The sequence below is a fragment of the Ochotona curzoniae genome, unplaced genomic scaffold (genome assembly GCF_017591425.1).
Source record: "Ochotona curzoniae isolate NIBS_2020 unplaced genomic scaffold, NIBS_Ocur_1.0 contig_2699, whole genome shotgun sequence".
Lineage (NCBI taxonomy): Eukaryota > Metazoa > Chordata > Mammalia > Lagomorpha > Ochotonidae > Ochotona > Ochotona curzoniae.
The window spans coordinates 7140118-7244044 of record NW_024465561.1 but is presented as its reverse complement, the minus strand read 5'-3'; the positions used below and the strand labels follow the sequence as shown (position 1 = coordinate 7244044).

At 48.0% G+C, this 103927-nt stretch overlaps 2 protein-coding genes and 1 pseudogene across 2 annotated transcripts; all 3 read left to right on the top strand.

The window, feature by feature from the left end:
• The first annotated feature begins 9403 nt into the window (after positions 1-9403).
• Positions 9404-20942, top strand: NUDT19 (nudix hydrolase 19). Its single transcript, XM_040976486.1, has 3 exons — positions 9404-10487; positions 15894-16101; positions 18971-20942. The coding sequence occupies exons 1-3, from the start codon at positions 9777-9779 to the stop codon at positions 19174-19176; spliced, it is 1125 nt and encodes a 374-aa protein (XP_040832420.1). The 5' UTR covers positions 9404-9776; the 3' UTR covers positions 19177-20942.
• A 14618-nt stretch (positions 20943-35560) lies between these two features.
• Positions 35561-103714, top strand: TDRD12 (tudor domain containing 12). Its single transcript, XM_040976558.1, is given in 33 exon segments — positions 35561-35606; positions 37274-37470; positions 40641-40777; positions 42658-42777; positions 45732-45787; positions 46683-46768; positions 51062-51251; positions 52720-52766; positions 52768-52816; positions 58725-58822; positions 60058-60134; positions 61947-62027; positions 75630-75690; positions 76002-76109; positions 79313-79498; positions 80850-81006; positions 81406-81533; positions 83150-83341; positions 83557-83685; positions 84878-84995; positions 85469-85608; positions 85728-85948; positions 87799-87898; positions 91768-91955; positions 92627-92837; positions 95536-95628; positions 97065-97237; positions 100185-100288; positions 102191-102254; positions 102340-102453; positions 102538-102691; positions 102782-102848; positions 103252-103714. Coding segments are annotated over 33 exon segments (3990 nt in total). The 3' UTR covers positions 103350-103714.
• LOC121153755 lies at positions 54074-55730 on the top strand (annotated as a pseudogene).
• Positions 103715-103927: the final 213 nt, after the last annotated feature.

Below are 103927 nucleotides of genomic sequence, written 5' to 3'. Positions count from 1 at the left end.
TTACAGTTAGCTACGTAAAGATGTGTGACGTTGAATGGTGAAAAAGAGACATGTGACACTGAGTGACTAAAAGGTAGTTTTGCTGTGGTTGTGCGAGGACCCTCACAACGTTGCATTTCCTCCTCAGCGTGCACACCTGCTGTGTCTTTAGCTACTTGTGTCCTTTCCAGAATGTACCTCTCTATTCTGTGATGGACACTTGGTAAGGACAAGACCCCCAAACCACGCACCAGGGTGCTGGCCTGGGGAGCAAAGTGTGTTCCTTTGGGGATGCTCCTCCTGTGAGGCCTGGCCAACAGTCATGTGCAGGGGGCTCTGCCTCTCTCTCCAAGTACCTCAGCAGGTCATGGACCTCCCTGTGCCTCAAACTCCTCATCTGTGAAATGGGGGTTCATCCCTTCCACAGCTGAAAACATTAAATGTAGTTCAACGGGAAGGGTTATTCGTTTGTTGGTTTGCTTTTGCATTATTCTTGCTCAGTTTGTTAATTTGTTTTGATGCATATTGGAATGCAGTTTTAGAGTTTAATGGTGATTGTCATTTTAGTCAAAGATTAATACCAAATTCTTGAACACTTGTGATTTTAAAGATCAGCACTGAGTACATTTATTGTGATTTTAGTATGCATCAGAATCAGCAGGTGAATTGCTTTTTAAAAAATCAAATGTGTGTAAAGGTACTTATTTATAAGGACTTAGAGATAAGAAATTTTAAAATTCAGACTCTTAAGTCAGAGTCCAAAAGAACTGTGTGCTTTGTCTAACAGGCCACTTGAATGGATTCTGTAAAACCACAGATACAAAACCCACAGGGTCAGCATTGCGCGCAGCAGGAGAAGCTGCCACTGGCGAGGCCAGCATTCCATAGCAGCAGTGGTTTAAGTCCCCACTACTCCACTTTTACTCCAGCTCACTGCTGATGGGTCTAGGAATACAACAGAGGATGGCCTAAGAATTTGGGCCTCTGCACCCATGTGGGGGCTGAAGCTCCTGATTCCAGGCTTCAGCCTTGCCCAGCACTGGGAAAGGGACTATTACTGCAATAGCTGCCTCTTGTGGGTTCTTGTGCTTATGTGGCCTCAGATTGAAGGTGGAATTAAAGGTTTTGTGTCTGTTCTTTGTAGTGAATAATTTCTCTAGAATGATTATTCATAATTTAAACAATTAAGGAGACTGTGTAGCATATATAACTTAGGAGGAAAAGGTATCCTCAAATGATTTCAGCTATGAACTTATGACTAAAAATAACTCACTTTCTTTATGCACATTTGATTGAAAGTAATTGTCCTGGTCAGAATACTTACTCTTCACAGACCCGGTTTCATAAAGAAACATCCAGGGATAATAAGCCTCCAGGTTGTACACTCACCTCTGTGCAGGGTGGAATCCGGGAGCAACAGGTTTGCAAGTGAAAGACCTGTCACCTTGGGTAGTCAGCACGGATCACAGCCCCGAGTCAAGCACTGCTTCCTCTGGCTCCTGGAAACTGATCGAAAGTGGGCATTGCAGCCCCATGTCCACAGGTCAGGGTGGATTGCTGAGAAAAATTCTCTCTAGTTTTCCATCTCTTCCCGGAAGATTCTGGGTGTTTTCACTGCAGTACGTCGGGACCCTGGGCATCCTTATTCTTCAGTGTTTCAGTTGAAATTTTTAAAAGCTGAAGGCTTACATGATCTATTTAAATGGTATCTTCTGCTGTCAATAAGATATTTTTAAAGGATCCTCTTTATATGATGATCCCCTGCTTGTATGTGTATATTAGAATATGGAAAAGATCTATAAGGAAATTAAACTACTGTAAAGTTGTCAGGACTGTAAACGGTGTTTTCCCAACATTTTAATGTAATGCTGTTACATGGTTTTTACAATAAAATTTTGAATGCTCTTGTCATCTAGATAATATTATTCTGTTATTAGACAGTGAGGGTATCAAATATAATGATAAATAATTTCCGAGCCTCCCCCTCCCTGCCCCCAAAGCAAAGGAAACACTTTAGAATCTTATCCTGCCACAGTGTGTTTTGAAATGCTGTCTGAAGACCAAAGAGGTGGGGCTGGTGAGTGAAGCTGCCATGTGCCAAGCCAGCATCCCATATAAGCACGGGTTGGAGTCCACTTCCTATCCAGTTCCCTACAAGTGGTGAAAGAAGGCTTAACTGCTTGAGTTCCTGCCACCCACAAGGACATTGCAGGTTCCTGGCTTCAGCCTGGCCCAGCCCAGATGGTCGCAGCTAATTGGGGAGTGAACCAGAGGATGGAAGATCTCTCTCTCTCCCTGTCTCTATGTTTCATTCTCACTCTCTTGTCTAATTTGCCTTTCAAATAATAAATACATAAATCTTAAAGGAAAAATAAGACTTAAGAGGAGAGAGATAAGAAGATTGCCTATGGAATAAGGAACATCTGCATTCAGATCAAGCTCATTGAGGATCTCCTTCATGTCTAAGCCGATTTCCTTCTGTTTACAACAGGGACTCCTCCAGGGACTCTGCCTGGTCCTATAGGAGATCGTAAACACAGCTTCTCCAGGAAAGTCAACAAGGCGCAGGAACAGCCAGCTTCTGTCCTCGTCTCAGTCTCAATCGGCCTCTTGTTAGAACGCCATGGGCCTTTTCAGGGTTCCTTGATTCCATCTGTCCTTTCTGCCTGGACCATACTCTGCACCATACCCACCACTGTCTCTTCTCAGAGCTTGGCAGGGAGGGGCTGCACAAGTGCCTGGCATTGGCAGGGAGGGCTCTTGTAGCAGTTGGAGCTGCAGCCATTCTGACAGTCTGGGGGTCATAGGGAATGACTAATATCCTAGCCTTGCATGCACCAGGAGCCCATGTGGGTGCCAGTTCGTGTCTCAGCTGCTGTACTTCCCTTCTGGCTCCTTGCTTGTGGCCTGAGAAGGCAGTAGAGGATGGCCCAAAGCTCACGTGGGAGAACTGGAAGAAGCTCCTGGCTCCTGGCTTTGGGTTGGCTCAGCTCTGACAGTTGCAACCACTTGGGGAGTGAACCAGTGGATGGAAAATCTTGCTCTTCGTCTCTCCTTCCCTCTGTAAATCTGACTTTCTAATAAAAATAAATCAATCTTTAAAAAAAGAGAGAGAGAGAAGAAGAAGACTGAGGGGCCAGCATTGTGCCATATCAGCTTAAGCATCTACCTGCAATGTCCACAGTCCATCAGTGCGAGTTGAGTCCTGGCTGTCTCACTTTCCATCCAGTTCCCTGGTATTCCACCTGGGAAAGCAGTGGAGGACGGCCTCAGTGCTCGGTCTCCCGCTAGTCACATGGGAGACCTGGAAGATGCTCCTACTCCTGGCTTCCGCCTGGCCCAGCCCAAATGGCCACATGGAGAGAACCAGTCGACAGAAGAGCTTCCTCTCTCTGTCGCTCCTCCTCTCACTCTGTAACTCTGCCTTTTAAATAAATAAAATATAAATCTTTAAAGTTTTCTCAAAAAGAAAAAACATATTATTTTGTATTTGCTTCCCCCCCCCTTTATTTAAGAATTAAAAAAAAAAAACCCTCCCACTGAGATATAACTGACTTTGGTTTTTGGTTTTGTATAATTTTTGCTTTTTTTCTTGTCCCCTCCATATGGCTTCTTAGGTACTTTTAACATTTTTGTTTGTTTCTTTTTCATTTAATTTGAAAAGGCAGAGAGAGACAGAGATCTTCATTCCCTGGTTCACTCCCTAAATGCTCACCACAGCCTGGGTCAGAACAAGAAGATGCTGGGAACTCCAGCCTGTTCTCCTATACAGATGGGTAGCAGAGATGCAAAAACTGCAGCATCAACTTCTGCCTTCTTGAGGTGCGTGTGAGTGGGGTGCAGAAGCAGAGCTGAGATTCCACCAGGCATGCTGTTGCCTAGCCCACTGTGCCAAGTGCCCACCCAATCATGGAGATGCTTCTTAGGTACCAGTCCAGCAGAGAGAAGAAGCCCCTTGTGTTAAGAAGCTCAAGGGTACCTTGGGCACAGCTCATATGATGCAACCAACTCTGCTAGTAAGTCTGAGTTTTCTGCAGATCCCTTTCCAGGTAAATAAATGAGAATGTTCATTTCACTGGGACGTTGAGTTAGTACTTTTTCTGAACTCAAGGCCCCACCGTGGTCAGAGACCACTGTTACCATAATTTATCACACTACATTAAAAGTACTAAAAATGGGGTGTCTCTCTCTCCTTTCAGGACACACTCCATCTCCTGGATCTCTCCCAGGAGGTGCTTTCCCCTTCTCTTCACATTCACTTGTTCATTTTCCAAATAAAACTCCTCTTGCGTACAACCAATTCCAGGCTTTTTATTTCTAAATAAAAAGGAAAGAAACCCCAAGCTTTGCTGGTAACATGTTCTCTGGCACCCAAGATGGGGCATGAAAAAGACTTCTGAGTCTTAGACCAGAGCCACATGGCTCAACTCAAGTGAAGAAGATTTTACAAGTTCAGCATGCCTCCCTGAAGTGGGACTACGCCCGTGAAAGTGGGCCTTTGGAGTACCCCATGGCTCTGCGTGAACACAGAGGCCCCTCTGGCTACACTTGAACCTCCAGAGGGATTGTATTTTTCAGAGGTGTGGCTGTTTGAGTCATTGGAGGCGCTGATCCCGCACTACCTGTCTGTTCTTTCCTATCACCTCTGTTCGTTCAGGAGCTAGGCTGTGGTGCGTGTGTTCAGAGAAAACTGGGTGGTGAGAAGTGAGAGTCTCTAGCTAAGACCACCCTCTGTGTGACCTGAACCCCCCACCCCAGGGGGATTCCAAAAGGGTACCTGAGTGTCAAGCTCAGTCACATTTAAGGCGGACTTCTCTTCAGTGGAGGAGGGGTGAGATCCTGGCACCCCCACGAGTATCCTGCTTGAAATGACTTCATGATGTGAACCTTTGGCTAACTGCCCCCTTCCAGAGGAATTGAGAAAATTCCAGTCTCTTTACTTCTACTGCCATCCCAAGAGTCTGTCACCAGAGTGGCTTCCAGCTGCTGAGACCTGCACAGCCACAGAACAGGAACGGGGCATGTGGAGCTGTGCAACGGGAGTTTGTCCCTCAGAAGTTCCGAGAGCCACAGGGAATTTCTGAGGATCTTATGGCCTCCAGTTCTGTTCCCACCCTCATTGGTATTCTTATCTGTCTGCTGTTTGGAGGAAAGAAAGTCCCAAATCAGTCATGGAAACAACTTAGACAATTTTATTCTTTAGATAACCTATTGCACTTGATGCCGCCACGTCCTCACACTTCCCCATTCACTTTTAGGAACAAGTTGAGAGACTTGTATTGGTATATTCCCATGATTCCAACCAGATTATCAAGCAAGAACCTGTGTGCTTTTTCCACTCATTCTGATCAGGTTGAGAGACAAAAGTGCAAGCAGTAACACACATCTTGTTTTGCTCTATCTGCCCCAACCATGGCCCCACCCCATGGGGAGGAGACTCATTTGGGTTCTCTTAAAATTTTCTGGGAAAAAGAGGTCACACCAAAAAAAGGGTTACCAGGGGTTCTGCGGTTGCCACAGAGGATGACAATGGTCATGGCAGATGGAGCTAGGCGGGGATAAAGTGGCAATCCCCAGACTCTTAGAGCCCATCCTGGTAGGTCACAGGGCCACTCCTGTATGACTGTGCACAGGGCTCACACTGGACTTGCCGCCAGTTCCAATGTAAACCTCTGGGCTGAGGCTGCAGGGGTAGAATGGAAAGGCCAGTCTCTTTCTCTTTATGGTAATTTCAGGCAGTCGGTTTGGGAGCATTTGATGTGCAGATTTGTCATAAACATTTCTCTCTCAAGGTGAAAGACCTGGAGTGGGAATGAAATCACTTCCTTTAGTGTATTTTGAAAGGGCCACAAAAGGCAAAAGTGAAGTCTTTGAACTCTGGGCAGCCTACCACTGTTCATCAGAAAGAGACTGGGCCAGCTTTTTAGAATGCCTCAAGGGCATTCAGACAGAGTCAGATACAGTGGGGGTGGAGCAATCCTCAAGCACAAGTTCCTGGCTATCAGGAGAAAGCTGCAAACGCTTGTGTCAGACCCCACAAGTCCTCTTTGGATCAGCTAATCCAGACAGCTAGCACAGTTTACTATTATTGAGATTTTGAAAAAGAAAAGCAGAGATACAGGTGTCATAGTGCTGGCCGCCAAAAGTGTGCCAAGCTCAGGAACAAATAGAACCCCAAGGTCCTGCTGCAACTGTGGGAAGCCAGCCCATTTTCAGAGGAAGTGCCCCAAACAAAAGGCCAGCAATGTCGTTCAGGACCATTGGCCAAGCTGCAAGGATGATCATTGGCAACTGTGTTGCCTCTGACTCTGAAGGGAGCCAGAGCCAGCTGGCCAGGACCCCCATTGATGGGTTCCAGAGTCACCTACTCAGGCTCCCCTAACGAGGCTCCCACAAGCTGGGTTCATATTGAGGAGTTTCAGAGGGCCAATTTCTTGCTAGACACAGGTGCCTGATTTTCTTCCTTGCTTTTTTATCTGAGTCAATGTCCTCTTAAAAAGTTAACTGGGGCCTGGCGCGGTGGCGCGGTGGTTGAGGTCCTCGCCTTGCATGCCCGGGGTCCTGTGTGGGCGCCAGTTCTGTCCCGGCGGCCCCGCTTCCCTTCCGGCTCCCTGTCTGTGGCCAGGGAGGACGGCCCAAGGCTTTGGGACCCTGCACCCACGTGGGAGACCCGAAAGAGGCTCCTGGCTCTGGATTGGCGTGGTATCGGCCGTTGCGCTCACTTGGGGGCTGGGTCGTCGGACTGGGAGCAGGCCAGGCAAGACCAGGGTGCAGTGCCTGCCTATATATGCAAAGGCCTCGACAGAGGGCAGACCATGTTAAGCAAGGCTGTGGCACCCATAGCATATGTGAAATCCAGGTCTGGGAATGGGCCTGGTAGAGGAATCTGGGGAACTCTCCTGTTAGACCTCAGCTGTCACTGGGGAACACAACAGATGTGCTGGGGTAGGCCAGGTTAGGCAAGTCTATAGCACTCGTCAGCATTCGTGTGGGCCAGGTCTAGGGGCAGGCCAACCTGGACCAGTCCTTAGCACCCACTGGCACACATGAGAACCAGGACAGAGTGTGGGCCATGCCCAGCTTGGCTAGGCTGCAACCTGCCAACAAGAGCTGAGACTGTGGGTACACCACTCCAGGATGGGTCAAAGGACCCACCAGCATGTGTAAGACCCAGAGCAAGCCTGGTAGGAGAACTTTGGGAACTCCCTGTTGGGTTGCAGCTCCCACTGGTGAGTGTGAGAGCCAGGGCTATAGGTAGATCAGGCTGGGCAGCACTTGCTGGCACCTTCCAGAGCCAGAATAGGTATGGGACATGCCAGGGTAAGTCCATCCCCTGGTTCACATAAGAGCCAGATCTTGGGGGTGGGCCAGGCTAGGCTAAGCTGTAGCATGTACTGGCAAGTATGAATGGGTACAGAGCAGTCAGGTTAGGCTTCAGCACTGGCTACCACACATGAGTTCTGGGATGGGTGTAGGCCTGGTAGGGGAACTTCCCTGCTAGGCCACAGCTCCCACTGGTGCTCTTGAGAGGTTGGGTGGAGGTAGGTCAGGCTGGAGCATCTGTCAGTTAATGTTGAGCTAGGAGTGCAGCCAGGGCAGGCTGGGCTAGTCTACAGCACACACTGGCATTAATGATAGCCCAGACAGGGTGCAGGCCAGGCTGCTGGGTCAGACTATAATACCACCAGTTCACATGAGAGCCATGGGTGGGCCAGACTGGGTTAGGCTGCTGCACCTGCTGGTGTCTATGAGAGTCATAATGGGTGTGGGTCAGTTGAGTTAGGCCATAGTACCTGCTGGCATGTGCCAGGACTGAGTGTAAATCATTAAGGTTGGACCACTGTATTCCCTGGCTGGGAAAGGCCCCGTCAGAGAACTGTAGGTACTCTCCTGCTGGGCTGAAGCACTGGTGATCGTGAGAACCAGGGCTAGGAGCAGGCCGTGCTGGTCAAGGCAGCAGTAAGTACCCACTAGCATATGTGCGGGCCAGGTCCGTGTTGAGTTAAGCTGCAGCACCAGTGGGTATGCACAACTGATGGAATGCAGGATGGAATGCAAAAACTGGACTGGGATGATTAGAAAAGGATTTACAAAAGAGCGTCAGGAACTTGATCACAGCAAAGCAAATAACCCTGTGAAGAAATGGGTGAAGGAAATGAACAGGCATTTTTCAAAAGAACAAATTCAAATGGCTAATAGACAAGAAAAATGTTCAGGCTCCCTACAGATGAAAACCACATTGAGGTTCTGCCTAACTCCAGTGAGATTGGCCTATATTCAGAACGCTACTAAAATATCTGTGGTGTGGATATGGGAAGAAAGGTACCCTCCTCCACGGTTGGTGGGAGTGTAGGCTAGTGCAACTACTATGGAGTCAACATGGAGAGTGCTCAGAGAACTGAAAATTGACCTGCCATAAGACCCAGCTATCCCGCTTCTGGGAATATATCCAAAGCAAATAAAATCTGCATATGAGCAAGAGATTTGTAATCCCATACTACAGCAGCACAACCTACAATAGCAAAGACATGGAAACAACCCAGAAGCCTGTCAAAAGTGGAATGGATAAAGAAAGTGTGCTACAACTACTCCGTAGAATACTACTCAGCCATTCTAAAGAATGAAATTCTGCCGCTTGCCACCAAATGGTCCCAACTAGAAAACCTGTTGCTCAGTGAAACGAGTCAATCCCAAAACGATCGGCAAGTATTGGTAGTGGAACTGGTGAGTTCTACTCAGAAGATGATAGAGGCCCCACATAATTGTACCTGGGTTCAATACTCAGCTCGGTGCCATCCCGTCCCGACAATGGCTCAGGAAATCCGGTTCCCAGCACCCAGTGGGCGACCTTGGGAATCCCACCTCAGTCATTGCAGGCATCTCAGAAAGTGAGCCTGAGGATGCGGGCATTCTCCCTTGCCACTTGCCATAAAAACAAAACAATTTATAAAAGAGGCTCAAACAGAGCTTAACTCCTCAAAAAAAGTAAGGCAGGAGCAATTGTAACAGTAATTGGGGCAGGCAGTATGATTCATTGTATCAGCAGTTGTGGCAGAAGCTGTTGGTAACTGATAAGGAGTTCTTAAAAGCTCAGGTCTAAGAAGGAAAGCTGTTCTGAGGCGAGAGGAGACCTATGTCGAGGTTTGGACTAACCACTTCTCAAGAAAGCAAAAGTCATCCCCCAAAAATAAGGCAGTTTAGCCTAAGGTGGCTCCTAGTGCCCTGAAAAGGAGACATTTACCCCAGGGGAACAAGGTCCGAAAGGGACCTTTCACTCCGGGGCGGAGCTACAGGAAATTTACAATCTGGCTTCTTGGCATCTCATTAGTATGGCTGAGATGACTTTGCAAAACTCAGGCAACTGCTCCTTGAATCTGTTTGTCCAGAGGAGAGAGGCTTGGCAGGCTAGGTGTTCTCCCATTGGGCTTGTGTTTTGACTACTGCGCAGCAGGTGCCTCCTTTCAGCACTGTGGCTCTGAGTCCGTGTCTCCCGAGCGGTCATCCTGCATGCCTCCGGTCAGCAGCTGGAAATGACAATGGCTCACCAAGGGTGACGAGTGACGCGGTTGGGCCGGAGGACACCCCCAGGCGGTGCCAGTTTGTCTGGGTGACTCGCTCCTCCCACAGCGCTGGTGAAAGGCGGCATAGCCCACGTTCACCCAGGACTTTGGTACTCATCCTCAAGCCCGGGAAGATCACCGGCTGGTGCAGAGGAGGGACCCACAACCGGCCCAGGAGCTGTCGCCGAGCCAGATCCCGAACCCGGAAGTCGCGCGCTGCCGCCGCTCGCTCCGACCATGAGCGGCTCCCTGAGGCCGGGCCCAAGCACTCTGCGGCGGGCAGCCTCCGTCATGCTGGTGGCCGGCTGGACGCGCCCGAGCGCCGCTGCCCGGTCCCCGCCGCCCGCCGAGGGCTTCCGGCTGCTGCTGCTGCAGCGCGCCTCTAGCCAAGGTTTCATGCCCAGCGCGCACGTCTTCCCGGGCGGCAGGCTGGACGCGGCCGACCGCTCGTCCGACTGGCTGCGCCTCTTCGCACCGCACCAAGGGCCGCCGCGCTTCGGCCTGGGTCCGGACTTGGTAGGGCGCGCGTCCTTCCCGGCGGTGCCCGACGTCCGGCCCGACGGGGACCCCGCGGCGCTGCCGGATGACGTGGCCTTGCGCATTTGCGCCATCCGTGAGGCCTTCGAAGAGGCCGGCGTGCTACTGCTGCGGCCCAGGGGCCCTCGACCGAACCAAGGTTCCGAGGCTCTGAAGCCGGGCCGCTCTCTCGAGCCGCCGTCGGGCCTGGCCGATTGGCGCGCCAGCGTCCGTAGTGACGCGCGCCAATTCCTGCACCTGTGCGCGCACCTGGACTGCACGCCGGACATCTGGGCTTTGCACGACTGGAGTGTGTGGATCACGCCACACTCGCTCCAATACCGCCGCCGCTTCGACACCGCGTTCTACTTATGCTGTCTGAGCGAGCCGCCGCTTGTCTGCCCCGACCGGTCTGAGGTGGTGCACTCCCAGGTAGGGTTTCCAGGCGGCTGGGGCAGTGGGGTCCCCCTGGGGGGTGGGAGGGAATATGTTGGAGGGCTGCTCCACGGATAAGCCAAGGGCCAAGAGCTTGAAAGAGCCAGTGAAAACCATTATGAGTGGTGAAATAAGGCAGCCCCCCACCCCAAACAAATATCATTTGTTCTGTCCGATATACGATAGCCAGTAAGTAGATGTGGGCAGCTGCGGACATACATACACTCTTGCAGATGAACAGTGTAACGCAGACCGGCGTACTGGGTTACCATGCAGTATACGTCTTTACTCCCGAAGAAAGAAGGATTCACATGATGGTACATTTGAATATACACGTGCAATATGACACTACATGTTCTACTCATACCTAGCATGTTATTATAAAGTTAGATATTAAGTCAATCTTGTAATGTGCCAAGGGACTGTACTGCTATAACCATTTGGAGAATGATAGCCTGGGTGGAAGGGAGGGAGGACAAAACCCCTATACCTACAAGACTGTATCGTGGTAAATAACGAGAAAGAAAAGAAAATTAGCCAGGAAGCGGCCGAGCTGGCCATGGACTGCCTTGGTCAGCCCTGCATCCCTGCAGACCAAAGCCATGGCCTTGGGGAAGTGCCCTGCCTTCCTTGGCTTTGTGGTCTTGATGTGCTGACTGATGGGATTGCCATGGATACAGCCAGATGCATTTGCCATCTAGAGCCATGGCATCCCCATCCCTGAATTGAGGCAAGTGTGCAGGATTGGAAGGACGCGAGGGCAAAGAGGGTGTTTGGATAGCGGCTTGGGGATGCCTACCTCCGGTGCCTAAGTGCCTGATTTGTTCAGTCCAGCATCCCGGGAGGCCGCATAATGGCCCAAGTACTTGGGTCCCTTCCACCCATGGGGAACCTGGATGGAGTTCTGGGCTCCTGGCTTCCACCCGCACCCAGCCCTGGCTGTTGGTGACCACTTGGGGATTGGACCAGCGGATGTCTCTGTCACGCTGCCTTTCAAATAAATAACTACATCTTATGAAAATAAAATATATGGAGCATGTGTAAGTTATGCAAATACTGCACCATCTCTCTCACACACCCCATCCACAGACTTTGCTATCTGCAGGGTCCTGCAACCCATCTGTCCTACATATTGAGGGCTGACTGAATTTCTCCCTTCTGCTTTATGCATTGTCATACATCTGACTTTTATTTGTATTATAAATTATAGTAATCTCTTATTTTCTTTTTCTTTAGACAGTCAGTATAGACAGTGAAAATGAGAAGTTGACCTGAATACTATTTTTAGCACTCTCCATTTCTTTGAATAGATCTAAACTTTCATCCTATCCCTCTGCCTAAATATTAGCTTCCTCTGATATTTCATGTTCATGTCTTGTGAGAATCCTGTAAACTTTGCGTATCTAAAAAAGACTTGGGAGTGGCACTGTGGTACAGTGCATGAGGCTTCTGCCTCGTGCTGCCCTGGGATCCCATGGGGGTACAGGTTGGAGTCCTGGCTGCTCCCCCCGATACAGCTCCCTACTATTCTTCAGGGGAAAGCAGTGGAAGATGGCCCAACTCCTTGGGCCCCTGCACTCATACAGAAGACCTGAAAGAGGCTTCTGGCCTCAGAATGGCTCACCTCTGGCCACTGCAGCCATTTGGGGAGTGAATCAATGGATGGAGGATCCCTCTCTCTGTTTCTACTTCTCTGTGAAATTTATCTTTCAAATAAAACTTTTGAAAGCCCTCTCTAATTTTTTTTTTTAAAACTTGACATTATCTTTGCTTTTTTTGTAGGGTTTAAAAAGATTTATTTTGCCAGTAAGAGTTACAGAGAGACATCTAACAGCCACTGATTCACTTCAGATGGCCAGAGTGGCCAGCACCGGGCAGGGAGAATTCAGGAGCTAGGAGCTTCAGCTGGGGCTCCCACATGGGTGGTAAATACCCAGAAACATGGGCCATCCTCCACTGCTTTTCCTAGGTCATTAAGAGGGAGCTGGATAGAAAGTGGAGCAGAAGCTTCATCTGCTATAGCATGCTTGATTCTCCCTTTGTTTTTCCAAGAGGTTTTCGTTAGGGGGCAGCACAGTGGTGTAGCAAGCTAATCCTTCACCTGTGGTGCCAGTATCTTATATGGGTGTTGGCAGCTATCCCGTCCACCTACCTGCTAATGGCCTGGGAAAGCAGTGGAAGATGGCCCAAGTTTTGGGCCCCTGCATCCATGTGGGAGACCTGAAAGATGCTTCTGGCATGTTGACAAGTTATTTTCTTTCTATACTTAAAACTTACTGCTTCATTAACAAAATATTTGAGAGAGTGAGAGAGCAGGATCTTCCAGCTGGTAGTTGATTTACCCAAGTACCTGTGGCAGCCGGGATCAGACCAGGCTGCAACCAGGGACCTGGAACGTCACGTGGATATTCCTCATGGGTGGCGGGGACCCAAGTACTGGAGTCATGTGCTCACTCCTGGGATGTACTTTATTAAGAAGCTAGATCTGAAGTAGAGTAGCCAGGATACAAACCAAAAGATTTGTTTTTATTGAAAAGGCAGATTTGGGCCCAGCGCGGTGGCGCAGTGGTTAAGATCCTCACCTTGCATGCCCGGGATCCCATATGGGCGCTGGTTCTAATCCTGGCGGCCCCTCTTTTCCCATCCAGCTCCCCGCTTGTGGCCTGGGAAAGTAGTCGAGGACGGCCCAAAGCTTTGGGACCCTGCACCCACGTGGGAGACCCAGAAGAGGCTCCTGGCTTCGGATCGGCATAGCATCGGCTGTTGCGCTCACTTGGGGAGTCAATCATCGGACGGAAGATCTTCCTCTCTGTCTCTCCTCTCTGTATATCCGCCTTTCCAATAAAAATAATAAAATAAATCTTTCAAAAAAAAAAAAAGAAAAAGAAAAGGCAGATTTATAGGGAAGAGAAGACAAAGATTTTCCATCCACTCGTTCACTCCCCAAATGGCCACAACAGTCAGAGCTGAGCTGATCTGAAGCCAGGAGCCTCCTCTGCATCACTCAAGCTGGTGCAAGGTCCCAAGGCTTTGTGCTGTCCTCTACTGCTTTCCCAAGCCACAAGCAGGGAGCTGGATGGGAAGTGGAGTTAGGCAAGAGACAACTGGAGCCCATATGGGATGCTGACACTTGCAGATGACAGATTAGCCAATTAAGCCATTACACCTATCCCCCAAATCAGGCACTGTTAATAATAGGATTTGGGTATCCCAAGTAATACCTTAACCTGTTGCATTGCAGCATCCTCCCTCACCTCTACTTAATTTACTTAATGGAAACTCTGCTATCACTTCCTTTTGTTTCCTGTGTAGATTGTGTGTGGCTGGTTTTGCTCTTGTGTTTTGGTTCATATGACTGTTTCAAATACTTTCGCGCAATGATTGTAACAACTTGATTTGTTTGCTTTGTCTTATTATTTCTGTATTTCATCCCTCTCCCTATGTCCTCGATTCCAGTCTCACAGGTTGGACTAGTTCATGTCTTAGAGGGCACTGAGACCTGATTCAGGGTCTCACAGTCTTTTTCTTCCTCTGTTTATTTTGTTCAGTTGCTCTGTTTTGCAAGTTAGCTTTCTTTGCATATGGAGCAGAGAATCTGCTATAAGTGTCATAGTATTTTTCACTTGTTATTTTCTTCTTTGGAAGTTTATTTGTTAAATATATATATATATCCTTTTGAAAGGCAGAGTTGCACAGAGAAAGAGGGAGATAGATTTCTATCCACTGGTTCACTCCCCAAATAGCCGAAAATGTTTGGGACTGGGCCAGGTCGAAGCCAATGCTGGAAGTTCCTGGAAGTTCCTTTTAATTCTTCTAAAATATTTTTTCATTTCTCTGATCGTCTTGATACTCTCCTTTACATCTCTGAAGCAGGGACACAATCCAGTGTTAACTGTGGTTTAGTCCTTTGTTTATTGAACGATTTGTTTGTTTGAAAAGCAGAGTGAGGAGAAGCAAAGGGAGACATGGTTTATACTCCGAATAGCTGCAGTGACGTGGATCGAACCAGGAGCCTCTGACTTCATCTGGTCTCCTCTGTGGCTGGCAAAGACCCGAGTAACTTGGCCTGTCTTCCGGCTGTTTTTCCAGGCATATTAGCAGGGAGGCAGGTCAGAAGTGGAGCAGCCAGGGCTGATATGGGATATGGGCGCTGTAGGCAGCAGCTTCATTGGCCCCTAATCCTTTTGAAATGTCTATAATCCATTTAATCCTAAGGCAGTTGAGTAATACATGAAATAACGTAAGAGGCAAAGATTTGCTTCCTATAGAAACCCACAGACAAGATCTGGACAGCATAGCAGCTACCCTAATACAGCTGGAGTGAGTCTTGTTTGATAGGCCTTCAGAAATTCAGATCACTGAAAACCACAGAGGAATGGTGGTTAGCATGAAGGAATTTCAGGATGTTGCCAGCACAGGTTGGCCGTGTCATTGGTGGCCCCATTAGAGAATGAAAACACCCCGGTCAGCTCTGTTGTCAAGATATTCTGGGTAGCTGGCATTTAACGCAGAAGTTAAGTCTCTTCTTGAGTTGTCTACATCTCATTTTGAAGTACCTAGGTTCCAATCCCAGCTCCATTCCCCATTCTAGCTTTCTGCTTATGTACATCCTGGGAGGCCATAAGTAACGGCTGGATCTTCTTGGGTACATCAACAGGTCCACTCCCGAAGTGAGCACAGCGATTGGGGCTGGATAAGAGCCTGCAACTCCGTCTGGGTCTCTCACATGGGTGGCAGAGCCCCAGCTACCTGAACCGTTACCCACTGGCTTCCGAGGCACTTTAGCAAGGAGCTGGACAGGAAGCAGAACTGAACTTCAACCTTCACTCCAGTATAGGCAGCTGGCATCACAAGCTGGCCCGACCTGTCGTGCTGGCCATGTAATTCCGTTTCCCATGGCCCGTTTGGAGTCTCCTGCTGCCTGCTAGTCCTCAGGGTCAGTGACCAACAAGTGTCCTCTAAACACGATCAACTTAGGTGTCCTCATAGATTCTTCCATGCCGTCTAGAGGATCTGGCATGACCCAGATATGCTTCAATTTGCACTCCTCAGTTAGATCTTAGGTACTGACCTGACAGCTGTGTACAGAATGAACCTTGGGGTCCCGGTGCAGTAGCCTAGTGGCTCAAGTCCTTGCCTTGCATGTGTCGGGATCCCATATGGGCGCCGGTTCTAATCCCGGTGGCCCTGCTACCTATCCAGCTCCCTGCTTGTAGCCTGGGAAAGCCCAAAGCCTTGAGACCCTGCACCTGTGTGGGAGACCCGAAAGAAGTTCCTGGCTATCAGCTTCATATTGGCTCAGTTCCAGTCATTGCAGCTGCTTGGGGAGTGAATCAACTGTCTCAAGATCTTAAAAAAAAAAAAAAAATATGAACCTTGGGAAACCCTTCTTGTCTTACACAGTGGTCATCTCCTTCAGAGGCAACCAGAAGTTTCATTTCGAAGGAAATTTGGTTGGCACCCCCACAGTTCTACGAACTAAAGAGACTTGAAAACTTTTCCTCTGTGTCTGACTTGCACACCTTCTGTTTGGACCGTGCCTCGGAAGGAGTGGAAAGATGGCTGCCAATCATGTTATCCACTGCTGATGGGAGCATCGAGCTTTTACCGGGTAAGTCTTGCTGGTGTACGTATTCACATTCAGTACGCGAGGCTGTGTGGATTAGAGCCTGGGAAGCACAGTCCACAAAGTATTAACTCAGTAAGATCAAAGCCCGTAAAATAGCCATGGCACTTACTAGAGCGAGAAATCCTGGACAATACGTTATATACGTGTATCTTGCACATTTTCTTCTTTCAAAAATAAATTTAGAGTCAGAGTTTTACACAGAGGGAGAGATTTTCGATTTCCTGGTTCAGATGGAAGCCAGGAACCTGAAGAGTTCTTATTCCAGTTCTCCCATGTTGGGGGCAGGGCTCAAGTCCTTGAGTCATCCTCCACTGTTTTCCTAGGCCCTTAGAAGAGAGCTGGATTAGAAGTGGAGCAGCTGGAAGTTCACCTGGCACCCATGTGAGATGCCGCCATTTACCTGCTATGCCACGGTGCTGGCCCCTACTCTTTAAGAATATTCATTTATTTGACAGAGTGACAGAGAAAGAAAAGTAGAGACAATACGGTCAAAGATAGGTTTCTTTCATCCGCTGATTCACTTCCAAGAGAGCTGCAATAGCCAAAGCTGCTCTAGGCTGAAGCCAGGAGCCAAAACTCCATTTTTGTACATATATGGCAGGAACACAAGTGCTCAGCCCATCATCCTTGGACTTTTCCAGGTGCGTTAACAGGAAGCTGGATCAGAGGTCAGGCAGCCAGGGCTCCAAACACTGCCCTGAAATGGGGGTGCCAGCACTGCAGATGGCAGCTTAATCCACTACCCCACAGTGCCAGCTCCTACACACTTCAAGTTTTGCATAAATGTATTTCCTAGACACTGACAGAGCTCTTTCTCATGTGTGTTACATTTCAGTTCTGAATAATTAGTGCTGGTAAGCAGGCGGCTCATTTGACCAGGAGAAGTCATTGAGGGCCGGTTGATGCTGGCCTAGTGCATGCCAGAGCTCTGATGGTGCTCCACCCTGGAGTTTTGTGACCCACCTCCCTTCATGGCTGCCTGCCTGATTCCTGAGACCAGTGAGAACATTTGCATCACAGTCTGCAGGGCCACAGGCTAGCAGCTGTTGTATCAGTGGTAGCTTCATTAAACTATTAGAACACATTAAAATAGAAAAAGTATAGTCATGAATTAATGTAAAGTTGCAGGTTGATGGCTAGTGCTCTGGCATAGCAGATGAAGCCACTGCATCCTATGTGGCTGTTGGTTTGAGTCCTGGCTGCTCCATTTCCATCCCAGCTCCCTGCTAAGGCACCTGGAAAAAGCAGCAGATGGTACTACTCTTTGGGGCCCTGTGATCATGCAGGAGACCCAGAAGAAGCTCCTGTTTTCTGACTTCAGCCAGCCCCAGCCCCAGTTGTTGCCACAAATTGGGGATTAAACCAGCGAATTGAAGATTCTCTCTCTTTCTGGAATTCTGACCTTCTGATAAATAAATTTTTTAAAAGTTACCTTACACCAGTCATAAATGCTTATGCATCCAAAGCAGATCTTTGGCAGGGATTGAGGAGGTGAGTGGCACAACTGATAGAACACAGAACAAGATGGCGGCTCAGTGCAGAAATGATTTTATTAATTTATACTGGGGCCACCATCCATGCTTTCAGGATGGCACACTTTGTCTAAGAATACACAGACTTATGGGCCCAGCGTGGTGGCCTAACGGCTAAAGTACTCACCCGCAATGCACCAGGAATCCCATATGGGCGCTGGTTCTAGTCCTGGCGGCTCTGCTTCCCATCCAGCTCCCTGCCTGTGCCCTGGGAAAGCAGTCCAGGACAGCCCAGGGCCTTGGGACCCTGCACCCGCGTCGGAGACCTGGAGGAGGTTCCTGGCTCCTCACTTTGGATCAGCACAAAACCGGCTGTTGCAGTCAGTTGGAGAGTGAATTATGGGACGGAGGATCTTCCTCTCTGTCTCTCCTCTTCTCTGTGTATCTGATTTTGTAATAAAAATAAATAAATCTTAAAAAAAAAAAAGAATACACAGACTTTGATACCCCAAATGAACCCAGGTGTGGTACAAAGTTCTCTTTAATTTTTAACTTACATGAAGCTAGCAGGTCTTAGAATAGTTTTTTTTTGTTGTTGCTGTTGGGTTTGTGTGTGTGTGTGTGTGTGTGTGTGTGTGTGTGTGTGTGTATTAACTAAAACTGAAGAAAGCAAGGGAGAAGAAATTAGCATAGAGTCTTGGTATGCTGTGATCTGTTATTTACAACTGGAAGAAAGCAAGAAGAAAAGACAACATTGAAGCTAGGGATGCTTCTGTTAGTTTCAATCAAAGGGAAGCAGGAAGGACAGACACTGGGTCTACTATTTGGTGTTCCAAGGTTAGTCACACACCCAGGTGCTCCTAGCTTGTGATAAGCCTCCTTGTCTACTGAGGCACTCAGCTCCTTCAGGTGAGATATTAAAAATATAAGAAAGGGGGCAGGCTTTTGGCCTAGTGGTTTAAGGTGCCCACATTCCGTGTCAGAGTTCTGAGTCTGATACCCAGCTCTGGCTCTTGACTTGTGCTTCCCACTGATGTGGACCCTGGCAGGTGGGCTAGAGATGGTGAAGGCTGCAGTACCTGGGTTCCTGGCACCTTCATGGGAGATTGGAACAGTATCCATGGCTCCCAGCTTCGGCCCATCACTAAGCCTGTTGCAGGCATTTGGGGAAAGAACCAACAGCCATAAGTAGTACAGTACACTTTCTCCCACTCTCTTTTTCTGCCTCTCAAACTGAAAAAGAAAAGACATTGAATAAGCTCATAAAGTCAGGGCCTTCTAACATCTTAGTTCCAAACAAGCTCTGATTTATGTGTCAGTATTATATTGGAGTTACTAGTAAAATAACACTTTGGAATTAAAATTTCATTATCTTTCAGGAGATGAGCTCTACTCGGAAGATTCAGACCTTTTAGAAAGAGTTTTGTCTACTGAAAAAACAACAGAAGAGGTCATGAAGGAAGGCAGGAAATTGCACCGGATAGTGATATACGACCCCCATCTTTATCATATCCACGTAAATATCCCGTCAAAGTACAAACATGTTTATCCTAAGAACTCCGTGGCAAGTAAGAGCCATTTGTAAGGTGCTGATGCTACTGTTCGTGGTCATGAATAATGAGAGTTGATTCAACTTACTCAAAACATAAGGAAATTGGTTACCTGTCAAAGTTACGATGCACTGTGTCTTCCATCAAGCTCTCTGGCTTATTTTATCCTCTAAAGCTTATAGTATGTCACGAATATAAAGCTTATACAGTATTAATGATCTTACTACCCAAACACGAATACCATGAGCAGCTTCTTGTATCAGAAGTTTCAATCAGGTGCTCACTGCCAGTGTTCCGTTGATCCACTGAATTCCACTTCCTTTCGCAAGGTGCCTTGGGAACTCCGGGTGACCCATGAGTTTCTTAACTTTCTGCTGGAATTAATTAAAGAATGTTGAGTTAGATGGTGAATCGCAGACTGTGACAGCCTCCAGATGATCATGCGGCTGTATTTTATCTTGATTAACATACAGTTATTTACAAAAACCAATAGCATTCGTTATTGTATTTCCCAATTTGTACATCTGTTTTAATATTTTAAAGAAATAGGAAGTCGTAATAAAAGCCATTGCTACTTTTACTGCAGAGCGGTAGTTATGCAAAGAGGGTTAGAGACATGTGGTGTTTTAATTAATGAGTTTTATTTTTTGGTACATTTAATGTAAATATTTTTCCACCTCTTTTAAAGAAAAGTGTTTACTGATTAAAGGTGGTTAAGGCTCATTCTTTTTCAAAATCCTTTACTAAGTCCTATAGTTGATTTCATTTTTTTTCATGTAATGTCTTTGTTCTCTACCAATAACATAAACACGATGATAAATACAAGTAAAGTGTGTGTGGTTTTTTATCCTTATTAGAGGAAGTAGTTTTCTGCCCTGGGCGCTTTGCTTTCAGAGAATATTTACCTCTACCCAGAACTTGTGGTGGTCCCAGTTGGTGGGGAGAGAAATCTGCTGCTGCCATTTGGTTGGGGGATGCCATGGGTACTGTGAAATAACCCACGATGTGAGGAATAGGCACCCAATACAGAGTTGTCTGTCCCAGAGTGAGAACACCACTCTTAAGTCAAATCAGTCTCTCTCCCTGTCTCTCTTGCTTGCTGATGAATAGTTACAACATATAAATTGTGAGAACTACAGATATGATTCCAGTTGACTTCTGAATCTACACAAATTCTTCCTGACTTTTGGGTTTGAGCTCTTTTCACTCCCACAGGGTGCTAGAATGTGACAGCTGGAAAGGACCCCTCGGTGTCCTCCGTGGTTTTGTCAGTGAGGACTCTGGAATCAGACCCACTTCATTCCCCAGGGCCACAGCCAAGAGTAGAACCTGCTGCTAGTGCCGCATCCCTTCACTGGTTACTCTGGCCCAGTGCTGGTTCAGATGTCCTGATAGTTAGGTGACTGGTTTTTCTTCTTAGGAAAGATACAGCTTTGTTGTTGTTCATCTCTGCTTCATCCCAGGGCTATGAGCAAGAAACTGGAATTTTAAGTGGATCCCAGGATTCAAACCCAGAACTCTGATATGGAATACATTAAACTATGTCTTATTTGCTGCTACACCAAGTATCTAACCCAATAGTACAACTTCTGAAAAAAAAAAAAAAAGCTTCCCACTAACATCAGGGTTGGGAGTTGGGCATGGAGGTGGGTTCTAGATGCAGATACTGAATTCCTTCATTCTCAGGGGACTACTTGGCTGACTGCAGTCTCATCTTGACTACTCACAGGATAGAAACCAGCCCATACAATCACACCCTACTAGACATATGTCCATTTCCAGCTCCAAACCAATCAGGATCAAGAAGTGTCAGGTCCTAGTGCCCTAATGCCCTGGACCTAGAGACTCCTGGACCTCCTAACACACCCAGAGTTGTGTAAGGTGAAGCTATTCAACCTTCCTGGGCTGGTGGTGATGAGCAACATGGCCATTTTAAGTGTGTCATGTGCAAAAGGAGTGAAAACCAGCAGTGACTGCACAGAACACTGAGCTGGGTGCAAACTGGTATCTTTTGCTAAGGGGAATGAGCCAGATCCAAGTGTCATACGCACCAGGGCATCAGCCATGCCTCCACCCCTCACCCCCTACCTCTCAAAAGTGAGCAAGTTCATGGAACTTTATCTTGCTGTGCTGTCTTGCTTGTCTTGGACCATGAGCTCCCAATGAATCCATTCTGGGTTGCAAATGGCCTCTTGTCAATATGTATTTGCAAGTTGATTCAAAGAATCTGGAGTTGGTAAAGCCAATATGATATATAAGTATTTTTATTTTATGGAAGCTATGTTGTACAATAAGTTTGGGAGTCGTCAGGCTCAAGTTCAGGTTCAGAACCAGGTAACCCCATAGAGTACGGTTCAACTCAAAACAAGTTTCATCACGAGCATTCCTGGGCAAGGTTCACTGGTCCAGTACAGACAGCGAGCCAGGGAAGTCACACTTGCCGGGGGGGGGGGGGGGGGGGGGGGGGAGGGGAGGAAATAGCATAGGGGGAGATGGATGGACCACTTCCACATGCCTGGGTGACCATGTGAGGGTATTGGCTGCCCAGGGTACACAGCACTGGACGTTTAGCCATCTTAAGTGTGGGAGATGGGGCAAGGTGGCAGCTCCTGTTTGCACACGCTTCTGATGGTGACTCAGCATTGGAAACATTTCTGGATGAGTGTTCGACCTCAGCAAAGACAGCATTAAGGTGAGTGAAGCTCTCCTCTGTTGTTTGTGGCCAGAGGGGGGCAGGAGAGAGCACCAGGACTTGGTCTGCTGCTTGGTGTTTCAAGGTTACCAGGTGTTCCTAGCTTGTGATAAGCTTTCTTGTCCTCCGATGCACTCAGCTCCTTCAAGAGGTGCTTATGCTCAGCCAGCAGGTATCACTTTTATAGCAGGAGACCTAGTCAGTTAAAAAAAAAAGTTTGCCCCCACGCTAAGAATCAGGAGAAAGCTACAAGCTGTATTTCCATTAAAATAAATTTTTTTGAGTACCGGCATGATGATTTAATGGCTAAATCCTCACCTTGAAAGTACTGGAATCCCATATGGGTGCCAGTTCATGTTCCAGCTGTTCCACTTCCCATCCAGGTCCATGCTTAGGGCCTGGGAAAGCAGTGGGGAGGGTGACCCAAAGCCTTGGGACCCACATGGGAGACCTGGAAAGAAGCTCCTGGCTCCTGGTTTTGGGTTGGTCTAGCTCTGGTCGTTACAGTCATTTGGGTGAATGAACCAGCAGATGGAAGATCTTTCTGTTTCTCCTTCTCTCCATAAATCTGATCTGCCTTTCCAATAAAAATAAACAAATTCTTCATTGGAAAGGCAGAGTGAGAAAGAAGAGATCTGTCACCCATTAGTTCATTTCCCACATATGCCCACCATAGCCAGGGCTGGGTCAGGCTGAAACCAGGAGCTAGCAATTACATCTGACTCTCTCACATGAATGGCAAGAATCCAATCATATCAGCAGGGAGTAGAATTCAAGTGCAGAGCAGCTGAGACTAGAACCATGCACTTTACATGGGAGACGGCCATCCCAAGCAGAGACTCAGTGAGTTGTGCTATGGCAATGCTAGCCCAAAGGTTCCATTTCCTTTGAGGTTGGGAACTGTCTCTAGGACCTCCCATTCATTTCTTTTTTAATAAGGCCTGGGCTTTCAGGTGTGTTGGCCCTGCCAGGTGTGTGGCCTGTTTATCCCTGGGTGAAACCCATGCTCCCTACAACTGCCTCCGTCCTGTCCTGGGCACCTGCCGCCTGTCCTGTCTGGTAAAAGTGGACCTGGCTTCTATCGTACAGGTTTCACTTACCCTCTTCTAAGGTCCTGCCTGAGCCCTCAAGTGCGCTTGTGTGGGACCTCATGGAAACAAGCTTATTTTTTAAACCGAGGGCTTGAGCATTCTGCTCTCTAAATATAGGACTCCACTAACTGGTCTCTGTACTAACTGGTCTCTTCCCCTTTTTGTTGATTGACTTACTAACCAATTAATACATTTTGACATAAAGTTAGTTAAGAAACTTTTTCTTCTTCCTATTGCTGAAAGGTTAAGGAATTCAGCTGTAAAAATCATCTAGGCCCAGTATATTTTTTTTTCTTTCATTTTAAAGTGACGTTATTTTATTGTTTGCTGTCTTATTCCTGGTCCCAGGTATTACTCAGAGCCCAGCTTCCTTGCACTTCTTGGAACCGTTTTTTTTAATTTCACACAGTGTAATCTGTAACTCACAGGGCCTCATCGTGAGGTGAAGAAACGACTCTGAGAAGCTACACCCGGTAGCTTCCTCCACAGCACTTAACTTCTTATCATGGGCCACAACCCGGCCTAAGATGGCGGCGGAGGCTGAGGAGAAACATGCTGGTGACAGAGACCTGGAGGGCCCGGGCGTTGGAAAGCCCAGGGGATGGACAGTGCATGTCAAGGGGAACGTGGCCGGTAGGCCTGGCGGACGGCGTTGATGTTCCAGCTGTGTATATTAACTGCTGGCTCCTCGCTCGATCCAGGCAGGCGCCCCCGGGGCAGGGACCAGCCATGATGTAGGGCTTTTGTCAGGCCTGAAGCCCATGGCTGTGGGTGCCAGCCTCGCGCCCCCAGCCCCGCGGCGAGAATCCCACGACGGGGTCGAGCTGCGCGCAGGCCGGCCGTTGTCAGGGCCGTTGGACGCTCCACGTGGTTCCACGACGCTTGGAGGCCGGCGCGGGGGCGGGCGCCATTGCGGTAGGCCCGAGGCGAGGGGGGCGGGCGCCATTGCGGTAGGCCCGTGGCGAGGGGGGCGGGCGCCATTGCGGTAGGCCCGTGGCGAGGGGGGCGGGCGCCATTGCGGTAGGCCCGTGGCGAGGCGCGGTGCGGAGGCCCGACGTGAAGGCGGCGAGCATCCCGGAGCGCGCACGCGGCGGCGGCGGCGGCAGACGGAGCGCGTCACCTCCGGGCGAGTCGAAGACGGACGTGGACACGGGAAAGCTGGAGTCTCCGTGGAGTCAGCGGGCGTGGGCCCCGCGGAGAGCGCAGGCACTGGGCGCTGTGCCGAGTGCCGGCGACCAGGCGGTGGAGGAGGAAGCACGGCTTGAGACGCCCTCCATGCCCGCCACGGGGCATGTGTTGCAGGGCCTTCGGGCCAGAGGCACGGGGAAGATGCTCGAGGTCCTGGTGCTTAAGGTGAGCGAACGCCCCGCCATGTGGTCTGTGGACCCCTAGCCTGTGTAGGGTCCTTGTGGGGGCCTTCCCAGTCCTTTGTACCGCCGCGGTGGGACCTCGTCAAAAGGAACGGACTTAGGGGTCCCTTACGGGTTGTTGACCTGTCTGCCACCCAGCCCCCACTACCTTTGGGCTCAGCCTGTGGGAAGAACCTGGCCTTCCACGCACCCTGTAGCAGGCAGTTGCGCTTTGGGAAGTGAGGGACACAGCAAGTGGTGGGGTATGTGAAACCGCCAGCTTGTGGTGCTGTTGTAGAAGGCGTTTTAGAACTTGGGTCTAAGCCTGAAGCTGACTTCCTTTAGAGGCCTACTCCAAGAACTTTAAGGGGTTTCAGATCTAACTGCTGAGCTCCTGTCCACTAGTCAGATGTTACCCATCAATCCTAAGGATGCTACGCACACGCAGTTCCTTCTGTGAAAGAGGGCTTTCTCGGTGCCCTCTCTATTTTAGCAGTAACAACAACAACAACAACAGCTAGGTTGGTTAATTTGAAGGTCAGTGGCCACATGGGCGAGCAGGGCTCCGAGCTCTGAGATGATCTTTGGCTTGTTAGCAGGGAGCTGGGTTAGAAGTGGAACAGACAGGACTGGAGCTGGTGCGCAAAGGGAATGCCCACACTGCAGGCAGCATCTTAACTTGCATTGACACAGTTTTTATGCATGTTTTGGTGATAGGGAAACAGGAAAGGAAAAACATCTTGTTACTTCTACCAAACAGGGCTGATTGAGGACTTTATAAATTTGTATTGGGAAACTGGCTGCTGGAGATACCAGATTCTTCAGATAGGATACTTCGTTAGCGTACAACTTGACCCAACAATTTCCTGCTTGTAGAAACCAAATTGAGATGTAAGGCGGCTTACCTAGACTGACCCACCACCGAGGAGCTGCAGTGCTGGGCAAAGCCAGCAGAGGCCAGTGCCGCATCCCCAGGAGCCCTGTGGTGGAGGCTGTGCTGTTCCTAACACAGGTTCCTTTTGGCTAATGAGGGCAAAAATCAGAGCTGATGAGCGACGTATGTAATGAGGGGCTGGCCTGGCCCAGCTGGTTAAGCTGCCCATCCGGCATCAGACTGTTTTCTGACCACTCGGCTTCTGAGTCACCTCCTGGTGGATGTGTGTGGGAAGGCAGAGGATGATGGCCTGAGCACTTTAGCCTCTGCCATCTGTGTTGGAAATCAGACTGGAGATCATGGACCTGCCCGGGGTCAGACTTCGCCTTTGTGCCCATTTGGAAGTGAGCAAGAAGATAGGTGAACGCTCACTTTGGATCTGAAGTGTGCACTTGGCCTTGGAGCACTGCCAGAAAGCATCCCAGGGAAGCTCTTGAAGGAACTGGTCACTAGAACCATTAATAACTGCTGTCTGGTAAAAGTGGACCTGGCTTCTATCTTCCAGGTTTCAGAAGCAGATTAAAGCATGATAACAAAACCTTCTAGCAGCTTCACAGGATCTACCATGCCTTTAACATTTTAAAAAATAATTTTTTATTTATGTGTTTGTATTGGATAAACAGCTGAAGAGAGATCTTCCGTCTGCTCGTTTACTCCAGAATACACACAGCAGTCAGGGCTGGGTCAGGAGGAAGCCAGCAGTGCGGGACTCCATCCTGGTCTCCCACATGGCACCCCAAGTACTGTCGACCGTTAACTGCTGCCTCCCCAAGGATGCATGTTAGCAGGAAGCTGGATAGGAAGCTGAGCAGCTTCTGTGTGAACTAGGAACTCTGCCCTGGGATGTGGGTGTCCCATGCTGGCGCCTCACTGCTGCTCCAGATGCCCAGCCCTGCCATTTTAAAAAATGCATCTTTCCTAAATTGGATTTTGAAAATTTTCAAACATAAAAAGTGTCACAAATAACTGTATGTATCAAACTCACACTGATTGTGATCGTTTTGCTGCACTTGTTTTTAGGAATACAAGTATGTAAAAAAAATTTTTTTGTGCTTAACTGTTTTGAAAACCAAGAACTCAGAGCACTTCAGTGTGTTGCTTCCTCTTGAAACAGTGTTGGTTTAACACTTGTCTAACGTACCATCTCAAGCCACACTTCTCCCATTGTCCTGATAAGGTCTCTGCGACTTGTTTCCTCTGAGTAAGAACCCTATAGGAAACTACACATTGCATTTTGTTGTCATGGCCTGTTGTCTCTTTAAGTTTAGGCTAAAGGGCTTTTTTTTTTTTTTAAATGAAAATGCTGTGCAAGTGATGTCACAACAGAGGACAAGATGCTTTCTTTAAAAAAAAAAGTTGATAACAGGCTAGCATTGTGGCGTATGAATTAAGCCACCACAGATGGGCACCCGTTTGGGACCTGGCTGTTCCAGCTCCTCTCGAATGCACCTAGGAAAGCAGTGGAGGATGGCCCAGGAGCTTGGGCTCTTGTACCCACACGAAAGACACGAATGAAGCTCCTGGCCATTTCAGCCATTTGAGGGCTGAACCAGCGTCTGTTCATCTGTCTCTTTGTATTTTGAATGATTAAAGACTTTTAAAAAGTACTAATTTAGAATTTTAACATCTTATTAGCATTATTAGAAAATATATTTGGCATACCAAAAAGGGATAGAAAACATGATCAAGGTTTGGACAGCTAACAAACTCATTGATTTCTTTGAAAGGTAGAGACACGGGGAGAGTCAGAGCTCTCCTATCCTTTGTTTGCTTTCCAGATGTCCACAGTAGCCAGGGCTGTGCCAGCACAACGCCTGGAGCACGGAACTCAAGCCAGGCCTCCCACATTGGTGGCAAGGCCGCAGTCACTTGAAGCATGGTCAGGTGGCCTCCCAGGGGGCGGCTTAAGTAACAGCAAGCTGGAATCCATATCAGAACCTGGACTGGAACCTAGGTACTTCACTGTGGGACCTGGACCCAACCTGAGCTTAGCTGCTACGCCACAAGCCCACTTCTGTTTTTTTGTTGTCGTTGTTGTTAAGATTTATCCATTTAATTTACTTGAAAGAGTTATAGAGAAAGAGAAGGAAAGACAAATGGTTGCAATGGCCAGAGATGGGCTGATACGAAGATGGAGTCTGGGAGCTTCTTCCAGGTCTTCTACATGGGGCCACAAGGACTTAAGCCATCCTCTGCTGCTTTCCCACACCATAATCAAGGAGCTGGATCAGAATTGGAGGAGCTGGCACTTAAACCAGCACCCTTACAGGATACCAATGCTGCAGGCAGAGGACTAGCTGGGTACACCACAGCACCAGCCTGCACCCATTTTTTAAATTAATACATAATCTATTTACAATAAAAATTTTTTGATGTAGAATTCTGTGTTTTGAAAATGCACGCCATCACATAGTCACCACCCTAGTCACAATTCACGAGAAATTTGTCACTTCCCCAAATCACTTAGATGAAGCTCCTTTGTATTGTTTCTCTACCAAAAAGGTCACTGTTTTCTGCCACTGTTAGTTTTTCCTTTTACCAGAGTGTCAGGATGTGAGATGACGGGTCCACAGTGACACAGCAGTGGGAACCTGTTGTCTCCAAAGACAGCACGTGGGTGCTGGTCTGCATGGTCCGTGTGATCAGTCCAACAGCTGCTTCCTTCATGTCGCAGAGAGCTCCATTGTGTGGGTGCGCCTGGGTTCACTCATACTAACGGAGAAGCCCATTTGAGTTTCCAGTTTGGGGAGACTTATGTTTTTGTAAAGACCCAGGAGTCCATTTGGGGAAATAACTAGGATATGATTACTTGTATGTTTAAATTCATGCGAAACTACCAAGCTGTTTTCCAAAATAACTGCTGTTTTTCTTTCCTGTCAAGAATATATGAGAGTTCTGCTTGCCCTACATCCCTGTAGGCACTTAGTATTGTCAGATTTATCAATTAATAGCCCTTCTAATAGTCAGGAAATGGCATCTCATGGTGGTGCTAGTTTGCATGTCTGTAACGACAATGTCGTTTCACAGGCTTGTTAACCATCCTTTCATCCAAAGACAATGAAAGTGAAGTAGCTGTCAAGACTGTCATAGTTTTCTAGTAATTTTGAATCCTTGAAGTATTTTTGAATTTTAAATTCTTTGTTGGATATATGATTTGCAAGTATTTTCTTCAGGTTTCTGGTTTGTCTCTTACGTGCTTCAAGGAGCAAAGTGTTTTACTTTGGATTTAATTTTTGCTTATATAAATTACACTTTTGGTGTTGTGTCTGTCTAATTGAGTCACAAGGATTTCCTCCTATTTTAGGAGTTTTATAGTTGTAGATTTATGAGCTGTTTGACTTAATTTTTGTACTCGGGGTCAGGAATGGGTGAGGGTGTTGTTTTGTAAGTCGATATCCTGTAGTTCCAGCATCATTTGCTGAGAAGACTGTTTTGTGTGTTGCCTTTCTTTGTGCCTTTATTAGAAATCAGTTAAACCTCATGCATGTGGGTCTGTTTCTGTTGCATTGAGTTAGGTGACTGGACTTGCCTGGTTGCTGTCCTCGTTTAGTCAGAAGGTCTTGAGACCTCCAACTGTGTTTTCATAGTTACCTTGGCTGTTCTGATAACTTTGGCTTTCCTGGATGGATCTGTTATTAGTCTGTTGATTTCTCACTACCCCATTCTCTGCAAAGAGAACAAAACCAAAAAAACTCTTGTGGACTTGTGTTTCTAGATCATGTCAGGGAACAGACAGCTGTTTTTTTTAGTTACCCCACAGGTGCCAGGTGGTCCTGCCCCCAACACGATGCAGGACACCATGCATCTCGCAGGGAGGGTGCACACTGTGGACCCCTGGGCAGAGTGAAGAATGGCATCCAGGGAGAAGAGAGGGTCCCGTCCAGCCCTGCTGCCTCCCTGGCAGATCCCATGGACTGAGCTCTCTGATCCTGCCCTCTGGGTTTCTGTGTTTCTGAGTGTGCTGCCAATGGTCCTCACTCCCTCACTCGCCTCCTGTCCTGGGCAGTTCCCTGAGTGCAGGTCAGGGACCACAGGGCAGTGAGCAGACCCAGCCAGTCACTGATGCTGTGACTCTGTCTCTTGGACGATCCTTCCTCCTGTTCACCTGGGACTCAGTGGAATCTCATGACCTCCACTTACTAGGAATCACTCCTTCATGAGAAGCGCAACCCCTGATCTCCATCCTGAACTGGCTGAGTAGTACCCGCACCTCCCAGAGTAGGCCACATCCATGATGAGTCGGTGTGGTGCCAGCAGCCCCAGACACATCAGGGCATCATGGAACTGCAGTTGCTGAAGTGGCTGACCGCCACTTGTCCCTCCACGAAGTTGGGTGACAGTCAGACTCAGGAGTCACATATTTGGGTAACACACAACAGTCTTATTCATTATCGAAAATAACCAGACATTCCTTCACCAAGTAAGAACAGCCATGCACCGCTGCCTGTGGAATGAAGAGCTATCTGTAAGTCACGAGGTTTCCCCGAAACTCGAAGTTGTAGGCTCCGGTGTTGCTCGTGCTTTTGCATGTTCTTTTGGTCAGTTTTGCAGTTGTACTCCCTAAGGACCCAAAGACTGGTTTCCCTGGGAGCTAACAAGTGGTTCAAGGGAATAATGCCACCACTTTTGCTGGTCTGCATTATTTACAGTTGGAACTGCTGTCATATCTGATGGTTTTTGACCTCTGACTTTGATTCCTGATTAGTGAGAAGCCTCCATGGCAGATGTTTTCACTGTTGTCCACGTTGCACTTGTCAGTTCTACTTCTGGGGGCAGTATGAGTGCCCCAAACTGTTCTGCTTAATCATACTCTCAGTTCTAAAAGCCAGCAAAGTGAAACTAAGGTTCTTTTCCTTTATTCCTAGCTGCAGTACCTGGGGGGCTTGCGCCTGCTTTCTCAAAGGAAGTGCTTCAGATCCTGGGGGACACTCAGCTAAGAGCACTGAGGGAGCCTTAAGAGGCAGCGGTGGCTTGCCTCATGATGGACCTGCCCTTCCCAGGATCCAACATGAGCTTTTTTTTTTTTTTAAAAAAAAGATTTATTTATTTTTATTGCAAAGTCAGATATACAGAGAGGAGGAGAGACAGAGAGGAAGGTCTTCCGTCGAATGATTCACTCCCCAAGTGAGCGCAACGGCCGATGCTATGCCGAACCAGAGCCAGGATCTAGGAACCTCTTCCAGGTATCCCACACAGGTGCAGGGTCCCAAAGCTTTGGGCCGTCCTCGACTGCTTTCCCAGGCCACAAGCAGGGAGCTGGATGGGAAGTGGAGCTGCCAGGATTAGAACCGGCACCCACATGGGATCCCAGCGCGTTCAAGGTGAGGACTTTAGCTGCTAGGCCACGCCGCTGAGCCCCAGCACAAGCTTTTAACTGTGGCAACTTCAGTACGTCTTTTTGGAACTGGAATTACCACTTGCCTACCAAGGATTAAAAATTCAAAACTCCTATGACCTTCACCAAGCAGTTTATTTTTCTCCTTACCTTTTCAACTACAATTTTTATTCTCCTTTTTCCTATACCATATGTTCTGTTCCTTTTTTTTTTTTTTTTGCTGTTTAATTGTTTTGGGTATTTGGGATCACTTGAGATTCTGAGGTTTTTCTGCTTGTGTGGTAGGGAGTGAGTTGAATCTGTAAATGTGGGTAGTTTTTTTTTTTTTAAAGATTTATTTTTATTATTTTTTATTGGAAAGGCGGATATACAGAGAGGAGAGACAGAGAGGAAGATCTTCCATCCGATGATTCACTCCCCAAGTGAGCCGCAACGGGCCGATACTATGCCGATCCGAAGCCAGGAGCCTCTTCCGGGTCTCCCACGCGGGTGCAGGTTCCCAAAGCTTTGGGCCGTCCTCAACTGCTTTCCCAGGCCACAGGCAGGGAGCTGGAAGGGAAGCGGGGCTGCCGGGATTAGAACCGGCGCCCATATGGGATCCCGGGCGTGCAAGGCGAGGACTTAACCACTTGCGCCACCGCGCCGGGCCCAATGTGGGTAGTTTTGATAACATGTACATATGTTTATGCCTTTCATTTATTTACATATTTTTATTTCCTTTTTATAGTCTCTAGGATTTTCTGTATTGATAATCATATCACTTTTATATTTAAAAAACAATTTTACTTCTTTCTCCCTTTTCTTTCTCCCTTTTTCTTGTCCTGCTGCACTGACCGGGACCCTGCTTGGAAGAGCAATGTGTGTGCCACTCGTAAAGCTTGTATTCTGTGTGTTCAGCTTTTCTGAAACTTAAATTTTCCAAAATTTGTTTATAGAATTTTCCTTTTTTGGGCCCGGCGCGGTGGCGCAAGTGGTTAAGTCCTCACCTTGCACGCCCGGGATCCCATATGGGCGCCGGTTCTAATCCCGGCAGCCCCGCTTCCCTTCCAGCTCCCTGCCTGTGGCCTGGGAAAGCAGTTGAGGACAGCCCAAAGCCTTGGGACCCTGCACCCGCGTGGGAGACCCTGAAGAGGCTCCTGGCTTCGGATCGGCATAGTATCGACCCGTTGCGCTCACTTGGGGAGTGAATCATCGGACGGAAGATCTTCCTCTCTGTCTCTCCTCTCTGTATATCCGCCTTTCCAATAAAAAATAATAAAAATAAATCTTTAAAAAAAAAAAGAATTTTCCTTTTTTGCCTGATTGTTTTAAAACCGGCCACAGCCTTAATCTGTAAGATTTTGCCTTTCCCTCCTCCTCTGGTACCCCCCTCCTTGGTCTGCCCTTCATGGCCTGCTTCCTCCACAGTCCTGTACGGGTCGATACCATCCTGACACAGGTCCAGTAGCCAGCTGCTTCCACCATTTTGTCCTCAATCTCCTTTAGGCAAATGGAACACTGTTTCAAAGCTGTGGAAAGGAGAAAGAGAAGGCAGACTAGTGGGTGTGAGAGGCCCATTTGCGATGGGGACAGGTGCTGTGGGTTACACAGCTACTACGGTTGGGGGGGTGGAGCTGCCGGTGACTCAAGGGCACCTCCTGGGGCGGGAAGGACTAAGGCCACATTGGGCACGAGGGCACTCAGGAGCCTGCCAAAGATTGCTTTTTCAAAGATTAGCATGTTTTTTTTTTAATTGTTTTGTGGTCACTATTATTTTCCATGATATAGTTTTAGTGGATTCCTCCCTCCCTCGCCCCTTCCTCCTCCCATGTTTCCATCCTCCTACCACTTCACCACATTCTTCTCACAGTGGTACAGTCCTTTAGTGAGTTACATGTTTAGCATCCTGCTGTTTAAGTGTATCATGGCATTGTGGATACAAAGATAGAAAATCCAGTATGGTACAGTCAAGGTGGAGAGCCCTCCGTTAACTCAGGAGTTAGAGAGATTGCTGTTAGGTCCTCACCTGTTCTTTACAGGGCTCGTGCAGCTGGAGTCCTTTCCATTGACCTTTTTCCTGACCATCCATGCACTTTCATTTCCTCACACGGTAATTGTGTTACTGGATGTCACAGTTGGGTGAATGGTGTCGACTCGCAGATTAACTGCTTCTGGAGGCTTGTCTGTACCATGCTTTGGTGTTTCATGGCCTTGGTCCTGCTCGGAGGTCTCTGCGGCCCCGCATAGGGCTTCTGTGCTTTCTGCCTTTTCTGTCCTCTATAATTTAGCAGGACACCCACACCCAACTCTGTTTTACAGGCATGCAAGTCAAAGCCTTTTTTTTTTTTTTTTTTTGGCGTCAAACATTAGTTAGAGACTGACTCCTGGTAAAGGGGAGGCGATTGCACTTCATTCCCAGCGGTGCAGAGCTGCCTGGTGTATTAAAGGGAGGGCTGGGGGTGGCACAGCTCGAGTGGAGCATCAGAAGAGAGTGTAAGGTGTTAAGTGCAGTTATTCCAGCTCTGTGTGCTAGCCAGAAAGTGTGGCCATGGAGCACTCCCACAGAAACTGGGTGTGTGGCCCTTTCCTCCTTAGGGCTGGAAGGAATGGCTCCTGAATGGAGAGAAGTCTTCACAGCTGCAAATTTGCAAGCCACGTTGAGTGAAGTGCAGCAGATCAGGGCCTGTCACAGCTGTTTGCTAGAACAGTCCTGGCGTTGTTGAGCTTTCTCAGAAAGGCTTGCTTGCTTATTTATTTACCTGTTTTATTTAAGAGGTGGAGTGAGAAGGAGAGGGAGAGGAGTAGAGATCTGCTACCCGTTGGTTTGTTTCCCAAATGCCAGCCATTGCCAGGACTGAGTAGAAGCCAAAGCTGGTAGAAGGAACTCATTCCAGGCCTCCACATGGTGAGGCAGAATACGGCGTCATCAAGGCATCAGTGCTGCCTCCACGCTCTGCATTAGGATGCTGGAGTCAGGAGCTGGAGTGGGTATTGAACCTGAGATTTCTGCTGTGGGAGGCAGGGAGTGTCTTGACTTACAAGCCAGATGCCTGCTGCTTGGGTGTGCGCTCCAGTGAATGACTGCCGTCATCCTGGGACATGCCTCCTGCAGGAAGTGGAGGAGTGTGAAGGATTGAGTGGTATTACAAGCCCAGAGTTCTGGGTTTCTCCTGGGCAGCAACTAAAACTGTATGTTTCTCAGCCCTCCAGCTGCTGAGCTGCTCCATAGTCCTTTGGCATCTCCCCATTGCAGTCCAGCACCTGGTGAGGGTGGGGAGGGTTAGGGTTACGGTTACACAGACTTTAGAGCTCTCTTCTGTGGAAGTGTTTGGGAATTCCCGTCCCCCACCCCTTTCCACCTGCACTGGCAGCCCTTATTCCCCAGGGCACATTATGGCTTTCTGTGGAGTTGTCACTCAGTACCTGTGATCAGGGGAGAAATGTAACCATGGATCCCAACCAGGAGGTTCCTGTCGGAAGGATTGCCTCTCTAATATCTGCCACTTGTGGTAGCTCTTCACAGTGAGTTTGTGTTTCTCCAGGGTTTGTACTTGTGGCCTGTGGATGACTTACACGCTCTTCTGCCATTGCCAACACCAGAATGACTGATGTTCCTTATTTATTATCGGAATAATGAAGCATTCGGAAAAATAGGTTACTAAGATTAGCACTTCTATTGCTGCCACTGGTGCCTTGGACCCCAGGTCTTTGGGATGTTTCTGCTTCCAGGCCCCATTAATAAACAGAGTCATGTTATCAATTCAAATTTAACTTTTGATTTTATAGTTGTGTTTTTCCTCCAACAATAAAGATTTTAATTTCTAATTACAATAAATATGTAGGATATGTTTTAGAAAGTCAATTGAGTTTCAATCTCATTCCTTTTATTCCAATCTTCTTCTCTCCTATAGGTAATCATTTGTATTTCTTTTGTTTCATCTGCTGTCATTTAAAAAAAATTAGGAACAGACCATACTTATATTCATATCTATTTCTCTTTCTTGCAAAAAGCAGACTACTGAAAACATTGTTCATAATCTTTTATACATATGGATATTTTAATATATACATCTAATCCTTACTATACTATCACTATCTATACATGTACTTAAAAAATTTATTGGTAAAAGTGGAAAACTTTCACATACATCACAATGCAGAGTTAAGATACTACTGTTATTTCCCATCCTACCCTCCCTCATGCCTACATTCCACAGCCCCCCTCCTTCCTTTTTCATTTTTCTCTCCAGTTTTTAAATGACATGCTTTACTTTATTCTCAATCACAGTTTTAACTCTCCATTAGGTAAAGATCTCAACATAACAACAAAAAACCCAAAATGAAACAAACAAAACATCCTGTTCCTTGGGTGTGTAAACAGAGGCTATCAGATCTCTCAGTGGCAGATCCAGTGATCTCCTCTCAGTGGCAGATCCCATGCACACCAGTGGGTCCTTGGCCCAGATTGACTTTGTCTACCTCTTTCCCTGGCAGGGACAGTATTCTTGCCCAGCCAACGCCCTTTCAGGTTCTTGCTGTTGGGTGTTGCAGCCCAGCCACACCTGGTCCACACCTCTGGGTCTGCACCGCTCTGCCGTGGTTTGGCAGGAACCAAGACCTAGCCTATTCCATCCAACATCCACCTTGGCTCTTGCGAGCAGCAGTGGGTGCTGGAGTCTAGTCCAGTCTGGTGCTTTCCAGACCCTGTCCACATCCATGCCGATAGAGACTGCAGCCATGTCCAGCACAGCACAATGCGCCCATTCTGGCTCTCAAGCTCAGTGCTGGGAACCCCAACTTAGCTGGGGTGACTGTTGACCTCCCTAACCAGGCCTGTCTCCATCCACAGATCTTGCACAGGCCAGCAGAGATCGCAGTTTCACAGCAGTGAACCCACTTACCCCCCACAACACATTCTGCCCCCAGGCCTAATTCTCCCGTGTGTTGGTTAGTGTCATGATTTAGCCTAACATAAAATAAATCTGGGTTGCCCCCAGACCTAATGGCCAGCAGACTCAGAACTCCATCAGTGGCACACGATGACTCCACGCAAGCCCGATCTGGAGTCACCTCCTCTGCTGTCAGGTGCGCTGAGCAAGAGAATGCCCAGGCAGGCCCTATCCGGAGGGGCCCACTGCCACTGCCAGGTACACAGGGTCAAGGTTACTCCAGGCAGGCTGGATCTGGAGTTGCCTCTGCTGCCACAGAGTGCACAAAGCTGGAGATTCTTGAGTTAATGATTTCCAGCTCATTCCAACAATGTCAGAAAGATACATAGCATGATTTCAGTATTTTTTAGGATTTTTTTTTTTAATTGGAAAGGCAGATTTACAGAGAGGAGAGACAAAGAGAGATCTCAGATCTGCTATTTCAATCCCCAATGGCCGGAGCTATGCTGGTTCGAAGCCAGGAGCCTCCTACAGGTCTCCCATGTGTGTGCAGGGTCCCAAGGCTTCAGGCCATCCTCTCTACTCCTTTTCTAGGGCACACACAAGGAGCTGGATGGGAAATGTAGCAGCAGGACACGAACCAGTGCCTATGTGGCATGCCAGGACTGGCAGATTGAGGATTATTGAACCATCAAACCAATGCCAGGTCTGGCAGATTGAGGATTATTGAACCATCAAACCAATGCCAGGACTGGCAGATTGAGGATTGTTGAACCATCAAACCAATGCCAGGACTGGCAGATTGAGGATTGTTGAACCATCAAACCAATGCCTCAGCTTTTTTTTTTTTTTTTTTTTATTTGTGAAGGCTTGCTTTATGTTATAACAGGTGGTCATTTCTAGAGTAGGCTCCATGAATTGATGAGAAGCATTTGTATTCTGCATCCATGGAATGATATTCTGTAAATATCAATCAAGTCTGTTTGGTCCATGGTATATATTGGCTCTATTGTTTCTTTGTTGATTTTCTGTCTAGTCAGTTTGTCCAGTGATGAACGTAGGGTGTTGAAATCCCCCATTATTATTACATTAGAGTTTTTATTTCCTTTTAGACCATTAACAAATGTTTTATACAGCCAGGTGCCCCGGCACTGGGTGCATATACATTTACATATACATTTAATCATTATATAATGCCTGTCTTTGTATAGTTGTATTAAAGTCTGTTTGGTCTCATCTGAGCTACGATGGACTATGTCAATCTGTGGATTCTTCAAAGACCTCATAGTGCTTGGAGTGGCAAGATTGGCCGTGATTCATAACTGTTCAAATATCAAAACCACTTGAGCAAGAACCTCAGAGCATACCCTACATCTGGGACCTGGGGAGGGTGGGAAATTGGGTGGGCCTTCTCCCTTAATACCGCCCTTTAAACATGAAGGAAACTATATGGAAAAAATACTAGTCTTCCCCACTTTCCTGTAGCCTTTGAACCTTTTTACCCTAATTAACTATGTAAAGATTGTCAAAAAAAAAAAAAAAGTAAATAAGGAAAAAAAAAAAGTAAAGTCTGTTTGGTCTCATATTAGAATGGCTGCCTGGGCTTGTTTTTCTTTTCCTGTTGGCATGGAATATCTTTTTTCATTCTTTCATTTTCAGTCTGTTTGTAATACATGTTTGTTTAAGGCTATAGGAGATCAAGGGAAATCTATTTGCTTTTTGACTTGTAACACTTAATTGAGAATTATGTATTGCTTATATACTTTGGAATTTTGTCTTTGGTTCTTTGGTAAGAAAGCTTAAGACTTTGTTAGAATATTTAGAAAATATATGATTCTAAGGTTTGTTTGGCTTTAAAACAAGTTCTATATTGTTTCATTTATCTTTTAAAAATTTTGCAGGTTGAAGATCCAGATTGCTTCTGGGTTATTATAAAAGGCTACAGTACCTTTTTGGATCATGAAGTTGACTATCAAAAACTAAATAAAGCCATGAATGACTTCTACAACAGCATGTGTAAAGACATAGAAATAAAACCATTAATGTTGGAGGAAGGACAGGTATGTATCTAAATGTACTTTCGTTATGTCTTGAAATACTCACCAGGATGTAGGGGTGGAACTTTGTCTCGTGTTCAGTGTTAGACCTCTTGCCTTCCTGATTCTGACTTCCTGCTAATGCAGATCCCGGCAAGTGGCAGACAGCTGCAATCACTGGGTCCCTGTCACCTGTGTGAGAGGTGTGGACGGAGCTCCTAGCTCACCACCTTCACCTCCACGGCTGTGGGCCTCCAGCAACAACAGCACATGGGACTGTTTTTATTTGTCTCCTAAATAACTTTTTTCTTTAAAAAAAAGAGATTAATTTATTTTATTGGAAAGTTAGATTTACAGAGAGAAGGAGAGACAGAGGGAAAGACTTTCATCTGCTGGTTCACTCCTCAGGTGACCACAGTGGCTGGAGCTGAACTGATCTGAAGCTAGGAGCCAGGAGCCTTTTCTGGGTCTACCATGTGAGTGCAGGTCCCAAGGCTTTGGGCCGTCCTGCACTGCTTTCCCAGGCCACTAGCAGGGCCACTGGGATTAGAACCAGCGCCCATATGGGATCCCAGTGAATGCAAGGCAAAGGACTTCAGCCAGTAGGTTATTGTGCTGGGCCCCCTAAACACATTTTAAAATGTATTCTGGCAGCTAACATAATGCCATTAGTGTATTTTAGTATTTATGATTGATGCTTGTGTTAGGTTCTTTAATGGCATCAGAGTTGGTCTAGTGGAGGTGGGGGGCGGGGCTTGTGTCTGATCCCTGTGGGTCATTGTGATAGAATGTTATCCCAAGCCAGGTTATATGAGCCAGGGCATGTCCCTAGAGAAGCTCAACAAAGAAGGCCTGGAATTTTCATTTCTGGGCCCGCTTCTCCCTCTGGTTGTGCATGGTTTTGTCCAGCTCAGGGTTCTTTGTTCTCTGTACTGCATATTGGGTCCTACTTGCCTTCACACAGCCTCAGCTTCCACTACTGTTTTCTGATTTTCTCCCAGGTCAGCCATTTCATACACCTCTGTAAATGCACACTGGGGAAAGGTGTATAAACTTATTAAGAGGGAAACAAAATCTAACCTGAATTCCTTCACTCCTGCCCAAAAATACTGTTAAAGACTAATTCGTTGTTTCTCTATACCAGTGACTCACTGAAGGGATGAAATGGGGCCAGATGTCCTGTTAAAATAGTCCATATTTGGGAAAGTTTGATGACTTCCTTCAGGTGAATGTTTAATCAGGAGGTTTAACCTCTGTTCTTGAATTTATGTGGAGAGTGAGTTAGATATGAAATTCTATCATGTATTCTGTGAACTTCTCTCACTGATCTGAATTGGGAAATAGTACCTTATGGTGATGATCAAACGGACAGCTGGATTCAGAGGGCCGGCTTGATGTCTCTCTCATGGTGGAGTTGCGAGTGTTTCACCCTGTGAACTCTGTGCAGTGATCATAACTGCCTGGATCCATCGTCTTTTATTTTCAATATGGTGGTTTTTCCCATTCTGTAATCACAAGATGGAATTCTTCATTAGAACTTTCCTCTCAGAGCTGTCATGATGACTCAACAGGTTAATCTTTCAAACTAGCATGTATCGGATGCTATAGGTGTCGGTGTGTGTCCTGGCTGCTTCATTTCCCTTCCAGCTCCCTGCTTATGGTCTGGGAAAGCAGTGGAACCTGGCTCAGGTTCTTAGGACCTGCCACCTACATGGGAGACCTGGAGGAATCTCCTGGCTCTGGATTGAATTTTCAAAGGAAAATACATATTATGAAAAAACTATGCGTGATCTTCAAAAATAATTTTTAATTCTATTTTCTATGAATTGTTTTAAAGGTTTATTTCTTTTGTTTGAAAAAAAAGATTGAAGCAAGAGAGAGGTCATCTATCTGCTGGTTCACTCCCCAGATGGCTACAACAGCCTAAGCCAGACCAAAGCCAGAAGCCTCGTCTAAGTTCCCTTGTGCGTTAAAGGGGCTGAGACGCTTGGACCATTCTCTGCTGCTTTTTGTAGGCCACTAACAGGGAGCTGGTTCAGAAGTGGAGCAGCTAGGACAGGAACCAGTGCCCATATCGGATGCTGGTGTCAGACAGTGGCTTTCCTGGCTGTAGCACAACACCTGTCCCTTATTAACTCTGATTTAAAAGTTTAAAAATTATTTGGAAAGAAGAAGGAAAGAGGGAGTGGGAAGGAGGGAGGGAGATGGAGCTTGATCTTCCAGCCTCCAGCTCGCCTCTCAGACATCTGATGCAGTAGCAGCTAGGTTAGACCGAAGCAAGGGACTGGCAGGGTTTCCTGTTTGGGTGGCACAGATCACGTACAGCTTCCCGTGTTGTAGATTAACAGGAAACTGTGTAAGAAGTGGATCCGGGACTCAAACCCAAGCACTGTTATATGGGATGTGGGCATCTTAGCTGCTGCACCAATCTCTTAGCCCTCCATGAGCTCCCTGAAGTACCTTTATGTGTCAGGCAGTAGACTTGGTGCTGGGACTGTGACAGTAAAAGACAAACATCCACGTCATGGTGGAGTGGAGAGCCACCAGCTGTGGTAGAGTACGTAAGGGACGCTTGTTTCACAGCCATCTGTGGGCTTGGTTTCCTTCTAAACCAGAAAATGTCTGAGAGGCAGAGAAGGAGCAGGCAGCCCAACCCTCTACTGGCTCATTCCCCAAATACCTACAACAACTCTGTGCCAGAAACTGTGTGCTGGGCACTTAATCCAGGTCTGCCAAGTGGGTGGCAGCAACCCGACTGCTTGAGCCATCACCACTGCCTCCTGGGGGTGAGGGCATGGTATGGGTATGCATTAGCAGGAGGCCAGAGTCAGGAATGGACCCCAGGTCCTGAAATGTGAGAGGTGGGCACCCTCACCGTGGCTTTGCTGCTGGAGGGGAAAGCAATGCGTTGTCTTTGTTTTTCCTTCTAAAAAAATTGTCCCTGGTTAAGGAGTTCAGATGACTGTGAGATGAAAAACAACGAGGCAGGATCCAGGCTGCCGGTGTTTTCTCAGGGGCTCTCTTCCTGGGAGGCAGTACTCAGCTTGGACACTTTCCTGCACCCCTCTCATCTTGCTCAAGGCATGTGTAGACTGAGATGATTTGTAAGAGGAGCTTTTGGTGCTCCGATTATGTGCCTGGAGGTTTTTGATACTGAACGTCATCGATTGACACAGTTTGATACTGTCTCGTAGGTCTGCGTGGTTTATTGTCAGGAACTGAAGTGCTGGTGCAGGGCTGTCATTAAGTCCATCATGTCTTCAGCAGACCATTACCTGGCAGAGTGCTTCCTTGTGGATTTCGCCAAGTACATTCCAGTAAAATCTAGAAAGTACGTATGTGTGATCTGTTTGTTTGCCTCACCCTCTTTAATCCTCCGACTTGAAACGAGAATGTCAGTTTCTGAAGCAAGGTATTGACTTTTTTGGAGAAAAGAAGAAACAGGAGTTTTTGTGCCTCAAGAAATGAAAATGTGAAGCAGTCATTTGGTACAGTGGTTGAGCCACTGCACTGGAAGCTGCATCTCATGTGGGAGTGCCTGGATTTGAGTCCCAGCTCCCTGAGAGTGCACGCCCCCAGAGGCAGCAGAGGATGGCTCAAATGGTTGGGTCCCTGCCAGCCATGTGGGAGATGGGTCAGCATGGGTCAGCCTGGGTCAGCCTGGTAGCGTTTGAAAAATGAACCAGTGGGTAGGCTGTTTCTGTTTTTCCGTGTGTGTTTCTGTCTTTCAATACAAAGAAGGGAAGACTGCAGGTTTCCATTCGGTGTCCACCGGTGAGAGGAGCAAGTGATTCTAACGAAGATGCCGGGGGCAGCTCTGGCCCTTCTCCACCTACCTTGCCGCGATGGGGCCAGGGTCGGTTTCGGCTGTTCCCTCGGCCTCTCCTGGGTGTCCTTGGCCAGCTGTTCTTAGCTGTCCTCTCAGCTTGCGTGGATGGTGGGGCGAGTTCTTCAGTGCAGCCTGCCTGTGAAAAAGACACTACCAGGAGGTAGAGAGAAACTTGAGACTCCACAAAGGAGGGAGTTGATGGCCAACCTCGGGTGGCAGGGAACAGTGCCCACTCAGGTAGATAGTCCTCACAAAGTTAGGTGGAGGGACAGTTCAGGGTGAGCTGGTATCCATGGGGTGACGGTGAGCCTTCAGCACAACGCAGTGTTAGTGCTTTGTGATAGTTGTCTTAGAGAAAGAGGCTATCAGTTTAACAGATGAACTGAAGAAAAAGCAAGGCCAGGGGGACTTGAGTTCAGTAAGAGATGTCTCTTCCATGCAGGGGTTTGGGGGCGGAGGACATGCAGACACTTAAGGGAGAAGTTAGGTGCCTCCCAGCTTGGGAGTCTGCAGCTCTGTGACAGTTGCAGAGCTAGTTACTGTGTTTCACCATTTGGGGAGCTTTTCTTTTTATGTTTGGTATTTTGAGTGTGCTTTGGGCAAGAGAATTGGAGAGTTAAATACAGCTCTGCAGCCTCTGCTGTCTTTTAGGGAATATACCAGCTGGAAGCTGAAATAGGCTGAGAGCTGGAACCCAAGTGTTCTGACTCAGGATGAGGGTATCCCAACAGGAAATTGAAATGCAGTGTGTCTGTCCCTCCTTTCTTTCCTCTCTTCCTTGCTATTTATGATATGAAAGAGTGACCAAAAAGGGAGAGGAGAGATACAGAAATATTATCTCCCATCCCTTGGTTCACTCCCCCAGGACTGCAAACAGCCTGCTGACACCAGGAGCCTGCAGCTACATCTGGTCTCTCCATGTGGGTGACAGACCACCTTCTGTCGGGCCACCTTCTGCAGCTTTCTCAGCTAGGCTCCAACTGGTACTTAGGTGGACCCTGGCATCACGAGGGGTGGCCACTTAAGGGGCCACAAGGCTAGCTGCACAGCATTTCTTCACGTGAGGAGTCACCTCAGATACATTTTTCCCCTTAAATTCCTGCCCCCATGCCGTGGAATTTTAGTGCTGCAGGTACTCTGAATGACTATGTGGTATATTCCCACTTTGAATAGAAAGATTTTTTCCCCTGTCCTTCAGGAACCTATGCTTGTCCACTTGGCCAGATGACCCCAAGCACTGTTGTAGACTGTGTTAGAATCAGAAATTGCTGGTTATTGTTTGTTTTATAGAAAATATGCTCATTATCTATGGGTGAACTCTAAAGGAGGGTTTTCTGTCACATGTCTGTTTACAATGGAAATATTTCTGCTTCCTTTGTAAGCATCCGAGTTGCAGTGGAATCCTTTATGCAGCTTCCCTACAGAGCAAAAAAATTCCGACTGTACTGCACGAAGCCTGTTACATTACACATTGACTTCTGCGAGGACAGCACCGAGTTTGTGTAAGTACAGGTTCTGAAGTGGCCTTCAGTTCAGGTCTGCGTTCGTGTGCCATCCTGGCCTATGGAAGGGTGAGCAGGGCTTGAGGCTCTTGGGTTATGCTGGAGATAGTCTCTGGGGAAACACTGGGCCAATGTGGCAGATTCCTGGGCACCACCTCCCCCAGGGCTGTCAGTGAGGGGGCTTTGCATGGGCCCCGAGTGCTGTGCCTTTCACTTAAAAAAAAACTTATAAAAAGAAGTAAAGAAGAATTTTTATAAAACACAACTGGGGGACTGTTTATAAGAAGTCTCCTGCATCCCTCTGTCCCCTGTCCTTCCTCTGTGGCCTGTGCAGCTGCAGGATTCTTACCCTCTGTGGGTGATGTGCGCACGCTGTGAGCCTGGGTCCCACCTCCCTTGGTGTGCTCACACACGCTGAGCCTGAATCCTGCACTCCCTCGGTGTGCTTCTGCACTGTGAGCACCTTGTTGGGAAGAGGAAAGAGACTCCCATTTTAAGAATTAACTAACAAGTAGTGCTGGAAGTGCTTTGCAAGTCATTTCTTTTTCCTTGCCACTTCCAGTCTTTTTCACGCATACCAGTGACTGCTGTGCTTTCTGTGTTAACCAGTCACATCTTAATAGCTAGGTTTCAAGCCATTTTGTGCTATTCATTTCCATACTAATGCAGGTAAATCCTCATAAAACCTGTAACTGCTGAGAGGTGTACACACACACACACACACACATACACACACACACACAGCAACTTTTTCCTGGTATTTAGCCACTGCAGGTGTTTGCCCAGAGTGGGTCCTTGTACGAGATGGTGCTCTGCTGGGCAGTGGTGTGGTCGCTGCTCCTTGGGGAGCACCACCAGGGGCTTGACTTAGGCTTCTGTGTTGTGTGGGCAGCCACCTCCCACCTGCAGCTCCTCTGGGTCTTTCTCCTGGAGCGTGGTGTCAGTGATACAAGAGGCCAGTGGGAGCAGTCAGTGAAGACTCCATTTGCACAGCCTGGCAATGCTGTATTGTGCTTCCTGAACTTAGAAGCTGCCTCTTTTGTGGGTGCCCTATGGTTTCTTTGGAGACCCTGTTCTCCTCTCCCCACCATCTTCATCACCACAGTTCTCTTGCAGGGTGAATGCATCTCTCCTGGAGCTAGCCTCAGAGTTGTTCTAATCAGCCAGCTGTCTCTGCTTGGCTCAGTGTGCCCCACCAGACTGCTGTCCAGATAGCCTGCCCTCCAGCCAGCCCATTCCATGCTTACACACTGTGTCCTTGGGAGGCCAAGATCAGACAGAGAAGCTCCTCTGCTAAGTCCTGGAACAGCCAGCTGCAGGCCATCGAGGGGTGGTTTGGGCACCAGCCTGTGATGCCCAGCTCTGTCCCTGGACTTCTCACTCCCTTGTTGCAGGGCTCTCTTCCCAGAATTAAGGAGGCCTTTTGCATCCTGGGGTAGACCTTGTCCAACCCCAGCCTGCCCCTTGGTGAAGGACTTAAGAGTAAGTTTTGTTTTGTTTTTTAAATAAGGACATTGGGTCCTCTCAGGTTGCTTCTCCTTGTTTTTATGATTTAGCTTTATTTGGAAGAATTGCGGGAGGGAGAAACACAACGATTTTCCATTTGTTGGTTTACTCAGATGACTGTGACAGTCAGAAGCTGTGATTGTTGAGATTGACTCAGGCCAAAGCCAGGAGCCTGGAACTCCATCCAGGTCTCCCTCATCTATAGCAGGCGGCTAGGATTATCAGCAGCAGTAACTAGATTGGGAGTGGAGGAGCTGGGACTTGAACCACTGTCTATGGGGGTGCCAGTATCCCAGGTGGCAGCTTTCACTGTGCCACACCACCAGGTTTCACCACTTTATTTGCACTCACTATTATCAGGAATAGTTTTAATTATGTGTATTATGATTTGTGATAGTTTGTCAGACTAGCAAAAAAGACTCAGTTTTTACTGTCATTGGGATATCTTTTCCCATTCAGCATCACTGATAGGCTTTTGAATCTCTGCTTGTCTGCAGTGGTCCTTTTCAACTTGTGTTTTTCTAACTTGCAAACTTGGGTTTTAGGTGTATGCTTACATGTGTGTGTGTTAGTGTGTGTTTATGGAGAGAGAGAGAGATTTATCTGTTCATATTTTAGATTGGTTTTTCTCTGCAGTTGTTTGCACTTGTTAGGAATCTACTGCATTTTGTTAAGAAAAGTACAGGCATTTTCAGAACTACTATGTTTTGCTGCATCCTTTTATAAACCCTTTGTAACTTTTTAAAGATTTATTTATCTCAGAGTTATGTAGAGAGGGGAGGAGAGACAGAGATCTTCCCTCCAGATGGCCTCAGTGACTAAGGATGGGTCACCCCAAAGCCAGGATCTTCAACCACATCTCTGAGTGGGGTGGCAGAGGCCCAAGAACGCGTGTCATTCTCTGCTGCTCTTCCCAGTGAACAGCGGGGAGCTGAGATGGAAATGGAGCAGCTTAGGACATGAACTGGTCCCCAGTGGGGTGCCAGCTTTGTAGGTAGTGGTTCTACCCACTGTGCCACAACACCAGACCCTGTAATTGTCTAGAAGTAATGAACACGATGTCTTTCATGGGAAAGGTGGAAACAGCTAGTACTTTTGAACATAGGTTCTGTCCCTCCACGGGCTGAGTGTTTTCTCTACTTTTCTTCATTTGAGCATGACACAGTAGGTTAATCAGGGCTTAGGATCCTGTGTTCTCACACTGGAGTGTTTGGTTTGAGTCCTGGCTGCTCCACTCCCAGTTCAGCTTTCTGCTGAGGCACCTGGGACACAGCAGATGGTGGATCAGATGTTTGAGTCCCTGCCATGCTGGGGAGGGCCCTGAATGGGGCTCCTGGCTCCTGGCCTCATCATGGCCCAGGCCGTGGAGAATAACCAGTGGATAGAAGTGATGTTAGTATACTAGTCTTGGGTTTTTATCTAATGAAGTTGCCCGTTCACTGTTTCAGACCTGCCAAGAAGTGGGACAGTGCTGCTATCCAGTACTTCCAGAATATTCTGAAAGGTAAGCTGGTGTGTATCTTGGCAGCCTCTGCTAGGACAGGATTGGCCATGTGTGACCCTCCTCAGAGGTTTTCCTGGTTCACCTGGGGCTGCTTCAGACACCTGAAGCAGTGCTTGGGCACACCTGCAGCCTGGCAGGTGAATGTGGGCATCAGTAATTGACAGCCAAAGTGAGGAAGGGGTTTTGTGTGGAGGAAGACCTGCGTGGTAATAATGTCTGCCCCTTAGTCTGCGGAAAAGCTGCAGTGCTGCAGGCAAATAGCTGTGGATTTCATTGGGACAGCAATTGTGGAAAAGCCTTGATATTTTCAGTGAGCAAGACTGTACTAAGTTGATGTTTGTTAGCTAATAAACAGTTTGACAGCCTGTGTAATGGGCTGTCTTTTTCATGTCAGGGGCTATAACATAGTCTGTTTTTGTGGTGTCTCTTCTAAACTCTTGTAGTCAGGGGTCTGGTGATTGACTGTGCCTGTCTCTTAAGGCTGTCCAGAAGAGTTAGGGGGTGTGTAATGCCTGTGGGGCTGTCTGGCATGTCATTGGGTCCTGCCCTATCCGGGGCTACCCTCATTGGAGAAAGGGAAAGCCACAGGCCTTGAACTTGGGAAGGAGTAGATTAGAAGGGTCACTAGATTTGGGATTTGGACCTTGGGGGTCCTCTGGGGCTTCTGGAAAATGAATGGACGGCCGTTTGGAGAGCCAGGAAGTACCCTGGAGAGGAGGCCTTTGTCGGGTGGCGGGAGGATGCTGCAGGCGAGACAGAGGGCTCGTGACTCAGCGCACAGGCGAAGGCTGTGGCCGTTTTGGGGCTGGATGCTCTTCCGTGGTTGGCAGAAGATAGCAGGTGGGAAGGACCGCAGTGTTCGCAGCTGATTTGGGTTTTCCTTTGTGCCGTCTAGCAACCACCCAGGTGGAAGCCAAACTGTGTGCTGTGGAAGAAGATACTTTTGAGGTTTACCTTTACGTAACTATAAAAAATGAAAAAGTAAGTCATATTTTAAACTATTTAAAATTTTGCTTTTAGTAAAACAATGACTAACTAGCATGGAAAGCAGTGTAATTCATGCAGCGTCGCAATCTTAATCTTTCAGTGTTTTAAGTCCGAAGTTAGCCAGGACTGTGTAGTTTGTTTCGATTACTTTAAAAAGTGACTTCATTTTATTTAGTGATGGGCAAAAATTCTTTGTTGTGGTGTTGATTCACTGCCTTTCCCTGCTCTGGGGTTTGCTCACCGTGTGTGCTTTGTGGCCACGTAAGTGCAGAGAACACGGACAGCACATGTGAGCCACCTGCAGATCTGCTGCTGTGTAGCCCAGCTCTGCACCTGGGAGGTGTGACAAGTTCTGGGCGTCCTGGAGCTGACAGGGGTGCCTGCCTCATTAACTGAATTTTTAAAAACTTTGATATGATTTTAAACTTTCAGAGGAGCAGTGAAAAAAAAAATGGTGTGGAGATTTTTGTTGCTGCTGTACCTGGTTTTCTTCATGTTAGCCTTGTACGGAGCTGGACTGTGGTCATTACAATGAGAATATCATGGGTAAATATCATTGAAGAGTCCATTGGCCGTAATTGAATGTTGCGGTCTCCCCACTAATTTTGTTCTCTGACCCAGAGTCCTGCATGTCTCTGATTGTCCTCTCTAGTTGGTCTCCTATGGTTCCGGGAGAGCCCTTCCATCTGCCTTCTGCCCTCATGACCCTGACACTTGCGAGGAGTACTGGGCAGCCGTCAGAGCATTCTTCACCTGGTCAGAGGGAGCTGTGTGTGAGTTGGCAGTGGTATAGCAGTGATGGTGACCGTGAGCTTCTCAGTTCCTCACCTGCAGGAGCTGCAGCTGTTTGTGGCTTTGGTCACTAGTGGCCTTCATGTTGGTCACCTGGGTAATGTGATGCTTGCCAGGTTTTCCCTTGTAAAGAACTGCCGTTTTTCCTTTTGAAACTAGTGTCTCCCATGGAGAAGCTAAGCAGATGCCTGTCACTCAGTCTTGCTGCTGTGGGATTTACGTTTTCCATCATTCCCTCTGCAGTTTGAAAACTTTTTGTTTAAAAGGGCAGAGAGGCTGAGGTCTTCAGTATGCTGGTTCACTTGTGAAATGCTGGCATTGGCCAAGCCCGGACCAGGCCGAAGCCAGGCGCCAGGTGCCAGGAACTCGATCTCGGTCTCTTGTGTGGGTGAATGGGAATCAGACACTTGAGCCATCATTGGGTGCCTCCCGAGGTCTGTGTTAGCTGGAAGCTGAATGGCAAGCAGAGCTGGGATTCAAACCTAGCATTTTGACATGAGGTATAGGCCTCCCAAGCAATGCATTGGTTAGCCACTGCACCAAAGGCTTGCCCTTACATTTTTAATTACAATTGTATATTTTAAAAAACTATCCCTTCTTCCCCACTTATGAAGTTAATCAGCAGTTTCCATTAATATGCCCTTTGGTTTATTTGTTTTGTTTTGAGGGAGATAATCTCCCCAAATTCTTATTACTGTCCCACTCAATTATCTCAGGCTGGGCCCGTGTGAGATTCTTTAAAGTGACTTACGTCTTCCTTCAGCGTGACCCCTCACTGTTTGCTTCCTGGTGCCACAAAATGCCCCAGGACCATTTTGTCATTTTCTAGACTCAGCCCTGTAATCAGCCACTTCTTCAAGAAGCTCTTGTGTCTTTAGTTAAAACGCGATATTTAGGTACTGAGACAAGGGCATCAGGTGTGCCTACTCCTCCTGGGATGTCATTGACGGTCCATCCTCAGCAGAAACAGGAACACGAGTACACACACACAGACATACCCACATGCTTAATCTACACACATGCTTAATCTTTCTTCCTGCTCTGTTCATCCACACCTGTGTTAAGGACCGTGATCCTTCTGATTTCAGTCTAGTAACCATGGGGTTCATTCTGACCCTCCCCTTTCTCTATTCTTTTTACTAATATTTACTTCATTTGTTTGAAATGCAGTGACAGGGATAGAGGGAGAGATCGAAAGATCTTCCATCTGCTGGCTTGCTCCCCACATGACCACTATGGCCACACTGAAGTCAGAAGCTAGGAACTTTATCTCACCCTCCTACCAGGGTGAAAGTGGCTCAAGCACTAGGGCCATCGCGAGGGCCCATTAGCAAGGAGCCAGATTGGAAACAGAACAGTTGGGACTTGAACCAGGTCTCTAGTACGGGGTGGTGACATCTGCAGATTGTGGCTTAGTTCACTGTGCCACGTACCTATCCTTGTTCCTGACACTTCACTCCTACAGCGAGAAATATTTTCTAATTTGTCACAGTATGCTTACCTGAGTCACATGAAATTTTTTTCAGAAATGTAAACATTGCTATAAGAAAGAGATTTGTCTTCAGCCTACCATATACAGACAAAATATTATTGTAAAAGTTAATTTGCATCACTGTTTTTTCTTTCTGTTCATTTTGAGTTTTGAGTTTTTGTTTTTTTTATTACAAAGTCAGATATACATTTTTTATTACAAAGTCAGATATACAGAGAGGAGGAAAGAGAGAGGAAGATCTTCCATCTGATGATTCACTCCCCAGGTGGCCGCAATGGCCAGAGCTGGGCTGATCCGAAGCCAGGAACCAGGAACGTCTTCCAGGTCTCCCACGCGGGTGCAGGGTCCCAAAGCTTTGGGCTTTCCCAGGCCACAAGCAGGGAGCTGGATGGGAAGTGGGGCTGCCGGGACTAGAACTGGCACCCATATGGGATCCCGGCGCATTCAAGGCGAGGACTTTAGCTGCTAGGCCATGCCGCCGGGCCTGAGTTTTGCATTTTCTACATTCTGGTTGATTTTACCTATGATTTTTTTCATTGCTTATGTCACAGTTCAGTAAAAAAAAAAAAACAAAACCACCACTTAATTGTTGGTCATAAGGGCCAGCCTTGTAAGACGTCTTTATTCCTAAAAGCCTCTTTTGACCTCTTCATTCAGGGTTATATAAAAAAATAAATTTCTTTCTCACTGCCTGGATTGGTGTGCTGAGAAGATTTGCGCTGACTGAAGGCTGAGAGGTCCTTGTTTAGCTGAGGGAGGGTTTAAAATGGACACATGAGGTCATAATTGCCAGAGAAAGAGGATTAGGGCCAATAATCCTCCTCAGGCTCGTAAAGGGTGTTGTGTTTTTTTGGCCTGGCATCTTTCCTTCAGCAAAGTGCTTGTTGCACCTGTCAGTGGTCAGCTCGGCACCTCATCAAGTCCTGTGCTGTAGGGATGTGATACAGTGTATTTCTCCATCTGTTTATTGCTGCACCCTTTAGTTGGGGCCAGTTGGGCTGTTACCAATATTCATGTACAAGTCTTCAGTTAACCTGTGTTTTCATTGTTCTTAGGTAAATACCTAGAATGCTATTTAGGGTTAGTTCTGGATAATGCTGGAAATTATAATAAACTGCCAACCTGTTTTCCAAAGTTGATCATTTTAATTCCCGTCAGCAGTGTATAGGATTCCAATTTCTTTGCATTGTTTTTGTTTTAAAGATCTATTTACTTCTCTATTAATTTATTTAAGAGAAACAGGGGACGGAATGAATGCAAGCTTCCATTGATTGATTCCCCAGAAGGCCACAGCATCCAAGACTGGGCCAGGCTGAAGCCAGGAGTCTGGAATCTTTTCCAGATCTCCCATGGGGCTGGCAGGGATCAGAGCTCTTGGACTGTCCTTTGCTGCCTTCCGGGGGAACTTATCAAGGGACTGGTTTGGAAACAGGAGCTAAGACTTTAACTGTTACCTAGATGGGATGCTGGGGATGCCACTGTGACTGCCCCTCTCTATGCTCATTCTGATCAAAGTGTCATAGTGATTCTCAGAGGTTTAAATTGTGTTTGCCTAAAAAGCAAGTGATGTATTCGTATGCTTACCTACCATCCTGTGTCTTCTTCGGTAGCTCATTTTTGCCCATATGTAATTGGGAGGGTTTTTTTTCATTGAGATTTAGAAAGATCCATGTTCTCTGTGTGTGTTGAGTTTCTGATGAGATACTATTTGTCAGCCTTCCTTTACTGTGAGTGCTTTGTCCTGGCTGGGTGGGGATAGCACCCCAGTGCCTTTGTGAGGATTGTATTCCGTGCAGATCATTGCTGCTTCATTGGCAGAGCGTTGGGGAGAAGTAGTTAGTTTATCATCACCACAGCAGGAATCCTGAGATCTGCTTCCACCAAATTAGGCTCTATAAAATCATTTTGCTGAAGATAATAATTTGTGCTTAAGTCTGAAATGCTTTCTTCAGTCACGTGACAGTATTTATCTTACCATCTGTGAAATATGTCACATCCTGCAGGTTTGCGTTAACGACGACCTGGTTGCAAAGAACTTTGCATGTTATGCATCACCCAAGGAGAGTAGGAACTTGGATTCTGCAGAGGAACCTCAATTCAACGTGAAGTCTGCACCTTTCTCCAGTAAACTCAACCCAGCACTTACGCTTTGGCCAATGCTTTTGCAAGGAAAAAGTTTCCAAGGACCAGAAAGTGAGTGGATTCTTACCAAAATGTATCTTAAATTGCTTTATGATCTTGCTATATTGGTTATGGAAACCTTGCCCCACATGGAGACAGACTTGTACTCTGTTTAATGCTTAAAGTTTAATCCTGATGAATCTGCTACAGATGTTGAGGTTTTAAACCTGTTACTGTGTGTTTATGTGAGACCAGGAAGAAATAATTCTTATTTTTGCATCCTGAGCTTTCAGAAGTCCAAATGTCTATAGCATAAAGCTGTTAACAAAATAAGTTGTTGAATAAAAGTTTTAGATGCATTTAAAAATATTTATTCGAAATATTTCTGAATATGGAATTTTTCCCATGCTTATGAAATATGGAATCAGAAATAGGGAAATCTTTTAGCTGCTGATTCACTCCCCAAATGGTCAAAAGGGGCAATGCTGGGCCAGGCCAAAGCCAGGAGCCTGGAACTCCATCAGGGTCTCCAATGTGGGAGACCACGTGGGGTGGCAGGACCCAAGTATTCGAGCCATTTTTCGCTACCCTCTCAAGTGTATCTTGGGAAGCTAGATAGGAAGAGGAGTAACTGAGACTTGAATTGGCAGTCTGTGTAACGAGTAGCCGCTTAACCCTCTGTGCCACACCACTGGCCCCAATTTTAGGCATTTATATTATTTATTTTTAAATATTTATTTGAAAGGAAGAGTGAGAGAGAGGGAAAAGCAGAGAGCATGATCTTCCATCAGCTGTTTGACCATTAGATAATGGCTGCAACAACCAGACCTGGTCCAGGCTGAAGCCAGAAGCCTGGAGCTCCATTTGAGTCTCCCACATGGATGACAGGCCCCAAGCACATAGACCATCCTTCGCTGCCTTCCCTGGGCACAGTAACAGAGAGCTGGATTGGGAGAAGGGCAGCTGGTACTTGAACTGTCACTGTGGCACGGTTTGTCAGTATTGGAAGTACCAGCTTAGTTCACTGTGCTGCAACGCTTGTGCCATAGACAGTTTATTTTTAAAATTTTATTTATTTATTTGAAATGTTAACAGAGAGGGGCGGGTATTTGATCTCCTGGTTCACTCCCCAAATGACCTCAGTGGCCAGAGCTGGGCCAGGCTGAAGCCAGGACCCAGGAGATTCTGACAAGTCTTCCACGTAGGTACAGGGCCCAAACATTTGGTACATTTGCTGCTCATTTCCCAGGTGCATTTTTCAGGGAGCTGCATTGAAAGCAGAGCAGCCATGCCTGGAGCCAACATACATTTGCTCTGCCAGAGTCACAGGCAGTGACTTTATTGGCTATATCACAACAATACGGTGCCCTACTACCCTGACACCATTGGAATGACCCTGTACATAAGGTTTGAGAAGTGTTGGTTATGGCCACTCAGATTCCTGTGTCTACTCAGGAGCACATCAGAGCACAGACAAGAGCAGGCCATGTAATTTAATGTTTCCTTTGTGTCTTGAAGTTAAATGCATCCTTTCAACCAGATTTGCATGGTTTCCATTTGCTGGCACAGTCTCTACAGCATACGTGGTTGGTGCAAGGATGTTACTAGTGACCTGTAGCCAACTGCCATAATACTGGGTGTGTTCTATTAGTTTGGCTGGTAATCTACAGATTGTGAAGGCTGATTAGAGGTTTGTAGGTTTCTATATCATTCGAAATGGAATCAGCCATGATGTAGACACCATTGGTGGTAACTGGCCCAGACAGAGGTTTTACCATAACAGGGAACAAGCAGGCTTGTTTGTGTGTGGTGTGGGTTGATTTCAGCCTGACCTAGGCCAGTGGTTAGCATGTGTTCTCAGTGTACAAAGGCGTCTGTGAGTGAGTTTTACTTTAAACAATGACATGTAGGCCGTGAAGAAAACACAGAAAAGGATTCCCAATTTTAAGCTTAATGTTTTGTAGATATTTGATGAACCAGGGTGTTAGCCGTGGGTGAAATCTGTTTCCTATAAGAGCCAAGGGCCAGATTGCGATGTAAAGTTGGAAGCTAGGAACTCAGTCTTGGTTCCCATATGTGTGGTAGGAACCTAATTACGTAAGCATCACAGCTGCCTCCCAGGGTGCACATTAACAGGAACCTGGTGTCAGGAGCCTAAGTCAGATATTGAACCCGGCCACTCAACTACTAGGCCAAATGCCTGCTCTGCCTTATATATTGTTAAACCAAAGAGTAATGTTTTGCTAATAGCTGGTTCAATGACTAGCACAGAAGGGCTGTCTGTAATAGTGATTTTCTCCTGTTCATTCTTGTCTCATCCTCAGCTGTTTCCCATAGATAACTCTATTTTAAAGCTCTTTAGTTTGATACCTAGCTCTGAATGTTAACAATAATTACATAAGTGTGTGTGTGTGTGTGTGTGTGTGTGTATGTAATTACTGTTTCAGGCTTGTCAGTTTTAGACTGTGTTAAATTGTGTGGCATGTAAGCTCCTGTCCAGTTACTTGCTCCTCAGCCCTTTGTGGTATAGTTAGCTGCTTCTTTGCACTGTACATCCGTCTTCTCAGTAAGATTACTCTATAATGGTCCCCAGCGCATGCATGCACACATGCACACACACACACACACCACTCAGTAGTAAGTTGCTGCTGTGAGGTCTGTTGTTCCCTAATATCTGAGTGTATTGCCATGAGATAGGGACACTGTCCAAATGTTCACAGCAGTCATCAGAACTGGAGTGCTATTAGATTTGTTTTTATTGAAAAGACAGTTACAAAGAGAAGGCGAGTCAAAGAGAAAGATCATTCACTTGCTGGTTCACTCACCAAATGGGGCCAGAGCTGGACTGGTCTGAAACTGAGAGCCAGGAGCTTCTTCCTGTGTCTCACACCCAGATGCAGGGACCCGAGGATGTGAGTCAGCTTCTGCTGCCTTCCCAGGCCATAAGCAGGGAGCTGGATTGGAAGTGGAACAGCCAGGACATATGGGATGCCGGCACTTGAGGGTGGCGGGTTAGACTTAACAGGGACGTTTGTGTGCGGTGGAGGTGCGGTTGGGAGCTCCACGCTGGTGCTTGTGTTGTTGCGTCCTGCTGTGGCCGCCATCACTCTGCAGGTTTGCGGGCTGCTGAGCCGAGGAGGTGCCCACCACAGCACCTCAGCAGCCCGTGCGGCTCGGCTTGGGGCCGGGCAGGAGGGGTGGGTGAGCACTTGTTGGAGGGTCTCCCGCATGCGGGCAGGCGCGAGTACAGGAAGTGGGGACGGCTGGGCAGCTGCCTGGGAGATGTCTGTGCTAGTGCGCTGCGGCAGCCCTGGCGGTCAGGGAGGAGCTGAAGCAGGCCAAGGAGCTCAAGGACGCTGAGAAGTACTCATTCATGGCCATGGTCACCAAGGCACCCAAGAAGCAAATCCAGTTTGTCAATGAGTTCAAGTTCTTTACCAAGACGGGCTGAAGGTCTCTGTCTCGCTCCATCTCACAGCCCTCCACTGACAGCTACGTGCAGCTCACCTGCACCCTACGTGGACAGCTATGATGATGAGATCCTCCCTAACCTTGGGGGAGTAAACAGCAGACCAACTCTAAGGGCAGCAGCAACTTTCTTGTGAAGAACATCAAGCAAGTGGAATTTGGATGTTGAGAGATAGGGACTGCAGAGGAAGACGGGCCTGCTTTGATATCACTCAGAAGCTGTGCCTGGGGAGAAGTCCTTAGCTGGTGCTGAAGTACTGGGCTGTATGCACATCACATCCCAGACAGCAGTGTGGATGGAAACATCCTGTGCCCTGGGGTCCAGTGCCACTAGTCAGCTTGTGACTTCTACTCAACTCAGAATGAGGTGGCTGCCGCCCTGTTGGAGGTTGGAGTCGTAGGGTCTGCTTGGAAGGGCGAGGTGGAAGATGACTTCTAGTGGTGTATTGATGGCTGCGGGAACATAGATGGGTGGCAGGCCAACAAGATCCTAAATGATGAAGGAAACGTAACCCACTGGGTTTATAAGAAGTATACAAGCGTGTTTAAGAAGATCCGAGGCATTGTGGGGAGAGCCTGACTGGTACTCACTGGCTGTGTCAGCTCTCCAAGGCTGGGAAGTGCTGCGTTCCAGCCATGAATGTCAACGATTCTGTTTCCTAACAGAAATGTGATAACTTGTCCTGCTGCCAAGAATCCATGCTACACGGCGTGAAGAGGAACACAGATGTGATGTTTGGTGGGAGTCGAATGGTGGTGTGTGGCTCTGGTGAGGGGGAAGAGGTGGGGCCGCTGGGCTGCTCTCAAGACCTTGAAATGATTGTCTGCATCCCAGAAATCAACCCCTCCTGTGCCTGCCTGAATAGGTTCAGGGTGGCGAAGCTAAAGGAAGTCATCCGGCAGGGTGATGTAATAGCTTACTCAGGAAATTAGAATGTGATAACATGGGAGCACCTGGACCACATGATAAACAGTTGCATTGTGTGCGACAGGGGCCACTCTAACACTGAAATCAATGTCACCAGCCTCTGCATTCTTAAGCTGAACTGGGAGCCAGTGTGTTCCCAGGTAGACCATTTTTGAGGACATCAGTCTTAAGTTGGTACCTTACTAACAGGAAATGCTAAGGTACTTTGTGTGGGGAACAATCTGCAATGTCTGAGTTGCCATGTCTTAGCAGCTGTGGTCAGTGTTCATCCACTTCCTCAGAGGGGCGGGGATGGCACCCACCAGCCAGGTAGGTCAGTTATAGAGGGTGCGTGTTCATTTCCCTTAGAAGTCCCAAGTGTTGTTTTCTGAGTCAGAGATGTGTAACGAGTGAGTATTGCTTGCTGAGATCTAGGAGGCTCACTGGGATTTACCGTAGAACCATTCCATCACGTCTACTAGACACTTTTTCATTTGTCTAGTTCTTAACTAGCCTGCGTCCTGTTAAATGTTGTCCCTTAGCATTTATTTGTGTTGTATTTAAAAACAAAAAAACTGAAGTGCTCCTAGCCCTGCACAGTGACTGCGAACCAGCCCTGCATGGTGACCCTGCACGCCTGGCCTCCATGGTGATCCTGCAAGCCTGGCCTCCATGGTGACCCCATAACCCAGCCCTGCATGGTGACCCTGCACGCCTGGCCTCCATGGTGACCCCATAACCCAGCCCTGCATGGTGACCCTGCAAACCTGGTCTCCATGGTGACCCTGCAAGCCTGGCCTCCATGGTGACCCCATAACCCAGCCCTGCATGGTGACCCTGCACGCCTGGCCTCCATGGTGACCCCATAACCCAGCCCTGCATGGTGACCCTGCAAGCCTGGTCTCCATGGTGACCCTGCAAGCCTGGCCTCCATGGTAACCCCATAACCCAGCCCTGCACAGGGACCCTGTACCCTCAGACAGTACTCAGATTTGACTATCTTGTAACCAGTTCCTCAATAGCAAAAGGATTCACTCAAGCGTCATCTGCTGTGTTTCCATTCAATCTGGAACGTTCTTGGTCTTTCCTTAGCTTGTGACCTTGACACTTTAAGTTTACAGACCCATTTACCAAGTATGATGTCATCAGTGTTGCTTTATGCAGATTCTTCAGAAGCCACGCCTTGTTCTTCCTGCCCTTCAAGTGACATGAGTTGCACAATGATGCATTCTTGATGGAGTTAACTGTGTGGCCTGGTGGAGGTGGAGCCCCCGGCTTTTCCACTGGAAGCTGTGCTGTTTCCCTTTTTGAGTGTTTTGTAGGCAGTTGCTGTGAAACCTTGCAGCTGCCTCTTCTTTGTATTTACTTAGGTATTTATGAACGTGTTAGCGAGGATTCCTGTCTGTAACCCAGAAATCAACAGTTCCTGCAAGTTGCCTTGGCTCTGTACTGGACCAGATCCAGGGAGCCGGATGTGGTGATTTGGGTACTGCTGCTCTGAGGCACTTTGAGCAGACAGAACCAGGGATGTGTATGGTTTTACTTGTGTGTAATACTTGTGAACACATTTATATCTCTTATCTTTTGTCTGTGTATCAAAGGTTAGGAGTTGATGTATATGTCTGTCTATACACACATTCGCTAGATCTGTCCCTATTTGGGTATCATTAGATGTTAACATTTAAAAAAAATATTTATTTGAAAGGCACAGTTACAGAGAGAGAGAGGATAAGAAAGCAAGTGACATCTTTATCCTCTGGTCTCTGAGGAGCCAGGCCTGGGCCAGCCCAAATCCAGGAGCTCAGAAGTGCATCCATTGTTCCCATAGGGTTGGCAAGGGCCCCAGTACTTGGGCCATCTTCAGCTGCTTTCCTAGGTGCACAGGCATAGAACTGCTTCAGAAGCAGAGAGGCTGCGAATCAAACTGGCATAGGGGATGCCGGCTACTGGCAGTGGCGTCTTAGCTGCCAGGCTGGATGCCCACCCCCCCTTTTTTCCTATTTAATTATTTTTTAATTCTTTTTTGTTTGATTGCCTTTTTATTTCCAACTGCTTTGTTCTGTAATTATTATTTATTATTTTATCTCTTGTTTTAAATGTGTGGATTTTTAAATCAAAAGTCCTTATCAGACTTCTGCTGTATCTCAGGCATGACTCTTCCCCCCAACTCTTTACTCATTATCATCTGTCATAGCATTGGGTTACTTTGTGACTTTTGTTTGAGGGCTCATCTTGTTTGGATATTTTTTCTTTGTGGATTTCAAGTGCTGTGTCTATTCTATCTCTAGTTTGGAGTTTGTATTTTCACTGGAGGAAATGCAGCTTTCTGAACAGGTAGTGTAATTCCTGACCCCAGGCTGCACGTTAGACATGTTTGGCCTGCACAGTACTTCAGAGGAGTAGACCTGAGTGCAGAATGATGTTGTTCTCTGCCCCCCACAAAGAAGTGACATGCATGGTTGTGACCCTGAACTTGGCTGAAACTGACTTCACAGTTGTGTATTCCAGTTACAGTGTATCTCCCCATTTTATAATGCTTCTGGATTCTGTGGTCAGGAACACAGAGGGGCCCCCAAGGAGGGTTTGGCATTAATTCCCAGTGTCTCAGGCCTCAGGTAGAAATGCTTAAAGGCTGCTTGGCAACCAAACACTTGGATCCGTCTGAAGATCACACAGTCACCTTCTAGCAATTGGTGCTGGTTTGGTTGGGAACAGCCCCCAATAGAGGCTACCATCTGGCCTGTGGCAGCCAGTGCTTGTGGTTGCTTGGGCTTCAGCAGCACGGGGGCCGGGCTTCAGCCGCGAGCCTCCAGGAGAGCAGGCCTTTCTGTCATGTCGCTGTAGAGTCACAGATCCCATCGCACTGTCGGAAGTCACATTGTAAGAAGAGCATGGGTGTTGTAAGCTATAACTGCGGCCTTCTTTGGAAAAGATCTTTTTTCAAATTGGGAAAATGTGTTTCATTTTAATTAAATTTTATTTTTAGAATCTTTTTCTTAACAATGTTGAAATAAGACTTTTGAATTTAGTATAAGCCCTATTTTGTAATAATTTCGTGTGTTAAGATTTCATACTGGTGTTTTCCTTGAATACCTTTCATATACTACTTCCTATCAATTAATAACATCTTATAAAATAGCCTTTTTTTAATCACTGTTTTTCTTTCTCAGATAAAACTGGGAAGTGTAACATGGATTCCACGGGAGACTCACCAGTAAATCAATCTGAAAAGAAACAGCAGTACATCTGTTTGAAAGATGTAAATAAGGTTGTGTTTTTAAAATGCTCGTTTTATGCACAGTTTACAAAATGTTAATAATAATCTTAAAGATATGTTAGGAACCCAGAGCATGGTTTCCTTCTGTAAATCCTTGACTCTGGTGGTTGTGTTTGTGGACAGTACAGTATGCATGTTTGTGTCTTCTGAAAGAGCTCCGCTCCCCTTCTACCAAGTTCTTACTGATGGTGACTAGTGACCTCGCTGTAAAATTAGGTGTTCTTATTTTAGCAAGGCCATGAAACCCTGCGATTTGGGACACTCTCAATAGTTTATCTCAGGATGAACATTGGGGCTCAGCTAGTTAAGCCCTTGCCATCAGGGGAATGGTGAAGTGGTTCAACAGGCTAATCTTCCTCCTGCCAGTGTGATCCTCCTGCATTGGTTCCGGTTCTAGTCCCGGCTCTACTACTTCCCATCCACTTCTCTCCTTACGGCTTGGAAAGCAGCAGAGGATGACGCAGGTCCTTGCTCCATACACCCACATGGGAGACCTGGAGGAAGCTTCTGGCTCCTGACTTTAGATCAGCTCAGCTCCAGCCATTATGGTCACTTGGGGAGTGAATCAGCGGACAGGGATGGAATATTTCTCTTTCTTCTGTCCTTTTCTGTAAATCTTCTTTAAAAAGAAAGAAAAAAAAGGAAAGAAAGCCTGCTGCCTTCAGTGCTGGCATCGCTTGGGGGCACCAGTTCAAGCCCCTACCATTCTGCCTGAGAAAGCAGTGGAAGGACGCCCAAGTCCTTGGGCTTCTGCTTGTGCCCACATAGGGATTCCAAATGCAGTTCCAGGCTCCTGACTTTGGCCTGGTTCAGTCCTGGAAGTTGTAGCTAGTTCAAGAGTGAACCAGTAAGGGGAAGATCAGTTTCTCTCTCTCTATCTCTAACTCTGCCTTTCAAGTAAATTTTTTTAAAAAGTGTTTTTCAGATCTAACTGCCCTCCAATACGTTGGATGAGATGGGTAAAAATCATTGTTTGACATTGTAAGTACTGTGACAAATATCTGTGGTCTTAGATGCCAGCCTCCTGCTCTTCATTCTAGTGGCTGCGACAAGGCCATATTCTATAACCATGCAACTCTTGAGGTGTTTATCTCTGCATACCATTGTGTATGTAAAAATTACATGGTTATGCATGGTTATGCATGATTCCTGTTGGATTTTGGTTTAAGCAGAATTACACATACACATATATCTTGCTGTCACATGTATTCTTTGTTTGTTTACAGTGTTTTGAATCTTCAGCATACTGGCCAACTAAAAGAGGACTCACCATATATGCTGATCCAGATATCCCAGCAGCAAGGTATGATTTGAAAGTTCACTGTGATTGGCTAGAGCCTTGAGTGTAATCTGTGTGGGGGATTGCTTCCATGAAACATCCATCTCTCCTGTAAAATGATACAGTGTGTCCCTACAGCCCAGGCACATCCCTGGGAACGAAACCGCCTCCGTATGAGTTCTGATACCTAGCACACATAAATATTACTCACAAATAGGTGTTCGACTTTATTGTTTGGGGAGTAATCACAAAGGAAAGGTACATGTGCATGTTCAGCACAAACAGACTTTTTTTCTGAGTGTTCTTGATGTGTGGTTTCTTGATTGCACAGATGTGGTACTTAAGGATATGGAGGGACCAGGGTGTGGCACTGCAGGTTAACGGTTCGGACCTGGTCTTCCAAGGTGGCGTCTTGAATGCTGTATCCCCTGCAGGGAAGGAACACTGCCTCCCCCACCCCTCCCCCGCCCAGTTGTCCCAGTTGTCCCCAGTTGGGTGGAAGGAAGATTTCCCCCAGTCCCCTCTGAAGTGATGTTGGTTCTTGTATCTCTCGGGAGGTCTCAGCCCCAGGGCTACTGCGTTGGGAATGAAAGAGCAGAGAAAGCGTTCAAACCGTAGTGGGAAATATTCAGCCATTATTCTACAGGGTTTTTTTTTTTTTTTTTTCATCTTCTTCAGTCTTTTGTTTTGAGACTGTGACAGAATAAACTTCGGAAGTTTCAGTAACATCCTGAAGGTCCCCGAGTATCTGCTCGTTTACAACTCTTCCCTTGTGGTTCTTCAGATCAATAGTTCTATTCATCTGCAAATTAATTGGTTTCCACTCACTGTCTCTATGTTGCTGCTGAGCCTGACCAGTGAATATTTGGTATATTGCACATTTTCCTTTGGGAGTTGTCTCCTTTCCTCTTCCTGTGCATCTCGGGAGTGACTGCCTGGGTTCTGGTATTAGATGGTTCCCAGGGTGCCTTGTCTTCCACATGCTCAGGCTGCTGGGATAAGTTTTCCCTGAGTTGTAGGTGGCTGTGCTGCTGTTTCATTGCTGCAATAGCTCTGACATCAGAGCTGGCCTTGTCGCCAGGTGGGCAGAGGAGGATTCCCCACACCAGGCAAAAGCAAGAGGGGGCGTCTCCCAGCTTCTGATGTCTACACTGTCCGTGGCTGAGGCTCCCTGGGTCATCCCCAAAAAGAGAGAAAGGAAACAAACCAGGAAACTCTCCAGGGTTTTTTTTTCCCTTCTTTTCCGTTGGTTCTGGACATTACCCAGTGTCTAGCTGTAGTGGGTAGGAGAGCCTGTAGTGGGCTTATGCCACGTTGACAAGCACCCCCCTCAAAAAATGTTTGTGTAGTCATTGGCTAAGCAAGTTGGATCAGAGACCACACCAAATGCAGAGACGTTAAAGTTTAGAGGCTTGATTTACCAGCTGAGAGAGAGAATGGGCACATGGCAGCCACACAGCACCTTGCTGGAAGACTACTGCGCTGAGCTGCTAAAGCAGTTTTGAACACTTAGACCCCATCCTGTTTGACACAGGCCTCCAGGGTGTGTCACAGCCATCAACCCATAGTAGTCAAGCAGGAGGAGGAGGGTGAGCGCAGCGAGCTGGCTACAGAAGCAGATGGCAGTGGTTGAGGGAGCCGTGGCAGCTGCCAGGAGTGCCAGTTGTAAACCCTGTGATCCAGGAAAGGCCCATCAACTCAGGACTCCTCTGTTCCAGGCAGTTCTCAGAAGTCAGATGGGGCTGGGGTCACAGAGAGCATGGGGCGGGGGTGATGGGGTGACCTGAGTTAGTTTTCTTTTGTCACTGTGTGTTAGCAATGTGTTTTGATTTCTAGTGCTTCAAATCCGAAACCAAGTGAGAAGCCACGTCGACTGACTGAGAAGAAGGAGTGTGATGAGAGGAATGGCTGTGTGAAGTAAGAGCTTTTGTTTGACCTGAATTGTCTATTGAAATAATTGTAATAAAGCTGTAAGGAGGAACTGGTATATTTTATTATTAATTTCAGAAATGTCTGCACAGCCGAGCTTGGCAGGCCCTGAGGTGCGTGTTTAGTTTCCTGATCATGGGCTGGACTTTCCTGTTGAAAGCTTTGTCCCAGACTGTCATTCTTTCTCCCCTGCCTGGTTGGGTGAAGGGTTTTTACAAAATGAAGGACATGAAAGATGGAGCTGTTGACTCTGCGTTGATGTTTGTCACCTCCCAGTTTTCTGAAGTTAAACAAGTCTCCCATCTGCTGGAGAAACTGTTGGCAGCACAAATAACCTAATTATATGCTTGGGCCACAGACGTCTTCCATTTCTTCCTGCTGCTTCTCCCCTTCCTCTTTCTCTTATCATTATTACTATTATCATTTTTATTACCACCATGCCAGCATAGATGGGCTTACACTTGAAATAACCAATAACAGGGCCCAGCACAGTAGCCTAGTGGCTAAAGTCCTTGCCTTGAACGTGCCAGGATCCAATATGGGCTCTGGTTCTAATCCTGGCAGCCCTGCTTCCCATCTAGCTCCCTGCTTGTGGCCTGAGAAAGCAGTCGAGGACAGCCCAGAGCCTTGGAACCCTGCACCTGTGTGGGAGACCTGGAAGATCTCCTGGTTCCTGGCTTTGGATCAGCGCAGTCCACTGGCCATTGCGGTCACTTGAGGGGTGAATCATCGGACGCAAGATCTTCCTCTCTGTCTCTCCTCCTCTATATATATCTGACTTTGCACTAAAAAAAAATAAATCTTAAAAAAAAATAGAAACAGCCAATAGCAGTGGCTGTCCTGGAGCTAACAGGGTAACAGAGAAGATGGTTGGGAAGTGGCTGCATCCTGGGACATCTCTGTGCAGAGGAGGTTGAGAGGGAGAGCTGATGGCCCAGCTTCCCAGAGACCACACGGATGCAGGGGCTTCTGACTCAGCCGGGGCTCCTCACAGGATCCCAGGGCCAGACTCTGAAGCTGCCCTGGAGCCCAGAGATGTAGAGGCGGCTGTTAACACACCCAGCTTTATGTCTCCCTACCATTCGTTTTAAAATATAACCTGATAAAATAACTCTGAAGTATTCTGTTTTTACCTGTTGTATCTCCTGTCCTTTAGAGTCTGATAGTTAAATTATATGAGTTATTCTGGCAGTCTTCTGTGTACTCCCGGGAACACTGAGTGGTCAAGATCACCATCAGTGCCAGGGACAGAGGATGGAGGGCAGTGGGCTTCCTGGAAACCCCAGGATGCCCTGTGATCCTGCTGATCTCAACCAGAGCAAATGATCAGAGACTGGCTGTGTCCAAAACCTAGGGAGCCGTGTGCCTGCTGTATATGGCCTCGTGGTGAGGGCAGCCTGGAACAGACACCCTTTCCTCAAACGCGAGCAGCCTGCAGGTGTCACATGTCCGCAGGTCTGATAGTACTAGGGTTAAGAAAAGCCACACAGGGACTTTGGCGTGTTGCCTGCAGTGCTGCCTGCTGTGTGAGGATCACCTTGAAGGGCACATAGCCTCTTCTGTTTTTTTTTTTTTTAAGATTTATTTTTGTTGCAAAGGCAGATATATATAGAGAGAGAAGAGTAGAGGCAGTAAGGAGGATTTTCCGTTCAGTGATTCACTCCTCAAGTGACTGCCGTGGCCGGTGTTGCGCCGATCCAAAGCCAGGAGCCAGGAATTTCCTCCAGGTCTCCCACGTGGGTGCAGGGTCCCAAGGCTTTGGGCCATCCTCGACTGCTTTCCTAGGCCACAGCCAGGGAGCTAGATGGGAAGTGGAGCTGCTGGGATTAGAACCAGCACCCATATTGGATCCTGGCGCGTTGAAGGCAGGGGCTTTAGCTGCTAGGCCACGCCACCGGGCCCAGCCTCTTCTCTTTGAGGGTGGTTGCCTTTTTCTCTCTGTTCCTGGCACTGAAGGTGTTGTTCAGCCTGTAACAGCCATCATGCCATTCTATTTCGCTCACCTAAGGCTTGTGTCCTTTGCACATAACTCATTGGAAACCTGCACATTATGGTTGAGCCCAGGAAGCGGGACTGTACCCCGGCTGTCATTTGGCATCCTTGACCCTGAGTGGCAGGGAGAGTGGCAGATCTGTTCCAGGGCCAAAGGGCCCGTGCATGGGACCGGAAGCTTCTCCCTTCTGCAGTAGACGAGCCTGCCTTGATTGAGCTCCCAGTGTACTTGCCAGCCCATTCTCAGCTTTGTTAAGGGCCCTTGGGGGTCTGCTTGGAACGGTATTAGTTTCGGCTGCGTTTTGGTTAGTAGCAGCTTTCCTCAATGTTATTTCAATGATTGTGTTGGTGCTGTGGCCAGGCATGCTGCGGGAGAGCGTTCACGGGTGACTGCGGTGCTAGTCCAGGTGCGGGAGAATGGGGAGGTGAACAGTTGGCCCCTGTATGTCATTTGTGAAACTTGATGTGACTCCATGGCACTTTTTCTTTCTTCCTTCAGTTAGTCTGTCTTTTCTGTGTCTCTTACTTACTCTAATATGTTCTTTGTTCTTCAGTTTTCTACCACTGAACATTGTCCTATTTTCCTGCTTTGTGCTTTCTGCACTTGGTTAAGATGGGAATTTTCTCTAAATATGTATGTTCCTTTTTTGAAGAGTTGTTTAAAAGGCAGAGCTACAGGGAGAAGGGGAGAAAGATAGAGAATAAATACATCTTTTATCTGCTGGTGCCATTGCCCAAATGGCTGTAACCTTGTATTCTGTGCCAGACTGACGCCAGAGTCTAATCCCATGCAGGTCTTCCCCATGGGTGCAGGGGCCCGGATGTTGGAGCCATCTGCTGCTGCCTTCTCAGGCCCGTTAACAGAAAGATGAATAGGATCAGAGACGCCAGGGCAGCACAGTGGCTCAATGACTTTATCCTCTGCATGTAAGTGCCAGCATCCCATATGGGTACTATCATGTCCTGGCTGTGCATGTCTGGTCCGGCTCTCTGCTAATGACCTGGGAAAGCAGTTGAAGATGGCCCAAGCCTTAGGACCCTGCACCCATATGAGAGACCCAAAAGAGGCTCCTGGATCCTGGCTTCAGATCAGCTCAGCTTAGCTGTCATAGCTATTTGGGAAGTTAACTAGCAAATGGCCGATTTTTCTTTCTGCCTCTACTTCTCTATGTAAATCGGCCTTCCAGATAAAAATGGGTAGATTTATATATACTTATACATATTATCTGTATTGTATATTATGGCTATAATATAATTGTATATTATATAACTACATTATATAATTTATATGACATGCTAATATATATTACATTATATACAACGTGTGTATGTATTACATATTTATATATACATATAATACTTTTATAAGTTTTATATAGTGTATTTATATGATATGTATATTATATATACATACATATACACACACATAAAGAATCAGAGAAGCTGAGATTCAAACTGACACTACAGTATTTGATGCTTGTGTTAAAGTCAGCCGCTTAACCCACTGCACCACAACAGTAACGCCTAAATACCTGTATTTTTCATAATATTGTTTCAGTGTCAAGGCTTCATTACCAAGCCCTATTAAAGCCTTACAGGCTAAAATTCACTTCACACAGGGGCTCTCAAAGCTTGATGCTGGGTACCTATGATCGCTAGCTGGGGCTCTCTACCGCAGTACACTGTGGCTGGTGACAACTCGGGCTCTCCGTCCTTTCCTCTGGAAGTCACTGTGTCCCTCCAGTTGGTGCCACCATCCTGCTTCCGGATTCTCAGGCGTGAGTTGCTTTGAGCTGTTGAGTAATAGAGTAGCGTCTCTTCTCTCAAGTTGCAGATTCTCTGCTCTTGCTTTTTGAGTGTGTGAACTTCTTTACTGGTGTAGCGTTGGATTCCCGTCTGTTGTCTGCACTGGGCTCCCAGTGTTTGCACTGGTGTCTCCGGGATGCCTCCTCACACCTGTCTGGCACACCCCGCCTGTGCCTTAGGCTCCTGTGTTCATCGTCACCAAATCCTGCGATTCTTGGTGTCTTTCTTAAGATGAATCTTCTTTTTCTAGTTCTCTAAGCTTCCACTTGCTTGGTTTATTTGCTTGTCTTGATGGAAAACATCCTTTGGTAGTTTCCTGCAAACGGAAACAAGAATGTTTTGAGAATTTCCCTAAGTGCTTAAGACAGGTGTTCACACTTGATCAGCAGCTTGAGTGTACACGCTCACTGCATTTCTACTTCATCCTCTGGTTTCTGGTTTTTATTGCCGAGAAAGCTACTTCCTTCTGATAACTTAGGTCAAACTCTTCCTTTTCTTTCTTTCTATGAGAAATAAGCCCCACCTGCGCCCACCTCCCCACTGCAGGATGGACTCCAGCACAGGAAGGGATGAGTAAGGCTTTATCCACAACCTGGCAAGGCAGGTGTCTGGTGGCAGGCACACCTAAGACGGGAGCTGGCACACAGGGCTTTTCTCCAGGTCCTTGTCAGCTGGACACGTAGGAGGAGGAGGAAGACTGGTTGGGTCTAGGAAATAGGATAGTACAGGATTAACTGTGGCAGTGGCCTTTGTACGTTAAGACTTGTTACAGTTACAGCAAGTGGAACCGTTGAGATTTTTTTTTCACTTTAAAAAATTATTTTAAAAAGTAGTTTTAAAACAAAGATTCATTCATTTATTGGAAAGGCAAATTTATAGAGAGAAGAAAAGAAAAAGATCTTCTGTCCACTGGTTCACTACCCAGGTGGCCACAAAGTCGGAGCTAAGCCTATCTGAAGCCAGGAGCCAGGAGCTTCTTCCATGTCTCCTGTGTGCGTGCAGGTTCCCAAGGCTTTGGGCCATCCTCTACTGCTTTCTCAGGCCACAAGTTGGGAGTTAGATGGGAAGTGGAGCAGCTGGGACACCAACCAGTGCCCATATTGGATGCTGGCGCGTGCAAGGCAGGGATTTAGTCACTTAAGCCATTGCACCAGGCCTGTTTTAAAACGTTTAACTGGAGGTGTATGTTATGCTGGGGTGAGGCTGGCCATAAGCCATAAGGGCCCAGCGTGATATCCTAGTGGCTAAATCCTCACCTTGCATCTGTTGGGATCCCAAATGGGTGCTGGTTCATATCCTGATTGCTCCGCTTTCTGTCCAGCTCCCTGCTTGTGGCCTGGGAAAGCAGTGGAGGATGACCTGAAGCCTTGGGACCCCTGCACCCATCTATCCGGGAGACCCGGAACAGACTCCTGGCTTTGGATTGGCAAAAAAGGAAAATAAACCAGAAAACATTGCCTTGTATTCCAGTCTGCTAATTAGCCAGTTCTTCCATTAGTGACCAGTGTTTGGAAATTTCATGCTGCTGTGCTGTGTTGGAAGTCTGGTGGACGGTAGACCATTTCAATCTGTAACTCTTGCTTCTCACTTTGGAAAACATTCTTAATTTTATTTTTTATTGATTTCCACCTTCTCATCTTTCAAGAACCATGAATTATGTGCTAGATGTCCCGGAATGGTCTTGGAAAAAAATTGTTAGCATTCCGAGGAGGATTTTTGGCACAGCTGTTACTTTGCTGCCTGGGTCCCCACGTTCCGTGTTGTAGCACCTAGAGTGGGGTCCTAGATCTGCTTCTGTATCCAGCTTCCTGCTGACTCGCACTCCAGCATGCTACAGTGACCCAAGTTCTTGCTTCACTGCCACCTGTCTGTGAAACCCGGATGGAGTTCTGGGCTGCCGGCTGTGACCTGGGCCAGTCCTGACAGTTGTGGCTTTTGGGGAATTAATCAGCATATGGAGGATTTCTCTCTGCCTGTCTTTTAAAATAAATAAACAAAACAATTTAAAGTACATTTCTTCTTTTTTGCTTTACTTTTGGAACATTTTCATAACTTTATCTTTCCCTAGTTTTATTAAGTTTACATTTTCAAATGTGGCATTTCCTCTAGCTGGCATTTTCCCTTTTATGCAGTGTCCTGCCCTTTTGTCTAGTCTCTGTGATAATTTCTCATATTTCTCTAAGGATATTACTAGTTTTGTAGACCTTTTCTTCTCCCTGCACTGATTCTGTTGCTTGGAAGATGTAAGATAATTTTAATTTTAATCTCTGCATGATGAGAGGCTTTCTCTAGTGGCCTGTGGTCCCGGTTTGTGTGCTTGTGTTTTCAGGGGGCGGAGTCCTAGCCAGCCTCCTGGGGCCTCTGAGTGCCCAGCACCTTGCTGGCCTTAAGTCTCGCTGTGGAGTTAGCTGCTGGTCAGGGGAACCTCTGCTCTGTCTCTAGTCCTTCTTCTTCAGTGGGTCAGGAGCTACAAGGAAAAGTCCTCCTGCCTGTTGCTGTGGGTCAAGACATTGCCAGGGTCCTGGGTTGTGTGACAGGCCAGCCAGAATGCCATTTTTTGGTTGTTGGTTTCACCTTCCTCTTAGTACAGTCCTGAGACGGGACAGAAGCAGGAGCCACTTGGTCAAGCCCTGGCAACCTTACATGTGTCCATACCCAACTCGGAGCCAGTCAGGAGCAAGGAGCATCAGAGGCTAACCACGAAAGACCTCCAGGGACTTCTTTAGCCTGGACACATGCCCTCTATAGCCCAGTGCAAAGCAGTAGGTGACCCTCCTAGGGCGATGGTAGTGAGTAACACAGCCATCTTGAGTGTGTTGCGTACAAAACAAGGCAAAGCAAGACAAAACCAAAAAACCCAAACAGACAAAACTCTAAACCCTGAAGACATCGCCAAAGTGCTGTGCCCCCTCGGCCCTGTGGATGCACCTGTGCAGCTCCTGCTGGAGAACAAGTTAGCAGAACCTTCTGGCTGCCATGCTGTCTGCCTTGTGCTCTGGCACAAGCCCTCACTCACCCGCTAGCCAAAGCACGTGTGGATGGTGTGTTTGCCTCTTTGTCAGTTGCTATCTACAAGTAAGCCAAAGGACTTGGGGGTCAGAGATATTTTTTTGGTGATCCTGGTGGGACATGAAATAAGTGGGACAAAGGGACAGACACCCCCTTCTCGGTAGGCCAGTGGCTGCCTGGGCCTTCATTTCAGGATCTCGGTCCTCCCAAGACCTCAGCTCACCCCACCCAGACAGTGCTTTTCTTTCCTCTCTGCTCGGCTCTAGGCCTCTCCCCCTTTAAGTCCTCTGGCTTGGCCTTTGGCTTTCGTTTTGGATTTTAGCTTGAGGTGACCTTTGTAGGTATCGTGTGGGATGTGCTATAACTGCTGGCTCCTGGCAGGGATGATCCAGCAGGTTCCCCTCTGTACCAGCTCTTGGTTCCTGGCTTGAGTCAGCATACTTGGTTGACTGCTGGACTTAGTCCTTCCTGAAAATTCCTCCCAGGCCTTGTCATTTTACTTCATGAGCTTGCCTCTCAAGACAGAGCCTTGCTCCAGTCCTCAGTCCGTGGTGCCCTTCGGTCACAGGGTGGCTGGAGCTTGCCTCCATGCTGTGCCCCAACGGAAACTGCTCAGCAGAGATCACTGCGAAGTTAGCAGGCCTCAGCTCCTGCTACACAGTCCGTGGAGGTGTGCTGGCGTTCTTTCCTCCTGATTCTTCTCCCTCTCCTGTCTTGTCTGTCCCTGTGTTTCTCACTGGTTATACCTGCAGGTCGATCAGAACCAGGGTGCGCATACTCATGTGCAGCTGCCTGCTCATGGAAGTGCCACCAAACCCTGGGACCTTTAACAGTTGGCCACGAATGCCATCAAATGGCCAAATATGGTAAACGTCCCAAGCGTCTGAGGCATTGCCCTCCTCTGTTGCATCTTAAGAAATTGGGATTACTTTTTATTGCAGCATGGCATGATCACGGTCCAAGGAGAGGATGGGAGACATCACCCACAGCAGGTCACTAAGTTATTACGTCATTCTCCACCTCGCTTGCCTTGTGTTGTGTTGAAGGTCCTGTGAAGCTCTGTGATCCCTGTCGAGGCTGTGTAGCTGCTGTTCCTCAGCCACCTGGTCCTACATACCCTCACCTTACCCTGCTGACCTCATCTATAGAACCCCAGCCCACTGATCCCTGTGGTCTTCTGCTTGTTTGTCCTTCTCCACATTGACATCAATCCTGACGTCTCCTCCTCCGTGCCCTGCACCCCATCACATCTGTCGTCAGGAACCACATACCTGTGTGCCCTCCCTGATAGGCCTCTGCTAGGCTGTGAAAGCTGCTGTGTTCTCTCCCATCCCCCAGCTTCCATCCCAGGCTGTCTTCCTTTCAGAGGAGTACCAGGTGGAGAAGGTTAGAACCCCAGAGTCCACACTCCTTTCCCTGTAACTGAACCAAAACTATGTTAGGATAAGCGTGCCTGACTTTCTGAAGACACGGAGGTCTAAGGATGAATTTATCAAGCGGAGTTTTATCTTCTCACCGGGCAGGTGGTGGTTACTGTTTTGACCAATTTTCATACCTAAAGTGAGAATGAGTATATTTTCAAGGCCAGAAAGTTCGCAGACAATTTTGTTGCCATCCATATCCAGGTAGGGACAGAAGTGGCTGCAGATCAGGAGCCCAGTGGGATTGTGAGAACCAGGTGGAGGGTACCAGCATAGCAAAACCTATTGCCTGTCTAACGGGATGAAAACAGAGACCTTCTGAAATTGTTTTGAAAAAGGGAAGAGAACTCGCCAGTTCTCTGAGCTGGCTCACCAAAGGCCTTTGGGAAATGCACAGGCAGATTCCAGCTCTGCATGGGGCTGAGCTTACTTGTTGGGCCTGTGGTTACTTGGTCAGCCCTGACTTGAGAAGAAATCAGAGGGACCTCAGATCCCATTACCAACTCTGAAAGAGGAGGCCTTCAGGGTCTTCAGCAACCAAGACAGGGCAGAAGAGGTGATCAGACAGAAAAGATTGGATAACATAGCACAGCTTTTAGCTGTCTCAATTAATGAGCCACTTCGGATGGACCCGCAAAAGCCCAAGAAGACCAGACAACCAGAGAGAGTGCACTAGCCACAGAGGTATCCAGTGTGCCTCCTGCCAGGTTCTCGGATGGGAGGCAGGTGCCCGCCTCCTGAGATGCAAGCACTTGCTCAGCTTTGGCTTCTGCACGATCTTCACCAGCACTGCAGCTCTAGAAGTGGCAGGTAGGGAAACTGAGTTCCTTATGGACATCGGTGCTGTCTACTCTGTCCTGATTCATCTTGTCAGACTCTCCAACTGCAACTGCATGATAACAGGGACTGACAGTCAGCCTAAGGTAAGAAAGTTAACTTCCCCCTTGCCCATGAGACTGGGTTTAATCCGCTCATTATCACTGTCATTATCACTGCTCAGGATCACTGTCGCCCTAGAAAGAGGGCAGGTACAGGTGACAGTGAGCCCCAAGCTCTTCATTTCTTTTTTTTTCTGGTGATTATTTTATTTTGGCAATCTTTACATAGTTGATTTGGGCACAAAGAATCAACGGCTACTAGGAAAGTACAGGCAACATTGTTTCCATGTTATTATTTTTTTCTGTGTCTGGGGTCAGGGGAGAGAAAAAAAGGAGAAACCCCACCTTACCTCCCACCCATCCCAGGTCCCTAACCTGGGACATGCCCTGAGAGTCCTGCTCAAGCGGTTTTGATAGTTTGCCAGTTCTGAATTGCTGCCAGTCTCGCCATTCCAAGCACGATGAAGTCTCCAGAATCCACTGGCTGACATAGTCCACCTTAGAGTCTCCGTTTGCCCAGATTTTCACTGCCAACACGTGGCTGGGGTGGTTGAATGATTTGTTTTGTCCTCTGTCCTCTGGAGCTCTTCATTTCTTGGCTGAACAAGTTGCAAAGTCGATCCCTCAAAACCCCAGGTTTCTCCACCAAGAGACCCTGGGGTCTTATTCTCTAACTGGATGAGCATACTGGTACCCAGAATGAGAACCGTCTCAAGAGGTTTGTGAGAATGGCAGGTTTCTGCGGTAACTGGAACCCATGTGTGAGGCACTAAAACCTGAGTGAGAACTCACACACTGGAACCCAGGGCAGCAGCAGACTTAGGAGGTGCTGAAGTCAAAGCTGGGCCAAGCTATGGCTCTGGGACTCCAGAACTTAGAAAAACCATTCACTGGGAGCTGCCTGAGGAGTTCTGACTCGCCGGCTAAGGCCTACCCAGAGACTGATGCCTACTAGAATACTGTGTCTTAAGGATTGCCCAGATGTGTAAGAGCAAAGCTACCCACTGCTTATTGGTGAACAAGGCCTCTAAATTGATGCTAGGACAACCTGTTGAGGCACAAACCTTCAGACAGTATTGGAGGTCAAAAAACATCCTTTACTGGCCAAAGGAAGACTAATTGCCAAGGGTCTTTTACCAGATTGCCCTGAGATTGCTTTAAAGGCATGTCAAACTCTTAAACCCAAACACCCTCCCTCCAGCCCAGGTGAGGAGGCCCTTCAACCTCAGTGTGTTGAGACACTGATTAGGGTTCCTCTCCCAAGCATAGACCAGTAAAAGCTCATTAGACCTTTCCATGTTGGTGCCCATTGTGGGAGGCAGAAGTTGGTGGAAAAGGATCCATAATACGGGGGGGGGGGGGGGGGAGCCTTAGAAAGACCATGAAGCAGGTTGCCCTCTCTTGTGAAATGGGTGTCGCAATAATCTTCCAAATCATCCTATCTTAGCTTCCTTGGTAAAACCAATCTGGAGCAAGGGACACACCCAGAAGACGGGCAGGTGAGTTTTACCGAGACGTGCTCTAGAACTGGATCCAAGTACTCCCTGGTACCTTCTCAGGGACACTCTCCCAGCCTCACTCAGAGGGCCATGGGACTTTGTAAACTCCTTCCCTCCTGGGAGAGCACCCCTCATTTTGGACTTGCCAATCCCTCTAGAAAGGTAGAGTGCTTTTCTTCATGGCAAGTGCTACCCAGATCCCCTCAACTTCTCTAGGAATGCACTCTAAGTTACGCGCTTCCTGCAACCCCCATCCTCAGGGAGGGTGGAGCAATGAGCCACCTCAAGGCCACAGAGCGCAAGTTCCCCAGATAGTCTCAGTGTCTGCACTGACCCATGGGTCACCTGGATTTTAGCTCCTTTCAAATGATCGGTGGAAGACACCCCGCCTTTTTTTTTTTTAACCACAGAGCTCCTCACAATTGGGAAGCTGAGGAACCTGGGGGAGATCCAGAGAGCTGTGTGCCCCCGGAAGGAGCTGAAACCGATCTCCAGGGGACGTGGACAGATGAGCTCCAGCATCTCCACATCAGGCCGACACTGGCCCAGGGCTGCAAACCCAACCCTCCGTCAGCAAAGCCAAGCCCCAGCTGGTCCTTAGAACAGAAAGCAAGGAACTTTTAAGTCTCCAAGAATTAAAATTCAACCATCTTTTTTCAGTAGGCAGCACTACACAGGATGAGACTTTAATTCCCGCCCCTTCCATTAAAGATAAGGAAAATAAGCTTCCCTTAGGCGAATAAGACAGGAAAGATGCAGGCGTCATTGAATCACACCCTCTGACTTACTGTGTGTCCCATCCAGTCAGCAGCAACGAGCATCCAGGCGCCTGCTGCCCTGATAGGGACTGCCCCAGTCTGCATGCCTGTCCACAATAGGCCAGTGAGACCCATATGGCACCTTCCTTGGACACAGGGTTGAAGAGAACCAGGTTTTTGAATTTGCAGTATACAAAAAGACAAGGCAGCACCTGCACAGAATACTAAGCCAAGTGCAAACCGAACGGAAATGTCTTATGCCAAGGGGAATGAGCCAGAACTGCAGCCTGGGTGCTGGTGTAAAAACACTATGTAGAGGGCAGTTCATGACGCCTCCTCAGCCCCACAAAAGCTGCTCAGCTCCTAGGAACAGGAGGCCAGTTGGCTGAGTCCTTTTCTGCTGTGCTATCTTATATTTGGGCAGCCCCCAGTAAGCCTTGCCTGGGCAGTACCATGATCTCTTGCCAAATGCTGCTTGCAGGTGACTCAGAAAACTTGGTGTCAGTAACACTTCATTCTGGGCCATTCCTCTAGTGTCCCAGAAGGCCAACGTCTTCCCGTGGGCTGGGGGCACACTGCTGTCTGGTGCGGATGAGTACCAGGGCATCCGGAGATTGCTGCCTTTGTTTTAGTCACCTGGACATTGCCACACCAAAGGATCCTGGTCCTCATCCGTAGGCTTTCTGGAGAGTTCTCTGTGCAGGTAGAATTGATCCTCCCGTGGCTGGCTCTGATTCTTCTGTCTTGGGTCTGCCGTGGCAGTGACCATCTGCCCATCTGCTTTCTGACTTTGAAGATTTCGTTTTAGAGTATTCTTTCTTCTGTGATTATCTTCATTTTTTTTTAGAAAATTGCTTTATTGAGATATTTATATAACAAAATTTGCTTCTGAAGTATGAACAAGGGTCTTCCAAGTATTCACCAAAAAAATCATACTTTGAAATTTTAAAAATGCATGGATTGAAAAAAATGCAGATTTGTCTTGTATTAAAGGTTAACTGGTAGTTCAGTTTTTATGAACTTTTTGAAGTGACTTTAGTGTATTGCAAGTTTTGCAACCATCACCATTGCCTAATTGCAGAACATTTTCATCAACCCAAAAAAGAAATTCATTTCCATTGACAGCAGCTCCTGGCAACCACTCATCATCTTTCTGTGAGCTTTTCTATTCTGATATTGCATGTAAAAGGAAAAGTAGTAAGTATTCCTTTACAACTTAGCTTCTTTCATTTAGTACAGTGCTTAGAAATTCATCTCAGCCATAGCACAAATGAATACTTGCTCTTCTTTATGGCCAAAAATCAGTCTCATACGTGGATGCAGCTTATTTCCACTCTCTTCATCAGTGGATGGACATTGTGTCTTGTGCATTTAGAGCATTCACTGGCAGGCGTGGCGTTTGCCACGGATGTGTGTGTTCACCCACCTTCTGTGTCTTGAGGTCACCCCTGATTGCTTAGTTCTCAAGTGCGTCCTGGGGCTGAGGGAAAACAAGGGCAGTTTTCTCCCTCTCAGAGTTGGCAGAGGCAGTAGCAGGCAAGGCCTGGCTCATCGTTTTCTGAGCCGTGGAATTAAGATCCTGAAGGATGCCAGCCTTTCCCGTGTCTGGCCGGGCTCCCTTTCCACACAAGGGCCTGGGCATAGCACCGCTGCAGCTCAGTTAGGCTCAGGTGTAGACAGTGGGCAGCGTGCAACCGGCCAGCGTGGCCACCACAGTGTTGTTGGCATCTTCATAAACCAGGCACAACCAGACCTGTTGTGATTTTATAACCTTGCCGTGGGGCTGTTTTACCTCTCCTGAGGAACAGTTAAAAGAACCTTGCAGGGCCCGGCGCGGTGGCACAAGTGGTTAAAGGTCCTCGCCTTGCACGCCCGGGATCCCATATGGGCACCGGTTCTAATCCCGGCAGCCCCGCTTCCCTTCCAGCTCCCTGCCTGTGGCCTGGGAAAGCAGTCGAGGACGGCCCAAAGCCCAAAGCTTTGGGAACCTGCACCCATGTGGGAGACCCGGAAGAGGCTCCTGGCTTCGGATCGGCATAGTATCGACCCGTTGCGCTCACTTGGGGAGTGAATCATCGGATGGAAGATCTTCCTCTCTGTCTCTCCTCTCTGTATATCCGCCTTTCCAATGAAAAATAATAAAAATAAATGTTTAAAAAAAAAAAAGAACCTTGCAAACGACGAAAGACTTGTTCCTTCATCTGGTTCCTTCTCAATTGTTTTACAGACTCCTGCAGTTTCTAAATCCAGACCCTTTGAGAGCTGATGGAATCCCTGATCTGCAGCAGGTATTTCAAGCCCTAGAAATGCTAGAAAAGAGGAAACAGTTTTCTCCGTAAGTCCCTCCCTTGCCCCTCCCTACTTGGGATGAGAAAAGAAACTGCACAGGTGAGGGACTTGACATGGAGACAGCTTTTCAGAATGACTCAATGAATCACGGCTTTATATGGTTATTTTAATTTATTTGGCTAATGAGTTAGCATGTTTTCCATGGATGCTGTTTGTTTCTAAGTAAACAGATATAGGTATTTTCTGTGAAGTTGTTGCTCCCCTGTGCTTCAGGGGAGGCACTGGTTGTGCGATGCCTGTGTCCGCTTAGTTGCAGAAGTTGAAGTCGCCTGTTTGGCCTCCCGTCGCGGTGCTGCGGAGCAGGATTGAGCCCTGCTTGACCATCGATACGTCCCCACTCTCAGCCAACCTGAAGAAGGTGAGCATGTTCTGGCCTGGCTCCTGGAGCAGTGCTGTCTTGTTTCAGTGCTTGGGTTTCTAACAGACACTTCTGAGAGCTTCTTGACTTTGAAGTTCTCTTTTGAGCTTTTGCTACTAACTTCTCATTTACTCTGCAGCCCAGGCTTTACTCTAATGAACAGTTGCTTTAGCAGAAGCCGTGTGTGACTGTTTCTTCTCAAGTGTTCTGGAGCCCACTTTGAAGTGTGCCTCTGAAAGGAGGGGTCTGAGGAGCAGCCAGTAGCAGGTGTCACCCATTCACTTTCTGTGGTGGTCTTCAACTGCTGCTTCCACTTGGTAAATCCCAATTTTTTTTTAAAAAAGGTCCTAAACATGTTTAAAGAAACAGATAAACCACAAGGCTGGATAGATGCAAAGACAAGTATTTAGCAGATGTAGATGTCTTCAGAGGACAGAAAGCTGCTGATGTACGGTGGCTGATGAGCACGGAAGAGGTGAGACAGGTGAGGGAGTGAACGTCCTGCCCTGTGTCCTGAATCATGCACAGCTAGTTGGTGTGCTCAGGAAGGAGATTGGTGGCCTTTTCTGGAGAAACGCAGTGACCCTAGAGAAATGGCCTGTAGCTGACACAGTCTGGAATTTGTCGAGTGCAAGTGCCACTTCCTAACCCCTCTTGCTTCAGTGCTGGGAGACTCCCACCCACCAAGCTTCTCATCAGATTTTAGTGTTGTCTTCTGCCGTAGAACAGAAGAAAGCCTTCACATGCACAAATAAAACAGACCAAATCAGAATCTGAAGGAAACAGACAGTGCCAGCAGTGGGAAATGTGGGAACGTGAGAGTGTCATCCGAAAGAAGAGAAGTTATTGCATCCAGTTAGCATGACAGGGTGCTGTGAACAAAAGGAATGGTGAGAAAATGGAAAAAACGTGGAAACCCAAGAGATTGCAGAAACTTCTAAGCAGTAATAGGTTTGGGATACACAAATTAGAACCCAAAAGGCAAAGATAGATATGAAAATAATTTCATATAATATGGTAGTGCAGGGAGGGAATCTGGAGAGAGAAGGGGAAGAAATCTCAGATGAGGTTTCCTTGAGGACCCTGCACCCGCAACGGAACCACTCCAGTTCATGAACAGAACTCCAGCCATGGGGAATTGCAGGCTCTGTGGTCTGACCATGGAGTACAAGTATGAGAACTGGGCCTCCTCAGTTTTTGGTGACAGTGTAGTGGATGGCATGCCCAGTGCACGTGGAGGATATGGCAGTCCATTGGTACCTGCAGAGGATGTCTAGTACCGTGGCAGAGGAAGGAGGACAGAACAAATTGGACAGCTCTCCCAGCCATGCTTTGATAGTAAGTATCGGGCGAATGAGGCTCTAAGGTAGACCGTATCAGCCAATGAATGTTGGAAGGATTTCCTCCTCCTCGGAGCACGAAATAGACAGCACTTCAGAAGTATTGAAGCCACTTGAGCAGAACCCTTGCAGCATGCTCCACATCAGGGGCCATGAAATGACATCGAGTGGCTGGCCTCTGTCCCCAGGTACTGATGCGGTTAAGATGCTGAGTGTGGCTTCTCCCCTTCTCTTCTCCCTTCCCACAGATACAGGCAGAAGGAAAAGAAAAAGAAAATTGGAAATATGGGTCCCGTACACTTTCCCCTAATCCTCTATTGTTCCCACCCTAATGTCCCCATGGGCATACATCCTTCTCAACTATGCAAACATCACCAAAAATGAAAATTTTGTATTATTATTTAAAAATAAATAAAGTGGGCCAATTTGAGTCTGAAAGTGGGATTTCCAGAGGGTGCAAGAAAGGGGCCGGCAGTCCTCTGAGGGATAAGCTGCTGAGAGCCTGCAAGGCAACAGCCTGCCGCAGTCCAGCACTGCCCAGCACTGCTGATGAACAAGTGGCACTGGACGTGCAGACGGCTGTGAGGCAGCTACACCCAAGTGTCTGAGAGATGATGGGAGCATCTGGAAGAAGAAACATCCCCTTCACACGGTCAGCGGTTGGGATGGGCTCAGATGTCTCCACGGAGTCACAGCCGTGAACACTCTGATGAGAGGTTACTTCCAGGGCAGAGGCCCTTCCTCAATCCGCTGGTGAGGGGTGAGGGCAGAATGAAAGCCCAACAGAATGGACAAAGGCATAATCTAAAAAGGGAGCTCCCAGAGTGATAGCCAGATGCCAGGTGTAAAGTGAGCAGCCGTGATGACCTTGGCTTTGGGATTTGGGAAAGGAGCGCATCACAGGAATGGCACTGATGAGCACAGCCTTCTTGGGAGGTTGAATCCTGCAGCTGGAGGACTGTGTTGGAGCATCTGGGTTTTAATGGTGGTTACAGAGGAAATAAGTGAAATAGAAGTTGTTTTTAAAAAGCTTTGTAAGTCAAGCAGGTGAACTGGCTGATTCTTAGGAAGATAAGGAGGAAAAGCCACAGTGATGTCCCAGTGTGCAACCAGACAATTGGGCTATTTTGATTTGGGCTCCAGCAAAAGCAGGAGTCTTACACAGTAGTTGTCCCTACTCGGTATCCCTGGGAGAATGCATTCCAAGCCCCGTGCTGGATGCCTGAAGCCTTGAGTGGTGCCAAGCCCTGTGGTTCGTGCCATCTAAGTGAGTACACGTCACAGCACCTGCAGTGTGAGAGGCAGCGCCAGAGCCAGCCCATGGTGCTTTTCCCTGCCTCACAATTTGTCACAAGATTTATTTTTACTGTAGATCTTTGCATCCTCAGCATGCAATTTGCTTTTTTGTTTCTTCTTGTTCCTTCAGTTGAGAAGTTTGATTTCTTGGATTTGGGATCATCATTCATTAAAAAGGGTTCACCGGAAAGCACTGTGATGCCTTGACAGTTGAGCTGAAAGCCACGGTGGCTGCCGAGAGGCGGCATGTGCAGTGTGGATGTGCAGGACGTGTGATCGATTCACGTGTCCAGAAAGGACAAGAGGAACACCACAGGATTTCATCACACTGATCAGAACATTGTGCAATTAGGAACTTACTATTAGGAACTTACTATTTACTTCTTGAATTTTCCTTTGGCGTTTTTGAGTTGCCGTTGACTGAGGGCATTTGAAACTACTGTAGCAGGCATTTGGTGCTGAGGAAAGCTCAGGGAGACTGACCGAGTTTAGCAGTCGGTAGTGATTACTGGAAATGTGTTGGTTTTACTTTACCTTGTTGTGGATTGGAGTTTTGTTGTTTTCTAGGCCCTTCAGAGAAACGAGTACCCTGGACCCAGCCACACAGAATCCTACTCGTGGCCTCCCATAGCACGTGGCTGTGACGTGGTGGTCATCTCTCACTGTGGAAATGACCCTCTGCTGTACCTCCCGCCAATGCTTACAATTCTGCAAACAGGGAGCTGCTACAAGTCACTGCCAAGCAGAAGCGGAGTGAGTTGAGGACAGTTTTATTTCACAACAAAGCGCGTTAAGTGTCTTCAGTTGCCTGTCCTTTGGTGAAGTGCCAGTGAAATTATTAAGTTTTGACCATTTAGTTTTGACCATTTACAGATGAGAAAATGAAGCTCAGAAAAAGTTACTGGGGTGAATTCACAGCAACTGAGGCCCAAATGATGGGTTGACAGCTGCTTCACTGAGCACTGGCTCATGGGCACAAAATCACGACACAAACAGTTCTGCCGCTCATCCATCGAAAGTAAACAACTGCAGAAAGAATACACTACACTTCAAGTTGTGGACAGAAAATGCCATGTAATAGTTTTTTTTAAAATTATGCCATGTAGTTGAATGACTTCCCTTTGGACATCTGCTTCATATTATGTATCAGTTTAATCAAGTGAATAATTATATTTTTATTAGGAGGGAAAGAGAGGTGAACAGAAGTTGTGCATCCCTGGTTCACTTCCCAGATGCCTGTGACAGCCAGTACCGAGCCAGGTCAAAGCCAAGCTCTTGAAATTCAATCCTGATCTTCCACATGGGTGGCAGGGACCCAAGTGTCTGAGTGGTCATGTGCTGCCTTCCTGGGCATGTATTCGTGGGAAGCCAGAGTCAGAAGTAGAGCAGGGACTTGAACCAGGCACTCTGATAGCGGGTGTATCCTGGGTGATATCCGCTGCTGTCAGGCAACCCCCAGAAATGCCAAGATTCCCAGCCCCCACGTTAGTTGGCAGCTGAGCCCTGCTGGTGAGATGTTGCTGGGTTAAGGCAGGAAGGTATGTCAGGTCCTGCTCCTTGTGGGCAAGGTCACCCTCCTGACAAGACATTTACCTGGAAGCCGGCGCTCAGCTGTGTCTTCCGTCAGCAGACAGCCTGTGCCCAGAGGCGTGTTTGGCGGACACTGCCCCTTCTTCAGGAGATGTCTGGAGGCTGGCGGAGGGCTGCATTTGGAAGGTGGTCTTCTCAGGAAGGGGTATTAGCCTTTGTGAAGGCCTTTGGCAAGGTCGTTTGCTCTCAGTGCAGAGTCTGGAGTCAGACTCCCTGCACTCAGATTCCGTTGCTACCCGGTGGTAGCCGTGCGGCCTGAGACAACCGTCTTACCCCCTGTGCTTCAGACTTCTCAACTGTGAAATGAAGTAACAACAGGCTTTGCTCTGGAATGACTCAAGGACTCAGTTAAGCACTAGGAAAATCAGTCTTAAAAAATAATGAATTTTGTCTACCTATATGATGAGGATGGTGGCAAAAACTTAACACTGCACAGGGAGACGTTCTTGATGTTTCCATGTGCTGTGATTGCTAACCAATGTCCGCAGTTACCTGAGTTTGCTTGTCTTTGCAGCCTCTTGCAGTCATCGTGTGCCCTGGGTGGAAAAAGGCCCAATTTATTTTTGACTTATTAGAAGACTACAGCATGTCCTCAAGGCCTCTTCATCCCATGTTGTTAACAATCGGACTCCACAAAGACGAAGCCAAAAATATGAAGCTCCCCAGGGGGTGTAAGCATCCTTCCCGAGCTGTTGGGTTCCCTGCCTGGCTGGCCGTGTGGTGACGTGGGTATTGATGCCTCAGAGTGGTATCACCGTGCCAGCAGCATGCATTCATCCATCCGTCAGCAGGTTTTCTAGCACATAGAGCATGTGACCACACAGTGTGGACTAAAGCCCTCCTGGCCCCTCAGAGCACGCAGCCTGGTGGAGCCCAGGCACTGGATCAGCAGGGACAGGAAGGAGCCTCTGTGGGCAGGGGCTGCCTTCACTAGCTCCATCAAGAAACTGCTTCTAGAGAAAAAAAAAGGGGGGCGGGGAGAGGGGATTGGTAAAGGAAATGTTAAGAATGTTAAGAGAAATAGTGGAACATCTGAAATTTTAAGTCTGTTTCTTTGCTTTACAATGCAGGTGAGGTGATAGTCACAACCCCACAGAGCCTCCTGAGGCTGCTCACATACCAAAGCTTGCTGTTCCTCAGGCTCTGCCACCTGGTCCTGGATGAGGCGGAAGTGCTGTTCTCGGAAGCCACGGAGCAGGTACCCGGGCATCCCGCCGGCGGGAGGCGCTCAAGGCTGGCAGGACTCAGGGAGGGTTGACTCCTGTCATTAAGAAGAGCGAATGTAAATGTTCTGGAATTTCCTTTCCCCTGTTAAAGTTCTCAGTGGTGAGCTGGGAGATTTTTCTGATTCTGGAAGCAATAACTTTTATTTTAGGTAATTTGAGGAATAGAGATCATTTAGGGAAAGCCCCACCATTCATAATCTCATGTTCAGAGGTAATCACCTTAACTATTGAAGTATTTCTTTTTTTAATTTCCATTTTTATTGCTACATATAGTCTCTATCAAGAACAATTTCAGGTACAGTTTTATAGCTTGCGTTTTTCAGTGAACAATGTTACATTGTTTCTGTTCTACAGCATGACTTTTATTAGCTGTATGGTACTGAATCTATGGGTATGGCATAACTGATTTTTTTTTTAAGATTTATTTATTTATTGGAAAGTCAGATATACAGAGAAGGAGAGACAGAGAGGAAGATCTTCGGTCCGGTGATTCACTCCCCAAGTGAGCACAATGGCCGGTGCTATGCCGATCCAAAGCCAGGATCCAGGAACTTCTTCTGGGTCTCCCACATGGGTGCAGGGTCCCAAGGCTTTGGACCGTCCTCTACTGCTTTCCCAGGCCACAAGCAGGGAGCTGGAAGGGAAGTGGAGCTGCCGGGATTAGAACCGGCGCCCATATGGGATCCTGGGCGCATTCAAGGCGAGGCCATGCCACAGGGCCCGGCATAACTGATTTTAAGATTATCATGTCTTTGGAACCTTAAGCTGGTTTGACATCTTTTTTTTTTCTACCAGTTTTCCTTAGGATCAGTTGCTAGGCAGGAGCTTAGCCAGATCAAAGGCTCTGAATTCTTGTAAGGCATTTGCTAGTGGCACAATAACTTAAAGACAAAGAGCGGAGCCTCAGGTGGCGTGAGTGCTCCAGTGCTACCGCCTGATTTTGTGGGTTTCTGCAGGGCCTTGAACTACTCTGAACTCTCATGTTCTTATTTAGAAAACTGACGTCTGGGGTCATTGCCTGTGCTTATTGGATATGCTACAGGATATTCACATTTGCTTGTGGAAGTGTAGATTGATTCACACTCCCACTGGCTCACCACCCCTGTTCCCTGCACTCATTTGCCCCAGAGTGGACTGGACCAGCTCGGTTTTCTTTCTAATTAGTAAACAGAGGGACCTGTCTCCTTAGCTGGCCCAGCATTTAGCTGATGACTTGTTAAGTTGGACATTAATTCATTTGGATCATTTCTATCTCTTCCCCTATAAGTTGCTTGTTCATTTCCTTCTGTGGATCTGATCGTCTTTGTAACCAGTTTTTAGAAGTTACTAAGTGAACACCTAATCTCTTGCTACACATATCTACCAAAATTTTGTCTGTGCTCCAAAATTTTGATTATCATGGAGTTTCAGAATGTTTATTGACTTCAAGTTTTCTCCCTTTTCGCTTTATCCTTCACTCTGACTTTTGGAAAGACACTCCCCACCTTGAGAATAGAAAACGTTAAATCCCTCACCTTTTCAGTTGTGTCATAAAATGTCATGTTCTCTTCTGAAATAGGATGTAATAATTTGATACTGATTTTTTTAGATGTTTGCTATATTAGATAACTTTAAAAAAAATATTGATGTTGAAGAGAGAGAGTCTGCGCCCCATCAGATCATTGCGGCTGGAGTTCGTTGGAACAAACACATAGAGCACTTAATCCGAGAGTTCCTGAACGACCCCTACGTCGTGATCACAGCCATGGAGGAGGCTGCCCTCTACGGCAACGTCCAGCAGGTGCTGAGCCGTGGGGACGCGGCGGGGTTGGAGGACACAGCACCCACCTTCGTTAGCTGGATGCATACTAAACCATTATACTTGATTTAATAAATAAATCTGTGATTGTGTGTGAATTATGTGAATTTCCAATACATTGCTTGCTGTGTGAGAATCGAAAGCAAAAACACTTTGAAGGTTTCCACATCAATGCTGTTTGTGTATATTGTTACCAGGTAGTGCATCTCTGCCTGGAGAGTGAAAAAACCTCCACTCTGCTCCGGGCTCTGGATTTCATTCCAAGCCAGACACAGAAGACCTTGATCTTCACCTGCTCGGCAGATGAAGCAGACGTCGTATGTAAGGTGAGCCCCACCACACGTTCGAACGTTCTCACTGTCCAAACTCTTGTGCAATCTTGAGTCATCAGAACATGACTAGAGGAGCTGAAGGCACAACGGGGGAATCCAGGTTCACAAGTTTAACACGCGTCTGCAGAGGAGGCGGGCTCTGCTGACCGGAGGCCAGCGCTTGGGCAGCCGCATGGCCGTGTGACAAGCCCTGCACTGCAGCAGCATCTCCCGCCCCATCCCATCCCCCAAGGTGGCCACGGTGGGCTGGGGTAGCGGTGCTGCTGGTTTAGTCATGGCCAGCAGGCAGAGGATCCCATTCAAGAAGAAATGCTGGGGCTTGGGGCAATGGCTCAGTGACTAAATCCTTGCCTTGAATGCACCAGAATCCCATATGGGCACTGGTTTGTGTCATGGCTGCTCCACTTCCCATCCAGCTCCCTGCTTGTGGCTTGGGAAAGCAATAGAGGGCAGCCCCAAAGCCTTGGGATCCTGCACCTGTGTGGGGGACCTGGGAGAAGCTCCTGGCTCCTGGCTTCAGATTGGTGCAGGTCTGGGCTTTGGGGAGTGAATCAGAGGATGGGAGTTCTTTCTCTCCTCCTCTCTCTATATCTGACTTTCCAATATGAATAAACAAATCTGTTAAAAAATGAATGAAAATAGCTTTACAAAATATTTACTTTGGACATGTTTTTATTTTAGATAGAAGTTGTAGAGTTGGGAAAATATTTCTTTGAAGCTTGCAGTCATCTCATTGAGAATGACCGAATCAGGAAAGTAGTGGCCTCCCAGGTAATTTAAAGTGACTTGCATTGATGAATTCTGTAAGATTTGTTTTGTTTTTATATGAGAGGCAGAATTACAGAGAGAGAGGCGGGGAATGCTAGTGCACTTCCCAAGTGGCTTGTGACAGCCATGGCCAGACTGAAGCCAGGAGCCCAGAACTCCACCTCAACCTCCAGGCTTGGTGGCTGGAGTCCACGTATTTGGGCCACGTTCTGCTGTTTGTCCCAGTTGCGTTAGCAGGGAACTGGATCAGAAGTGGAGCAGCTGGGACTCATCCAGTGCTTGTTTGGGATGCTGGCAGTCAGAGGTGTGGCTCCATGTGCTTTCCCACAACGCCAGGCCTTAGGCTGAGAATCCTTGACGGAGCGATTGGCTTCAGTCTTATTCCTGTCTGAGCCGGCCTCTTTGGTTTCTTATCCAGGTAGTAGAAAGCAGTTCCATATTTTGCTTGAAAATGCATAAAGAAACAATTTTTAACTTAAAAAGTGTTTCGGAGCAGTGGAAGAAGAAGCTGAGTTCTGGCTCTCAGGTTGTTCTAGGTAAGTGTGCGAATTCCTGCTCCTCTAGAGAAGGCTGAGGTCGTAGGAGTCACATCTTCAATCCTCCACACTGGCATTCCTCATCTCCAGAGTTCTCATTCTTTCCTAGCTCGCTAGTTTTAATCATCAACTGGAGATTAGCTTCTGCTACAAGTCTCATGTGGAGGTGAATCTAGGTGCCTCCCCTACCCCAAGAAACCCTTAATACAGACCACCTTCCTGGGGTTGAAGATCGCTGTCCGATGGGCAGCTCTGTGAGGCTCTCAGGTATGTACGGAGGCAGCCTACCGTGCAGGATAAAGAGGCCGAGTTCATTCTAGAAGGGAGACCACTCTTCTAGAGTTTAATTGCTACAGGTTGTGGCTTTAAACAAACAAATAAACCAATGGGAACGGAGTCTCTTTGCCTGCAGAGGAGTGATGTGGTTCCTGGAGCCCCTGCCCACATGCCGCTGTTGGCATCTTGTCCTCCAGCCCTGACGGACGACTGCATCCCACTCCTGGCCATCACGGATGCCACGTGTGTGATTCACTTCAGCTTCCCTTCCTCGCCAAAAGTTTTTGGTGGGCGGCTGTACTGCATGTCTGATCACTTCCACAGCCTGACCGAGCAGGTTTGCTTACTTGTTGGATATCTTCAGAGTGTTGTGGGTGGGCATTTTGTGTGGCATGACAGATTTCTCCATTTAGACTGGCGTGGGTGACCCCTGCCTGTGTTCACCCTGGCGTTAAGGGTTCTCCCGCAGAACAGGGAGACAGAAGGACCAAGTCCGTCCTGCTGCTCACGGAGAGAAACGCCAGCCAAGCCGTCGGTGTCCTGCGCTACTTGGAGCGAGCAGAGGCCAAAGTCCCGTCGGAGCTGTATGAGTTCACCGCAGGGGTTCTGGAAGCCAAAGAGGATAAGAAGGCCCAAAGCCCGCTTTGTCTGTGCCTGAAAGCTTTTGGATTTTGCAAGTAAGCCGGTGTCCTGTTTTAAAAGTCAAGTGTCCCATGCCCATGAGGTGCACAGCTGTATAAGGTGTAGCCGGATGTGTGCGCCCTCCCTGTGCTGAGGGGGCGCCAGCGGTGGCCACCCTCCAGGCAACCATCAGTGTGGAGCAGTTTTATTTGCTGGGAATGCCAGATAAATGGAATTGTAGTGGATGCTCTTTTGCACTTGGCTTCTTTCTCTAAACCTGGTGCCACTAATATCCATCTGGGTTAGCGTGGGTTTCTGTATTTTACTGGATGGAATTTGCCACTGACCATTGCATTCTGTGACTCTGTCACAGTGTGTGTCCCTTGTCTTACTGGTGGGCCTGCAGACTATTGCCAGTTTCTGACTGGTGTGTTTGAAACCCCTATAAGCATTGTTATTCATGTCTTTTTGTTGGCATTTGCATTCGCCTCTCGTGTGTGTATTAAGGGGTGGATTGCTAGGTCATGGGCTGGGCAGCCATCTGCCTTGTCCCAGTGGTTCACCTGTCATAATCATGATGGCTGGGACGGCAGTTGGGCTTGCTGTGCCTGGGGTGGAGTGGCACACCGCTGTGACTTCAGTCATGTTTGTCTGATGGTTGGTGGTGTCGCATGCCTTCTCCTGTGCTGTGCGACATCAGCCCATTCTCTTTGTGAGGCACCTGTTCAGGTTATTGACTGTTTGAGATGAGGCGTTCATCTTATACTTACTGGTTCATGGGGATGACTTTATATAACTCCCTCTGGTGCACACACTGAGAACGTCTTCTCCCAGGCTGGCTGTAGCTTTCCACTGTTTTGTAGTCTCTTCAGGTTGGTGTCAGTGTGTCCTTATATGGGAAGTATTTGCTTGTTTCAGGGCTTGAAAGAAATTCTCCTTTATCTTCTTCCGGCAAGCTTGCTAATCTTAGCGTGTGTTAAGTCTGTGACCCACGCTATGCCGGCTGTGTGTGTCGGCAGGCAGGGCAGGGCTGGCTTTGGGCCTCTGATGCCCTTTCTTGTTTGTTTAATGAGGCCAGTGCTGGGCACAGTGGGTTAAGCTCTCACCTCTGACAGCAGCAGTCCGTGCTGGAGTGCCTAGCACCTGGCTCCCTGCCTCTGAGCCAGCTCCCTGCTGAGGGACCTGAGCGTGAGGGCCATGTGGGTGACCTAGAGGAAGCTTCAGGTTCTTGAACTTGGCTGATACTGTGACCACTTGGGAAGTGAATCGACAAATGATGATCTCTTTCTGTCTCTCTCTCCCTTTCAAGCAAATGAGTATTTTAAGAAGAATGTCTAGAGAAATAATATAACTCTTTTAAATTTATTCAGCGTTAAATCTTAGAAACCTTTTGATTGTTGCTGGTGGGTTATTTTTTATTTATTTGTTTTTATTGGAAAGGCAGATTTACAGAGAAAAGGAGAGAAATGGAGATATTCTGTCTGCTGGTTCACTCCTCAAGTGGCTACAATAGCCAGTCTTGAGCTGATGCAAAGCCAGGAGCTTTTTTCAGGTCTCGCATATGAGTCCAGGGTCCCAAGGCTTTGGGCCATACTCTACTGTTTTCCAGGCCACAAGCAGGGGGCTGGATGGGAAGTGGAGCAGCCAGGACACAAACCAGCGCCCATATGAGATCCCACTGATGCGTGCAAGGCAAGGATTTAGCCACTGAATCACAGCACCAGGCCCAATTATTGGTAGTGTTATATCAACTATTTAATATGGTTATTTTTAAGGTGTTTGAAGTAGGCATTCGCTGTTGCTTGTAGGTTAATTTTCTAAAGAACACTTCTTATCAGCAATTAATCCTTATCAACACTTATTGCAATTTTTTTCTGGTTATAAAGTCTAATGTTCTCTTTCTCAGAGATCAAAGGGTTTGTCCTGATCGGCACCACATTAATCCAGAAATAGACATGCCCAGGGAATTATCCAACCAAGCCCTGCCCACGTCTGGATACATTAAAGTAAGTTGCGAAAAAACTTTTTCTCACTGACTACTGTGCATCTTAATGAAGGTATTTTATTTGTAAGTACCATAGTCCTACTGCAATGTAGTCACAACTTTGTAGTCAGTGATAACGTACAGTTGTTGATCTTAGAACAGGTGCTGCATCCTGTGCAGCTTAGAGTGGGGTAAAGAGGTTAGACAACTCACAGTGAGAGACAGACACAGCTAGAAGGCAGAAGCCAGAGGGGGACCCCTCCCCACAAGCAGGGGACAGCTCGACGTCTTCAGAGGTGCTTGCATTGTTCGGGCTGTAGGTGGACCCATGATTGAATCACTGGCATTGTAAAGGAAACGGAGGCACCTGTGCGGCCTCTCGCTGTGGATGCTGTGCGCCACCTTGGGGCCCTCCCGGCAGCACCATCCTCACCAGATCCAGATCCTCAGATGATAGGACCAGTTAAAAAAATTGTAATCCATTTCCTAGAGTTACAAGTGTACACACACACACACACACACACACACACACACACACACACACACACACACACACACACACACACACACACACACACACACACACACACACACACACACACACACACACACACACACACACACACACACACACACACACACACACACACACACTTTCTGTCCTCTGGTTCACCCTCCATGTGGCTGTAGCAGTCTGGCCCAGCCAGGAGCTCTGGGTCTCCCACAAGAGTGGTGGCATGTGGGAGCCCAAGCCCCAGGGCCACCCTCCCCTGCCTTCCCAGGCACATTAATGGAGAGCTAGTTCAGAAGTGGGGCATCTGGGACACGAATCAGTGCCCTGTTGGGAAGCCAGCATTACAATCTAACCTACTGCATAATGCCGGCTCCTGCTTTTGTCAACTCTACTCAGAAATTTGCCTGGTTTTTTATTTATTTCTTCTTCTTACTGTGTTTTAAACAGTTCTTTCTCCTCTCATATGTGTGGCTGAGGCCAGGAGCCTAGAATTCAAGCTAGGTCTCCCGCATGGGTGCCAGGGCCCTGGGCTCCTGGGCCATCACTGCTGCCTCCCAAAGTCTGTTTGGGAAACCATAGGAGTTGTAGTGGGAGTCGGATGTAGACATCGTAACAGGCCTGTTAGCCTCTGAGCCAGACATCCGTGCCTGTTAATGCCACTATTACTTAAAGTTTATTTTCCAATTGTTATGTTGTTTTAAGTAGGATTGATTTTTGTGTCCTTCCCTTGAATCCTGCAACCACAATGAGTGTAATTGACTTTCTGCCGAGGTCCTGGGGGAGTGACATCAGGGTAGCCGGGGAAGGATGGCTAAGGAGCTTCCTGGCGTCTGGAGACCAATGTGCTAGAGCCGGAAGGTCCCAGGCTACCACGGTGATGAGTTGGTCACACCCTGCAGAGGCCATCGCTCCCCGCCCCCGTGCAGGCATCCAGCCCACAAACTTCTCTGGGCGCCTCCCTCTGCCAGGTCATTTGTGCTAGATGAACTAGTGCCATGTGAGAGCTGCTTGTGGGACTGGGTTGTGTTCATTCCCAAGCATGCTGAGGAGCTCAGCCTAGCACACAGAGCCTTAGGTCTTAGGGGCCTGGCGCTGGAGAACTCCCCACCATTACCGTCATCTGCAAACCATCACCGCTAGCATCTTAGCGTATTTCCTCTCCTCCGTGGCTTTTTTCTGCATTTTTTTTTACTGTTTTGCTGCCGCTGTATGCACTCAGGGTACACCAGTTAACTTCTCATCACCTTGCGGTTTTCTCATCCGTAAGCCACCTCCTACTCAGTGACTGCCTGCACCAGGTGGGCTGAAGCCTGGGGTACAGGTGGAGGGACCTCTCTCCACAAGCGGGGGGCCTCCCTTTCCCAGAAGTTCCCAGGCCATGACTGTTTAACCAGGAAGGAGAACTGAGCACACTGCCTGAGGAGGGGCGGGCTAGAGGATGCTCCGGGTTACCATGGAGCCTTCCCTTAAACTGCTGGCTAAGGGGACATGAAGTTTGCTGAGCTTGGGGGCAGGTATTCCTGTGGAGATGGTCAGCAAGTGACACGTGGATGAGGTGATGCCAGCCAGCAGCAAGTGCTGTGGAGAGCATGAGAGGCAGTGGCGTGCCAGGGGGTGTCTTGGTGTGAGTGTTCTTGGGGCGGGAGGCCCTTGGAAGGGCTAGGTAGGGAGGTCTCTGTGCAGAGGTGTCAGCCAGCACTCAAGCCTAAGTAACTGGAAGAACCCAGCCATGGAAGGATCTGAGGAAGCCGGTCTCAGCCCAGGAGCCAGCAAATGCCAGGGTCCCTCGGCAGGAAGTCCCTGGCAGGCTGCCGCAGGACGAAGTCCCTGGTAATGATGGGGAAAGTGCCAAGTAATGAAGTTAGGAGGGGTTGCAGAAGAGGCTGTGGACATTCAGTCCCTGGAAACCCCACATCCCTTTTGATCTCCAAGGGTGACCTCCTCCCTGTCTGCCTCTCCAGCCTTACTCTCTGTCAGCACCGACCTCTCCCCCATCCCAACAGAAGCTTCATTTCCCTGCTGCCTGCCAGACAACATGGGCTCCCTGCCTAAATGTGACTTAGTTCCTCTGCCTAGAATACCCTCTTTATGTGCTGGCAGGTGTACTAGTGGCCCCTGGTGCCTCACCTCAGCACTCCTCATAGCATACCCCAGCCCTGCGTACACTCAGCCGAGAAGAGCTTAAAAAAATTAAAGATGTGGTTTATTTGAAAGACCGAGAGAGAGGGAGACCCAGAGAGCTTCCATCTGCTGATTCACTGCCCTTGGGGCCCTGACATCTAGGGCTGGAGCCAGGAGCTTTACCTGCTGTGCCACAGTGCCGCCCCAGAGCTGTCTTGAACTTGCTGTGGCTGTAGGCTCTGCCCCTGCAGTCGCCGAGGGCCCCTGGAGGCTGGTCTGCAGAGGCTTTTCATAAAGTACTTACAGTTACATGGAATAGAGTAGAAGTGTGTCAGGAGACAGCAGTGCCTTTCTAAGGAGAAATCTTAGGAAAGAACAGTTGAAAGTTAAAGGGAAGCCACTCATACCTAAATAAAGGTTTTAAAATAATGGAATTTCTGGCTGGTGTTATACAGTGGGTTAAGCCGCTGCCTGCATGATGCCTGCACCTCATGTGAAAATACTGATATGATCCCAGCTGCTCCACTTGCAATTCAGCTCCCTGCTAATGCGCCTGGGAAAGCAGCCCTGCCTGTCCTGTGAGAGAGCCTGAGGAGTTGTCTTCAGGCTTTGTCCTGGCCCAGTACCAGTCATTGGGGCCATCCAGGGACTCAGCCAGCACATGGAAAAATCAACCGCCTTCTCTCTTGGTCTTGCTCTCTCTGTCACTCTGCTTTTCAAATAAGGCAGATTTGTAGAGAGAAAGAAGAGATAGAGAAAAAGGCCTTCCATCTGCTGGTTCATTCCATAAATGACCACAATGGCCAATGAGCTGTGAAGCCAGGAGCTTCTTGCAGGTCTTCCGTGTGGGTGCTGGGTCCCAAGGCTTTGAGCCATCCTCTACTGCTCGCAGGCCACAAGCAGGGACTGCATGAGAAGTGTGCAGCTGCTGCAGCACGAACCCATACCCACATGGAATGTGTGCTTGCAAGGGGAGGACTAGCCAATTGAACCAATCACACTGAGCCATCAAATAAATAAATAAATAAATGTTTTTAAACGAGGGAATTTTTAAAAAGTCTGTTAAATGTAAAGTGAGACTGCAATTTGTAAGTATAATGACACATTGTCTTGCTGACTGGTCCACTTCCTCGTTCATTTTTCATTCCCCGTTGGCGTGCTTTGAGATCTGAGCTCGGGTACTGCTCTCTGCAGACACAGGGAAGCGTGTACGTGCTGGGTTTAAATTGTTTTCTGCGTTTGTTTGTGTGTTTCAGATAATACCATTTTATATTTCAAATGCAACCAATTATTTTGGCCGTATAATTAACAAATGTGTTGATCTTTATGCAACTCTTAATGCTGAAATGACTGAATATTTTAAGGATTCCAATAATAAAACAACTGTGGAAAAGGTGGAGAAATGTGGATTGTATGGATTGGCAGAGAAAACACTTTTTCACAGGTAAGATTTCTGAAATGGTGAGGCACAGGGATTCTTTTTGTCATTCCAGTGGCTTTGAGGTCCTCCTGTCTGCTTGTTTGAGGGAGTGTGTGTGCTAGGCCTGGGTGACCCCAGGAGGGTGGTGAACCCCAGCCTGGTCTGACGTGTGAGACTCGGCTCTGTGCCACCCAAGGTGTTTACTGAGCTGTCGCCCTGTGTGACACATACACACTACCTCGTTTCTGTAAGGGTAGCATTCCCATTACACAGAGAAGCAGACTGAGTCTGGGTGAGGTCACATACATTACCTAAGGTCCGCTTGGTGCATGCACAGTCAGCGCTCTGGCCCCTTGGTCTGCCCACCTGCTTGCTGTGCTCACTGACTGCACTCCCAGGGCTGCTGCTCACTTGTCCTGGGCATCAGATATGGACGTGTTAATCGGCTGTTGGCTGTGCTGTCCTCAGGGAAAGGGGATTTACTTGTTCAGGAAGTAGTGCATGCTTTTAGATGTCAGTGTACTTTAAATGACCCTGTTCCAAGTGCTCTTGAAGGTCCGCCTTTTTATAATACATAGCACAACTCTACCACATAGGAGTCTTTTTATAGGTCCTCCTTGTAATGGGCAAGTTGAAGCCAAGGTTATGGCTCTGTAGAGTCTGTATGTTAAACTGATGCTGTTGTCGCTCTCTAGGGTTCAGGTGTTAGAGCTGAACCAGAAAGAAGACACTTGGGCTCTGGACAATGTCCTGGTGAAGTTCATAGACGAAGGCAGGACCGGACTAGTCTCCAGAGAGCAACTGTGGCATCTCCCAGAGCAGTTCCACGCTCTTCCCCCCCAGGCTGTGGAGTTCATTGTTTGCAGGGTGAAGCCCGCTGATAATGAAGTGGAGTGGAACCCAAAGGTGAGTGTCTTCAGCTGTTTGTTCTGCCGGCTGTTGGGCGCTCTGGGGCCCAGAACACACTCGGTCTGGAGGCTCCTCTGGAAAGTGCTTCACGGCCCTTGGCAATCCTGCTCTGGAGCATCCCAGCTGCCACCCAGGGCAGACCCGCCTCTGAACCCAAGAGGTTCCGGGCTCTTGACGCTGTTGCCCTCCTCACCACTAGGCCTGCAGCCTTCCAGCCGGCACAGAGTGGAGGTGATGGTGAAAGGGCCATCGGCTTCAGGAGAAGAAACTGAAGCATACACTACACGGGTTGCATACAGAGAGGCAGAGGCAGATTTCATAGTCACAGGGGACCCAGATGATGGGCGTGCTAGGAGACACCAGGCAATTCCTGTGACATTGGTGGGTGGAGCAGGAAGGAGAGGTGGCAGCCAGAGAAGCTTCTAGAGGAAGTGACATCTCCTTTGGGCCCTGTGGGTGACTAGAATGGCAGTCCAGACAGGGCACTGCGAGACAAGAAATTACTCCATGCCCAGAGAGGAAGCACAGCAGAATGATACCGTGTGGCCCCGTGTGTCTCAGCCTTCCTGCCAGGAAGGAGCCAGACACAGGCCTGCACATTGCCAGAGCAGTGAGGTGTGCGCCTGATGATGCTGTGGGCATGGCACAGTGGGACTCAAATCATCAGTGAAGCGAACTGACAGTCTCACCTGAGTGGCTATCAGCTGGTTAGCCGAGTTGGCTGCTTCACCAGCCTGACTCTGGTCACAGGTTTTACAGTGATGGAGTGAGTGTGTGCACTGAGCCATGATTAAACAAAACAGACTTATGTGTGATTGTCATCCACAGTGAAAAGCCGAGAATCCCAGAGTAGCTAACAGACTCAACCAGCCCGAGTGTGGCCACAGGTCCCAGAGTAGTGAGCAGGCTTGATGGCTGAGGACGGGACTGCGCGAGACCCCGGGCTGTGGTCTGCCCCGTGTGCAGAGGGATCAGCCGACTTTGGGCTGTTACTCTCCTAGACGTAGACAGCCTTACATGGGCTTACATCGCAGTGTGTGGCAGTTCCTTGGTCACAGTTGAATTTTTTGAAAGGTCCTGTCACCTAGGTATAGCTGGCAGCGTTGTCACAGCTCCCACAGTGTCCTGGCTGACTTGGGCCTGTGCACCCTCTGTTCCCCTCTTGCGTCCTTGAAGCACAGGCTAAACTTTGTAGAATCTGATTATTGGGATATGGAAGAAGCCATTAGAATTGGCAGAATGAAAAGTTTGGGTTATAAATAAGGGTAAACACTGCCCAGGAAATAGGCAAGTGAATGTTTGCACAGTGCAGGAGAAACACACAAAATAGCATTTATCAAACAGAAGACTTTCTTATTTATTGTAAGTAGATACTGACTGCCCACCATGGGCCGTGTGCCATGTGCCGTGCTGGGTCATGTGGAGGCAGCCAGCTGGCAGGAAGGTCATGGTCTTTGTCTCCAGGAGTAGCTGGTGTGGGAGAGACCCCCGAGGAGCAGTCTGTAGAAAGTGGGCAAGGGCTGCCCTCTGGGTCTTTTTTCTGAATCCAGTGATGGGGTTGGTGAGAGGTGGAAGTCATCTCAAGCTGATGGGCCAGCTCCCCCCGTTGTGCCTTGCTGCCATTGAAGTGGGCAAAAAAGCCTGAGATGTTCCTGGGGCTCTCAGCAGGGTGCGTGCAGCACCAGGTCCTCCGTGCCGGCAGCTGCATGCCCTGCTGCGCCATCCTCTGGAGTGGCAGGGCACCGCTTCCACTTCATGGAGCTTTCAAAGACATGGTGAGAGCCAGTAGAGGACAGGAGGCTCACAGGACACGGCCTTGGCTGTTCTAGGGCCTCCGGGCACAAGGCCGCGTGCATCTGCATTTGTCTCCATGATACTCTGCTGCTGTATACCCCCGAAGGGAGGAGGGTGATGAGCTTGTAACCCTTGTAAGTTGTCAGGCTCAGATGACTTGTTTGGGATCTGGTGGTGCCAACATCCCATATGGGCATCAGTTCATGTCCTAGCTGCTCCGTTTATGATCCACTTCCCTGCTTACGGCCTGGGAAAGCACTGGAGGATGACCCAGGGCCTTGGGCCCCTGCACCCATTTGCGAGATCTAGTTAAAGCTCCTCGCTTCCAGCTTCAGCCTGGCCCAGCTCAGGCCATGGAGGCGTTTGGGGACTGCACCAGCACATGGACATTTCTCTCTCTCTCTCTCTCTCTCTTTCTCTCTCTGCCTTCCTCTCCCTGCCTCTCTCTTCCCTTCTCCTCCCCACCCCCGCCTCCACCCCTCCAATTCTGACTTTCAAAAATATGGACAAAACAAAAACATAGGCCTGGCTTGATAGCCTAGTGGCTAAACCCTTGCTTTGCACACACCAGGTCCAATTTGGGTGCCAATTCATGTCCCATCCAGCTCCCTGCTTGTGGCCTGGGAGAGCAGTGGAAGATGGCCCAAAGCCTTGGGACCCTGCACCCACGTGGGAGAAGCTCCTGGCTGCAGATCAGCTCAGCTCTGGCTCAGCTCCAGCCGTGTGGTCACACAGGAAGTGAACCAGCAGACGGAAGATCTTTATCTCTGCCTCATCTCTGTAAATCTGCCTTTCCAATAAAAATAAACCTTTAAAAACGAAACAAAGCATGACATGTTTGGCAAATACAGAGTCTGGGAACTTGTTAAACTTCAAGTAAATAACTCACATTTTTTTTCAGGTTACTAGGTACATTCATCATAAAATTATTGGAAAGTTGCATGATGCAAAAGTAATACTGGCTTTGGGAAATACAGTTTGGGTTGACCCAATGGTAAGTGTGCCATTTTCTTAAAAGGACATCTCTGGACTCCTAAAGTTACCCATCATTCTTACCTGTAGCTTGAATAAGTGAAGTGTTTTCATGTTACGTTTGGTTGTGGGTTTAATTTCTGGTGAGGAAACATTAACCAGTATCTCCTGTGTGACATACACACACAAACAGCTCAACAGCCGGACAAGAGTTTGACAAGACTGTCTCACTACCGTGACTTTCTCTACTGTTGCATTCCTCTTTCATTTTGTCAAGTAAGGATCTTGAAGCGTTGAGCTGATTTCACAGGGTACTGTTTGTGCCCTCCTGAGGCCCTGGTCCGTGACTGCTGCAGCCATGCACATCTCTCCCGCCATGAGTGGTCCCAGGAGCCAGGCCTGCTGTGCTGGGCTTGTCATATTCTCTGCTTCCTGCTGGTTCAGTCATGGAATGTCTGTTGGACACAGCAGGGGTGGGGAGGATGGGAGACAAGGAGCTGGCACTCGCAGGGCCTCTGCACCCCTCACGGATGTTGATGTTGGCACATCTCCATGGGCTCCCCAAGAGCTCCAGTTGCCAGTGCAAAGTTTTGAGTTCAGGTTTAACACGTTAGAAGGGGAGCTTGAGCCCAAGATTTAAGGCAGGAGGAGAAAATGGCTTTTAGAAGGGATTATACAGTTCACAGACACGTGACGAGATTCGGGGTCTTCATTGATGTGCAGTCAGTGTTGTTACTCTTCAGTGCTGCAGTGTTTTTCTTTAGGAATGCGGAACGTGTTTCTGGAGGAGGGAGTTTTTAGAGCTCCAGATAAAAGAATGCAGCAAACCAGGAGAGCCCAGTGGCTGGTGTTTCCGCAGCTGCACTGTGGGGAGCCAGCCCTGCCCTTGCTGCTTCCCCCAAGACCAGCTCTGACCCAAAAGCTCTTGGAGAGCTTTCCCACACGCACCTTGACGGGGACACGCGCCCAGGGCTCACTTGGGAAGCAAGCAACAGGGTCGGCTGGCCCACTCTTCCAGCCTCCATGAGAGGGCCACACAGCGCTGTGCCCACGCAGCCCTGAGACTTGGGGATGCTGCTGTTTTGCTTAATTCTGGGTGAACTGAACTGGCTCGGAGGGCTCCGGGCCACAGGACCCTGCCTGTGAACAGAGGTAAAGGCAGCCAGGGTAAGATCAGGAAAATAATTTCCTGCTTGGTTGGAGATTTTTATTCTGGGACTGGATGTTGGTCCCACTCCCTCCCTGATTGGATTTCTGCAGCTGGACCTGAGCTCTGGAAGATTCGCAGGCAGCCTGGGTTCTGAACCAACCCTTAGCTTGCAGCTGGAGCCCTCGCGCCTGTGACAGGAGCCAGGGTGGTCAGGGTTGCAGGGACAGGCCAGCGGCTCAGTGAGAGCGAGTGATCCGGTTACAGTTCAGAGTGTGGTCCTGTAAACATTGTTTTCTCTTTAATTCAAGGTGCATGTTACAAAACTTGCAAATTTGAAAACATCTGTCATTGATTATAACGTTCGAGCCGAAATTTTGTCAATGGGAATGGGCGTTGATAACTCAGAACATGTAGAACAACTGAAAAAGTTATACAAAGAAGCGAAAATGCCGACTTCTGAAGGAAGTCCAAGCCACGCCCCGTGAGTTGCTTTCTGCCTCCGTTTGGAAGAGCTGTTCTGTAGAAAGACTGAGCACACTGTTATGTAGAAAGGATAATTTGCATCTGCATGTTCCAATCACTCGAACTTTGATAATTACCAAGGTTTGGGGGATCTTGTTTGATCCGCGCTCTTACTTCTTGAGGAGTACTATGAAAAGTCCAGTACTTCACTTGTGTTTCTTAAAGAATTAGTGCCTTTTGGGCCTGGTATGGTAGCCTAGCAGCTAAAGTGTCTTCACCTTGCATGCACCGGGATCCCATATGGGCACTGGTTCATATCCCAGCCACTCTGCTTCCTTTCCAGCTCCCTGTTTGTGGCCTGGGAAAGTAGTTGAGGACAGCCCAAAGCCTTGGGACCCTGCACTGCACGGGAGTCTGTCTCCTGGCTTCAGATCAGCTCAGCTCTAGCCATTGTGGCCACTTGGGGAGTGAATCAGCGGATGGAAAATCTTTCTGTCTCTCCTCTCTGTAAATCTGACTTTCCAATAAGTAGATCTTTAAAAAAGAATTGTTACCTTTTTATTATTATTATTATTAGCTCTCCTACAGAAGAGTGCTCACGCCCCAGTGTGCAGTGCGATGGATTTCCTGAGCGCCCCTGGGGGAGCTAGTCTGTGGCAGGAGGACAGTGTACGCTCGGGGCTGCTGGTGGGGAAGCACAGAAGGGGATCCTGGCTTTGTACCGGAGTGGATCGTGCAGCGTCTTGATTCTGTGCCTCACTTCCCTGGTGGCGCGGCCTCGTCCTGCTGCGTGGGCAACAGCCTGGGCTCAGCTCCCGCGGCGGCACCCCGTCCCTTGGTGGCGTCCTCTGGAAATGCCATCATCCGTTTGCCCATTGTCATCAGGAGTCCATCCTTGTGTTACTGCGAGGAATGGTTTTGTCCTACATGTCTTTTGGTGCACTTACTGATACTTTATAAAAAATATTTGTTTTTATTTGAAAGACAGAGTTATAGAGAGGAGAGAAAGAAAATTCTTTTTTGACTGCTGTCTCATACCCCAGGTGACCACAACGGCCAGTGCTGAGCTGCTGCAAGGCTGCGAGCTGGGAGCTTCCCCCGTGGGGATGCCGGGCCACAAGGCCTTGGGCTCTGGCAGAGCAGCAGAGATGGCCCATGTGTGACGTTAGCGCTGTGACTGGAGGCTTATCTTGCTACAGCACAGTGTTGGCCTTACTGATGGCATTTTAATAAAGCAGAACGGCTGGGTTATGATGAGCTCTGGAATCCAGCAGTTTTCATAGGGGCTGCCCACTGATCCACCCCTCGCCCGCCCAAGCAGCATTTCTGAGACTGAGGAAGTACTCTGGCAGCCTCCAGCCTGTGTCGGCTGAAGGATCTGGGGTGGCAGTCCTGCCCGTTAGGACACCTGGCAGGAAGGGGGACAGACTTGAGCAGTCTGTCCAGCTGATTCTGAGGTCGCTCACCAAACATCAGAGAAACACAAATTGAAACCACAGTGAGCAGAGCTTCTTAAATCGGACTAGATTGCTTTTAGGGCAGCTTGGAAAATCACAGTAATGTCTTAAATGGTTTTTTTCATTGTGGTAAAATGCACAGAGTATGAAATTTGCCATTTTAACTGTTTTTAGACCTCCACTCATTCGCAGTGTTGCGTGACCACCACCACTCCACCACTGTCTCTCCTCAAGTCTCTACATCTTCCCAAATTGAAACCCACCTGCCGGACAGGGTATCCGCTCTCCTCCACAACATTCCCCACTCCCTCTGTTCGTCTCTGTGACTGCCACAGCCGGCAGCTTCCGACCGCCCGTCTGCCCTCTCTGCCTGCCCTGGCTGCCCCGTCTAGGTGGGATCGGACAGTTTAGCTCGTAGCTCGTTTTCAGGGTTGAGGATATTCTGTGCCCGTGCCCCCATGGTCTGTTTACCTGTCCAGCCGCAGGTCAGTCACACTGGTGGGAACGCAGGCATCTGTTTGAGCCTTGCTTTCGCTTCTGTGGGCAGGTGCTCAGAGATGGAGCACCTCTGGTGATTCTGTGTGGAATTTTTGAGGAGGACCCTCCCCCCCGCCCCCCGGCTGCCATGGCTCTAACTCTTCACATTCCTGTGGGACGTGACTCAGTTTCTCCAACCCCCACCCGGGATAAGTTCAAGGTGAAGAGCAGGTTGTCTCAGGGTTCTTGGAGCATGCGTCTTGCCTCTGTGCACTTGTGGCTTTCTGAGTTCCCCTGAGACATCACTGCTTGTGCATGCCACACTGTCCTGGGCTGCAGCCCGTCTAGACGGTTGTCTACTGTCTCCATCATTTGTCATGTACCAGAATAGGGAACGGCAGGAGCCCGACCTGGCCCTGTAGCTGCAGAGGATCCACTGCGGAGCAGTGCCCACTGCTCATCCCAGCTGGGTTTGCACTCTGACAGAGAGGAGCATCCAGTCCTGCAGGTATCCCCAGACATACATAACTGGGGCACAGGAACCGGATGCTGCCTGTGTAAGACCAGAACCACTACCACCAGACCCCCCGACAAGTTTGGAGATTGATTTCTCTTGATTGGCCACTGGAACACTGTAGGGCCTTCCCAGGAAGTAAAGAAGTTAATTAACTCAGCCCCGATCTGTTGGTGGTGTTGATGGTGGTTTGTTGTGTTTTGTGTGTGTGTGCATGTATATTTCTGTGGGGTTCAAGACGTCTGTGTGTTTCCACACTAAGAGGCCCAACTACCTGTTAAATCAAGTAGCAAGTAAATGAACAGATCAGTCATTTTAGCTGAAGTTCCCATCAAATAAGTTTTAAGTTTTGAAACTCAGTCCATCAGGAAAGCTGTCGTGCCTACCTGCTGGGGATGGAATAACAAAGAATACAGAAGAAAACGCACTCCCGAGGGCTTGTGTTTGATGGAAAACTCCATGCTGTTTGCCGAGTGTCCCGTGAAGTCCCCGGGTTAACCTGTGCCTCTTCCTCCCAGGACGCCTCCTTCAGCAGAGGATGCTGCAGGCCTGCGCTCACAACAAGGGCACCATGGGGCAGGAGGTGCCAACTCCGAGACAAACTCAGAAAACCAAAAGCCTGGTTGGTACATGTTGATTCAAAGACTTCAAATCATTCCTGTTTGAAATGTTGAGCTCTTCCACTCTGAGGTGAAATCCAGAAGCTGTGACACAGGCTGTACCCTGTTTCTGCATTTGACACCTCAGATTCTAGTGGGTGGTTTTTTTCTCTTTTTCAATTGCTTCCTTTGTGTTACTTGAGGTACAACATGGATCCAGTGAAGGTGACGCTGTTGAGTGAACAGCTCAGCAGCTTTACGTATATTTATATATACACCTCTGTGACCACATCCCATCAGCTCATAAACAGTTCCGGAAGCCCAGCAGTCTCCCATTCAGAACTGCACTCGGTCACTATTCTGATCTCTGACATTAGCTTTGTTAAGCTGGAGGCATGCAGTCAGTCCACACTTGGGCTTCTTGCAATCAACATTACATCTGTGGAAATATTCTCTGTATTGCAAGTAGTGGAAGGCTTTTACTTTTTTTTCCCCTTAAATGTCAGGCTGTGTTGTGTATTATGACTATACACAGTCTTGTTCCCCAGGGGGGCATGTCGTGGCTTTCCATATGGGGCTGTTGTGATGGAAGCTGCTGTGAGCATCGCTGCTCTGGTTCTTGGGCAGAAGCCGTACATGTTAGAGACTCTGAGCTGGGTTGTCTTAGAAACTGCAGCTCAGCAGTGCGCTGTGCATTCCAACTGGCCTGGGAGTCTCCTCTGGGGGCTCCTGGCAGGCTAAGATGGCACCAAAGAGAACTGAACCCTCGGGATGTCCTGTGGCCAGCAACTATAATAAAATTTGTCATCAAGAGTTTTAACTTACTGGTTCTTTTAGTGTTTGACAGAGCCAGTTTTGCTTAACATTGTTACTTTTACTAAATAATGTGTATTTTAGTTTTTTATGATATCTCCCTCAGTATCTACAGAAGGCTGGCTCCAGGCCCATGCTGCGGGCCCAGAACCCATGTATACCCAAGCCCTTCGACAAAACGGTGTCATGTTTATACAGAAGCTACATACTTCAAAACATTATTTTTAGTGTTTTTCTTATTTATCTGCTTGAGTTCCCACCTACTGCTTCACTCCTCAAATGCCCAGAGTAGCTTAGAGTTAAGAACACAATTCTTGTCATCTGTGTGGATTGCAGGAACCCAAAGGGACAGTCACCACTGCCTAGCTGGGTCTGCAGCAGCAGGAAGCTGCACTCAAAAGCCAAAACTAGGAGCTCCAATATGGGATCCGCATTATTGTCCTAATTATTAGGCCAAAGGCCACCCCTCCCCCCTGGGTCCTTTACGTCATCTCTAGACTACTTCAAAATACTGAGGACAAGTCGATCCATGTTCATGTATGACCCACTGGTTTTTAAAAATATTTTCAATTTGAGTTGGGTTAAACTGTTTATATAGATTCTACAAATATGGAGCACCAATTATGTTTTTTCAGCTGGATGCTTGGGTTGCTATGCCAGTTTTGCTCCTAAGTGAATAGTTACTCATTGAAAGGTTTCATTAAAGGCCCAGCATGGTGGCCTAGTGGCTAAAGTTCTCACCTTGCACACAGCAGGACTCCATATCGGTACCAGTTTGTGTCCCACCAGCCCCCACTTCCCATGCTCCCTGCTTGTGGCTTGCGAAAGCAGTCAAGGATGGCTCAAAGCCTTGGGACCCTGCACCCATGGGAGCATGGGAGACCTGGAAGAGGCTCCAGGCTCCTGGCTTCAGATTGGCTCAGTTCTGGCTGTTGTGGCTGCTTGGGGAGTGAAGCTGTGGATGGAAAATCTTCCTCTCTGTGTCTCCTCTTCTCTGTATATCTGACTATCCAACAAGTATGAAACATGTTAAAAGAAAAAGGTTTCATCCGGTAATTCATTTTAGAGGTGTGTACAAACATGTGAAAAATCTTAACTTTGCTTTTCCACAGAAACATTATCTGAAAACACCGGAGATGCTACCATTAGCCAGACCCCAAAGCCACATGGGAAAAGGTATGACCAACAGCTCTTGGCGAATCTACTTCTCTTAAGTAAGTAGATAAATGATGAGTGTTAAAGATTTCTTCTTTCCTTCTAGCTTCCACCCACAAATAAAATGGTTCCAAAAAGATGATGCTGTCATCTTAAAGATTCAATTGAAGAACGTAAAAGACTACCAGTGTAAATATTCTACAGACAGAGTGGTCTTTAGGTAGGTTCCCTTATGTCTTACAGAGTGCCCTAGATCTGATCTCTGGCCTCGCAAGGGCTAACTTGGTTGTTTTTAACCTCGTAGCGCCTGGGTGGGAGATAAATTCTACATGGCTGATATGGAGCTGCAAGCCAACATAATAAAAGATGACTGCACGTGTATCATAAAAAATGATGAACCCATGATTACTCTTGTCAAAGAGAAAAGGGAATCTTGGTGCAGCCTGCTCAAACAGAGGGTGAGTTTACGTGAGCTGTGTGTGGCTGGCTGCTCTCCGCTCTGACGGGGGCTGTATCTGTTCACTTACACCAACTGTTATGTTGGACAGAATCCTAATGTGGCCTTCGATTTTGATCACTGGGAAGAGTGTGAAGAGGACAGTCACTTCCCCAAGGGTAAGACCCAGAGTACCCATTTCCCGGAGGGGGCGGGGGTCCTGAATGCAGGGAGGTAGACGTGTCACTAAGCTGACATCAGGAACCCAGCTTATGTAGAAATGGCCGTTAGAGACACCCACAGAAATGAGAGTTCTTTGGGGTTGCCCCAGCTGCCAAACGTTCTGATCTGAGTATTAACTAAAAGGTTAAAATTTTCCTACAACACTTTCAAAGCTATTCCCCTTAAGAAAGTAATTTACCTATAACCATGTAAAATTAACCTGCTCGGTCATTGCCTAAAATAAGGAAGTACCGAATTACTAGCCCGAGCTAGTCAAGCTGACATGGTTGCATTGGGCAAAACATAGAGGTAGAGATGGGCTCTGTGTTGCATGCTTTTAATGATGCCTAACTCTTCCAGTTGTGAAACCTAAAAGCCTTCCCTACAAAGTGGCAGAGGTGGCCGAGGAAAGCAGCAGCTCTTCGGAGGATGCTGGGAGTGACAGCGAATCGGACTGAAACTTGGCAGAGCAGCCCAGAAACTTGGAACAATGGGTGTTGCTGTGTTTCAGAAATTTAAGAAAATCAGCTATGCTATCCAAATCAGTTTTCACTTCAAGGAAGAGATAAGGTTGATGCTTTGGATCGGTAATGACAGATTCTTGGACGATGTAAAATAGGCTAAGAGAAAGTCGCATCCTGGTGTAGCAGGTTGGGCCACCGCCTGTGACACCAACATCCCATATGAGTGCTAGTCTGAATCGTGCCCGCTCCATTTCTAAACCAGCTTCCTGGGAGCTGGGAGAGCGGCTGGTGATGTTGTGGGTGCCTGGGTAGCTAGCACCCATGTGGGATGCAGTTCTGGGCTCCTGGCTTCAGCTTGGCCCAGCCCTGAGTGTTGTGGCCATTTGGGGGAAGAACCAGCAGATGGAATATATATATAGCTCTGTTTCCTCTGTCACTCTGCCTTTCAAATATATAAGTAAATAGGTTGCTGTTGAGAAGGATGTCAAGGTGGAAGCAGGCTCAGGAAGCAGAGGACAGTGCTGGTCTACCACACCCAGCTCACACAGTCACAGCCATTGCCTCTCAGCTCA

Coding starts and splice junctions, on each gene's coding strand:
- NUDT19 (XM_040976486.1), top strand. CDS start 9,777: ATGAGCGGCTCCCTGAGGCCGGGCCCAAGCACTCTGCGGCGGGCAGCC. Junction 10,488..15,893: donor CTGAGGTGGTGCACTCCCAG/GTAGGGTTTCCA, acceptor TGTCTTACACAG/TGGTCATCTCCTTCAGAGGC. Junction 16,102..18,970: donor GAGCATCGAGCTTTTACCGG/GTAAGTCTTGCT, acceptor ATTATCTTTCAG/GAGATGAGCTCTACTCGGAA.